We start from the raw sequence: 144179 nt of genomic DNA, 5'->3' as shown, positions 1-144179 counted from the left end.
AAAGGAAACGCTTCGGTCGTCATGGAGTCCAATACATACCATGAGAAGATCCTGGAACTACTAGCAGATCCATCATCCAAGACACTCAGCCGCGATCCCACGAGCTCCATAGAAAGGCGCACAACACCCTTACTAAAGAAGGCCAATCTGCCAGCCGAAGTGACGAAGTCCTTGACTCCACATTCCACGAGACCACCTAGACTCTACGGGTTGCCGAAAATCCACAAGAAAGAGGTTCCCCTGAGACCTATTGTCAGTGCCATAGGTTCTCCCACCTACCGGCTGGCCAAATACCTCACCAGTCTTCTGAATCCTCTTGTGGGAAAATGCAGCCACCATGTGAAGAATTCAGCAGAGTTCATCAAGACTCTACAGAGCATCAGAACAAATCCATCTGATATTCTGGTGAGTTTTGATGTTGTGGCCCTCTTCACTAGAGTCCCATTCAAGGAAACGTTTGAGTTATTGAGACCTCACTTCCCACCTGAGGTCATTGGACTTTTTAACCATACGCTCAGCTCCACCTACTTCATGTACAAAGGGCAGTATTATGAGCAATCCGACGGTGTAGCCATGGGCTCACCTCTATCAATTGCCATAGCCAATTTGTACATGGAAGACTTCGAGCACAGAGCTCTGGAGAACGCGCCCCTGAAACCAGCTCACTTCTACCGCTATGTAGATGACACTTCGGTCGTCTGGCCTCATGGAGAAGAAAAACTTCAGGAGTTCCAAGAATACCTCAACAATATCCACCCGAACATCCAGTTCACGAAAGAGGTGGAAAAAGACGGATGTCTCCCCTTCTTAGACATTCTCATCTCCAGGAAGTCAGATGGCACACTGGGTCACAGAGTATACAGGAAACCGACTCATACAGATCTATATCTCAATGGACACAGCCACCACCATCCGGCACAGAAACGAACGGTCCTGTCGACTCTTCTACACAGGGCGAGAGGGATTTCGGACAAAGAGTCTCCGTTCTGAGATCTGTCACCTACGTAAGACGTTCCAACAGAACAACTTCGGCAACAGGGAAATCGGCTTGGCCCTCAGAAGGGCCTTTTCGGACAAACCACCTGCCGAGGAACAAGAGGAGACAAAGGGCATGGCATACATCCCGTTCTACGGCCCCATCTCGGGCAAAATTAGCAGAATGCTAAGAAAACACGGGATTAAAACCATACATAAGCCGCCCACAAAGATCCAGAACTTGCTGAGACCAGTTAAGGACGACCTTGGTCTCAGGACACCTAGTGTCTACAGAATACCTTGTGAGTGTGGGAAATGTTACATCGGGCAGACGGGACGAACTATTATGGAACGCTGCAAGGAACATCAACGCAGCATAAGACTATATTATCCTGATAAGTCTGCAGTAGCCCAACACAGCCTAGAAACTGGTCACAAGATAGATTTCGGCGCCACCACCATCTTGGACAAGACATCAGGTTACTGGGACTTAGTTATCAAGGAAGCCATCGAAATCCAGCTAGATGGAAACCTGCCATCAATACGCTTAGACCACCAGCACACGGCAGACAGTCGGGACCAGCAAGTAGCTCCTGATTGGCTGCCGTGTCCACCAACCAGAATGCGCCTGGCGGTCGGGACTAGGAACTAGCTCCTGGTTGGCCCGCAGCGGGAAGCCCTATTTTTGCATATATACCGGCTAGACGTGGTCCCACATCGACACCCCGATGGAGTAGTCAGTAGCGTGTTGGCTTGCCACCACAGGGGCTCATGTTCTGTTCTCGGCGATAACTTTTAACGGCAAACACCAGCCAGCTCTTCCCGTTCCGTGATCACTTGATCAAATCTCAGTCCCCCTCGCATATGTGGTACCAAAGAGGTTACGTCCAATTTCGGCTTCCCCTTCAAAATTTTCTAGAGTTCCTTCAGTGGAACAGCATAACCCGGAGTGAGACTAGTGGCCAACAGGTTTGGAGCTCACATATTTAGTTTTGTACAGCCCCCAACCCCTTGCGAGGACGCGTTTTGCGTACCTTTTAAATTTGTCCTCCCAATTCTCTTTCGATTTTTTCGATTTTCGTCCCACATCACTTCGTCCCTGAAGAAGATGGCAGAGCTAGCCGTCAAAAGCTTAGAAGCTAATCTCCAACTCACCTGGCTGAGAACCCGAGAAGAGTTATTCTAAAGTTAATATGGTCGAAAACGCACGGACTTAATCTAAATGCAAGTAAATCGCAGGCTATCTTAATAGAACATCAAAGATCGAAGTGTGACAAACAAAATTTGCCACCGATAATTTTAAATAATACTACTATTCCATACAGCTCGACTGTGAAGAACCTTGGCAATTATATGGATTGTCACCTGGAATGGAATGAACAAGTGAATCACACTTCCAAAAAAATATTTTCTATTATTCACTCATTAAAGCGACTGAAGCACTTTCTTCCTGATAAATTAAAATGAATCCTTGTACAAACATTCGTGATGCCACACTTCGACTACTGCGATATTATATTAAGTAACCTAAATGCAAATTTGAGCATCAGGCTACAACGTGTGCATAATGCGTGCGTCTGTTATATTTGTAATATTCGTAAGTATGATCATGTTTCCCCGTCTTTCCAAACTCTGTCTTGGCTAAGGCTAAGCGATCGACGAGCCCTGCTTTCTCTTGTTCTCTTATTTCAAATTCTGCGCACCGCTACCCCTGTCTATTTGGCTTCTCGTTTTCAAAATTTATCTGCATATCATCAGCTAAGTACAAGACCTCATCATAACAATTTACTCATTATACCCTACCACAAGACATCTTTATATTCTTCATCTTATACAGTTTCAGTTGCTAGAAATTGGAACTCGCTACCAAGTGATGTAAGGGGTTGTTGGACAATAACTTCATTTAGGTCAAAATTACATAAATTCTTACTTAACAAATTAATTGCTGATTAATATTTATTACATATAATGAAACTAACATCTGTCCATTCTTATTATTATCATTAATTTCTCTAATTTACAAAACCTCTAATGGCAATTACATTAATATTTTCATTATAGAAATATATATTTTTTTTTCTCCCTGTAACATAGTTCTAGTAAGCTTATATTCAATTAATTTTCATCATTTTACTAGCTATCTCAAATTAATTATAATTGATTGAATTAAATTAGCTCATAAATTAAGTTACTACTTTACCTTATAGGTTTCTCTAAATTTAAATAAATATGTAGTCTAGGGGCCCTATTCATAGACATCGCGCTAGCCCATGCTACGAGCGTTCTAAACTAGCCCCGGTTATAGCCAGGTTACTTTTACAGGATTCAGAGACGCCGATTACTCAGTGGCTACATTAGTCGGCGTATTAGCTTTGGAAACTGTTACACGATGCTGAAAATGCTACTGCGAATGTGCAGACTGGCAATTGTCATGCTCAGACGCAAGCGATTCCGGATTGTTTCTGTTTATTTGTGAGGTTATTGGCGATATTAAACCAGGGACGTATTTTGCGGACTACCGGGGCTACCGGCGGTAGCCCAAGGAAATTACAAAAGAAAAAGTTTATAATAGTGATGGGCGAAGTTGTTCTTTTCCCGGAACAGTTCCGACGGTTCCGGTTCCGAAAAAATACTATGTTCCAAGTAACAGTTCCGAAATAACAGTCACCAATGGTGATGAGTCGGAGTCGTTGAGTCGTTCAAACGAACGGTACAGTACCCTCCCTCTTCACCATGCAGCTCACACTGGAGCACTCATAGGCATGACATAGTACACATTCTTATCTATAGATGGCACTGCAATTCACATTCGAATCAATTTTGCAAAAATTGCTGTGCATGCGGACAGAACTCAAAAGCTTAATGTTAGTAATTACACAGCTGTTGACTACAAGGACAGAATACAACACTTTGTTTTCGTACATAAAGCTATAAAGACATGGTAGCCAACTAAAAAAAAATAACATAACATTTAAAACATATGGTATGTAATTTCTGTTCTCTCTATTACATAATAAAAAAAAAACAAATCATTAATTTTTATTTTTACTTTTCTTAATGCACAGTTATAATAATAATAATAATAATAATAATAATAATAATAATAATAATAATAATAATAATAATAAATATTACAATTTCATTAATAAAAAAGATATATATTGGCAGTACTGAAACCTGGAAACCCCGCAGTGGGTTAGTAAAATGTTGGAATCGCATCTTTACCAAAGTGTAATTTAAACTTCGCATTAAACCTCGCTCTCCAAATCAGTACTTATATGGGTAGTTTCCAACAAATAATGCTACAACATTTTTGTCGTTCTTTGATAACAGAGAAGATAGCACAAAAACTTTTGCTTGTCAGACTTAACCTCAACAAACGACATGCAGACATTGTAACTAAACCACTCATTACCATTTACGACTTTAACCTTTGTATAGAATCAGCTGATCAATGAATTAATAATAGTATGCGTACTTTATGACTTTGTAGAATGTTTATAAAACAGAATTAGTCAACTAATGGTGAAATAAACCATAAAGCGGGAATGAATATTACAGATTATTAAATACTTACTATAACATTACAGATGATTGGCCAGTCTTACAAATGTTGATATTGAAGTTCGCGCCACCGCAAGGATTTCAATTTCCATGCGCCCCCCTCCAACCACGTGAGAGTTTCAAGTACCAACTTCATCCAACGAAGTTCCAAGTACAACATAAAGAACAACGAGAACAGTGTAACTGCAGCTGTCGTTGGTTCATCGGAACAAGCTCCGACGTTCCGACTGTTATCTTGGAGTCGGAACATACCTTGTGCAACGCGGTACTGCGAGCCCGCAATAGCTGGGCTCGGAGTCGGACCACTGTTATTTCGGAACAGGAGGTTCTGACCAAAGACGTTATAACTGTTCATTTTTGCAACAGTTCCGAGAGAGTCGGAGGTCGGAACATACCTTGTGCAACGCGGTACTGCGACCAAAGACGTTATAACTTCATTTTTGCAACAGTTCCGAGATAGTCGGAACATACCTTGTGCAACGCGGTACTGCGAGCCCGCAACAGCTGGGCAAGTGAGCAGCTCGGAGTCGGAACACTGTTATTTCGGAACAGGAGGTTCCGACCTACTGTTCATTTTTGCAACAGTTCCGAGACCGGAACAGTTCCAAAATAACTGTTGTGTTATTTTTTACCCATCTCTAGTTTATAATATAACATAATGTAATAATTTTGTATTATTAGTTTTACCACAGTAATTAAAATTAAAGTAATTGTTAGATTTATATGCGCTCTCTGCTCTCGAAAAGAAACAAGTTGTCAAGGCGGCATCACTGGAGAAACCGCTTGCTACGTGAGGTAGCCTGTGACAGTACCGCTCACGCTGTCTGGTCGCACAACTGCCCATCCCCCCGCTCTCTTCTGTTTACATCGTGCAGTGTAAGGCCGGGTGAGTTGCCGCTCTCGTGATCGGTTTCTTCGCAGGCGCGAAGCAACAATACTCTTAGCACGCTAGCTCATGAATGTAATTGTGTTCTTGCAGTGCAGTATTTTAAATTTGTGATTTGTTCGAGTGTCTAAGAGTTATATTAATTGTGAATTATTAAGTTTTTAATTTCCCAATTAAGTGATATTGTGAAAAATATGGCACAACAAGTTTCTGGAGAGGTTTGTGTTGAAAATGACTGTGTAATAGAAGGTTTATTAAAAGTGCCTTTTAACCGTCGTACATACAACGAGGAAGTTGAAATTGTGAAAATGGAAAGACCAACTCCTGAGTTAAATTTGTCCATGGACGTAAAAGAAAAACAGCGAGAGTACACACGCCATTTCACTTCAACATCATATGGTAAGTGGAATTGGTTGTGTGGTAGTTCTAAACTGTCTAAACTATTTTGCTGGCCATGTTTGTTATTTAGCCGCGAAACTAATGTGTGGTCAAAAGAGGGTTTTCTAATATCAACTCCCTTCGAACGGCAGTCCTAAAACACGACAAATCAAAAGCTCATATTTGTAGTAGCATGAACTTTGCAAACTTTGGGAAGACAAGAATTGATTTACAGCTAGATAAGCAAAAAGCTCTACATATCAACCAACACAATGCTCCTGTGGAAAAAAAATCTGGAGATTTTACTGCCTCTTATTAACGCAGTCTGCTTTCTAGGAAAACAAGAATTGGCTTTTCGGGACCATAATGAGAGTGTGGTATCAGAAAATAGAGGAAATTATATTGAATATTTAAGTTCCTTAGGTGAATTTGACCATTTACTGGCCAATCATCTTGAGAGTTCAACAGTATTTCGTGGTACTTCTCCCGCAATTCATAATGACTTAATATTTGCTATAAGTGGGGTTATGATAAAGAACATAAAATCTGAAATAGAAGATGCACCTTTTGCGGCCATTGTTGTTGATGAAACAAGTTACTGCTCTAATCAGAGTCAATTGTCCACTGTTTTAAGATACGTCGATAGTACTGCCAATGTTCAAGAACGGTTTATAGGATTCACAAATGTCAGTTCGGGCAAAACTGCTGCTGCTTGGTTTCAGCATGTGGAAGGTGTTACAGCAGAATACAATGTCGGCAATAAGTTAATTGCACAGACATACGATGGTGCTTCAGTTATGGCGGGAAATATTAATGGCTTAAAAACAAAAGTTCAAGAAAAGTATCCTCAAGCACTATTTGTCCATTGTTACAGCCATGTTCTCAATTTAGTTTTGCAACAAACTACTTCATCCATTCCAGAATGCCGCATTTTTTTTTTCAAAACACTCGGGTTTAGCTGCATTTTCTCATCATCTCCTGAAAGATCAGAAAACTCAAAGAATTTATGAACAAGAAACTCCCAAAAGTAGCACCAACTAGATTGAATTTTACATCTCGGCTTGTAAATACAGTAAAGTAATACAGAGAACAACTGACTGCTTTCTTTGAAAATATCATTTGTAATGACTCTGAAGAAAACTGGGTTGATGATGTAATTGTGCAGGCTCAAGGATATTTATATTTTTTTCACACAGTTTCAGAATATATTTCTTCTTGAAGTCAATGCTAGAGTGTTCGCACATACAGATGTGCTCTACAATATTCTTCAGACAAAAAATCTAGACATAGCATACTGCTTGCAAGAGGTATCAAAGTTAAAAAATACTGTATTCGAGTTCAGACGTAGTGGGTTTCCGCCCATATGGAGTAATATGTAAAATGAAAATTCTTCAGACAATACAATGGAACCACCATTAAAGCGAAGAAAAGGAGATGATGAATTGAAATACAGGCAGCTGTACTGCAGCATACTAGATCATGTGCACATGGAAATTACTGACAGATTTTCTGATTATGGAAAGCTTCAGTTCACATATCTTCTAGATTCTCAAAAATGTTCTGCTTATAGAGAAAACTTCCCGAATGAGGCACTAAACAAATTATTTCAGTCCTATAACAGTCACTTTGATCAAGTACGTTTCAAAAATGAATTAAGTCAGAGAATTCTTTAGTTACAAGCCGGGGCCATAAGTCGGCAATACTGTAATTAACTGTCACCCGGAGGCTGACCGTACAGTACACGTGTTTGTGCTAATGCCGATTTCCAATGTAAATTAATGTTACAATATAAGTGTGTGTCGATGGAATTATGTTTGCGGTCGTACCAAACGTTAATTGTTGATGTATTATAAACTAAATGCGTGTTGGTGATAAAAAACAAGACAATAAATGAAAATAAAATGGTTGCAGTCTTTGGGAATTTTAACGGTTATGAATGACATAGTAATTGACTATTCTATTAAATATTAAATATTGTATAACCACATTTTTATATTCTTATTTGTGGTTTGTGTGTATCAGAATTCTAGTCAAATTGTTGGGTCTCGCCTGCTATATCAATAAAGTTACGCCGTTGGTTTTCAAAGTCATTGTAAACAGCTGTTTTGTGATCCCATAAATGTTGCAGTGTTCAATGTTACTTATGTCCCGCCCACTATAGAGACATAGGCCAATTTTACACATATTTAGTATAACTTGTTGCTTCTTTGACAGGTTAGGTTTGGTTAGTTTAGGTTTTTGTTATAGCCTACCTTGCATATACGATTATAGCGCAACATTGGCAGTGATAAAGGTGAAATATTCGTTCAGAGGGTGTTGGATACTCTACATTCACCCACTTGGTATTTACAGGATTTAAAGTCCACTGAGTTTACGCTAATTGATACATACATGTACTTAATGGATAATGTTGCGTTTTGTTACGTATTATGTTGAAGGGATGTGTTTTCATTTTTTCATAGATTGTTTTACTTGGCTTAACTGTATTTACATCCTCATACTTTTATTATAATAGGAATCTCAATAGTTTCTTCTGTTTACATTTTATTTTAGGCCTATTTGCATAATTCACATTCTTAGCTTGTTTTCTGTAGTTATATTTATTTAAAATTATATTTTAAAAAGTTTGTAACAAATAATTTAGGATAACAGTATTGTTATGGTGGCTGGCCAGGTTCAAACTAAAACTGGCTTCCTGGACATCTGAAATATTTATAGAAAAGCACGACATAATCACATGAAATTAAAACGCATATGATATCCTACACCTTTCATGTCAGAGGTGAAACAACATTAAGCGGCAAAACATTGTCAATTTACTAGCCACATAATGGTTAATTGATTGGAATAGGGTATTGCGAAAGTACGTCATTATTTTATTTATTTTTGGTACAAGTAACATTTCTTTAAGTATTTATTTATTTTCCCTTGTACCATCAATAAAAAAAACAAGTATGGTTTTATTTTTTTTAATTATAAGTGTAGTTGCTAAGACACATAGGCACACAGCACTTTCTAGGCATCTGAAATATTTGTAGAAAAACACGATAGATAATCGCATAAGATAATAAAATATATCCTAAACCTTTCACAGATGAAACACCATTAAGTCGCAAAACATTGTCAATTTGCTAGCCACAAATTTGTTAACTGAATGGAACTTAAGAATACTGCTTAGGAACTTACGTCTTTATTGCATTATTGATTTTATTATTTTCGGTGCAAGGAATATCTTTTTTATTTATTTATTTATTTATTTATTTATTTATTTATTTATTTATTTATTTATTTACCTTCGTACTATCAATAAAAACGTGTTTTTTTTTTGTAATTATTTTAAGTGGCAGCCTTTGTATGTAAGTAGCCTACTTACGCCGTATTCTGAAGTATAGCTAATTGATTGCAATAAAACACTATTTTCGAACCCGTAATAATTTACATCACTACTCTGAATCTTGATCTTACCTTTGTGCATGAAGTAATATTGAAAAAATACGCGTTACGTATAACGAAAGCAATGAGCAAACACAATATTGTAAAACGCGCCAGGGCGAGTGCCTGCTGTTTCCAACAGGTGGCAGCACGCACAAGGCGCGAAGGAGTCGGGCATCGGATGGACGGCAGGTGGCAGCAGGAGGAGGGCACGCGGAGAAGTGGCGGGCATCGTCTCGTCCACTTGGTTGAGAGGCGTGCTCGCAGCAAGGTGTGATTGTGAGACAAGAGCAAGAGGAAGCAGTGACTATACCCGTGGAGATTAGAGACAGCCAAGTATTGCGTGTGATAGGAAATAAACTACAGGCGTATCTTAAAGGTGTACTAACAATTCAGAAGTGGGATATATCTGCGTGTCAGTCAAAGAAAAGCTACTAGGTGAGTTAGCTAAAGGTGCTACTAACACATGGTAATCTCGTTCTTTTGTGAAATCTCTAAGGTGCTGTAAGAGATGGCGAGTAATCTAAACCAATTTGAGGATAGCGTGCTGGATTACGAAATGGAGGTTGGGGACCGAGAATCGAGCCCCGATTGCATGGCGTTTTCGTCATCTGGCACGTGCAGGGACCACGTGGACCGGAGCGTCGCGTCTCTGGAAGACGACACGCCGGCAGCGGATCCGGTCCAATTGGCGGTGGCCCACATCCTCAACCAAGAGGATGTTGCCAGGGCGATTCAGAGCATGATGCAAGAGCAGGCGGCCCGTATCCTCAAGGAGGTAGAGGAACGGGCGCAGGCTACCTTGCGTCATGTGACTAAACGCCAACCTGAGGCTGGAGGCGCCAGCAAAGGGGCAGCAAAGAAGAAGAGGAGTCCCGGAAGGCCAAACAGTAGCGCACGTGGGCGCTGCTGTAGAGAGAGCACCTCGTGTGGAAGTGCGGCCAGCAGCTCTAGGGCGTCATCGCGCCCTACGGCGAGAGTAGGGGAAGAACTTGTTGATGCTTTCGATCCAGACGATTGTGAGTGTAACGTCGATCGTTGGCTCAACAAGATCGACCAGCTGGGCCGCATCCACGACTGGAGCGATTATGAGAGGGCGTTCTTCATGCAGGCGAAACTCCGAGGTGGGGCGAAGGCTTGGTATAATCGCCTGGATGATTACGACCTCTCGTGGTCCGAGTGGAAGAAGGCATTGAGGGCGCGCTTTTCCACGGCAGCATGACTTCGGCGAGTCATTGGAGGAACTGGTAGCGAGGCGCAAGCTACCAGATGAGACCATGACGAAATATTACCACGCCAAGCTTGCTCTGTACGAGAGGTGCCGCATCAAGGGCGAGGATGCCATCTCCTGTATCATCAGGGGACTTCCACTAGAGCTCCAGGGGAACGCGCGTGCTTACAAGTGTAAGACTCCAGAGGAACTCTACTCTGGCTTCCTGAGTACGATGGACAGGTACCGGGAGAGTGGACGATCCCAAGGAGAGGCGAAGAGGCGGTGCACGGAGACTGGGGTGTGCGGCATGTGCTGAATGCTATTGTCACACCCAGGGCGAATGGTCAGGTGGAAAGACAGAATCGCACTATACTCAATGCGATTGGGGCGAGCACAGAGTGTGAATCACGGTGGGATGAGAAGCTGAGTGAGATTGTGTGGGGCATGAACCGCTGTGTCAACAGCAGTACTGGTTTTTCTCCTGCACAGCTCATGTTTTTCTCACCAAGTTGGAGCCATGGCGGACCTGTCTGGTGGAGTACAGGAAGTCAATATGGCAGAAGAGGGCGAAACATTTGAGGACATTCAGCAGGCGGTCCTCAGGCGTAGGGACAAGGCGGCAGAGAACCTGATCAAGGTGGAAAGGGCGATGAAAGCGCGCTATGACCGAGGGCGGAAGGTCGCAAATCAGTATCAGGTAGGTGATCTGGTGCTATGGCGAGAGGCAAACACGTGTTCTGGCGAAAAGGGAGTCAACCTCAAGTTGTTGAACAAGTATGGTGGTCCGTACAGGGTTTCCAAGGTGCTCGGAAATGACAGGTATCAGGTGAGTGCTGTCAAAGGCATGCGGGGATACCGCAACTTTTCAGCCACAGTAGCAGTGGATTCACTCAGGCGGTATCACAGCACAGTTCCTGGAGGTGAACTAGGAGACAATGGTGACGAGGAGACTTTGACTGACAGACAGAACTTGATTGACCTGCTGGAGAGTTGAGAATTAATAGGGACATTAATTTTGCAGGATGGCCGAATGTAAAACGCGCCAGGGCGAGTGCCTGCTGTTTCCAACAGGTGGCAGCACGCACAAGGCGCGAAGGAGTCGGGCATCGGATGGACGGCAGGTGGCAGCAGGAGGGGGGCACGTGTAGCTAGAATACAATATACTGAGTAAATGAAACTCAAGAACAGTTTTTATTTCTCGTCAGAAAAGATACAAAACAATTCACAACAAAACCGTTGCCAAGGAGAGCTGAATTTCCATCCCACTCCGTTGTATCATGAACATAGACGTAGGCCAGTTGTGACTGCAGAACTCAGAGCCCAACATGTACTCCCATCCCAGTGACGCTGAGTCACGAAACTTTTCTTGCACCAGGATAAGTTCTGAATGGTGGGGGACTTGAAGAACTTGGTCGTTGATGATCGGAGGTCTTGTTCCCATCATCTTCAGAGAAGACTTCATAGAAAGCTGGCTTAAGTCTTTCTGTGGAAATGGTTTTAGGGCTCCCGTGAATATCGACTTCGAACACGTAGTCAGATATCCTACGAAGAATTCTATACGGTCCTTCATACGGTGGAACAAGGGATCCTTTAGTTGCCACACGAACAAAGACATGCGTACACGTATATAATGTATTATGCCGAAAAGCTCTTCTGTTGCAGTGGTGAGCAGCGGGAGTCGATCTGACAGTGCGCATTAACTGTCTGTGTTTTTCAGCGAAGGCTCGCTGCGATAGTTCGGTTTGATCGTCGACGAAAAACTCTCCCGGAAGTCTTAGTGTCGCTCCGTAAACCATTTCTGCGGGCGAAGCGTCACAATCTTCTTTGATGCTGGAGCGCAATCCAAGAAGGACAGCCGGTAAGATATCGATCCAACATTTAGATCCCATGTGACACATGATAGCGGCTTTCAATGATCTATGCCAACGCTCTATCATGCCGTTTGAGGCGGGATGAAAGGCTGTCGTGCGTATTTTTGTAGAACCAATGAGATTACAAAACGCTCGAAAAATAGCTGATTCAAATTCCGAGCCTCTGTCTGTTGTAATAGTGGCAGGTGCGCCGAATCTTGCGATCCAAGTCCTGAAGAATGCGTCTACAATAGTCTCTGCAGAAACTTCAGATATCGGGACCGCTTCAGGCCATCTTGTGAATCTATCAATCATTGTCAGGCAATACTGAAAACCTTTGACAACTGGAAGCGGACCAATGATATCTATATGTACGTGAGCGAACCGCGTGCTTGGCATAGGAATGTGTAGGGGCACATTTTTGTGGTGACGACCCGCCGTTATTTGAAGATGAGGAGATTTGTACTTTGACAATTTGCATGACTCGTCTACTTTCCTTTTCAATTCCGTAACCTCGTCAACAATAGTCGATAATGTAAAGGGTTCTTGCCGAGCTACTGACATTTGAGTTGTTACGTTCGTCTCCTGCATCTTGTCAGCTAAAAATGCTAGCTTGTCCAAACTATCCTCTTCTCTGCAAAGCAAAGACATTCTAATAGTGGGTGCTAGTTGTGCTAAGAAGAGTGACTTGAGGACTTCTTCACCTAAATGACCGGAAGCTAAACTTCTGAGCTCTTGTAGATAGTGCGACGGTCGTTTCTCTCCTATAGGTATGCCGCTCAATAATCTATTGAGTCTTTTGTTGATTGGTTCAGCAAAAGCGGCAATGATACGTGTTTTAATAGCGTCATACCTGCCCGTGGCTGGTGGAGATATAATTAAATCAGCTATAATTGGAATAAACGTATGATCAGTGTTACTTACTATATATTGGAATTTTGCTTGATCTCGAGTAATCCCTGCGAAACTGAGAGCATTTTCCACTACTGCAAACCATAGATCTGGATCGTCCTTGTAGAATGGAGGAGGCTTCTCAATACGTTGTGCACACACAACGACTCTGTCACCACTACTAGTTGGTAAAGAACTTTGCTCTGCATCTTCGTGCGTGTTCATATCACGTCGGGGTCACCAATATTGTAGCTAGAATACAATATACTGAGTAAATGAAACTCAAGAACAGTTTTTATTTCTCGTCAGAAAAGATACAAAACAATTCACAACAAAACCGTTGCCAAGGAGAGCTGAATTTCCATAGCCCACTCCGTTGTATCATAAACATAGACGTAGGCCAGTTGTGACTGCAGAACTCAGAGCCCTACACACGCGGAGGAGTGGCGGGCATCGTCTCGTCCACTTGGTTGAGAGGCGTGCTCGCAGCAAGGTGTGATTGTGAGACAAGAGCAAGAGGAAGCAGTGACTATACCCGTGGAGATTAGAGACAGCCAAGTATTGCGTGTGATAGAAAATAAACTACAGGCGTATCTTAAAGGTGTACTAACAATATCACTCTAAAATCTCCCGCCTCCACTCTGCGTTGCCAAACCTACCCATGCCCCGGCTTGTAACTAAAGAAGGCTCTGGCAGAGGTCTTTGATTTTTCGAACAAACCTATCCATGAAATATTATCTGCCATATATGAAAACCAGCTGAACCAAGTTATTCCTGAAGTCCTTAAATTGGCAACATTAATTGTGACAATACCAGCTACGTCAGCATCAGTAGAAAGAACATTTTCTGCGTTGAAGAGAATAAAATCCTACTGTAGATCAACTCATACATAAGAACGTTTATCCGGCTTGGCACTGATGTCCATTGAAAAGTCATTTCTACAGAAACTTCGCAAGCGGCCCAACTGTAATTTCAATGACGAGGTCATCAAAGTATTTTCGTTCCAATCAAGACGTCTGGAATTCATATATAAATAGGTAAGGAATTTTATTATAGGGACTTTAAAATATATTTTGTGTAATAATAGGGTCAGTGGTAGCCCAGGCCCTTAAACCAGTATACGCCACTGTATTAAACTACAATAAACTATTTGTTTTTTCTTCTGTGGTAAAAAAAAAAGCAAGAAATATACGTGGCAGCGTGCGGGAATTCGACTACACGAGAAGAAATGTCGAAAATGTAAGTAGAAATGTTATGATATTATACCGTACGTAATATTTTTAGGTTAGGCCTAGACGTAACTATTATGAAATATTGGACTTCAAAGAGTGAATTATTCTAATTCAGTATATATTTATTTACTTTTAGTTGAAGAAATAACTAAAAACAACTGGTTGAGGATGCCCTGCTCCCGACATTGATTACGTAGGCCTACTAAACGATATGGAATGTTAACATATGAGGTATGTGTTTTTGGTTCTTAGGACATGTTTTTGTAAGTAAGATAGGCCTATTACTTCATGGTAAATGTTTAATGTGGCTCTGGTATGATTATGTCACCTAAGGCTACTCTGAATAGGTACTTGGTAGCCTAATTAATATAACGTAAATAATATATCTTGTAGGAATATAGCTGATAATGCTAGTAAAATGTAATTCACAACAATCGTGAAAATGCAAGCTACGCCTATATTCAACTACCATAAATGCAGTTTGGATAATATGGCTTTGTAAATACCGATAGGGGATTGGGCCACAAACATCTGATGTCAACCCACACAATTGTCAATCATACCTTAACGTAGGCCTAATATCACAGTCTAATATATACAGTCGCGCAACTTCAACACTTTTTTTTGCCAACATTCACGACACTAGCGCTCAAGCGGCAGGCAAGGCACTGGTCATAGGGTTGATACAGCCAGCACGTGCTTTAAAGGTATGCGAGATATTATAATAACGTTTTAATCATGCGTCGGAATAAAGGCAATGTTTGCAATGACGAAAATTGCAGTAACAACAAGTTTAAATCTCCGAATTTGTTGTTCTTCAGATTCCCTAAAGACCAAGAGAAAATCATAACTCAGTCATAACCTATAATCCACGCTGTAGGTAGCCTACGTATTGTGTTCTTTAAAACATTTATCAGTTATCACCTACCTATTTGTATGTCAGGAAGGAGAGTTTAAATAAAAACAAACTAAATACCTGTTACAGTATATTATTGTTTTGCAGAGATCATATGTAAATGTGTAACCATTCCGATTTTGGATAATGTATCTACAGTTTTTAATGCAAGTAATTCCATAATTTTTGTATTCGTGTTTTTTTCTTTATATTTTTCAAAAGTTGAATATTATATTGCATTCAAGTAGGGATTATGGTGTTAATTTTTTCAAGAATTCATGGCGTATTATAATCCTTATGCAAAATATTCACTTCTTGAATAAATCCAGACTGTGTCGATAAATTTCTGATGTGTTGGTGTAGATTCGTGTGGCAGACGTATTAAGTTCTCAAGAAATAAAAGGGCCTTTTTAAATTTAATATAAAAAGCAATCTTTCTGTAATAATTTGCATGACTGTTATTAGTGTTGATTTTACATTACCAGTGATTATTTGAGCCGTTCAGAGCAGAAGTGGTATAAGTCAAAATTAGGTAATGAGGTTTAAAAATTCTGTGAAATACAGCGCAAAGTAGCAATTAATATATCCTTCGTGCTATTCACTGACTAGTTTAAATAAATTCAATATTAACTGCTACTTTGCGCTGTATTTTACAGAATGTTTACTTTAACCCTCATTACCCATTTTTGACTTACACCACTTCTGCTCTGAAAATAAAATTAGGCCTACATTTTCTGAGTTAATTGAAGTTACAATTTTTTTCAACAAAGTTGTGTATTCATTTGTTCTCACCTACGTCATAATAACAGTAAGTGCATGTAAATTGAAAACTGGAAATGTAATGTAAAATGCGGTAAACTTTCCATAAAAATTTAAACCATAATATGAGCACTAATAGCGACTCAAAATAATAATAAAAAAAATGAAAAAATAATTAACTTCATAAATCAATGTCTGTCAAATTAAGGTTTAAATCTTCCCCTTTTTTATTTTTAAGTTTACCTCAGCGGCCGAGTTTACCCCAATTTGCGGCATGGAAAATAGTTAATTTCTCAGGAAATAGGGAGAGGAGTTGACCACGCGATGTACCCTACGAGATATGCCCTACAGTTTTGACTCTTCTCACAGGAAATATAGAGTTCCAATGGTTTATAAATATATTTAGGAATGAATTGAATTAACCGTCCACGTACAAACAATTATATTATTTCAAACCATGATACGTGATCAGGGCCATGATTCAGTTGTAAGGAGCAGAAAGAATTACGTTTATTCCCAGCTTCTGAAACTTGTAGATTAACTGCGTGTGAAATTCTTTCAGGATTCTAAGGTAGAATTAGTAAGAACCATATACACTTATTGTGTAGCATAAAAATATAAAATAAATTACGCAAAACCCGTTTTCTGATGTGTAATCATACGTCGTGTGCACACTTTTAACTTGCCTGCCGCTAGAGGGCTACTGTCGCGCCAGCTGTCAAATGTTGGCATATTTTATACGTATGAGTTGCGTGACTGTATCTATTAGACTGTGCTAATATCTTGTGTACAAGAATTATCAAAACTGAGACCTTGGTAATTTCATAGAAGACGGGCACTTGGTTGAATATAGTAAGTATTACCAACTTTTTTATTTCAGAGTTACATGTTAGTGATCTTTTAGTGACTTTTACATGTTAGTTCTAGGGTTTTTTTCTATACTAGGTGTCGCCGTGATTTTCTTTTAATTTGATTGGTTATAGTTGTCATTTGTTCTAGAATTTTCGTTAATTTTGATTGGATAATGACGTTATCAGTTGTTCTTGGTTGTTTGACGTGAGTGGTGTTATGTTGTGTCTGATGGCTAAAGCTATTGAAAGTTTGTCATTTATGATTTTTGTGATTTTCTTTCGATTTGATTGGTTATAGTAGTAATTTATTCTAGAATTTTCATTAATTTTGAATGGATAATGACGTTGTCAGTTGTTCTTGGTTGTTTGACGTGAGTGATATTACATTGTAGATATGTCTGCATTTGTCGAATGCGCATCATCATGCTTACGAAAAGGCACTTTTCAGTGCCAATAATTTATTTTGTGTGCACAAGGTTGGATTTTGAAGTAAGAGGGAAAGGAAGGAATCCGTGTTCTGAAATTATTTATTAAATTTTGTGTCGATTTTGGTTTAGTTCTTTCGCTGGTGAATAAGGATTGTGTTGAATGTTGAGGAGAAAACTGTTTTTCTGTGGTTTAAAGGAATTATTTACTTTATTTTCTGTAGATGTTAAGGTGTAATAAGTGTTCGAAGAGAATTTCATTTAGTGTAAAGACGTGGTTTATTTATGCAAAGTTGACTGTACGACAAAGTGTTGGTTTAGTTCTTTGTTGCTTGTATGGTTTAAGTTTAGATTGCCTTAAAGCCTGTGTCATTTATACTGGAAGTGAAGTGGTTGTCGATGAAGACGTCAATGAGAATTGAATTTTATTTGATAAGATGATAAATTATGTTTTGCTTTGTGTTTTCGTGATTTTTGGGAGTAAAGTGCCGACGAAAACTGCCAGAAAAGTACTATCAACTATGAAGTTCGAATGCTACGAAACGCCAAAAAAAAAAAATCAAAGGCAAAAAATTAAATATATTTTCATTTTTTTTTTGGGGGGAGGGCTTGTTCTTCTTTAAAAATATGAATATATATTCGATTTTTCGATGTTTGGTGATATTTGGACTTCATAGTTGGCAGAACGTTTTTGGTAGTTTTCGTCAGCCATGTTGGATTTTGCCCGTCTTCTAGGAAATTACCGAGACCTTACTTTAAAGGGAAGTAGGAACGCCTAGAGATTTCTGAGATATCTTTTTCTCTACTTCGTCAAAAGAAATAGCATTATTTGAGGTTAGAATTACCTACATAAGCATAAGAAATTTGTAGAATCCAAATTGATGGTCAGCTATAAAATTTCATTATCTTGTGTGTTTATAGAACGCTAGTAAGTGATTTGTAAAATATATATCAAACTCATATTTATTACAGCACTGAAAAGACAAAACCTCATACTCCTATGAAATCTGTAGTTGTGGTAATGTAAACATAGATTACCTCTTATTGTGTTACAATAGAAAGCCCTAAGAGTAATGACAGGAGTGCAAGAAAGATTTTCCACCTTAGGCTTTCTTTGAGTAGCCTACATGATGTTTCATGCCAGAAATCAAAACATCCATAATATAATATTATGATTTATTAAACACACTGTGTATATAATACAAGACAAATTAGATTTCCATTTAACCTCTATTATTCTCAGCTGTTATAAAACGTTCACTGTTTATGTATTATCTTAAAGCTTTGATGGGTCAAGAGGAAAAATTTAGAAAAGAATTAACAAAATTGCTTTATATTCATTTTTGCAAAATGATGCATAGTTTAATTATGTTTTAAGTACTTACTATGTATTAATGAACATATTTTGGCTATCTGCTTAATTTACTTCTTCCACATCTCAAAGCTGCAATGCTGATGTAGAATCTATATAATACAATAAGTATTATGTTTACGTTTTCATTTAATATTAATACATGCTTATTTCAGGATGTCAGTATTGCACCATCATCATCAATCCCACGTATGTCTGCAATAAATCCTGTCTCCACAATCCCAGGTGAATGGGCGTTAACACTCTCTACAGTAATCAACAACAGGTAAGTTTAAGATCTCATTCATACCTAAGAATATTGCTAAGCCTATTTATGATTACAATATTATCAATCAATCTTCTTAATGTATCCAGCAGAGCTGTGTCTTCTGCAACTGGTACTGATGATTTTAATTTACTTTTTTTGTGGTTTATAATAATCATACAATGTACTGTATATTATTTCAAGGCAGTCCATTGGGTCAGAATGGGACTTTACAACTGTGTACATGATGAAAAATTATGGCTATTTTTCTTTAATGTAAGACAGTTTAGTTAGTATTAAGACATAAATATTAAATGCAACAATAATATTACAATTTATCACTAATATGAAACGGTTAAACAAGGGAACATTAATTTGAATACTAGAAATTGAGTGATACATTGTATGACAGTTATTCCAATCCAACCAACAAATTAATGTATAAGTGCTTCATAACAATTAAAATTTATGATCTGGAATATGAAGTGGGATGCATTTGAATCATAGTACATTTTGCAGAAAATTAAATTTTCTTGCATATTTGGATCAAATGGATAAATTTTCAAACTTAGACAATTAAAAAAATTCACAGTTTTGATAACGAGTAGTGTCTTTTGTGTACAGTAGTATGCAAATGATTAACATTTTTTTCGTCTTTCCATAGGCCTCTGCTGCAAGATCGTCGAGAATGACAGAGTATGAAGAAGTGTTCCTCCTAAGCATGAAGCCCAAAAATTAAATGTGATGAGAAGTTCTATGAATTGCAGAAAACAAAATTGTTATTAGAAATAAAATATTATTAAATGCAAAGTTAAAAATTATCTGGGACAAATGAAAGAACTAGAAATGTAACTTAGTAGTAGTGGTAATGGTGGTGGTGATGGTAATAGTAGCACTAGTAGTGAAATTTTCTTGAGTTCTTGTCTACTTCATTTCCTTGCGAGCTTCCCAGCAGTTTATAGGAACTTGAAATTCTTCTCTCCCAATCATTTTCTGGAGTTTGGTGTAGAGTAGTAAGTATTTCTTGTTCATTATTATATTTGTGTTGTTGCATGCTACACAGTGTTATGAGTGTAACAAGTTTATTCGATGGAGATATGCTGCTGGACAGTTGTGGCCAGTTTCTAAGCTGAATGGGGCAACTGCATCAGATTGAGGACTATTACTATTACTGTATATTGGGCTCTAGTAGTGTTTTCAACTTTTTATTTTCACATTGTTGTTTAGTGAATTCTATACATATGTGTGTGTTCCTTTTTCTTATTTTAATGTCGGTTAAGAGTTTTGCTGATTTATAAGACAGGTTACTTATTTATTTATTTTTTTGTTTTTGCTGGATTCATGTAATGACGATATCATCAAGGGGACTACGTGCAGAGTTGAATCGACAGAAGACAACGCAGCCATCAGGACAGGACAAGACCGGACACGGAAGACTCTATGGAAGAAGACGACGATACAAAGGGGACTACTCAAAGGGGAGACTTGCTAGAAGGAGACGATGATGTCATCAATGGAACTATGTGCAGAGAAGACCAGACAGAAGACGCCGAAGCCATCAACGGAACAGTAGACAAGAGAGAACTACCTGATGTGTCTGACGTGGAGATCGACAATCAAGTGACGTCGCAGCTACATACAACAGGGGAATCATCAGAGATCACTCGCACCTCCAGTAGAAACCCGAAGAAACCAGCCCATTTGGAAGATTTTTTATGTCCAGGTTTATGCTCAAACTAATCCATATAAATGTCCAAAGTCTACGGAATAAGGCACCCAACATGGAACTGATAAGTACAAGTGAAAATCCGGATCCAATTTGTGTTAATGAGCATTGGTTAACTGCAACAGAAATCTCACTTCATATTCCTATCAAATTTCAATTAGGGAGTGCATATTGTCGCACAGGATTCAAAAACGGTGGTGTATGTATTTTCATAAAAAAGGATCTGAAATTCAAAGTAATAAATCTAGAGGCTTACTGTATTGATAAAATATGTGAGGTCTGTGCGATCACATTAAGTGACCACAATATTACTCTAGTATCACTTTACCGTTCACCAAATGGAGATATTCCATTATTCTTTAAAAACTTTCATGCAATCCTAGCTGCCATTAGTAAATGTAATACTAAAATAATTATCGGTACAGATTTAAATATTGATCTTACTCAATCAAGTAATGAAGCAGGATACTTCTCAAACTTGCTTAGATCCTATAATTTGTATCCCACTAGCCTTAGCCCAACTAGATATGAAGCATGTCTTGATTACTTTTTTACTGATATCCCACAAATGTACTGTGAAGTAAACCCCCACAACTTTTGTTTCTCTGATCACTCTGGCCTTATAATGCATGTTAAGGTAGAAAAACATTTATCTCATGACAAGAATGAATACGTACTGCTACGTAACTTTAGTGACAGCAATTTTGTAAAATTTTGTGATATGGTAAGTTCAATAGATTGGAACCCATTAATCATTTGCACAGAGATTGACATATCATTTCTGAATTTTGTAAATCACCTTCTAAATTGCTTTGAAACCTGTTTCCCATTACAACACAGAAAAAAAGTTGATGCAAGTCTATCTAATTCAAAATGGTACACAAAAGAACTCAAAGCTTTAAAGAACTCTGTACTTGCCCACCATACAGCCTATATGTGCGCTAAAGCTGAGCAGGCAAAGAGACAATACTCAATTTTAAAAAAAGGATATAAAAGGAAAATAAATGAGGCGAAAAGAAGCATGTATGATAATTATATTAACTCCTCTGGCAATAAATGTAAATCAGCATGGAAAATCGTTAAGCAAGAAACTAACATGATCAACAACACAAAAAATGTTCAAATAGATCCCTATGCATTTAATGAATTCTGTATTAAATCAATTGAGGACATTGCTGACAAATTTGATGGTGATATACCTCAGCATTATATTAGCACTGCTCCTGAAGGTGAATTTACTTGGCGTAGTGTGACAGAAGATGAAGTTATGAAAGCAGTTGCTGAACTCTCTTCCTCTCATAGCTCTGATATTTTCGGCTTCTCTAACTTCTTCATTAAAAAAATAGTGAATTTAATTGTCATACCATTAACTCTTTTAATCAATATGTGCATCCATGAAAAGTCCTTTCCAGATTGCTTGAAACTTTCTAAAGTAATACCCATATACAAACGAGGTGATATAAACGCAGTGTCCAGCTACAGACCTATTAGCCTTGTCCCAAGTTTCTCAAAAATTATTGAATTTCTCCTCTACAAGCAAATGAATGAATGGTTCGTCCAACACCAACTTATCTCACCTAGGCAGTTCGGTTTCCAAAAGAATAAATCTACAGTACTAGCCCTGGAATACCTGGTCAAAGAAATCATTACAGCATTTGAAAACAAAAAATGTGTATCTTTAACACTGTGATCTTACTAAAGCATTTGATTGTATATCCCACGATCTTTTAATAGCGAAGTTACAACACTATGGCATTAGAGGAGAAAGTTTAAACCTTATTAGATCTTATTTAAAAAATAGAAGACAAATTGTTAATATATCAAATAAGCTCTCTGATGTGAGACTTGTCACTAATGGAGTTTCTCAAGGCAGCATATTAGGCCCTTTTCTCTTTCTTGTATTAATAAATGATTTACCATACAGTCTGCCTCAAGATCTAATCATGTATGCAGATGATACCACCTTAATAACATCTGACTCAGATCTTAACCAGTTAAAGTTGTCACAGATTAATAATCTTAACATAGCTAAGCAATGGTTTCATTCAAACAAGTTAATGCTTAATGAAGAAAATACCCAGAAACTAATCTTAGGCCTCCCCAACACACTAGATAATGAAATATCTTATGTTAAACTGTTAGGTTTTTATTTGGATCCAAAATTAGGATGGCACAAACACATAGAAAGTATATGTACTAAATTGTCGAGGGTAATTTTTGTTTTTAGGAAGTTAAGGCCATTGGTTTCAACAGAAACTCTCAGACAGGTATATTTTGCACTGTTTGAATCTCACATTAACTATGGAATTCATATATGGGGAAGTGCAACAGGAGTAAATAGCATCTTATTACTACAAAAAAGAGCACTGAGGGTAATATTCAATAAAAATACCAAGGAATCATGTAGACCACTATTTCCAGAGTTAAAGGTAATGACAGTTTACAATCTATTCATTTACAGAACCTTGATATTCCTTAGATCCAACATAGATCTTTATCAGACTAGATTAGATATACATTCCTTCAACACTAGAAATAAAGATAAATTAGATTACACAAGGTGCAGTTTGAGTGTGAGCTCAAATACCTGCTTTTTTTAATGGCATAAATATATTTAATAAGTTACCATTGGAGGCGAGAAAGTTACCAATAAATAGGTTTAAGTCCTATATACATAGATGGTTGATGAACAGACCTTTTTATTCAGTGAATGAATTCATGGAGTGTGATGTAAATATTGTATTTTAGAAATGTAACCCTTTCTTTATATTTTAATTTGTCTCTTTGTATTTTAATTATACCTTTTGTCCTTATATAAATGTGCTAACCTACAGCATACTCTGTATATCTCACAGTGTTTGTTTATTTGACTATGTATGTTTATTTGCTTATAATTATTTGTTTACTTGTCTATATTTATTTGTGCTAAGTTTGTTTGTGCATGTGTGAGGGTGTGTGTGTATTATCGAACCTGATGATGTCATATCCAGGCCTTGTACACTGATTTCTGACAAATAAATATTATTATTATTAAAACCTGTAGTTCCTCAGTTGGAACATATTCCCTGATGGAGGTTTAAGTACCTACCTAAAGCAATTTAGTTACACTTATGTCTATAACTATGCAATTAAGGTGTTATTAGTAGGGAAATTTAATTCAGAGTCTTTAATTTAGGCTTGGAAGTCTCTAATGAATTGATCCATGAATTGAAAAAAGCAAAATTATTATTAGAAATGGAAATGTTAAGAAAACACAATTAGAAAGAAAAGAATAGGGGCAGGGCCTAATGAAAAGCTGGAAATGTTGTTTTCTAATGCCAGGCGTTTGACAAAGTCATTTGACCTCTTGCACTCCAATATTTTTCAAAGATATTGTCATGGTCAGCCACTGAGGCACAGATTTGAGGTGTTCCGAATCCATTTCTTGGTTTGAGTTGCACAATGGACAAAAACTGGAAATGTAGTAGTTTAGTGTAATGTTCTCTTTTTTATTACATTGCTGAAACTCATGTTTACAATATCATGCTCTTTCAACTACATTCCTTAATAAATAATATTTTGTTTTATTTTGTGTTAGAAGAAAATACTTATATTTCACCACTTCTTTAAATGAATTTATTTTTTATCAGACAGTCTATCAATGGTAGAGATGTGATTTTGCATGGATAGTTTTTTAGTTATGAGGGAAATGCTTCATCACTGCACAGTGAACTGTCAACATTTTGAATTTAGAAAATATATATATATATATATATATATATATATTTTTTCCAATCGTAAAAATATTCTTTTCATATAGTAGGACAATATTTTACATGTACTAATTTTCATAATTGTACAAGATACAGTAATGGTGGAAAAAATGTTGAATATTTGCAAAATTTTACTGCTGTAAGCTGTACCTAACCCCTTCAGGTAAATTGAATAAATGTAGCTTGTATGTTAGAGTAAATATCTGATCGCAGGATTCTTTCCAATGCAGGGCTAAATCTGCAATGCTTCACTCATTTCTTGTGATCATTTTACTGGTGACTCGTCTGTATTTTTGCATGAAACTCATTCAGAAGTTACTAATTTACATCACAACCTGAAATGAATATGGAACTTAGGATTGAGGAGAAAAATAAAGGTCTATATTTATTTTCTTAATACTCTCACTCTATGCTAAACGATTTTTTTTAATGGCGTTTGCTTATTCTCTTGTATTATGTTGATATGCTTTGTTTGGCTTTTCCCCCTTTGTCCTTAGAATGTACAATAGTTTGTAACTTAGAAATAAGTGAATATGCAAAATATGAATAAAATTACTGTATGAAGCGAAGTTTTAATTTAATTTACAAAACCCCTGAGTTTCCATTATACTACCCCTTTCTTTGATATTATAAACTTATTAATTTGTCCTACAGAATAATATCTGTAATATTGACAATAAGTCTATAATATTCTCATAGCTGCAGTGCATATTTCTGTACAGATTACTGTGCACTAAACTGCGGATTCCCGGCCAAACAAGTCACTCAACTGAGTGCGCTCCTAGTATAATGGCAGTTGACATTGGACATAAACGTCAACATATATGCCTAACTTGGAGTCAGGCCACAAAGGGAAACATTGAAGGAGGAGGGTTCCATCTGGTGCTGTGGATTGAATTCGGCGTAGCTCAGTAGTCAGAGCGCTTGGTATGTAGAATCAAGGACCCGGGTTCGATCCCCGGTGCCGGAGCGAATTTTTCTCCTCAAATATTAACCTTTCTTTGATGTTTATTTGTGAAAGTTCTCCAAGACTTAAGAATGTGCTATCTATGGTGCCAGTACCTAAAATCAAATATTTTTATATTGAACTTATTGTACGTCATGGAAAGGTATATTATCATAAAATCCTATTAAAAAATAATCGCATTCTGCCATCTGTTTCAGTGACGTGTGGGCATTAGCACTGGATGCACTATTTATACTTGGAGTAATTTATGTGAGTTTTTTTTTTATTCGACAGTAACTCTGTAATTAAATCAGATGTTTCTAAAAGGACTTTATCCAATCTTTTTGCTAAAATCAATTTAGAACGCTATCATATTCTCACTTGAATACGCCTTTCTGATGATGGGCATTATTCCATGTATTTTATTCAGATCTATGCAGGCTTCACAATATTCACAGCACTTCTCAGAGGGCCCTAATCCTGCAGTAAGGCGATTTTTATGGAGATGAGATTTTGAAATAAAGTCCATTCAGAAATTACTGATTCAAATATAAGTTTATTAGCAACATTCCACGTTATGCATACTTCAACTTTTTGTTTTACTTCGAATTGACGAAGATGTTAATATATGGACTATAATGGTTTCCAGTGACTTCTATAAATAAGGAAGCATAGAAAGTAATTTGTCACATGGTACAGTATGTATATTAACCTTCTGTATACCAACCTCTAAATGTAGGCCTACACCAATCTGGTTACATGTATACCCCAGAATATGCTTGCAAATGAGTACAGGTTTACAAAATGCCCTATGAAAAATTGGTACTATTTCTCTTTTATTGAGGAAACGTTTATATTATAAAGAAATTATCATTAACAGTTCTCTTTTTTCTTTCTAAATAATTTCTTTACAATTTATGCACACCTTTACTGTGTAGTGTCTGAATGGTCATTGCACTCACATGGCATTCTGTACTACACTTCTCATCCCTATTTCTCGGACATATCTTGCATCTCCCAACTTGTGCAGATGGCTAAGGCTGAAGAGAACCAGTGGCGGCTCATACATATTTAATGCCTAGTGCCAAAATCAGTGGAAGATCCAGGATACCCTAAGGGGGAGGGTAATTCTTTTTCCTACTATTTCCTCCCTGGGTCCGCCTATGGTCTAAACCAAAGACAAGAAATAAGCAATAATAATAATTAGAGACGAGAATTCCATGCAAATGCATGTTTTTATAGGAACATAGGACATAGCTCAAACATAGTACTTATCCATTTCATTACTTTCCGGTTCCAAATATGTGTACTTTTCCCGTGCATATTTGCATGTTTTCGACTTTTTAGGGATAAAAACATGCATAATGCATATTTAGGTAATTTTTAGCTTAATAATGCATATAATATACATTACATTCAGTTTAAATGCATGTTTTAATGGTTTTGTGTGGACACCTCAGTTTCTCGATTTTATATCCCATATTTTAGCTTCAGGAATCAGGATTGAAGAATAAAAAGAAAAAAAAACTAAATAACAGAAAAATTAAATAAAATGTTAAGATATTCACAATAAGGTGTTAGAGGACCTTTCCCTGGACGGAAGTCCACTTTTACAACACTTTACCGACGACCCTCTATACACTGCGTGTCATAAATGAATTTATTATGTTGGATATTTTGGGAATAGTAAGTAGAGAGGAAATATAGAGGGTTCAAGGAAATTGCCGACAAATAATTTAGGTCAAAAGCATCCTCTTTCAGGGAGGTTGTAAATTCTCTTCCTTTTCTAGTACTAGTAGCAATTTAGATTCTTCTAAAATTGGAATCATCGTTAAACTGTGTTCGTTGTGTTTGAATATCGTAAGTTGTTAATGTGCTTGTTTATTCTGTTTGCGCATGTTAATGTGGTCCTAATATGTTTCCAATTTAAAGATTCCAAAAGTGTATTCTTTGCACAATGGATTACTGTAAAGGAAAAGATTTTATTAGATCAGATGAGGATGTCGTATTTTGCGACTGTTGGAGTAAAGAGTTAAGCAATGCTGTTCTGTTTCCGAACATTTTATATAACAATTGTTCTTTGTAAAAAAGGTTACAAAACTTGTTTAAAATAATTATTAAATTACGATGTCTGTTTTTAAATCGTATCTAGGTAACCGTAAGGTCTATTATAATTTCAGATGAAATGTACTAAAAAATTTCAAGTCAACCAGCATGTCGCATCTGTTTCACATATTGTAAGAATGAAACAAAAGAAAGAATCTGCAAAGAATTTCATAGATCCCTCACTTATGCCCGTGGGAAAGTGGATGTAGCGGCGAAAAACAAATTGGACAGGTCATAAATGCTAACCCAGACTGCGGATTCTTTTGTTCAGTGAAGAAGGTTATTTGTGGAGAAAACTTGAATGAAGAATTTGACCTGACACTGTCACAAATATGTTCATTCAAGTTTAAACCCGTAACTTCTTGCAATATAGAGAGGTCATTCTCTGCCTACAAAAACATATTGACTGACAAGTGCAGGAACCTCACAGAAACCAATTTAAAAATGTTGTTAGGTTTTTAACTGTGCAAAAAAATTGAAGTGAAATAAGACATTTGAAACAAAAATAAAAGTGCATATTTTAATGTATTTTTCGCTTGATCATGCATATTTCATTGTTTGATAGTGTATGAATGCATGCATATTTTGGGATTTTATAGTGCATGAAATTCTCGTCTCTAATAATAATAATAATCACTCACCAAAATTTATACAACTGGAGCACTTGAGCACTTTTGTTGACCAGGTTAATATGCGCGATAGATAAAACCCATTTGCCGATTCTTCTGACTTGAAAATAAATCCATCATTTTTTGTTGAAGTTGTCTATTTTGCAAACAAAACTCCTCAGATTCATCGTGCCCTGTTAGTGCTAAATCTAGTGCCCCACAAAATCGTATGCAATTTATTATTAACTTTAACACACATCTGTTTTTATCAACTTGCTCATTGTGTTTTGCAATCGCGAGTCTGTAGTGTGAATTTAACTGATTTTCAATGTTCACTTACCCAGCATAGACAAACTGAAGACGTTATTCATATTTACCTTTGACTTATGATGTGTTTTAATTTACCCCATAAATGTACTAAATCTGTCACACCCACTTTTGACCAGCTAAGTTCACCTCGGAACAGAACACACGGGAAACAGAAGAACGCATTTTTCACATCACATCCACACAACCAGTTGTTTTTTAAATAAATATCTGGATTGAATTTGCGAGATCTATTAACTTTAGCACTTTGCTGCTTTTGATGAATATTTAAGTGCGGTATAAGTCTGCCTAATTCTTTAACACGAAGTTTGTTTTCATATGTTAATGTTGAAAATGGAGATTTCAATAAAGCGCCAACCGAGTTCATTTTTTCACAGTACACAACACGATAACACGACCACTATTACGATGACAAACTCACGACTTAACACGTTCACACTACAATTGGTACTGTTGTAGAAATAATAAAGTGAAAACTTTCTCAAGCAAGTTTTCAAGAAACCGGGAGAGATTTTATTATCTTATTGTTGCAGTCTTCGCTCTACGAAACTTGTTCCGACAAAGTGGAAGGGCAGACAGAGCGAGAGGTAGTAAGGGATCGGCGTAGAAAATAGGGATGTATACAGTTTTACAAGCATTGCAAAAGCCAGCGGCAATTTGTGCCTGGCACATTTTAGATCATGCTTTAGATGCTGAAAAGGATGAGCGAACATGAAGATTGCGCGCGCATCCCATTATATTTCTTATGGGATGTAGTGCCTGGCACAGATCCATCCTCCAAACACTGGTTACAACGTGTTTCGCTGCAAAGATCATATCGACGGTAGAGTTTGTGTAAGCGTAACTTGTTTCTCTCAGGTTTTGAGCGGAAAATATGAATTCTCCTTTTCCTTCTGTATTCTGGTAGTGCCATGGCACAACGGCACTACTTCTAAAGCCGCCCCTGAAGAGAACTCTCTTTATAAATTGTAATTCTCTGGAGTCCATTTTTTTTAACATTTCAAAAATGAACTGCACAAACTAAGCTGGGGATACTCGCTCAGTGATACAAACAGGTACTGGACTGCTGCAGCAATAATAATAATAATTAGAATATTAAAAATTGAGGTGTATATTGCAGATATAGCAACCCAAGAAACGAATATATAAGTGATTCATAAGAAATAAAATTGACATGAAATACAAAGTGCACACCAGTGATTTGTGCAGTCAGTTCACATAACTTAGAGTATCTTATATTTTCTTAGATGTTAGAATGAAATAATTTCCAACAAAATGATAATCTTTCAAATTTAAACAATAAAAAAAAAAAAAAAACATATAATATAAGAAAGTAATAGTGTGATTGGTGTACACAGTTACATTATGTGGTATACAAAAGTTTAACATTCTCCCTTACTTTTCATTGGATTCTGTCCATGATCATTTAGAATAATAACACAGTATTTCATTTTTTTTTATTTAATTTATTGTGTTTCATAGAAGCTTTAAGATGTCAAGAGTTACATAAATTCTTGGCAAGATGAGGTGAGGCCGAGGATTCGCCACATATTACCTAACATTTGCCTTAATGTTGGGGAAAACCTCTGAAAAATCCATCCAGGTAATCAGTCCAAGCAGGAATCTAACCCAAGCCCGAGAGCAGCTCCAAATAGGTATAAAAATAATTAAAATGGTATAAAAAAGTATAAAAAGATAGCAAGCAGATCAATCAAATTTTCATGCATAGGCAATTGAATTAAGACAATACCTAGCAAGCAGATTAATTCAATTTAAAGGCATAAACAATTAGTTGAACTACACAATAATTTAGGTATATAGCAAGCAGATTAATTCAATTTACAAGTTTAGACATTTTATCAAACACATTTAATGAATTATAGCATATACAATTCATCAGTTAAGCTTATACAAAAATACACAATACATTGCAAGTAGAGTAATTCACTTTACAAGCATTAACAAATATTTGTGTACACCATAACCACTATCCCACAACAAAATGAAGCGTCCAAATTCATGCTGTTCAAATCGCTTCTTAATTCTAATCTCATTGAAAATGCGAGAGTCATGGGCACTTCCTCTTCAACGTGCCACTATATCCAGAATTTGGAAACTTGCATCACTTATAACCTTAAATGAATAAGGTAATATATGTGTTAACTAGCAATTTCATAAACAGCCAATCCATTTGTAATGGATTCTACATGTTCACACCTTAAATCTCTTTTCTTCTAAAAAAATAATTCAGTTTTACGAAATATTTTATAATTCTCTGATTATATGGAAGCCAAACATTCATTCTGAAAAATTTTGTTTTACAGTTCTTAGTTATAAAGGAGACTGACTGTTTTTAGCTGCTGTAACGGATGCTACCGCCTCTCTGTTAAATTCATGACTTACCATTATTCTCACTGAAAGTTCAGGTTCTAGGATGAGGTTAACAAATTCATCTCTTTCTTGTTTATATATTAAGAATTGCACTTCATTTCTTTACAAGAATTTTTTAGAAATGACAAAAAGGTAATTTATTAATGAATTTTATACAGTGTAACGGATTCTACATTCAATTGTAACGGATTCTACAAGTCACTTTGATATGTAGCTATGGATCTTTTATGAAGTATAAGATAGTAAAAAATTAATTTTTGAAGTGTAGTAATTTAATATTTACTATTTGAAATTAAATAAATAAACTCTGACAATAAATTAAATTATAAAGTTTAAAGGAAAAATGTATAGGAAAACAATGTAATACTGTTGGTTAGATATAGCATACACTAAAAAGAGTTTTATTTTTTTGTACAAAGAATTATTAGCTGTTTTTAGTCTCATTAATACTTTCAAGGTTACTTCTCATCATAACATTAACATCGTTGAGAAACTCTTACATTTAAGCTGTGCTGTTGAGTCCTGAAATCAAATGTTGGGAATATTTCTACAATTTCTCCGAAAAAAAAAGTACTTATCACTTAAATTTGTTATAAACTTATACCATACACTAAAAATATCTTTAATTTATATTTACAGTCTCATTAATATTTACAAGTTTATTTCTCATTAACATTAACGTCTTTGTGAAACTCGTGCATTACTCTATGTCCTTGAGTCTTGAAATCAGGAGTTGGCAATATCTCACCACAACATATCACTTCCTCATTTGGGAGCCATACACAGCATGCCCTTTTCTTTGAAGGACTCAGTGGTAGGCCTGAGTACATTTTGTACTTTTTTTACAGCTTTTCTTAAAGTGCTGGTACATTGGTAAGACCCAAAAGCCTTTTCTGGTTTTGACCCATCTATTGTCTTATTTTCTTCTGCTTTCTTTTTTCTATATTTCCTCATTGCTTCTCTCTTTGCCCGTTTTAGCATATCATCCAATATTCTATCTGACTGACGCCTTACCTTTAATTGGTCCCTTTTACTTTAATCCCCCTAATGATAATAAAGTGGTGAATATTAGGACTTTTACTGTGGATATTTCATTCCCTATTAAAAATGTTTGATTAATAAATGAAATTTGATGTGATCTAACGATTGTAATGATTGTTAAAGTTAGTATTGAATAGATCAGAAAGTAAATGAATAATATATTTTCTCCAATATTTATAGTACTAATATTCACCCTATATGATTAATTGAAGAATATGTCAAAATTTTTCAGATTGAAAATTGGTTTAATCCACCAATATTTCTATCTCGATCTTTCTTCAGATATTCAGTCCATTTTTTTTATCTTCTTTCTTCTTAGTCCTAAATTTCAGCTTAGCCATACGATTATTGTATTTACTGTGATCTGCCATGATTCTGTAGAAAATTAGGCCTAAAATCGTAAAAAAAGAAAACAGGTTGTCATGTAGAATCCGTTACAGTGTAGAATCCGTTACAGTCCATTATGTTTTTAATTCACTTTAGAAATGCAAAAATATATGTAAAGGCAATGTTGGAACTGTATAATTACTTTCATGAGCTGTGGTTTTGTTTCTAATAATACTTACAATGTTATAGTAAAGAAAGACAATTTTCATGTAACGGATGCTACATTGGTTAACTGAATTTCAAATAAGATTTAAATATAATTTGGTACATACCTTGAAAATGTAACAATCAGTTCAAGAAACTACAATCTTTATGCCATGCTTTAAAACAAAAATGGCTGATATCAGCTGATAAGATTGAATGCTATAGGCTGCCCAACCCACATATTTTGGAATCAATGTTGGGTACATGAAAAGTACCTACAAGAAAGATGCCTAAAACTTCTTTTACCTCTATAAAATTGAGGAAATCAAGGTGGAACCTTAAAATTTAATGTGTTTTAAACTATTTGTAGTATGAAATAATACTTCTTTCTAAATTTTATATTTTTAACTAAAATTCCCACTTTTCGTGGAATGACTGTAAAGGAATTTCTATAAAAAATTAAAACTGGTAAAAAAACTGTCATGTGGGTACACAAATGAAAGCTACGAATGTGATTTGTCACTCATATAAGTGAAATGTATCCCTTTTTTTGTGCAATTTGGTAAAAAATTTGAAGTTTTTTAACTAAGCAATAGTTTTTATTCTTTGAGTTTTTTTCATTCTGATATTTAGAGCTGCTAACAGCCTACAGCAGTTGTGTAAGCATGCCACTCTGAAGTTAAGACATCACAATATAAATTGCAACACTTTTATATAATGTGTGTCTCACCCATAACGCAAAAATTAACATTCCAGTAATTAATTTAAATTCTACGCCTATACTTCGGATTTTCTTTATGCTTTACAAAAGTAACCTAAAACATGTAGCTAGTTAACCTATAAACTTGAAACATATTTCTATGAATCCATCATTATGATCCCATAATATTTTTCATAGTTTCATCTTCAGCATCACTAAACCGAGAAAGGGTGAGGAAATTTCGAGAGAAATTAAAAGCAGATCCTCAGTCTTATCCTGCATATGTTACCTAAAAGAGAGAATGTGATAAGCAAAGAAAAAAATGTTACATTCAAGTATGCAAGCAGTACCATATAGTGTTAAAAAAGAAGAGACTGTCTAAAATGGAGTGTAAAAGGAAATACAACAAACTGAAACAACAAATTCTTAAAACACCTGAAAGAAATGAAAACATACCATCTCTAGAGAAATGAAAGTTATAGTTGAAACAGGTCATTTGGCAAGGCTGTAAGTAAAAATAATTACCACTGGCCCCATCACAAAGAAGAGCTGTGATAAAAACAGTAACATAAAATGAATTATCAGGTTTCACAAAATATTTGTCTTTTCATAAGTAAGGCCTTCAGTAACATATGAAGCAATAGAAAAGGTGCTGTTTTTTTTATCAAAAAGATGATATTAGTTAAATTTATCTTAGGTTTGCTCATCTATGTATTATGTTGATGTATTGCTTGACCTTCTCGTAATTCTCCAGAAAAGCTACATTGAAGGAGGAACAATAGATCTTTGCTTCATTGACTTCCGTGACATATATACAGTAGGCCAAATAAACATGTGGTTCGATCCCAGGTGGTGACAGGATTTTTTCTCGTTGCCAAACTTCCAGAACGGCCCCGAGGTTCACTCAGCCTCCTATAAAATTGAGTACCGGGTCTTTCCCGGGGGTAAAAGGCTCTGACCGAGCGTGGTGCCGACCACACCACCTCATTCTAGTGCCGAGGTCATGGAAAGCATGGAGCTCTACCTCCATGCCCCCCAAGTGCCTTCATGGCATGTTACGGGGATACCTTTACCCTTTTTTTTTTTTAGTCAGCAGCCACAAATACTTTCAACATAAAAATCGTTTAATAGTTACTTGGGTACTGTTACTTATATACTGCATTGCACTGTTGTAGCTCCCACACTCTCACTTATTACCAATATAACACCATTTCTCTAATAATTCTCCCTGGACTTCTCGCATGTTATATTAGTAATTAGTTAGAAGGAGGGGAGGGCAACATTGAGGCGATTTTTTATTGTCTTCTTCAGTGTAGCTTTTCTGGAGAATTACGAATTACAAATCTTTTTCTTGTACCATTTAACTGAAATAACGTAATATAATGCATTACTATCTAAAATGTAAATAAAGTTATTAAAAGCTAAACTAGCACTGAGGTGGTTCTCTTCGTACTCTGCTTATACACCTTGCATATACGAATCTGTGATAGAGTAGGTTAGATTATTTTTTGCTTTTATAATGCCTTGCATATATGATCAACTGCATCTCTACAAAAATATCTCACAAATTCAACGATTTTCAGTGTCGAAATCATCGGAACTACCTCAGCGCTAGTTTCACCAAAATTTCAGCCTAGGTCTACATAACCTCTTACGGGTTGTAATTTCATTTACAGTACGTACCTGAACGTTTAATAGAGAATACCATCCTTTTCGGTTGATATATATTTGTGACAGTTCTCTTCCTACATTTGTTATGGGTATGTGCGTGCCATCTATGGCGCCAATAACCTAACAATGATGAAATATCATAATAGGCCTACTGTACCAATGTGGTACCGGTACAGTACAAATTTCTCTAAGAAAGCATTCACATACAATATTCAAATCATGAAATATAATTACCTGAGAAAATCTTGCGATGTCGTCAAACTTTCTCGCAGTGTTATTCGTTTTTCTTCCCTAGGAAAACATACGTAACGAGGCGCAAGTCCAGTGATTGCTACTGACACATTCGTTGTTATACATCTTACAGAAGCCTGACTAATGTTGTGTACTTCATATTTTCTAAATATGTCCAATCTCGGTAGGTACGTCTTCCTCCTACGTCTCACATCACGAATTCGACGTACATAACCCACATTCACTGAATCATAACAGCCATCTTGCTAAGCTAGTCGGCCTCTAAACTACCCTATAGAGATGGGTAAAAAATAACACAACAGTTATTTTGGAACTGTTCCGGTCTCGGAACTGTTGCAAAAATGAACAGTAGGTCGGAACCTCCTGTTCCGAAATAACAGTGTTCCGACTCCGAGCTGCTCACTTGCCCAGCTGTTGCGGGCTCGCAGTACCGCGTTGCACAAGGTATGTTCCGACTCTCTCGGAACTGTTGCAAAAATGAACAGTTATAACGTCTTTGGTCGCAGTACCGCGTTGCACAAGGTATGTTCCGACCTCCGACTCTCTCGGAACTGTTGCAAAAATGAACAATTATAACGTCTTTGGTCAGAACCTCCTGTTCCGAAATAACAGTGTTCCGACTCCGAGCCCAGCTATTGCGGGCTCGCAGTACCGCGTTGCACAAGGTATGTTCCGACTCCGAGATAACAGTCGGAACGTCGGAGCTTGTTCCGATGAACCAACGACAGCTGCAGTTACACTGTTCTCGTTGTTCTTTATGTTGTACTTGGAACTTCGTTGGATGAAGTTGGTACTTGAAACTCTCACGTGGTTGGAGGGGGGCGCATGGAAATTGAAATCCTTGCGGTGGCGCGAACTTTAATATCAACATTTGTAAGACTGGCCAATCATCTGTAATGTTATAGTAAGTATTTAATAATCTGTAATATTCATTCCCGCTTTATGGTTTATTTCACCATTAGTTGACTAATTCTGTTTTATAAACATTCTACAAAGTCATAAAGTACGCATACTATTATTAATTCATTGATCAGCTGATTCTATACAAAGGTTAAAGTCGTAAATAGTAATGAGTGGTTTAGTTACAATGTCTGCATGTCGTTTGTTGAGGTTAAGTCTGACAAGCAAAAGTTTTTGTGCTATCTTCTCTGTTATCAAAGAACGACAAAAATGTTGTAGCATTATTTGTTGGAAACTACCCATATAAGTACTGATTTGGAGAGCGAGGTTTAATGCGAAGTTTAAATTACACTTTGGTAAAGATGCGATTCCAACATTTTACTAACCCACTGCGGGGTTTCCAGGTTTCAGTACTGCCAATATATATCTTTTTTATTAATGAAATTGTAATATTTATTATTATTATTATTATTATTATTATTATTATTATTATTATTATTATTATTATAACTGTGCATTAAGAAAAGTAAAAATAAAAATTAATGATTTGTTTTTTTTTTTATTATGTAATAGAGAGAACAGAAATTACATACCATATGTTTTAAATGTTATGTTATTTTTTTTTTTAGTTGGCTACCATGTCTTTATAGCTTTATGTATGAAAACAAAGTGTTGTATTCTGTCCTTGTAGTCAACAGCTGTGTAATTACTAACATTAAGCTTTTGAGTTCTGTCCGCATGCACAGCAATTTTTGCAAAATTGATTCGAATGTGAATTGCAGTGCCATCTATAGATAAGAATGTGTACTATGTCATGCCTATGAGTGCTCCAGTGTGAGCTGCATGGTGAAGAGGGAGGGTACTGTACCGTTCGTTTGAACGACTCAACGACTCCGACTCATCACCATTGGTGACTGTTATTTCGGAACTGTTACTTGGAACATAGTATTTTTTCGGAACCGGAACCGTCGGAACTGTTCCGGGAAAAGAACAACTTCGCCCATCACTACTACCCTACCGGCGGGGGCTAAAATTTAGCCAGCCAAACTCCTCTTTGTATACGTATTATCGCTAACACTAGTTTATGAATACGAAAAACGTTAGTTCGCTGATCATCCACCGGAAATAGCTATTTAACCCGCTCTAAGAATGTCTATGAATAGGGCCCCTAGTCGTGAAAACTTAACTGAAGAATATTGCTGGAGAACCTTTTAAGTGTAGTGTAAATATTCGTAATTTAAATATGTATTGTATTGATTAAGGCTGGTTGAGTGGAAGAGAAGGCCTTATGGCCTTAACTCTGCCAGCGAAAATAAAACATTATTATTATTATTATTATTATTATTATTATTATTATTACTGGCTGAGAAGAAACTGCCTACTGAAGGATGCACTGGAAGGATTGGTGAATGAGAAAAGAGTTCGAGGTAGAAGAAGACATTAGCTCATAGACGACATTAAGATATATGGATCATATGAGGAAACGAAGAAGAAGACAGAAAATAGGAAAAGATTGGAGAAAGCTGGGTTTGCAGTGAAAGACCTGCCCTTCGGCAGAACACTAAATGAATAAATGAATTATATTAGGGTACATTTGTTTATTACATTCCACATGATAAGATGTTTCTAATCGAGCATACGAGAAAGTAATAGGTCACATGGAAAAGTCGTTAATTTAATATTCTCCAATAAGTAGCATACACCTAGTTAAAAAGTACTACTAAATTATTTTAATTATACAAAACACAAAATAACCTAGACATCTAAAAAGATCAAAACTTGCATTAGCATAGATATAATATCGAAGCTTAATTTGTACGGTACGATTATTTAGTCCTGACAGTCACTGACAATGTGCACCTGGGTCAGGCGAGTCCATTAAGTTACGCCAAGGGATGTTCAGGTTAGTCTGTCGCCTGCAGTCAGAGCGATTGGATGTCACGCTTGCGGTATAGCATTGTGTTTCCAGTACAGTTACCAACCGCTCGCCCTTATCTCTACCCCGGAAATCTCCCCACTACTACTACTACTACTACTTCCCCACTTTCGCGTCGCTGAGCTGTCAGAACTAAATAATCGGTCTGTAAGTCTGAGTTGCACGTAATATTTCTTATTTGCCCTGAATTACGTACAAACCAGATACAACTGCAACTAATGAGTAATAGTAGATAAAAGTTATTAGTGAAAATATAGTGTCCCATTTATTATATTATGTTCCTTCTTGTGTCTAAAAAACTATAATTTCCTGTCAGTGCATACTTTATAATGCCACAAAAATGTTTATTTTTGCGAAACTGTTTTTTTTTTTTTTTTTTTTTTTTGCCAGCACAATGTTCCAGTTTTTGGTTGATTATTATATTTACCACTCAGGAGTGTATTATATAACTCACAATTTGTTAATGTAATAACATTACATTTTTAAATGAGTAAAATATTGTAACAAACTACTCTATAATACATTCTTATCTAATGGTTATTTTTAAAAATCTTTCGCATTTGTTCGAATAGCGCTTCTGAAACTGCGGTTGGAAAACAGAGCTAGCGCCACTCGGCGGCGAACTACTAAACTAGAGGAAGTAACGTCGTTTTCTATTTGTTATTTCTGATTCCTTCTGCTGATGAGTTATGAACATGCGTAACTTTATATTAGTGACATTCTTTAATAAAATTATTATGTTGCATGCTAAGAGGTTATTTGTAGTTCTAATAAAATGCAGTTTTCAAAAGTTCTCTGTGTTAGTTCCAATTTCAAATGAATTTTTCTAAGTAATTATTGGATTTCTTTTTTTATTTTCGCCACTACCTTTCCTATATTTTACTACTAATAGTTACATACGTCCTCTCTCTCTTGAATTCACCTGGTGAGCACTGAAATACATGACTTCATATTAGGTTAGATTAGCTGTAGGGTAATTAAATTTGTGACGAAGCCAAAAAATTATTTATTTTTCTTCTGCTGAATACATCCGTCCGTCTTTTGGTGCTTTGCATTGGTTGCATTGAGTGTAGCTTGTTTAATATCTGGGCTATATTTAGTGAAACTAATAAAACATAGGCCTGCAGCTGTTATAAAACGTGAAGTTTTTGTGTATTTTTGCAGTAGAGCCGGTATTTCAATTCACAATAATACTAACTACATCACAGTAATTTACTCGGATGAGTGGTGGCAGCACTGGTTGCGTACTTCAGCAGCAAAAGTAAGCTCCGTATTTGTTAAACAATTCAGAGGTAAAACAGTGTTTTAATCGGAAAATATTAATATAAACTAAATATTTAACGTGTTTCCTACAGTTACATATAAATAAATACTTAAAAACTAAAATAGTTATAATTGAATATTAGTTCCTAGACTCCCAATCAGCTGATCCGGCCGCCATATTGAAATTGAATAGTATCTGACCAGTGCTAAAACCACTCTGACTCATTGTATTTTTGCTGTACATATTTATATTTTATAATATTGAACTGTTGTGAAACTGCTTGTAAAGAACAAAATATAGTTGGTAGTAGTGACTGAGGAGATAAGATTGCCATAAAGCAGCTCTGTGTTTTCATACTCATATTTAACATAATTCTCATATATATATATATATATATATATATATATATATATATTCATAGTATCATATTTAAAGATACTTAAAATACTCACTAATCATTTGACATATAAATCATAAATTCATAACATCCATTTTCCACGCAATTTTGTAATAATATACTTCGCATTTCATACACAACATAAATCGCCATATTGTAAACAGTTAACCTCAAATCAACACTTTGGTCACTATTCCCGACCTTTTCTTCTTTTAACTTGAGTAATTCTTAACCCATAAGTTGACTAATTTTAAGGCTCTTTGTTATTTGTAAAGTTGAAATATTTAATTGATACATAAGTAGGCTTAATTGTAACACCTAATATAGAACGTGTTTACATATTTTAACAAGGACTAGGCTAAATTATTAATAGCACATTTCAATATAAATACTATTGTTGGTTAAGAAATTGTGTGTGTTAAATAACATAAATAGTGAAGTTGCATCAAGACTGAAATATAAGTGCAGTGAAGTGACGTATCGTGTAGATTAACGTCGACAAGTGTTGTACCGGTATAGTGAAGTGATAAAGTGTAGTGTTGGTCCATTGAAATATTGTAGTGTGGTGATACTTCAAAGTAGAAATAATTTAAAACATAAATAGTGAAGTTTCATCTAGACCGAAATATAAGTGCAGTGACGTGTCGTGTAGTTTCAACGTCGAAAAGTGTGGTATAATGAAGTGATAAAGTGTAGTGTTGGCCTATTGAAATATTATAGTGTGGTGATACTAAAGGGTAGAAATAACCTAAAACTAATATACATAAGTACATTAAATTGAAAAGTGAGTGAAATTGAATTTGTAAATAAGGTACAGTATATACATAATGTGTGCTATGGCTGCTCTGTCTGGAAACTGTCGTAGTTGTAGAAGGATTGTAGTGAAAGGATTGGTATGTAATAATTGTAATTTCTGTTTTCATTGGAAATGTATAGATATAGATCCTGATAATTTTGTTGACAAAGGTAGTTGGGAATGTAGTGATTGTATATATGATAGAAAGATGCGCGATCAACTGGAGAGAATCAGAGCCCTAGAATTGGAATTAGATGAGGCAAAGTGTGAAATTAATAAATTGAGAGCTTTGAAGGATAGCATTAGTGTTTCGAATAAAGGGAGATCTCACACTTGGATGAAACCGAAGAATTCCAAATCTAGGAGTAGACGTTTCTCTGCGGATGATGCTGCATCAATCAAACTGACCAACAAATTCATTGCTCTTCAAGCAATGAATGTTGATCAGGAGAACTCAGACCTAGTATCGACACTAGTAAAGGTAAGTCAGAAAACAGATAAGGTTAATGATTGTAGGAGTAAAGTATTGATTTTAGGAAGCAGCCATGCAAGAGGTATTTCCTCACTTTTGAAGTCGAAACTGGGCGATGAGTTTGAAGTATCTAGTGTATGTAAGCCTAATGCTCCTCTCAAGAATGTTGTTGAGGATATGATTAAATTGAGTTCAGATTTTTCTAAGAGGGATCATGTAGTTATAGTGGGTGGGCCAGGTAATAGTATTGATAACGATTGTAACTATTCTATTGAGAAAGATGTCAACAACATAATTGAGATGAGCAGCCATACCAATGTGGGATTTCTCAGTCTTTTCAGCAGGTACGACAAGCCGTATCTTCACAGGAGGGTGCGGAGTGTGAATGTGCGGCTTGAGCGGGCTCTGATGAGACCTGGGGCATCACACATTGGTTTGATAGATGTAAGCCCTATAAGAAGGTATGAATATACGTCACATGGCCTGCATCTGAATGGTAGAGGCAAGGAGCACCTTTCGGTTCTTATTGCTAATAGCATCGGAGGCAGCCATGTTAAAAAGCAGAGTTGTAATATTCCTGTGTTAGTTAATGCTAGGGCTTCTCCTTTTTTAGGTTAAACCTCCCACCAGTAAGGTGTTTGAAACAAGTTCAACTAAATTGTAAATGCTCTGATGTTTCTCGTAATGAACACAGTAACTTCACTATTTTTCATCAAAATATTAGGGGATTAAAACAAAAAACTGATGAATTGATCACTTCTTTAGCAACTCAAAAGCATAAACCTCAGATATTATGTATAACTGAACATCATATGAAGCAACAGGAAATACTACAACTGTCTTTACATGGATATGTATTAGGTTCTCATTTCTGTAGAGATGTCTTCCAAAAAGGGGGTGCCTGTATTTTTATCAGAGAGGATCTATTATTTAGTAAAATTGATATATCTGTTTTTTGCCTTGAACAAGATATTGAAATCTGTGGAATACAAATTGGTTATGAGATATCAAATTTAATTATCTTATGTGTTTATAGGGCGCCAATGGGAGATTATAAGAAATTTACAACTAATTTAGATTCATTATTGAAACGACTTTATAAACCACATACCGAATTTGTAATCTGTGGTGACATAAACATAGATTATCTATCAGAAAGCTCACGTAAAAGAAAATTAAACTCACTTCTTGAAACTTATAATCTAAGTCACACAGTAAGTTTTCCAACCAGAACACAAGCTGGAAGTAGTACTGCCATTGATAATATATTTATAGATAAAAGTAGATTGAATTCCTATTCAACAGTACCATTAGTCAATGGCCTGTCTGATCACGATGCACAAATTCTAAGTGTTTTCAATATGAGTGAAAAATTCCAAAGTGTTAATCTAAAAATAAAAAAAAGGATTATAAATGCTGAATATCTTCATCATTTAAATACATGTCTACAAAATTAATCTTGGGAAAATGTATATAGTACCGATACCATTGATATTAATACTAAATTTAATGCATTTTTCACTACATTTACTAATTATTTCAATGAATGTTTTCCAGTCAAGGTGGTGAAAAAATGTAAAAGTAAAAACATGTGGATAACTAAGGGAATTAAAATATCATGTACTAGAAAAAGGAATCTATATTTAATGAGTAGGAATAGTGATGATCCTCATGTTCTTAATTACTACAAGAATTACTGTAAAACTTTGCCAAAAGTTATAAAAGATGCAAAGAAAATGTATCTGAATGAAAAAATACAAAATTCAGATAATAAGATTAAAACTATTTGGGATATTATTAAAAATGAAACTAATCGATATTCAAAGAGTGAAAATATTACTTGCATTAAAATCAATGATAGTAAAATAGATAACCCAAAATCAATTGCAAATCATTTTAACGACTTCTATATAAATATTATTCAGAACTTAAACATTCAAGATTGTCCAGAAGATGCTGCACTTGGTTACCTAACTGATGCATTTAACACTGAGTTTTTAGGTCTCAAATTTATTCCCACTACCGCAGCAGAAATCATGCATGTGATAAAACAACTAAAAACAAAATATTCCTCTGGATATGATGAAATTCCAAGTAAAGTTCTGGAAGCTTGTTCTGAAATATTATCCCATCCGTTAAGCTATCTATGCAATTTGTCAATGCAATGTGGTATTTTTCCAGAAAGACTCAAATATTCAATAGTAAAACCAATATACAAAAAGGGAGATAAATGTACTATTGCTAATTACAGACCCATATCATTATTAACAACATTTTCAAAAGTGTTTGAGAAAGTTATGTATAATAGATTATATCATTACCTGGAGTCCAACAATATATTAGTTTTAGAACAGTTTGGATTTAGAAAACAAAAATCGACAGAGAATGCTGCTTTTAGTTTGGTGGATGAAATACTAAATTCATTAAATTCGAAACTACATGTAGGTGGGATTTTTTGTGACTTGGCTAAAGCATTTGATTGTGTAGACCATAGTATATTAGTAAAAAAAATTGAAGTTTTATGGTATTAAAGATGAGATGTTGGGTTGGTTTACATCGTACTTATCAAATAGAAAACAAAAAGTAGAAATAAATGTACCAAATAGTCATAAAGTTACTTATTCAGAATTTAGAAATATTAAACATGGTGTTCCACAGGGGTCAATTTTAGGTCCATTGTTGTTTCTAGTTTATATTAATGATTTAGCCTTGACCATAAACAATTCATCCCATGTAATTTTATTTGCAGATGATACAAGTGTAATTATTTCAAGCAAACAATACGATCATTTTATAAACACTTCTAATACAGTGCTGAATCTAATGAATGAATGGTTCCATGCAAATAAACTAGCACTTAATGTTGATAAAACCAGTGCAGTCAAATTTAGTACACACAATAGTGCTCAGGTTTCCTACAGTATTCGATTAAATGGAACTCATCTCAAAGAATCTATAAACACAAAGTTTCTTGGTTTAGAATTGGATAATCACTTGAACTGGAAAACGCATATAGAATGTATTACTCGTAAATTGAGCTCTGCCTGTTATGCATTAAGATCCTTATCTACTATTGGTGATATAAACTTACTTAAAATGTCATACTTTGCATATTTTCACTCTGTAATGAAATATGGATTAATATTCTGGGGTAACTCGTCTGAAGCTAAACACGTTTTTGTTTTACAAAAGAAAGCTATAAGAATAATGACCGGTGTGCATAAAAGGACCTCATGTAAAAATATTTTCCGAAACTTAGAAATCTTGACTTTACCTTGTGAATACATTCTTTCCCTAATGATGCTGTATATTAAGAACCAAGATAAATTCAGTACTAATCAAGACATTCATCATTTTAATACAAGACATAAATCAGATCTTCATCTACCCTCTGTTAGTCTAAGCTGTTTTAAAAAAGGAGTTCGCTATTCATGTATAACAGTCTTCAATGCACTGCCTAATTATCTTAAAGATTTAAAGAACAACGAGAAAAGGTTCAGAAAAGAATTAACCAAATTTCTACATACTCATACCTTCTACACAATTGATGAATTGTTTATGCTTGTGAATTGAATTATTCTACTTAAATGACATGTACAATTTTATATAGCTCAACTAAAATATGTTTTTATATTGACTTAATCTGTTTACTATGTATTGTATTTTTTGTTTAGCATAACTGATGAATTGTATGTACTGTAAATTGAATAGTATACTGTATAGGTCAACTGATGAATTGTTTAAGCTTATAAATTGAATTAATCTACTTCATATGAATTGTATAGCTTAACGAAAATAAGTTTGTAAATTGAACTAATTTGATTGTATATGTTTGTATAGTTTGGCTGATGAATTGTATATGTTCTTAAAATGATTACTAGTCTGTGTAGCTCTAGTGATGAATTGTATATAGACCTACTGTAAATTGAATGGTAATATGTATAACTCAACTGATGAATTGTTTATGATTATAAATTGAATTAATCTACTTGATATTAATTGCACAAATTTGTATAGCTTAATGAAAGTATGCTACTTTGTATTGTATATATTTGTATAGTTTTGGCCGATGAATTGTATATGCTTTAAATTGAATAGTAATCCAAATAGCTCTACTGATAAATTGTTTGTGTTTGTAATTTGAAGTAGTTTGCATGATATGTATTATCAATTTCTGTATATCACAACTGGTTGAATTGTTTATGCCTTAAATTTAATTAAATTGTTTTGTATTATAATATAGCTCAACTTATGAATGATCGTTTGCGTTTGTAAATTTAATAATCTGATTGGCTATGTATTGTATACTTTTAGTAGAGCCATCGATGTAGCTCAGTCGGCAGACTCGCTGGGCTGCTGTTCCGGAGCTGCGTTCGGGCTTGGGTTGGATCCCCCTTTGGACTTTGGTTTCTTCCGAGGTTTTCCACAGCCGTGGGACTGAAGCCGGATGGTCTATGGCGAGTCCTTGGCATCAACACCTTTGATTTGATTACCCCCTTTGATTTGATTACCTGGTTGGGTTTTTCCGAGGTTTCCCCCACCAAAAGGCAAATGCCGGGTAATATTTTGGCGAATCCTCGGACCTCATTTCATCTGACTACATCTCGCCAAAATGTAAAAAAATTGTACAACATTGTAAAAATTCTAGAAAATTACTAAATTGTAAAACTATAAAAATTTGTAAAAATTGTAATTGTAATATTGTAAAATGTTGACATGTTCCACATCTTAAAGCTTCATTGCTCATGTAAGATCTATGGAATAAAATAAATGAATGAATGAATTAGGTAAGAGGTGAAGTTAAATGTAAGAATAATTTCGTGTCTTATTATAATCTAGGCCTAATTTAGTTTAGTATAGTAAAGCTTAGAAGTGTTTGTGCTAGTGTTGTGTGCCGTGTGAATAATACAAGTGAAATGAAATGATATATTAAGAGGTAAGGTTAAATATAAGAATAATACACCTTCGTGTCTTGTTATAGTTTAGGCCTAATTTAGTTTAGCATAGTAAAGTCAAAAAGTGTATGTGCTAGTGTGAGTAATAGAACATTAGTGAAGTGAAGTGAAGTGAAAATGTGCATTATGTCAGATAAGTGTGGTGCATGTCGAAGGAAAGTGTGTGAAGGTGTAAATTGTATACAATGTAATATATGGTTTCATTGGGACTGTGCAAATACTAATGCTGAAAATGTAAATAGCCAATGGAAATGGAAATATTGTAAACAATTAGATATTGTAAAGGAACAGGCGGAAAACATCACCCATTTACGCAGACAATTAGAGCTTGCTAATGAGGAATTTGCAGCCTTGAAATCTATAAAGCCTAAAGTTAGAAGTAAATCACCAGACTTTAAGGTGGTCTCTAATCAGAAGCGTAAAGGGAAGAATTCCAGTGTCCCTAGTACTGCCACTGCTACGTCTAGCACTGAAGTGGAACTGAGCAACAGATTCTCTGTTCTGGATTCTCTAGAACCTGAATCTCATGCTCCTTCCAACTCAGTATCGGAGCCCAAGCGTAGGAAGAACGTACTTTTGTTAGGTAGCAGCCATGGTAGAGCAATAAGTCAACGGCTCCAGGCTTCATTGGGTGAGAAATATGCTGTTACCAGCTTTTTCAAACCCAATGCTTCTCTGTCCAATGTTGTAGGGGATCTATCTGCGCTTGCTAAAGATCTTGACAAAGAAGATCATGTAATTATAGTGGGGGGTGCAGGAAACAGCCTAGACAGGAACCTCAATTATTCAATTGATGGAGATATACACAATATTGCACAGAAGAGTGGCCATACGAATGTGGGTTTTGTGAACCTTTTCCAGAGGCATGACAAGCCGTGGATGAATAGGAGGGTTGAGAGTGTAAATCTGCGGATTGACTTGGCTCAATTGGAGAGGGACATGGCCCACATTAATATTATAGACAAATCCTCCATTGTAAGAGAGGAATACATTAATCATGGACTGCATTTGAATTCTCGAGGCAAGGACTCGCTAACGCGTCTCATTGCTGACAGTCTTCAATGTGACCATGGCAAGTGTGACAATAAAATTCCTGTTGTAATCCGTCATAGGGCTTGTCCTTTTTTAGAGTAAATAAAAAAAGTCAAAATAACAATAATAATAAACAGAATCAACAAATCGTAATACAACCAACATTTAGTGTATTCCATCAGAATATAAGAAGTATAAGAAATAAGACTGATGAACTCCTTGCATTCTTAGTTTCCGAACATTTAAATCCGAATGTGCTATGTATTACCGAACATCATATGAAACAACAGGAAATATTGCCTCTCTCACCGGAAGGATATAAATTAGGTGCTAGTTACTGCAGACAAACTCTTGAGGATGGAGGCGTGAGTGTATTTCTCAAATCTGACCTTAAATTCAAAAATATTGATCTTTCACATTTTTGCAAAGACAGGGATTTAGAAATTTGTGCTGTTGAATTAGAAAATGAAACATATAATTTCATTATAGTATGTCTATATAGAGCACCGTCTGGAGAACACGAAAATTTTTTTCATTTACTGGAAAATGCACTAGAATACTTACAGAAACTGAAACGTGAATGCATTATTTGCGGAGACATCAATGTCGATTATCTAACAGAAAGCAATAGGAAAGATCAACTAAATTCATTGCTAGCATCTTTCAATTTAATTTACACAGTAAACTTTCCGACCAGAATACAAGGGGATTCAGCTACTGCAATAGACAACATATTCATCGGAAAAGAAAAAATAGGTATATCTCAAACAACACCAATAATTAATGGTCTTTCGGATCACGATACTCAACTCCTAAGTATAAATATTAACACATCATCAAAAAAAAAAACAACTAAAGTGAGATTCAGAAATATAAACAGGGAATCATTAAATGATTTTCAAATAAATCTTAAAAATGAAACATGGGAACCAGTATACAGTCAAAGTGATATGAACAGTAAATTCAACGAGTTTCATAAAACATTTCTAAATATTTTTGAATCCAGTTTTCCTGTAAAGTATAAAAATGAAATAATATGTAACAATAGATGGATTACACAAGGTATTAAAATCTCATGCAAAACCAAGAGATCATTATACATACAGAGCAGAAATAGTAATGATACAAACTTAAAACAACACTATAAAAATTATTCAAAAATATTACACAAAGTAATTCAAAAAGCTAAACAATTACACTATAATACAATAATACAAAACTCTGATAATAAAATCAAAACAACTTGGAACATAATTAAAAAAGAAAGTGGACGTTCAAAAAGTAAAGTAGCAAACTATACCCTTATATCTAACAATACAAAAACGTCAGACCCAAATGAAATTGCAAACATATTTAACAAATATTTTCTTACAATAACTGATAACCTCAACATCCCTCAAGATAATGTTACTAACAGTTTAGATTCTTTCACACAATATTTTACGACAAAATTCCCAACTATTCAAATATTTCCAACAAACAATCAAGAAATAATTGCAATTATTAAAAATCTAAAGTCAAAAAACTCCTCAGGGTATGATGAAATAACAAGCAAAATATTAAAAGCGAGTTCACTTATTATAGCTGGGCCATTAAGTTATTTATGTAACTATTCAATGTTCAATGGTATATTTCCCGAGTGATTAAAATATTTAGTGGTTATTCCTATTTTCAAAAAGGGAGAAACAACGTCTCCAGAAAATTATAGACCCATATCACTTCTACCAGTCTTCTCCAAAATCTTTGAAAAAGTAATGTATTGTGACTTTTTTTCAACTCAACAATAGGATTTTATTCTTCCAACAATAATTCCTTTCTACAATTCACCTTAAACGCTCTCGTCAACAATAGGATTTTCACTCAACACAGTATTCATTATAGCACTCCACTGACGGCAATGACAATTTACTTGGACTATTACGAACAACAATGAACTGTTAATCTTAACTAATATTTACAAAGCACTATTTATAAATCTATCAGTTCTCAGTTCACAGTTCTTCTAGCTCAGTCACTCGAGTTCACAGTATCACGAACCACAGACCTTCAGAGACAGTCCACTGCACTCGAACTCAGGTCCCTCCAACTGCGGTCCACTGCACTCGAACTCAGGCCTTCGGCTGCTGACACAGTTGCGGACGTACACTCGAGTCGAACTCCGGTACACAAGACTGGCTTGCTTGCTCTGGCTTACTCACTGACTGGCTGACTAATCAACTGAAAAACTGCTCGAGTTCGCTGGCCTTTCTTTTATAATCACAGCGACGTAGCCTCGAAAGTTCGACGCGTCTTCAGAGACTGCACTCCAGAAAAAACCCAGAGCCCTCTCCTCTTTGCCAGCACCAGATGCGCGCGCACTCTCGTCGCGTTGACGTAATACACCCCCTCTCTTCTCTCCGCCGCGCGCCGTCCCAAAGTGCTCCGCGCGATCTTCTCTCTTGCGGGACGCTGGTCGTGAGTTCGAATCTCACGTCGCTGTCACATTGCTCCCTCCTTAGGGCTGCTCGTCCCGGGCAGTCCCTTGGTAGGCTGCTAATCGGTCCAGATGCACCACCATCATCTTCCCTCGAGGTTGTCGTTAGATGCGGTACACCACGCCGTTGATCGGGGTCACCACGCGATATGGTCCATCCCAGGCACGCTGCAGCTTTGGTGATTTCCCTTTGGTCCTGGTAGGTCGATACAGCCACACCAGGTCGCCCTCCTGGAATCCTGCAGAGTTGGCTAATCTGTCGTAGCGCACCTTCATCCTGTCGCTGGCCATCTTGAGGTGCTCTCTGGCCAGTTGGTGAACTCCATTCAACTTCTCGGTGAATTCTGCCACATAGTCACTGGCTGGTCGGCGCTGGGTGGAGTGCCAAACAGCAGATCACAGGGCAGGCGCAGCTCTCTCCCGAAGACCATGTTTGCCGGTGTCATCCCTGTTGTATCGTGGACCGAAGCTCTGTAGGCTAAGAGGAACAGTGGGACTCTGGCATCCCAGTCTCGCTGATGGTTGGACACCACCTTCCGCAGGTGCTCCTAAACGGTTTTGATGTATCGTTCCACCATGCCGTCGGACTGTGGGTGGAGGGGAGTGGTCCTGGTTTCATGCACCCCCAGACGCTCGACCAATTCTCCCATCAGGTTGGATTCGAAGTTGCGCCCCTGATCGCTGTGCAATTCCTGCGGCGCTCCGAATCGGCAGATGAAGTTGTCAAGCAGCGCGTCGGCCACCGTCGAAGCCTCTTGGTTGGGAATCGCGTACACCTCCGGCCATTTTGTGAAGTAATCCATGGCGACTAGCAGATAGCGTTTCCCGTGATCCGTGACCGGGAACGGTCCAGCAACGTCGATGGCGATCCTCTCAAAAGGAGCTCCCACGTTGTACTGCTGCATGGCTCCCCTGCTGCGTGTCCTTGGTCCGCGACTGGCTGCACAGGTGTCGCATCTTCGGCAACATTGTTCCGTGTCGGTTCTCTGATGTAGCCAGTAGAACCTCTGTCTTAACTTGTCCAGCGTCTTGTTGGCTCCCAGGTGTCCTCCAGTCACTCCAGCATGAGTCTCCTCCAGCACTTTCTTCACCTTGCTCCTGGGCAGGACGAGTTGTTCTATGCGGGTCTTTCCATTGGCCAATTCCCAAATCCTCTTCAGGATACCGTCCTTGACAGTGAAGGATTCCCACTGGGTCCAGTACCTCTTGTAAGTGGTGCTACGGTTGGCGATATCGGCCCATACTGGTCTCTGGCCGGACTCCACATCACGCAGTAGCTGTCCAATGTTTGGGTCCTCCAGCTGCTCCCTCCTTATGGCGGCGTTATCCCATCCTGGTCTCGGCTGGGCGGTAATTGCTCGGACTGCGTGGACGCCATCCCCCTCTTCTACTTTCAGGCAGTGTTTGCAGCCATCCGGGCACGGACGTCGTGATAGGGCATCAGCGTTGGAATGTTTCTTCCCTTGTCGGTGTTCAGAGGTGAAGATGTACTCCTGCAGACGTTTGAACCCAACGGGCGGTCTGCCCCTCCAGATTCTTGAAGCCCAATAGCCAGGTGAGTGCAGAATGGTCTCTCCTCAGATGGAATTCCTGGCCATACAAATATTTGTGGAAATGCTTCAGGGCTTCCACAATGGCAAGAAGTTCTCTACGCGTCACACAGTAGTTTCTCTCAGCCTTGGATAGTGTTCGGCTGAAGTAGGCAATCACCCTCTCTTGCCCGTCCTGTTCCCGAGTACTCCACCGATGCCCACGTTGCTAGCGTGCTTGTCGAGCGTGAACTTCCTTCCAGGAATGGGATATCCCAGTACAGGAGCAGTGCAGAGCGCCTCTTTCAGTAACTGGAAGGATGACTCCGCCTCGTCCGACCACTGGAATTGTCGTTTCTCCTCGGTCAGCTGGGTTAGAGGCTTAGCGATGTTGGCGTACCCATCTACGAACCTTCAGTAATAAGTACAGAGGCCGAGAAAGCGGCGCAGCTCCTGCTTGTTCCTCGGTCTCGGCCATGCTCTGACGGCTTGTAGCTTCTCCGGGTCCGTGGCCACTCCGTTGGTCTCTACTACGTGCCCCAGGTAGCTGACTTTCTTCTGGAATAGATGACATTTCTTCGGGTTCAACTTCAGTCTGGCTTGTCGTAGTCTCTCGAACACTTTCCTCAGGTTCAACAGCTGTTCGCCGAAAGTCTTGCCGACCACGATGACGTCATCAAAGTACAGCAAACAGGAGTCGTATGTCAGGCCTCTCATTACGGACTCCATTAGTCTCTGGAATGTAGCCGGGGCGTTGTAGAGGCCGAACGGCATAACGGTGAACTGCCATAGTCCCTGGCCTGTAGAGAATGCCGTTTTCTCCTTGTCCTGAGGATGTAGCGTCACCTGCCAGTATCCTGACTTGAGATCCAACGTCGAGAACCACTCTGCTCCGGCCAGGGTGTCCAAGGTGTCGTCAATTCGTGGGAGGGGAAAGCAGTCTTTCCTGGTGACGTCATTCAGTCTTCTGTAGTCCACGCAGAAACGCAGGTCCCCATTCTTCTTCACCAGCGCCACGGTTGATGACCAAGGGCTGTCGGATTCCTCGATGACCCCTCTTGCTTTCATGCCCTCTAATTGGCTGTCAATCTCCCTCTGTTTAGCTAGAGGGACGCGTCGAGGAGGTTGTCTGATTGGGCGAGCATTTCCGGTGTCAATGCGGTGCTGAACTTTCTCCGTTCTCCCGTAGTCGTTTTCGGAGAGACTGAACACGTCTTGAAATTCTGTCAGTAGATCGTGGACTTGTCTTCTTTCTCCTTTGCTTAAATCCCCCGCCAATTCTCGAGCCGCTCTTTCAGTGATGGGTCTAGACCTGGACGTGGTCGGTGACACTCCTCGTTATGTGCTAGAGACGTCACAGACACCACCGGCTCGACGCCACCTAGTACAGTCCCACTAGGCACCTCCTTGTCCCGATTGGTGACATTCAGGACCCTCACCGGTACCACCTTCTGCTTTGGGAGTAGGGATCTGGCCACACAAACCCCATCTATCGGAGTTGTTTGCGAATCGAGGAGCAGGTTTCTCTTAGATTGTCCGTCCAGTCTTGCCTTCACCACCATCTCGCAGTCCGCCAGGATTGTCACATGATTCTCCAAGGTAAGTCTGCTGGCCATGGGTTGGTCTTCGACGTCCCTCAGTAACACTTCATCCTGACCAAAACGGAGGATACGGCGCCGGACGTCCACCGTTGCATTGAAGATCCGCATGGCGTCGAGGCCCATGATGACGTCTTCAGTGATGTTGGCGACGAATATCTACATCTCCAGTCTCCTCTTTCCCAATGTCAGATCCACGAAAACCTCTTTTTGAATGGGCAGGTTCTCGCCTGAGGCAGTACGTAGCTCATACCGGCCCAGCAGTGTCCTCCCAGGTAGGCCACGCACGACTTCCGGTCTGGTGATGGTTAGCGACGCCCCGGTGTTTACCAGTACTCTGCATGGGCGGCCTCTTATCCATCCGTCAGCAATCAGCCCATCGTCGCATCTTCTGTTAACCATCTTCAAGATCAGCCGAGGGTATGGTGATGACGGCGCCGACGTGCCCCTCCTCGCGTCGGACCCTTTTAGTTTTCCTGTTTGTGACCAGATCGGTCACAGTCCCTCCTCAGGTGTCCAGGTGGGCACTCCCCGTCTTCGTCGCTCGGGTGATTTCGGTTGACTCTCCTCGACGTCGGCCGCCGCGACGCTCCTAATCCGGTGCGACGTCGAGACATTCGCCGTCAACTTTGCTGCCTCCATCCTGAGGGCCGCCGCCAGAGCTGCGTTGATGGTGCGATGTTCTGCTAAGAGTAGCTGTTGTCTGATTTCGGGGTCTCGAACTCCGCTGCCGAAGGTGTAGGCCGCCTCTCCAGCGATTAAATCATTACGTAATCTCCTGAGGGTCTTATGGGCAAGTTGTTCCACCGCCATCGCAAATTCTTGTAGGGACTCGCCTGACTGTTGGACCCTCGTTTTCAGTTGGGTCCTGAATGCCGCCGCAAGTTGATGGTCACCATAACGTCCCTCCAAGGCCGCCATTATCTCAGCGGCTGTCCCATCTTCTGGAACGCTGTGAAGAATCTCCGACGCCTGTCCCTGAAGCGCGGCCAGCAGCTGAGTGTTTTTCTCTGCTGGCGTCCACCAATTGTGCTCTGCGATGGCCTCGAACTGGCGACGGAATATCGCCCAAGACGTCGTACCGTCGAACTTCGGCGTCTTGACGTTGCAATGTCTGGCTGAGGGCGATGGTTCCACATGGCCACTACATGAGGTCCTCAATTCTGTCGTCGATCTTTCCACGGCCCGTTGAACTTCCTCCGCAATTATCTGTTTCTGTTCTCTAGCCTGGCGATCCACCAACGCGAGAATGTGCTTGTTTTCCTCGGCGTGTTTGTGCATCATCTCACTCGTCTTGTCCAGCAACTCGTTCGTTTGCTCTTGACAGCGCTCGAGATCGCGGATTTTGCCGTCGAAATGGTCTACATGCTGTCTCAACTCGGCTACTGTCTCGTTTATAGTTGTAAAATTCTGGTTTAGTTTATCCAAATCGGCCTTAAGTTCGTCTTTCACGATGGCAACAATTTCATCTACGTGGGCCGAAACGCTTTCAATTTGCGTAGTGACGTCATCTTTCACTCCGCTTATATCACTTTTCATCTCAGTTTTCACTTCACTTATGTCGCTTTTCATCTTCGTTTTCACTTCACTCATATCGTTCTTAACCTCACTGATGTGCTTGTTCATGTCGTTCATGTCTTTCATTTCTGCTTTTACGTCACTTGTGTCCTTTTTCATTTCAGCTTTCATTTCCGCGATATCTTGCAGGATTTGCTGTAGGTTCTCCATTGTCGATAATGTCCCGATTCTGACACCAGTGTGACTTTTTTTCAACTCAACAATAGGATTTTATTCTTCCAACAATAATTAATTTCTACAATTCACCTTAGTCGCAAGATCTTGAAACTATGATTCTTGAATCTGCAATATCAAGTGGAATGTATCGGTGCAGTAAGTGAAATTATAAAACTTAGTACAAGTTATAGTAAATAATTACCCAGTGATTACTTTGAAACATCGCAGTTTAGCCTAGGGGTGCTACCCAGTGAATGAACTACAAAATTACGCCTCTGTCATCATGTTACTTAAACTGAACAGGTTATTAGGGGAGAATCGGGTAGTATCGGACAGCGGGTAATATCGGACAGTGAGTTTCTTTCATCTATCACACGATGATAGTACCTGATTGACATGGTTACGTTTTTGTGACGTCGCATAGAGAAACGTAACCATGTCATTCAGGTACTACCATATGGTGGTAGATGAAAGAAATGCACTGTCCGATATTACCCGATGTCCGATACTACCGACTCTCCCCTATGTGTTATCTTCCCTGCTTTTAAACTCATGCTTTTACCATAATTAACAGAACTAAACATAATAATACTTATTATTGTCTTATTTATTATTTATAAGTGTTATTATTACTCTTTAATCCTTTATTTTAATTCATATTGAGTATTTCTTCTGTGGATCTTGATAAAGAAGATCATGTAATTATACTGGGGGTGCAACAAACAGCCAAGAGAGGAACCTCAATTATTCAATTAATGGAGACATACACAACATTGCATGGAAGAGTGGCCATACGAATGTGGGTTATGTGAACCTTTTCCAGACGCATGACAAGCCGTGGATGAATAGGAGGGTTGAGAGTGTAAATCTGCGGATTGACTTGGCTCAGTTGGAGAGAGACATGGCCCACATTAATATTATAGACACATCCTCCTTTGTAAGAGAGGAATAAACTAATCATGGACTGCATTTGAATTCTCGAGGCAAGGACTCGCTAACTCGTCTCATTGCTGACAGTCTTCAATGTGACCATGGTAAGTGTGACAATAAAATTCCTGTTGTAAGCCGTCATACGGCTTGTCCTTTTTAAGATAAATAAAAAAGTCAAAATAATAATAATAATAATAATAATAATAATAATAAACAGAATCACAAATCGTAATACAATCAACATTCAGTGTATTCCATAAGAAGTATAAGAAATAAGACTGATGAACTCCTTGCATCCTTTAAATCCGAATGTGCTATGTATTACCGAACACCATATTTATGAAACAACAGGAAATATTGTCTCTGTCTCACTGAAAGGATATAAATTAGGTGCTAGTTACTGCAGACAAATTCTTGAGGATGGAGGCGTGAGTGTATTTCTCAGATCTGACCTTAATTTCAAAAATATTGATCTTTCACATTTTTGCAAAGACAGGGATTTAGAAATTTCTGCTGTTGAATTAGAAAATGAAACATAATTTCATTATAATATGTCTATATAGAGCACCATCTGGAGACTACGAAAATTTTATTCATTTATTGGAAAAGACACTAGAATACTTACAGAAATTGAAACGTGAATGCATTATTTGCGGGGACATCAATGTCGATTATCTAACAGAAAGCAATAGGAAAGATCAACTAAATTCATTGCTAGAATCTATCAATTTAATTTACACAGTACATTTTCCGACGAGAATACAAGGGAATTCAGCTACTGCAATAGACAACATATTCATTGGAAAAGAAAAAATAGGTATATCTCAAACAACACCAATAATTAATGGTCTTTCGGATCATGATGCTCAACTCCTAAGTATAAATATTAACACACCATAAAAAAAACCAACTAAAGAGAGATTCAGAAATATAAACAGGGAATCATTAAATAATTTTGAAATAAATCTTAAAAATGAAACATGGGAATCAGTATACAGTCAAAGTGATATGAACAGTAAATTCAACGAGTTTCATAAAACATTTCTAAATATTTTTGAATCCAGTTTTCCTGTAAAGTATAAAAATGAAATAATATGTAACAATAGATGGATTACACAAGGTATTAAAATCTCATGCAAAACCAAGAGATCATTATACATACAGAGCAGAAATAGTAATGGTACAAACTTAAAACAACACTATAAAAATTATTCAAAAATATTACACAAAGTAATTCAAAAAGCTAAACAATTACACTATAATACAATAATACAAAACTCTGATAATAAAATCAAAACAACTTGGAACATAATTAAAAAAGAAAGTGGACGTTCAAAAAGTAAAGTAGCAAACTATACCCTTATATCTAACAATACAAAAACGTCAGACCCAAATGAAATCGCAAACATATTTAACAAATATTTTCTTACAATAACTGATAACCTCAACATCCCTCAAGATAATGTTACTAACAGTTTAGATTCTTTCACACAATATTTACGACAAAATTCCCAACTGTTCAAATATTTCCAACAAACAAACAAGAAATAATTGCAATTATTAAAAATCTAAAGTCAAAAAACTCCTCAGGGTATGATGAAATAACAAGCAAAATATTAAAAGCGAGTTCACTTATTATAGCTGGACCATTAAGTTATTTATGTAACTATTCAATGTTCAATGGTATATTTCCCGAGTGATTAAAATATTTAGTGGTTATTCCTATCTTCAAAAAGGGAGAAACAACTTCTCCAGAAAATTATAGACCCATATCACTTCTACCAGTCTTCTCCAAAATCTTTGAAAAGTAATGTATTGTGACTTTTTTTCAACTCAACAATAGGATTTTATTCTTCCAACAATAATTCCTTTCTACAATTCACCTTAAACGCTCTCGTCAACAATAGGATTTTCACTCAACACAGTATTCATTATAGCACTCCACTGACGGCAATGACAATTTACTTGGACTATTACGAACAACAATGAACTGTTAATCTTAACTAATATTTACAAAGCACTATTTACAAATCTATCAGTTCTCAGTTCACAGTTCTTCTAGCTCAGTCACTCGAGTTCACAGTATCACGAACCACAGACCTTCAGAGACAGTCCACTGTACTCGAACTCAGGTCCCTCCAACTGCGGTCCACTGCACTCGAACTCAGGTCCCTCCAACTGCGGTCCACTGCACTCGAACTCAGGCCTTCGGCTGCTGACACAGTTGCGGACGTACACTCGAGTCGAACTCCGGTACACAAGACTGGCTTGCTTGCTCTGGCTTACTCACTGACTGGCTGACTAATCAACTGAAAAACTGCTCGAGTTCGCTGGCCTTTCTTTTATAATCACAGCGACGTAGCCTCGAAAGTTCGACGCGTCTTCAGAGACTGCACTCCAGAAAAAACCCAGAGCCCTCTCCTCTCTGCCAGCACCAGATGCGCGCGCACTCTCGTCGCGTTGACGTAATACACCCCCTCTCTTCTCTCCGCCGCGCGCCGTCCCAAAGTGCTCCGCGCGATCTTCTCTCTTGCGGGACGCTGGTCGTGAGTTCGAATCTCACGTCGCTGTCACAGTATAAAAGATTATATCATCATCTAGAAAAATACAACATTTTAGTCCCAGAACAATTTGGATTTAGGAAAAATAAAGGCACAGAAAATGCAACATTTAGTTTAACTGACAAAATTCTGGAGGCAGTAAATAAAAAAAAATTACAAGTTGGAGGGATTTTCTGTCATTTAACCAAAGCATTTGACTGTATAAATCATAAAATTCTCCTAGATAAATTAGATTATTATGGAATTAAAGGTGTTGCACACCAATGGTTTCACTCATATCTCATAGATAGGAAACAGAAAGTTGAAATCAATACAACTATGAAATCTACATCGACATGGGGAATTATTAATAATGGAATTCCTCAAGGATCAATATTAGGTCCCCTAATTTTTCTAGTGTTTATAAATGATCTTGCCCCCCTAATAAAAGATGTAGGTCATCCCATATTATTTGCAGATGACACAAGTATAGTAATTGCAGCCGATAACTCCAACACATTCCAATCTTCAACAGAGGAAATTCTCTTCAAAATATGTGACTGGTTTTCAGTCAATAAATTAGTATTAAATTGTAACAAAACTAACATAATTCAATTTAAATCCTGTCCAAATTCAACGTCGCAAATTTCTAGCGCAATAATTAACAATAGATCCCTATTAGAAACAACAACAACCAAATTTCTTGGCTTAAAAATCGATAATGTGTTAAATTGGAAAAATCATATTTAAAGAAATTACCCCCAAACTAAATTCAGCTTGTTTTGCTATTAGATCTATGCAAAAGATAGTAAATATCAATACCTTAAAAACAATATACTTTGCATACTTTCACTCGGTAATGAGTTTTGGAATAATATTCTGGGGAAATTCCACAGATAGTAACAATATATTTCTATTACAAAAAAAAAGTAATTAGAATAATAGTCGGTGCCAAATCTAGGGAATAGTGTAGGACTATTTTCAAAAAACTACAAATAATGCCCATGGCTTGTCAGTATATCTTTTCATTAATAGTCTTCCTCGTATGTAATCGTGAAAACTTTGTAACTAATTCAACAGTTCATAGCATAAATACACGTCAAAAAATGACTTTCATACTCCATCGGCAAGTCTATCGTGCTATCAAAAAGGAGTGCGTTATATGGCAGTAAAAATTTTTAATAGCCTCCCTACCGATATAAAAAATGAAACTCAAAACATAAAATTATTTAGGGCCAAATTAAAGAAGTACCTAATTTCTCACGCCTTCTATTCTGTAGGTGAATTCATGACATTCAATAACACTTCATGAAATTGATACTAAAACTATGTGTTGTACTAGTAGACTATATTGTAAATCTCGTCTGTATATATTTCATCTAGACTGTGACTAGAAATTAAGATGTTATAATAGTATTAAGTTTTTTGACTTGTTCCATATTCTAGCAGTAAGCATGTATGAATACCGTGGAATGTTAATAAATACAATACAAAACAATACTACAACATCCGAGCCACGCCCCTTTGTTTTGACTAAGCAAAATATGGCCGACTAATGTTCAATTATCTTCAACTAGAAGGCGTTGTGGCCTCTCTATAGTATCTCACTCGTTGGATCACACACTAGGTCCCGTCCAACGAGTTAGAAATTGAGAGATATAGAGTGGCCATTACGCCGCCATGTTTGAAGAAAATTGAACGACCGTCCGCCATTAACTTAAGCGCCCAAAACAAAGTGGGCGTGGCGATAAGTAACATTGCAATCGTCAGCTGTCAAAATTTCGTTTGCATAAATCAGTTAAATTGAAGTGGAAAATCCTAGTATTTCTCGAATATGTGCTAGTAACTTAATCTAAATAAAGACCTTATGTACGCTAAATTCAAAACACTTGAGCTATTCCTAGAAGGAAACCTTAAAAGAATAACCTAAGCAAAATTGTCATGTACATATGGCAAGAAGCCCTAGCAAATATATTGAAGAAAATGTTAATATTCCTAGGTTCTTTTAAATGCGACCAAACAAGATTGGCCATAAAATGAACGAGTATGATTCGGATGATTTTATTAAATTGTTTTCCCAGTCTACACGTTGCAAAACTATTTATTATACCAAAAGATATAGAATGAAAGTAGACCCTAACTCTAACTGTAGTAAACAACCTTTACCCCCAAGCTTGTAATTTGGGTAAAACATGACCAAACATGCTTTCAGTTTTTTTTTTTTTTTTTTTTTGCTACATTAGAGTATTTATTATTGAAAAATGAACGTGAGGCCAACAGCCGGCTGGTCTGTCTGAGCCTTTCAAGGGCTGTGGCACCACAGATTATTATTAGTGTATGAGCACCCACGTGCAATAATGGGGTAAGTAGTTACGAAATATATTCATACTTACCCCATTATTGCATGTAGGTGCCCAATTATATTCTTTCATGTCCTTCCAGTCAAAATACTAACAACAATACGACCTACCCCAGAGTTTTGCGTTATTTTGGATGCGAGTATCGAAATACAATTTTAATATTTTATTGCTATTGCAGGGTTTGAAACGGAATTGTAGCGGTTTTATCGTATTTAGTTTAACTTCATTACTAGTGAACCATTTATTTGATTAATAGTTTGTCTTTGAAATAGGCCTACTTTTTATAAGCTACAGCTCATCGTCTTCTTCTATAAGCAGTAAGGACACAAGGAGCAGAAGTAAAGGATGCCGGTGTCGAAATACAATGTTAATATTTTATTGCTATTTGTTTTTCACTGGGTCTGAAACGGAATTGTAGTGGTTTTATCCGTATTTAGTTTAAGTACATTACTAGTGAACTATTTATTTGGTTTATCGTTTATCTTCGAAATAGGCCTACTTTTTATAAGCTGGAGCTCATCGTCTTCTCTATAAGCAGGTCGGACACAAGGAACAGAAATAAAGGATATTACATAATTTTGTTCATTAAGAAAGCACTCAACACTTAAAGATTTTTTCTTCAGAAAATATATTAATTACATATTAAATGTAACAGAAAAACACTTTTCAATAATTACAAATATAATAATGAAAGTAATACACTGCAATTACTTACGCATTAGGTATATACAACAGAGAAACTTACACTTTTCCTTTAGAAAACAAAGATTTGTTAAATCAGTGGGTAAAAAACACGACAAGGGTTAAATGGCATCCCACGAAACACAGCTTCCTATGCTCTCCACATTCAGAAGACAAATATATTTACATGACAAGGAGTAGGAGGCAGTTGTTGACAAGGCAGTACAAACAATTACTGGTATTCCTGCACATTTACAGAACAACATGAACTCCAGATCCTCACTTACGAAACGTAAAGCTTATGATATAATGAAGACAGTGTTAATTTCATTTTTTTTTTTCAAGAAAATGCAGTTCACCAAATCTACAGTAAATAATTTAGGGACTTGAACAATAGGTTGTGTGAAACTGCATCATAAATTATAAACAAGTGTTTTGATGGAATACTGAAAGAACTTCTCGACATTAACAGCTCGGAGAGACGCCATTTGTCTCGTTTCATATTATCCACAGTTCCAACGGTTTTTTTTTTTTCAAAGGGAATCCGCAAGAATAGAAAAATACTGTACACACCGCATGTTATGTCGGGCATTGTTACACATTTATGCATGAAAAAAAATGCTGCTTATTAACAAAACTATGTACTGAACTTCATAAAATTGACATTAAATATGTATATCAGTTGTCTTTTTCCTTTTGACATTGCAATTATATGCAGCACATACAACAGGCATGTTTTTTCTTTGTATTTTCGTAGTTCTTGCCTCCGTATACACAACATTGTAAGCAGACGAATTTTTACAACGGTGGGCGCTTATATAGTTCATATCTGCCGTGTTTCGCGGTGGGACCGCAAAGAGCACTGTACAGGACAACATGGCCACTCTATATTCTTCTCTTTCTAACTCGTTGCAACTGACAAAATGTAAATTTTACAGGAGAAGGAAAAAAAACGAATAAAAACCATAAAAATAACGCAATAGTCTTGAAAAGTGGTGTATGGCTATGAAATAGCTTAACTAATTTGTAAGTAAGTAAAAATGGATGATCATGGCTGTAGACATTTCGCCTTGTCACTTACGCGGTATTGGAACTCTGCCGTTGACTACATTTTGTTAGTATTGTGCGGTATTGTGAGACAACTTTAGCAGCTTCAAGACACATGTTGACAAGCGTTTACGTTAAAACTGCCTTCTGGAAATATTATTCGTGCTTTTGTATATGTCAATGTGTTATCTGAATTGTTGTCCTACCATCTGACTTGAGGTCAAGGTCGGTAGGCTGTAGCTTGAATCAGCACTAGATTACATTCCAGACAATGATTGCTGCATTCTTAGTCAATCAAATGCTGAAACTATGGGAAAGGAAAAACGAAGACACAGTTCAATGTTTATTGTTATAATAGTAATAATAATAATAATAATAATAATAATAATAATAATAATAATAATAATAATAATCTGTTACTAGGTGCTGTATTTTCACACTACGTATTTGAATAGATAAGTAGAAGTGTTACTAAAACGTTGCTGACAAGTATTATTATTATTATTATTATTATTATTATTATTATTATTATTATTATTATTGACAATGGACTTGACTGACTTGCGAATAATGAAAAGAAAATCATATAAAATATAATAATTATGATAATTTTTCAGGTACAATATTCGTTAAGCACAATAAAGAAATAATTATAGGCCTATGCTGAAATCACAAAAAGTAATCCTTGAGTAACCCTAGTGTTGACTACTATCATGGCACAATCGGTTGTACATACAATAATGTGACGGTAATTTAGGCAGGCTACTAATGCTCTTTTTTTTTCTGTGCTTTTGCACGAGAACATGACTTTTTTTACTGAAGGGACGCCATCAGTACTATTAGCTAACCAATACCGCACAGTTCATTCTTTAATTCTCAATGTACACAGAAACATCATTTTGTAAAACTGAATTTTTTCTCATCAACTTTTAGATTGCAGACAAATGTTCTCTTTCTTCTCGATTCAGAATTTGTACTGCCAGGTCTTTTCGTAGGAGTGAAATTCACATAATTTGATATGTCAACGGTCCTCTGTTCCCAAGTCATAGTTTTCCAGAATGCCTGAAAGATGTGTCTTCTCTCATTAGAAATTAAATTACAGCCTCTTACTTTCGAATTTTGGGACATTTTATAATTACACTCTGGCCCCAAATTCCTTGAATCTCTTTTCATATCATGTGTCACTTTGCCATCTTTCGATCTCTTGTAACTAAGATAAGCTTCCTCTTCCATTCTAAGTTTTCTATTTTTCATTTTCTTCCAGTTACCCTTGTGTGGCTTTGAACTTCTTTTTCTCTTTTCTGTCAAATTTCCATGAAATGCTTGTAGATTCTTCTCTTTGCCTTTTTCTGACGAATGTAAAGATGTAGAATCAGTAGCACTCACGAATTCTTCGGGGTCATCTACATCTGAAGACGCATCCGAAATTTTGTGTAGATCCTTCATTGACGGGGTATTGTCTTCAGTTTCTGTCCTATCCTATTTCTAGCGGTATTATTTTAATGGTGTTGCTTTAAATCATACCAGACTGCATAATATGATCATAACCTTACCGGTAACACTGGACGGACAATGCCCATTTTCAGAAGGATGGTTTTCTTTTGCATTTGAATTATCAGGCAGTACACCTACTAATAAGATGAGATTACTGGTGTTTATAAATGTGATATAAATGGATTTAAAAACATGTGTAGTAAATATTATCATCAATTTAGATCTCCCTCCTACCGGAGGAAATGAAAGGAACCAAGCTCAGGACCACTGAATGTAGCGTAAATTATTTTAGCGGCTCATTCATGATTATTTATATTACTTAAATTAAGTTTGCTGTTATGATTCCGTAACTGAAGAAAAGTAACGTTTAATAACTGTGATACTTCTTATGCCATACCTTTGAATGTTCACAGAAGTTTCTTCCGTCTTGAATGCAAAACATACCACAGATAGGATTTCGTTCTCACTAAACTGACCGTCGTCTGATTCATTGTCCATTTCTTTTCTTGTATCTGTAGGCCTTTATAATAATAAAATATTAAATGTACTATATTTCAGTGAATGAACTTGCAGTAAGATTCTGCGTGAATTCAGCTCAACTAACATTAAATTGACGTTAGTGAAATGATTCTATTATATTTACCTTTTAAAATACTCGAAACTCAACACTTCTTTAACCTTCTCAGAATATTACACACTGTTGATACAATTTTACAAGGCAGCAGCGAGAACTCAAAATTCAGAGTGGGCTATGCATAGCTTCTTTGTATGGTTTGAAGTGCCCCTGTACAATTAAGCGTTTTGTGGGTTTTGTTTAATTTGATTGTTATTTTAAAGTTGTGTTTCTGAATTAAGTGTTTCATTAACTTCAGTACAGTAAGTGACTATATTTAAGTGTTTTTGTGGCATTAAATCCACTACTTCTGCCCGTTATGGATACGGGAGAAGAAGCAGCCGTTGCTAATGCCAAGAGGCAAACGCTGGAACATAGTTCTCCATTTATTTCACAGAACAAATTTGCACCCTTAAATAATATAAGTGAAGACGTCACTGATGTAAGTACTGAAAGTCAAAATAATGCTAAAAAATCAGACAAACCTCCACCTATTTATATTTGCAATCTTAAAAATATGAATAGTCTGCAAACAGCCTTCATAAAATTAGATGTTGGCCAGTATAAACATATGACTATCAATGATAACAAAGTCAAATTAAACTGTGAAACAACTGAAGGCTATAGAAAAACAATAGAATATCTCAAGACCAACAATGCTGAGTTCTATACATACCAAATTAAAGCAGAAAAACATTTCAGAGTTGTGATTAGGGGACTCCATCCCTCTTGTGATACTGATTTGATGATGCAAGAAATTTCTGGCCTAGGTTTTCAACCTGTCCGAATGTTACCAGTTCATCATCCCGTATCTAAAGTTCCTCTACCTTTATTTTTCTTGGATCTGAAACCCAATGCCATGAATAAAAATATTTATGAAATGAAGAGGCTTTATGGATCTGTCATTAAAGTCGAACTTCCTAAGCCTAAACATTCTGTAATTCTGTCAGGACTACGGACACAGTAAGAATTACTGTCATCGTTCTGCGCGCTGGTCAAATGTGATGGGCCTCATCCAACTTCTCAATGCACTAAAAATCTACATTCTCTTCCAATTTGCGTGAATTGCAAGGGCCAACATACTGCTAATTATAGAGGATGTCCTGTTCATAAAGAACTTCAGAAGTCTACTCTAGCAGGAAATAGAAACACAAACATAAGTTCTGTTGCATCTAGAACTTTTAAACAGCCTGAACCAAAAACTTACTCTCAATATACACCAGATCGTTCATATGCTTAAACTGTAAAAAAGAATATTGGTTCCCCAGCTATTAGTCATAGCGAAGAATTAATAAATAAGCTGATGGATAAGATTGATGCTCTTATTAACAAAAAATGAATTCTGACAACAATTTATTAATTTGCACATGGAATTGCAGAAGTGTCAATAATAAGTATTTTGAACTGAAGTTGTTTTTAGATTCATATAATATCGATATCTTATTAATAACTGAGACAAAACTCATACCACACTTGAACTTTTATGTACCTGGTTTTACAACTTACCGAGCCGATCATCCAAGTAATATCAGGAAAGGGGGATCTGCTATTCTTGTCAAAAATCACATAGCTCATGATGAATTACTACCAGTTATTCAAGACGAATTTCAAGTTTCACGTATATCAATTACCTTAAATGGAATGAAGTGCCAGATCGGTTCTTTCTATTCTGCACCTGCTAATAAAATAATTCTTTGCAACTTTTGGGACATCGTTAATGTTATGGGTAATCAATTTCTACTAGGTGGAGATTTCAATTGTAAACATCCCAGATGGAGATCAAATTTAGCCAATCCAAGAGGGCTAATACTTCTAGATGCGGCAACACAACTCTCCTTAGAATTCATACATCCAATTGAACCCACACACTACCCAGATGGAGGGCAGATGACTGGTGTACTGGATTTTTTCATTGGTAAAAATATATGTCACTTATGCTCGGTGCCATCAGTTCATACTTATGAACTTAGTTCAGACCATTACCCAGTAGTGGTTACTGTTCATTCCAATGAAATTAGTATGAATGAACACTATGCATTAATAGACTATCGTCCACACCTGTGGAGTAACGGTCAGCGCGTCTGGCTGCGAAACCAGGTGGCCCGGGTTCGAATTCCGGTCGGGGCAAGTTACCTGGTTGAGGTTTTTCCGGGTTTTTCCCTCAACCCCATACGAGCAAATGCTGGGTAACTTTCGGTGCTGGACCCCGGACTCATTTCACTGGCATTATCACCTTCATATCATTCAGACGCTAAATAACATAGATGTTGATACAGCGTCGTAAAATAACCCAATAAAAAAATAGACTATACTTTTGATTGGAACTACTATTCAGCCCTTCTCAATGAAATTACAGACTTAAGACTGCTCAAGATATAGATGTGGCTGTTAGCAAACTAACCAGATACGTTCACCATGCAGCAAATCTGGCCAGTAGTAAAAAAAATCCTATAAGAAATGTAATAGAATGAGACCTACAGAGAAAATTGCGCAACTGCTACGAGAAAAGAGATACTGTCGTAAATTATGGGAACAGACTAGATATCCTCCCCATAAAACTAATTATAATAGAGCTACCAGGAAACTAAAAGATGCGTTAAGAGAAGAAAGAAGTGAAAAAAAAGCTGCTATCTCTCAATACTGCTGATGGTTCATTGTGGAAAGAAACTAAAGTTATAACAAAAAGTATTGAGAGAATACCACCGCTAAAATTGGCATAATCTTGGAAGTGTACGGCTGAGGAGAAAGTAACAGTTTTCTCTGATGTATTAATAAAACAGTTTCAATGTTAATCCCGAATTTGAACAAAAAATCCTAGATGAAGTGAAGACTCCATTGAAACTGTAACCCTTCACTACATTCTTCTCTCCCGCTCAAGTTTTAAATGCAATAAGACGTACCCCAACAAAAAAAGCTCCTGGTCAAGATTTAATCGTTCAACACATGTCATTTCCGAAAAAGACCATTGTATTTTTAATTCAAATATACAATGCCATTCTGCGTTTGACCTACTTTCCAAAGAACTGGAAACATGCTACCATTGTGATGATTCCAAAACCTGAGAAACCTAAAAATAATCCCAATAATTATCGCCCTATTAGTCTTCTTCCCATTTTTTCCAAGATTTTTGAACGCCTTCTGCTTCCTCGAGTTCTAGATTCAATAAACTCCACTATTCCCAATACTCAATTTGGATTTATATCTCCACATTTTTGCCCGCAACAGCTACATCGAGTAGTGGACACTATCTTGGACACTTTTGAAGAAAAATCTGTTTGTCTTGGTCTGTTTTTAGATACCGAAAAAGCCTTCGATAAAGTGTGGCATGAGGGACTCTTGTTTAAATTAAAGCCAATAGTTTCAGACACATTATTTAGAATACTACAGTCCTATCTCTGCAACAGAACATTTTCAGTGAAGTATGAAAATGTAGTATCCCAGGTCAGAAGTATTCAAGCAGGTTTACCTCAGGGTAGTATATACTTGGATCTTATATTTATCTGATTTATGTGTCTGATTTCCCCAGAAACGCCAATTTAACAACGGCTCAGTTTGCAGGTGATGTTGCTGATCTTTGCAAAGATTCATGTGAAATAGCAGCTAATAAATTGCAACATTTTTACATGTAGTGGATTTGTGGTGTAACAAATGGAAAGTTAAAATGAACCCTAGCGAATCCAATGTTATTCAGTTCACCTATAAAAGAAACACTGAAAATCTATCCATCACTCTACAAGGTGAAGAAGTATCACATGCTGAGTCAGTGCGGTACCTAGGTCTGTACTTGGACAGATAATTGACTTGGAATACACATATAAGCAACCTAGTGAAAAGACTCCGATATAAATTATATCAAGTTAAACATCTGTTGAAGGGTTCATCACCACTGCCGCTACACTTGAAAAGATTTATATATTTCTCATTGATCAGACCTATATGGATGTATGGCTGTGGTATATGGGGATCTGCATCCAATTCCCAAATCAGACGAATTCAGACAATACAGAACCGGGTCCTTCGTCTAATCGTGGATGCACTCTGGTACATCCGCAATGACAAACTACACAAAGAATTGAACTTGCCTACAGTTGAATCCACCCTGCGCAGCTCTTACATACGAATTCATCACTCAATGGTTAACCATCAAAATGACCTGCTTAATATCATCCCAGAACAACTCCCACCGCCTCGCCAAATAAGACGATTAAAAAGAAAAAATACACTCAGATCTGTTGTTTCAAGATTAACATTTTCTTTTGTTTCACATTTTGCCAGAGGACAGTCATAGGACTGCAACCTCCATACATAGCACAGTATTTATAATTTTTAAGCACAATTGTATTGTACATAATTGTATAATAAAGTTTTCTTATGATTAAAAAAAAAAAAAAGAGAACCAGCTTCCGTATTGATGGCGCGCAGGGAGTAGACACAACGAGTTAGAAAGAGAAGACTAGAGCGTATTCCGAATCTCACCGATGAGCAATCCGATGGCATCACGGTGTTCCGAATTCCACCGATGACGTCATTGATGCTCCACCGGTGTCCCACCGGTGCCATCAGCTTGCAGAGGTGGTGGCGAAGTCCAACACTGAATGTGATTGGTTCTCGCAAAGGGCGGGAATAGCAGACGGTTTGGGCCTTCCTTGCTTTCTGCTGGGTCTTCATTTCTCTGTTGTTTGTCTATGGTCTTCATCAGCACCACGCGGCACGCACTACTGTTTTAATTCCTTGAGCACCACGTGTGAAAGTATGGCTTCAGAATTTACTTTAGAAGTAATAACGGATCGAGGGACGTTCCAATTAATACTGGACGAAGAGACATATGCAAATGTGATTAATGGTAAGCCTTGAGATTATGTTTTAATTATATTACAATATGTAAATGTTAATTTAGAATTCTACGTGCTTATTGTTCGGTACTCCGATTATATTATAGTTCTATGTTATTTGGTATACTGTTGGTATCGGGGATCCTTATTTCTACGAATATTACCTATGTGGGCACTCTTCAGTCTGGAAATGATAGTTTGGTGCTTATCTTCTTTCCAGATTTAATATTAATGCAGTTTCATGATTTTGTAGACTCAGTTATATCAAGACAGTATGGATAGAAGGTATTTTGTATGTTTTGTTTTTAGTTTTGTATCCGCTGTAGATTTCCATGTTCGTTCTTCCCAGAGCCGGAATTAAGACGAGGGAGCATCGCTTTAATAAGTGTCCTAGTGAATCTTCTATTGCTATTGCATGAAAAGCCGAACATAATCGGGGTTTATTTTGTTTTAAATTAGTAGTATTATTTGTAGTGATTATCGAATAATTTCTCATTACCATCTTTCTGTTCTGCTTCTTTGTGTACTGCCCTAAATGTTTGTTGCTTGTTCATCTTTTGACAAATTTGTTTTGGTATTTACATGGGAAAAAATTTCAGGCTATTTTGAAGAACGTGTTACCCATATACTTGTTACTTAAAAGCACTTTTCAACTCCTCATCTGTTTCACGGGTTTTTTTAGGTTATGTGCATCACAGGTTTCATGCAATATATCTCAACTTTTTCCGGTAAGTTTATCAATATAATTTCATTTTTTTATAATTCTCGTTCAAACGAGGAAAAAAAATCACTTTTGACAATTTTTCCTCTCTCAAAATCACGAGTTGAACTTCCTTCAAAATTCCCATTATGTTGGGAGGATATATTTTGGAACACTGTAAAGTGTGAATTTCCTCTTTTGTGTGTATTTATTTATTCAGGGACTAAGGAAAATAATGATGTCCTAATTTGTTTACATAGTATTTCGATAAGTAAATTAAAGTTGCGACCTTCATTGGTTTACATCTTGCTTATCAAATAGAAAAGAATTTGGAAATATTGAACATGGAATTCTCAGGGATCAATTTTATGTCCATTATTATTTCTAGTTTAAATATTAATGATTTAGACTCAACCATAAATAATTTATTCCAGGTGATCTAATTTGCATATAATGAAAGTGTTGTCTTTTAGGAATCCAATAAAATACAGAGAATTCAATTCGGTAAGAATAGTTAAATAGAACAGATAAATTCTGTAGGACCAGAAATTAATTTTTTCATAAATCAGTAAGCTTTTAACTGTATTTCAACTCATTACTGAGGACAATAATAAAATGAATTTATAGCAATGATCTTGCATAAGAACGGTTGCTGAGGTACTGCCACATCACTCTTCCTACAGAAAAATTTTATATTTTGCTCATAGGAATTATTGCAGGAACGACGACAGGTCCATGAACATTTAAATTTTTTAAGTCTGTTATGGGTTTTTTTTTTTGCGATTTCCCATATTTAATAGGCATTTAATTTCCTCCCGAGTGTCATTTATATTTGTTACTGTTGCTCCAAGATATTTTAATTTTTCTACCTCTTCGAAGGATAAATGAACACGTGGACTTTCCACCATATTGCATCACCACAGATGTCCAGGAGAAACATTTCTTTAATCACACAAATTAAAATTTCTGTATAATTAAGTTAGCTTAAAAATTGCATTGGGATTACAATTCATATGCTTTAAGGTACTATGGTGATGTGGCGAAGCCATCTTTCTGTGATAAAGAATTATGTATGTCTTAAAACAGAAGTATTGCGAAGGGGGTGCAGGTAGTTACAGGAATGGCAACATTTTCTGCAATCATCCCACCTCAGTATAATCTCATATTTTTACACCCCAACTCCTAAAAGTCCCCTCCTACCTGTTACTTGTTTTGTGTAGCGGAGTGCCTTAAGTTTGTAGCTGATCTCTAAATTCTTTCCCCTTTGCGTAAAATAGATACCGTACCTTGACCAAGGACACTTCGTAATTGTTTTGCATGATGTTAAGATTACAAACAACATAAAATATTAATATTTGAGGAGAAAAATTCGCTCCGGCGATCGAACCCGAGTCCTTGGTTCTACATACCAAGCGCTCTGACCACTGAGCTACGCCAAATTCAATCCACAGCGAATTTTTCTCCTCAAATATTGTCAATATTACAGATATTATTCTGTATGACAAATTAATAAATCTATAATATAACATAAAATATGTTAAGGATTTAGTTATAGAACATAATCCGCTCTATCATAGCAACAAACACGAATAAATATTATGTTTTTTAACACAAGGTGGCACGAAGCTTTTATTTTGGGGAGGGGGGGGATTCATTCAACTCTTCCGTAGTGGTGCTAATAGCAGTTCTATTGGGTTGCATGTAACTCCTGCTAATCCATAATTTGCCGTATTATGGACATTAGTATATAATTATATAACAGTCTTCAAATCTCTCCACAAAGCTCTGATTACGAATAGTTTAATGAGTCACAGTATGTAAGAAATGCAACTAAATGCAATATAACAAATTATACCATATTAACATATCCGAAGGGATCATATGGAATTATGATTGAAATGAGTTATTTCTGTGGACTTACAAGGAAAACCCGCCATCTCCTTAAAACCTAGTTTTTAGATATTTGAATTTAGAAGGTTCTCCCTGTCAAGAATCTGTCATTTATGGACTTAGAATATTTCAACTATCTTCTTCATACATAGGGACTGGATAGAAATGTCATTAACAGAGTTCTCTTAAACTACAGAGAAAAAAATTCTTACTTAGATATGTTATAAACTGTTTTTTTTTTTAAGCATAGTTAGTGCGTTTTTCTTTGTAAGCCCAAGAGCATACAATTTTATAAACTTCAATGGAGCCTAATTATATTTATTTCATTTCAGATGAAGAGTACAAACAGAAATACATAGGGGAACTTTCCTCTTTGGGAATCCTTCAGCCCCAGAATGCTGAAACACAGATGCCGGAGGCAGCAGCAGGAACATCATCATCATCATCAACAATAGCAACACCACCACCAGCAGCAGCAGCAGCAGCAACAACAACAACAACACAACATCCTGGACTACAGCAGCTACACACCTCTTAATAACGGAGAGGCTACAATTAGAGGTGGAGTTCAAAAAACCACAATATAAAGGCAAACTGTGGTCCAGGATTTCAACAAACCTTAAGGACAAAGGCTACAGTTATTCACCCAGTGAATGTGATTCCAAATGGAGAAATTTAATGGGGACTTATCGAATAAACTTGGACAAGAGGTCGAAATCTGGAAGTGGCTGTGTGAGGTGGGAGTGGTTCGATTTTATACATGAAGTGTATGCAAAGGATGTAAACACTCAACCCCCCACCTCATACATCACCAACAGTTGTAGTCCTCAACCTCTGTCTCCAAGGAATAATAGTCAATCTTCAATTTCTTCATCTCCTTCTCCATCAACTTCTTCCTCTTCTTCACCGTTACACAAGAAAAGAGTTCGCGACTCTGAACCACCGTTGTGGTTTCAGAATTATCTAAAAAAAAAACATGAAGATATTGTGAAAGAAGAAAAGGAAGAAAAGAGATGGAAGGAGATGAAGGAATTGGAGGAAAAGAAATTGAAAAGTATGGATGCATTACTGGATGTATTAAAAAATCTAACAAAGTAATAAAAATTGCTGTCACAAAACTATATTGGTTTTAATATCTCATTTCATGAAGAGAAGGTTGAAGACAGAAGTGATCAAAACAGACAGGTTACCATTTGATTTTTATGTTGGAAAACTACTTAACCAATAAGGACCACATTTTCAAAAAAAAAAAAATGCGTGTCTTGCATATTTCACATTAACTTTATTCTGATTGGATGTACTGTACAGCTATATTGATGAACTCTTTGAAAGTCCTTTTTTTTTTTAGGAGGCCCTCAAAACATTGTTTTTTTTAATGTCTCTTTTCTAAAAAACTACAAGAAGCAGAACTGTGAATATTTTCATACATGTTAGGAACCATGTGTTACAAGTTGAGGAACAGGAAATCTCATAACTTCATCACCATCATATAAAAAGAATTATTTTTAATGTTCAGTTTAAATTAAAAAAAACATGTTCTCAGAATATTAAACAGGCAGTACGAATGAGTCAATCCTTCTGCTACCAAGGTTTTTCACAACTTACAACTACCAAGGAAAGGTAATATAATTACCCCAATCACAATCATACATGAACCTTCGGTAATCATTTCGAATAAAAACAATTTATGCACGTATTATTGATTATAGACTTTAAAAAAATGTAAAATATAAAATAATCATCCTATTTTCAAAAACTCATGATGGTTCAAAAGTCCCGTTCAACTTTTGTTGGAAACATGCACCAAAATTAATGGACTTAACATATGTTACTGGCGACACTACCAGGTGACATATAGAATAAATTTAAACTTTCCTCTCTTTCATTTCCAAGACAAACTTCTTAATGTTACACAATTTTGACATGGCGGCAAACACATTTACAAGCAATGAATATCACATTACTATAATATAAATTGGAAATCATTTCAGTTAGTTATTGGAAATTAAATATTACAATATCATACATACAACCATGAGCAACTCAATAATGTTTATAGAAAAATTGGAATTAATTTCTAAATATATGAAAATAATAAATCGCCACCAGCATAGCTCAGTTGGCTAAGGTGCTTGTGTGCCGACCCAGAGTTGCACTTGGGTGTGAGTTCTATTCCCTTTCGGTTAAATTTTTCTCGAAGTTTTCCCCAACCATAAAATAAATGTCAGGTAATTATGGCGAATCCTCAGTTTCATCTTGCCAAATACCATTTCTTCATCACCAATCTCATAGACGCTAAAGAACCTAGTAGTTGATACAGAGTCGTTAAATAACCAAGTACAAAAAAAAACTAATCTAATTTCAGTTATTTGTTGAAATTCAAATAGCTACTGTTTTCGAACACAACCTATACTACAACGAGCATCTCGAAAGAAGGCTAAACGAATCATTATTTATAGCAGAATCACTTTCAGAAAAAAACCTTTACACACAGAAATAAAAAATTGCGAACAGAAGATCATGATAATATTAATAACATATAAATAACACAAAATAAATTATTATAAATAACACGAAATAAAATATTTTCGAGGCAAACAGTGACATGGAGAAAATTAAGCTACAGTTTGGATTTTATATCCTGGAATTGTCACGGCACAGACTACCATGGGGGGAGGGGGAGGGGTAACAAGAACACCCCACATAAGTAATGTGAATTTCAACTTAAATTAATTACTTATGTTATCGTTAATTGAAATTGTTAGTAGACATATAACAGACAAATACATGGAATTTTAAAAAGAAATATGGAGAAAAATAATAATTTAAAAATCGTGTGGGGTAATCGCAATACCCCTCTTGATAGTAGGAGGGTTAAGACATTATCAATATGACTGTTTATCACTTGGTGTGATACAGTATAAGAAGCATCTGTGCACAATTTTAATCAAATTGGACTTTAGTTAATCATAAAAGGAACATTGAAGATTGCAAAATGTCATTTTGAGAAAAACAGCAATGGTGATCTGTAGTCATTTAAAGGGTGTAAATGATGATTTTAATAAAGTACATTTATATACTCTGATTCAGAAAAAAAGAAGCAAATTTAATTGAATTAGAAGTCGAAAATGTCATTTTAGTCTTCAACCTTCCCTCAACTTAATTGTCTCCATGCAACATTCTTGCTATGTTATCTCTTTTGGCCTGCCCTGTCACATCTCCATTTCCATTTTGCTCAGTTCTCAACAAAGAGATGTCACCTTCAACATCAGGTGAATCATCTGCATGTGCTATACACAAATTGTGTAGCATGCATGAAGCTGTAATTACTACAGGGACAAATTCCCTCTTTCTTATGTAGAGATGTTTCAGCCGTCGGAAGCGTCCTACTAACTGGCCAAATGCCTGTTCAATAACTACTCGCTTTGAGCTCAACATTCTATTGTAGTTCTTCTGGGATCTTGTGAGGTGTCCATTGTCCCTATAGGGTGTTAACAAAACACTTGACAGGGGATAAGCACAGTCACCAAGGATGTGACAATGGCTGGGAATGAAGCCAGGTGTTTCAAGTTTTTCAGACAACCTACTATTTCTGAAAACTCTGGCATCATTGCTGGATCCGGGCCAGCCAGCAAATAGATCAGTGAAGCGAAAAGTGTGGTCACATACTGCTTGCAAAATTACAGAAGTGTAGCACTTTCTGTTGAAATGTGCTCGCTTCTCATCTTTGGATGCCGTAAATGATACATGCATGCCATCAATGCATCCAACGACATCAGGGAAGCTGTTGGGTCCACGGAGGGCATTAAAGCCTTCCTGGACTTTCTTCAGTTCTTCTCCTTGTGGCCACCGTATCACAGAATCTGATTTGCTAACTAAGCACCGACAAAATAATTCAAATACTCGGTGGGCATGTCCTGTGCCTATGCCAAACCTGTCTCCAACTTCTCTAAATGTTTCCTGGGTTCCAAATAACCACAGGCAAACAAGAAGAGATTTGGCTGGTGGCAAACCAGCCTTCGTTTTTGACGTGTTGTTGGGAAATAAGCCCATTTCCAAGACATGCTGAAATTAGAAAGTCCAAAATTAACCTTGTGAAACTTAATAAGGATAGCGTATGTTCTAAGTATAAAGCTAGATCCAAGCATTACATTGTCATATAATATAGTTAGCTAATCATTCAACCAAGTGTTTCACACCAAAGGAAATATTGTGAACTTGTTTCACACACAGAATGAGAGTTGAGACCAAATCACTTTAGTGTTCACTATAATGTTCATATACAAAAACAAAGGATACACCACCATAAACAGGATGAACCGTGAGTATTGCCAATAATTCTGGTGGGTGATTCCTTGAGTAAAGAGCACCAAAAAAAATCAAGTACCATTTTGCTATATTTTGAATAGCTTTCCAGAAAACCGTGCATTATAAAACACATTAATTATGAGAACTTGCAACCCTGCGGCCTACAACCAGCTGGAAGTTATGTTGCTCTGAACAAACCCCTCCACCTGAGTTGTTGAAAGTCAATGCCATCATGTACATTGCATTTAAATGCGTAAGAATAAATACAGATATATCGTTTAATTCTTGTGTTTAAACTGTGTTAGATAACGGAGAATGAACATTGCTTGTTTCAAGTTAAACAAAATCTTAGAAAATTTAAAATAAACTCTAAAACCTATTTTTCATTAAATGTTGAGAAAACACAGACAATAAGACGCGCTTCTTTCAAACTAAATGGATAAGGGTAAGAAATATTTCTACACTCTCATTTCAATTTAATATTTTAGAGATCCTGAACAGTAATGATGCATATTTCATGTTATAAAACCAAAATTTTAAATGCTAAAGGAAAAGATAAAAATACGATATTACATGATTAAATGAAAAATATATAACGTTCACGTCCACGATGCAATATTAGGAAGAAGGGTCATTTCCCTAGTTCTTCCTGGACCCCTGTACATGTTAGTAATTAACAATATGGTAAGGTAGACTTACCTCCTTCGGTGTAGTTCTCTATTTCATTCAGATCTTGAAATATTGACACGTCAATGGAAGAAACAGTATTGAAACTTGAATAGGAGTAAGCACCTTGGTTTGCCACCTCAGTCTTTAAATTCGACGTATGGCTATATAGGTAATGTGATGTTTTATCTACATTCAAGTTACGCTTTTGAATAACCTTTATACAGAGGTTAGGTTAGTTCAGGTTATGTTTCCCTGAAATTTTCCAACCACACTTTCTCGAATTGTCATTCGACAGTGTAAGTATGGTGAAACTAACGTTAAGATATTTCCGGTGATTTCTGAAGTGAATTTCGTTGAACTTACACGGATTTCTTTTTTTTGCCGTGCAGTTTATCGTATATGCAAGGCATAACAAAAGTCTAACTACCAAGTCACAGATTCATATATACAAGATGTACAAGCGGAGTACGAAGTGCTAGTTTAGCCTAAATAATTGGTAATTTCCTAGAAGACGGGCAAAATCCAACATGGCTGACGAAAACTACCAAAACGTTCTGCCAACTATGAAATTCAAATGTCACCAGATATCACAAAATCAAAGATGGAAAATCAAACATATATTCATATTTTTAAAGAAGAACAAGCCCTTCAAAAAACGGAAATATGTTTAATTTTTCATCTTTGATTTTTATGCTGTTTGGTGGGATTCGAACTTCGTAGTTGGTAGTACTTTTCTGGCAGTTTTCGTCCTCACTTTACCCCCACAAATCACTAAAACACAAAACAAAACAATAATTTATCACCTCATCAAACAAAATTCAATCCTCATTGACGTCTTCAATGACAACCACTTACTTCACTTCCATTATGACACAGGCTTTAAGGCTATCTAAACTTAAACCATGCAGCCAACAAAGAACTAAACCAACACTTTGTCGTACAGTCAAGTTCACATAAATAACCATGTATTGACACAAAATGAAATTCTCTTTGAACTCTTATTACACCTTAACTTGCACGGAAAATTCAGTAAATAATTCCTTGGAACCATAAGAACAGTTCTCTCTTCAACAATCGACACAATTCTTATTCACCAGCGAAAGAATAAACCAAAATCGACACAAAATTTAGTACTCTGTTCTATATTCACACATCTTTCACAGATATCATAAAATGACAAACTTTCAATAACTTTGGCCATCAAACACAATATAATACCACTCACGTCAAACAACCAAGAACAACTTACTGACGTCATTATCCATTCAAAATTAACGAAAATTCTAGAACAAATGATGATAATCAAATTGAAGGAAAATCACAAAATGACAAACTCCCAATAGCTTTAGCCATCAAAACAGTATAACACCACTCACGTCAAACAACCAAGAACAACTGACAACGTCATTACCCATTCAAAATTAACAAAAATTCAAGAACAAATGACAACTATAACCAATCAAATTGAAACAACATCACGGCGACACCTCGTATAAAAACCTAGAACTAACAAATAAAAGTCACTAAAAAATCACTAACATTTAACTCTAAAGTAAAAAAGTTGGTAATACTTAATACATCCAACTAGGTGCCCGTCTTCTATGAATTTACCAAATAATTTCCAAAGTTGTCATGTAATAATACCTGAGCAGTGGTTCTTGTAAGTCTGAAATGACTTTTGAAATCGAAGTCTGTGTACCGTGGTACTACATTCTCACAGTAATCTGTGATTTTCGTTTTATGTTCCACACGAGAAGAGGAAAAAACACAAGCAGCAAGTGCTACGACCTCTTCCTCATCATCTTCACGCTTTCTTTTCTTCAAATAAGCTGAATGAAGAAAATGCTCGCAAAAACTTGCCAGTGTAGCACATAAAGCACCTTCTCTCACAGCCGCCATGTTGCCACCGGACTGTCAGCGGTTCTGTTCCTTATTTTCGTTGCAACGTGACGTCACTGATGCCACCGGTCCGGTGAGATTCGGAATACGCTGCTATACAGTGGTCATGCTGTTCTGTACAGCGCTCTTTGCGGTGCCACCGCTAAACACGTCAGATCTGAACTAAGCGTCCACCGTTGTAAAAAAACGTCTGCTTACAATGTTGTGTATACGGAGGCAAGAACTACGAAAATACAAAGAAAAAACATGCCTGTTGGATGTGCTGCATATAACTGCAATGTCAAAAGGAAAAAGACAACTGATTTATCATATTTCATGTTAATTTTATGAAGTTAAGTCCATAGTTTTGTTAATTAGCAGCATTTTTTTTCATGCATAAATGTGTAATAACTCCCGGCATACCATGCGGTGTGTACAGTATTTTTCTTTTCTTGCAGATTCCCTTTGAAAAAAAAAGAACTGTTGAAACAGTGGATAATAAATATGAAACGAGAAAAAATTGCGTCTCTCCGAGCTGTTAATTTCTAGAAGTTCTTTCAGTACTCCATCAAAACACTTGTTTATAATTTATGATGCAGTTTCACACAACCTATTGTTCAAGTCCCTAAATATTTACTGTAGCTTTGGTTAACTGCATTTTCTTGAAAAAAAATAATAAATTAACACTGTCTTCATTATATCATAAGCTTTACGTTTCATAGGTGAGGATCTGAAGTTCATGTTGTTCTGGAAATGTGCAAGAAAACCAGCAATTGTTTTTATTGCCTTGTCAACAATTGCCTCCTACTCCTTGTCATGTAAATATATTTGTCTTCTGAATGTGGAGAGCATAGGAAGCTGTGTTTCGTGGGATGCCATTTAACCCTTGTCGTGTTTTTTACCCACTGATTTAACAAATCTTTGTTTTCTAAAGGAAAAGTGTAAGTTTCTCTGTTGTATATACCTAATGCGTAAGTAATTGCAGTGTATTACTTTCATTATTATATTTGTAATTATTGAAAAGTGTTTTTCTGTTACATTTAATATGTAATTAATATATTTTCTGAAGAAAAAATCTTTAAGTGTTGAGTGCTTTCTTAATGAACAAAATTATGTAATATCCTTTATTTCTGTTCCTTGTGTCCGACCTGCTTATAGAGAAGACGATGAGCTCCAGCTTATAAAAAGTAGGCCTATTTCGAAGATAAACGATAAACCAAATAAATAGTTCACTAGTAATCTACTTAAACTAAATACGGATAAAACCACTACAATTCCGTTTCAGACCCAGTGAAAAACAAATAGCAATAAAATATTAACATTGTATTTCGACACCGGCATCCTTTACTTCTGCTCCTTGTGTCCTTACTGCTTATAGAAGAAGACGATGAGCTGTAGCTTATAAAAAGTAGGCCTATTTCAAAGACAAACTATTAATCAAATAAATGGTTCACTAGTAATGAAGTTAAACTAAATACGATAAATCCGCTACAATTCCGTTTCAAACCCTGCAATAGCAATAAAATATTAAAATTGTATTTCGATACTCGCATCCAAAATAACGCAAAACTCTGGGGTAGGTCGTATTGTTGTTAGTATTTTGACTGGAAGGACATGAAAGAATATAATTGGGCACCTACATGCAATAATGGGGTAAGTATGAATATATTTCGTAAATACTTACCCCATTATTGCACGTGGGTGCTCATACACTAATAATAATCTGTGGTGCCACAGCCCTTGAAAGGCTCAGACAGACCAGCCGGCTGTTGGCCTCACGTTCATTTTTCAATAATAAATACTCTAATGTAGCAAAAAAAAAAAAAAAAAAACTGAAAGCATGTTTGGCCATGTTTTACCCAAATTACAAGCTTGGGGGTAAAGGTTGTTTACTACAGTTAGAGTTAGGGTCTACTTTCATTCTATATCTTTTGGTATAATAAAAAGTTTTGCAACGTGTTGACTGGGAAAACAATTTAATAAAATCATCCGAATCATACTCGTTGATTTTATGGCCAATCTTGCGGGTCGCATTTAAAAGAACCTAGGAATATTAACATTTTCTTCAATATATTTGCTAGGGCTTCTTGCCATATGTACATGACAATTTTGCTTAGGTTATTCTTTTAAGGTTTCCTTCTAGGAACAGCTCAAATGTTTTGAATTTAGCGTACATAAGGTCTTTATTTAGATTAAGTTACTAGCACATATTCGAGAAATACTAGGATTTTCCACTTCAATTTAACTGATTTATGCAAACGAAATTTTGACAGCTGGCGATTGCAATGTTACTTATCGCAACACCCACTTTGTTTTGGGACGATCGTTCAATTTTCTTCAAACATGGCGGCGTAATGGCCACTCTATATCTCTCTCTTTCTAACTCGTTGAGTAGACATAACAGCCTATCTGTTGTCAGCAACGAGATAGAAAGATAAGACTATAGAGTGGCCATGTTGTCCTGTACAGCGCTCTTTGCGGTGCCACCGCGAAACACGGCAGATCTGAGCTAAGCGCCCACCTTTGTAAAAATTCGTCTGCTTACAATGTTATTTAACGGAGGTAAGGAGTACAAAAAAACGAAGAAAAAACATGCCTATTGTGTGTGCTGCATATAACTGCAATGTCAAAAGGAAAAAGACAACTGATATATCATATTTCATGTAAATTTTATGCAGTTAAGTCCATAGTTTTGTTAATTAGCAGCATTTTTTTCATGCATAAATGTGTAACAACGCCCGGCATAAACAAAATAAATGGTTCACTGGTAATGTACTTAAACTAAATACGGATAAAACCACTACAATTCCGTTTCAGACCCAGTGAAAAACAAATACAATACAATATTAAAACTGTATTTCGTCACCGGCATTCTTTATTTCTGCTCCTTCTGTCCTTACTGCTTATACAAGAAGGCGATGATCTGTAGCTTATAAGAAGTAGGCCTATTTCGAAGACAAACGATTAATCAAATAAATGGTTCACTAGTAATAAAGTTAAACTAAATAAGGATAAAACCGCTACAATTCCGTTTCAAACCTAGTAATAGCAATCAAATATTAAAATTGTATTTCGACACTCGCATCCAAAATAACGCAAAAATCTGGGGTAGGTCGTATTGTTGTTAGTATTTTGACTGCAAGGACATGAAAGAACATAATTGAGCACCCACCTGCAATAATGGGGTAAGTATGAATATATTTCGTAACTACTTACCCCATTATTGTACGTGGGTGCTCAATTATACACTAATAATTATCTGTGGTGCCACAGCCCTTTAAAGGCTCAGACAGACCAGCCGGCTGTTGGCCTCACGTTCACATTTCGATAATAATTATACTTTACTGTAACAAAAAAACTGAAAGGGTGTTTTGTCATGTTTCACCCACGTTACAAGCTTGGAGGTAAAGGTTGTTTACTACAGATAGGGCCTACTTTCATTCTATATCTCATGGCATAGTAAATAGTTTTGCAACGTGTAGAGACTGGGAAAACAATTTAATAAATTCATCCGAATCATACTCGTTCATTTTATAGGCAATCTTGCAGGTCGCATTTAAAAGAACCTAGGAATATTAACATTTTCTTTAGTATATTTGCTAGGACTTCTTGTCATACTACATGACAATTTTGCTTAGGTTATTCATTTAAGCATTTCTTCTAGGAATAGCTCAAGTGTTTTAAATTTAGCGTAGATAAGTTTAGATGAAGTTCCTAGCACGTATTTGACGAAATACTAGGTTTTTCCACTTCAGTTTAACTGATTTATGCAAACGAAATTAAGACAGCTGACGATTCTAATGTCAGTTATCACCACGCCCACTTTGTTTTGGGCGCATAAGTTCATTACCGACGGTCGTTCAATTTTCTTCAAACATGGCGGCGCAATGACCACTCTATATCTTTCTCTTTCTAACTCGTTGGTTGTCAGCAATGAGTTAGACAGAGAAAGATATAGAATGTTCATTGCGCCGCCATGTTTGAAGAAAATTGAACGACCGTCGGTAACAAAGAGTTTGTAATACTTACTAGAGACACATACCCGTGAGTGGCAGGCAAGGAAAATGTCACAAATTGAGTCGGCTAGAATCCGCGGCGCGAAATTCGGAAACAGTACCACAATACATTGATGTAGCCTGGTGATAGACACTGTTTTAAACATCTTTTACCAAGGATGGATCGTGATGAAATAAAGATGAATGGCAGAGGAGAGCTGTATTTATTGAAGTATTATATGATTCATCTTTGGCGATATTATAAAATCAATTCAATCTCCGGTATAAGTTTATACTCGGGATAAGTAAATGAAATATTGAATAATGGCAATGCCAACATGAATTTTCAGTATTACCAGTATTGTTTAAGGCCACAATAATAGATAACTACTGTAATATTTAAAATAATCTATATTTTAATCCTTTCTTACAAGGGAAGAGAAAGATATATGGTGCTTAGAAAAAGTTGTGGTGAAATATGAGATCATCAAAATTCTGGAAACCTGATTTAAAACATAACAAGAATAAATTTTTATCATTAAACAATTTATTAATTGTATAGCTGTCAGTACAGGCTTTTTAATGCAGTAGTAGTAATAAGCCTAGTAGTAGTGACAGAATAGAGGTCTAGTAGTAGTGGTAATAGTAGGCCTAGTAGTAGTGGTAATAATATGCCTAGTATTGGTGATATTAGTAGGCCTATTAGTAGTGGTAAGAGTAGGCCTAGTATTGGTGGTATTAGTAGGCCTAGTATTGGTGATATTAATAGGCCTAGTAGTAGTGGTAATAGTAGGCCTAATATTGGTGATATTAGTAGACCTATTAGTAGTGGTAAGAGTAAGCCTAGTATGGATGATATTAGTAGACCTATTAGTAGTGGTAAGAGTAAGCCTAGTATGGATGGTATTAGGAGGCCTAGTATTAGTGATATTAGTAGGCCTAGTAGTAGTGGTAACAGTAGGCCTAATATTGGTAATATTAGTAGGCCTATTAGTAGTGGTAAGAGTAGGCCTAGAATTGATAGTATTAGGAGGCCTAGTATTAGTGATATTAGTAGGCCTATTAGTAGTGGTAAGAGCAGGTCTAGTATTAATGGTATTAGGAGGCCTTGTATTAGTGATATTAGTAGGCCTATTAGTAGTGGTAAAAGCAGGCTTAGTATTGATGGTATTAGGATGCCTAGTATTAGTGATATTAGTAGGCCTATTAGTAGTGATAAGAGTAGGTCTAGTATTTATGGTATTAGGAGGCCTAGTATTAGTGATATTAGTAGGCCTATTAGTAGTGGTAAGAGTAGGTCTAGTATTGATGGTATTAGGAGGCCTAGTATTAGTGATATTAGTAGGCCTATTAGTAGTGTAGGAGTGGGCCTAGTATTGGTGGTATTAGTAGGCCTAGTATTGGTGATATTAGTAGGCCTAGTATTGGTGGAATTAGTAGGCCTAGTATTTGTGGTATTAAAATGTCTAGTAGTAGTGGTAAGAGTAAGCCTAGTAGTAATAGTTGGCCTAGTATTGGTGATAATAATAGGCCTAATAGTAGTGGTAATAGTATGCCTAGAATTGGTGGTATTAGTAAGCCTGGTGGTGGTGGTGGAGATTGTAATAGTAGGCCTAGTAGTAGTAGTAATAGTAGTAGTAGTAGTAGTAGTAGTAGTAGTAGTAGTAGTAGCAGTAGCAGTAGCAGCAGCAGCAGCAGCCCTAATAGTAGTAGTAGTAGCCCTAGTAGTAGTAGTAGTAGTAGGTCTAATATTTGATATTAATAGGCCTAGTAGTAGTGATGGCAAGGCAACTTCTGGTGGTGGTAATAAATTTGTGGCCATCAGCTATATTTTCACGAATAAGCTAGTAGTACCAAACGGAAATTTCATGATTTACCTTAATTTATTCTGAAATTAAACAGTTTTATAGAGATACTGTCTGAGGATTTTATTATGCACTTTGCTATTATAATCTACTGTAATATGATGGCACCTAACAGTTACATACATTGTTTAAATCAACCGTATAAACCAGATTAATATGTTTCTGGAAAAAATGTTATCCAAGAAATGTTCCGACATTCTGTAAACACATTGAAAGAAGGAACTGCATTTAGAACATTTTTCCAAATATTAAGATATGTATATTTTCCTGGGCATCCTACAATAGTAAGCTATGTTAGAACAATTATTTGCGGCGCAATATTTCACCATTTTCTTATTATTTCCCTTCAGGTGTACTTATATTTATTCGTACTCCTCAAATAAGCATGAATTGCTCGCACTCCCGGCGAAGCATCAACTCCCTTTAATGGCGGCCGAACATCGGTTCAAATTTGTACGCTACACTAGCGCCATTGGTGTCTATAGTTATATATTACAAACTCTTTGGTCGATAATGAACTTATGCGCCCAAAACAAAGTGGGCGTGGTGATAACTGACATTACAATCGTCAGCTGTCTTAATTTCGTTTGCATAAATCAGTTAAACTGAAGTGGAAAAACCTAGTATTTCGTCAAATACGTGCTAGGAACTTAATCTAAACTTATGTACGCTAAATATAAAACACTTGAGCTATTCCTAGAAAAGAATAACCTAAGCAAAATTGTTATGTAGTATGACAAGATGTCCTAGCTAATATACTAAAGAAAATGTTAATATTCCTAGGTTCTTTTAAATGCGACCTGCAAGATTGCCTATAAAATGAACGAGTATGATTCGGATGATTCTATTAAATTGTTTTCCCAGTCTCTACACGTTGCAAAACTATTTACTATGCCATAAGATATAGAATGAAAGTAGGCCCTATCTGTAGTAAACAACCTTTACCTCCAAACTTGTAACGTGGGTGAAACATGACAAAACACCCTTTCAGTTTTTTTGTTACAGTAAAGTATAATTATTATCGAAATGTGAACGTGAGGCCAACAACCGGCTGGTCTGTCTGAGCTATTCAAGGGCTGTGGCACCACAGATAATTATTATTAGTGTATAATTGAGCACCCACGTACAATAATGGGGTAAGTAGTTACGACATATATTCATACTTACCCCATTATTGCACGTGGGTGCTCAATTATGTTCTTTCATGTCCTTCCAGTCAAATTACTAACAACAATACGACCTACCCCAGAGTTTTGCGTTATTTTGGATGCGAGTGTCGAAATACAATTTTAATATTTGATTGCTATTACTAGGTTTGAAACGGAATTTTAGCGGTTTTATCCGTAATTAGTTTAACTTTATTACTAGTGAACCATTTATTTGATTAATCGTTTGTCTTCGAAATAGGCCTACTTCTTATAAGCTACAGCTCATCGTCTTCTTGTGTAAGCAGTAAGGCAAGAGTAGTACTCCTCTTGCAGTAAGGACAGAAGGAGCAGAAATAAAGGATGCCGGTGTCGAAATACAGTTTTAATGTTGTATTGCTATTTGTTTTTCACTGGGTCTGAAACGAAATTGTATTGGTTTTATCCGTATTTAGTTTAAGTACATTACCAGTGAACCATTTATTTCGTTTATGCCTGGCGTTGTTACACATTTATGCATGAAAAATAAATGCTGCTAATTAACAAAACTATGAACTTAACTTCATAAAATTTACATGAAATATGATATATCAGTTGTCTTTTTCCAGTTGACATTGCAGTTATATGCAGCACACACAACAGGCATGTTTTTTCTTCGTTTTTGTGTATATCTTACCTCCGTTATACAACATTGCAAGCAGACGAATTTTTACAAAGGTGGGCGCTTAGCTAAGATCTGCCGTTTTTCGCGGTGGCACCGCAAAGAGCGCTGTACAGGACAACATGGCCACTATATAGTCTTCTCTTTCTAACTCGTTGGTTGTCAGCAACGAGTTAGATGCCCACGTGCATCAACGTCGGTTGGTGTAACCATCGGTTAAAATTGTGACCTAATCCCCGATTAAGCATTTTTACGGTGAATCGACCTCGGTTACGACTTAAATAGGAAGTTAACCACAGTAATCTCTAACCGGCCAAATATGAGCGGTTAAAGGAGATAACCAGCGATTAGTAGAGCAAGTAAAGCAAAATGGCGGCCATAACCACAGGTGATTATTTCGAAGACGATTATTATTGTGCCGTACTTGAATTACTTGGATAGAGCATGAGCGTGAAGGTTCTTTAGTGGAAAGAGAGAATTCTTGCGAGCAATTAGGTGACAGAAAATTTCAGGAGGGATTTCGTTTATCAAAATCTACAAATGGATCAATTGAAATAACACAAGAACAATCATATTTCTCCTACGGATCGGCTGCTTATATTACGATTCTATGTAACTATTATTTTTCTGTATTTTAAGAGGGAATACTCGAATACCAGTATCTCTTTCTCTATGTCACTGGCTGAACAAAGAGAGGTTATGGATGGATCTTAGGATAATACATAATTCCCTGGTGTAGTCCAAGATCGTACACACATTCCTACCAATTTTCTGCATCCTTTTCCTTTATGGATATTCCATCTTTTTTATATAATAGGCCTACATTTAAATCTAGTAATTAAGTCTATCGATACTTCAACCTAACATTGGGATATAATCATTTTTGAATTCAATTTTCCATTTTGTACGATTTTAACCTAAAAGTACTGAAAAACAAAGAAATGGAACTCACAAATATAACAGCGCCCAAAGGCAAACAAATGCAACGCGAAAATGTAGGATACGTTCATTTCGATGTAGAACATAGTGAGCGCAGTCGTTTTTAGACGTTGACTATTATCTTTGCAGCGGTATGGATGCTTTCCTTTAGTCATTTTGTAGAAACAATGTACCATCATGGACTTTACTCTGGTTAAATGAGGTGTCAGCTAGTCATGTTTTAGTAATCGGTGATTATGAATGGTGCACATAAATTACATTTTAACCACGGCTACTGTTTAACCATCGTTTCGTAATCCATGATTACTGCGTTTTTAATCAATATTGATGCACTTCGCCAAGAAAGAGAAAGATATAAGCTACGGTTTCGCTACGACGATCTTCGTCGAACGAACATCGCTGACGATTGAAATCGCCAGCGGTCATCGTCAGAGAGTGGTTTTTTTTACCGGCGAACTTCGTAGGTGGATAGTTTATTGTTTTATATAGTTGACCATGTCTGATCAGCTGATAAGTGGATGACAATATGATAACGTTATAATAACAAATTCTGTGCGGATCTTTAAAGTATTTAATGTCATGTTTAGAAATAGATATACAGAGGGGTTTTTTAATTAATTGATATTAAGACATCTTGAAAATGAACCCACCAATTTTAAGGAATATTTCAGTCTTTCTCCCGAACAATTTCATTTTGTTTTAAGTTCAATTGAAAATGATATTGTAAAATTGCCCACAAAATTTATTCACAAACCAATAAGCGCACTGAAAGATAAGCATAACTTTAAGGTAAAAACCAATTATGTAAAAACTTTATTTCTACTTTTTACAATGTTATTTTTTCATTTAGGAGCATTTATTTAGGAAATAATGTTACAAATAAAAAAAATAATGTGAGAAGGAGGTTGTTGCACTTCTCTCCTTTGCTCGGAATTTCACTTCACTTACTATTTCACACTCACACTTTTGCTTCAGTAGCTAAATCTGCAGCATCGTGGGTGTCCTTCAATTATGAATCACTTTACTCAGTTGTATTAACAGTTGTGGTTGTTGCAAAATATAGATTTGTTATTGTTTACGTTGATTCTTCTTTTTGGCTCATGTCGAACAGGGATTTGTGTTTAATCAATTAAATATATCGCCCTCATTAGTGAAGAAATTGCAGAAAGATTTCTATTTTACCGCCATTATGGTATGTATGATGTATAAATCACATGTTATTAAATTATTTAATTCATGACCTACTGTAATTTTACAATTGGTTTCTCGGCGATGATCGCCAGGTTTTTGACTCCAAGGCAAACGTCGACGATGTTCGTCAAGCCCAGCGACGTTCGTTGACGTTCATCGCCGTAAAGAAACCAATATGAGTGAAAAATTCCAAAGTGTTAATCAAAAAATAAAAAAAGGATTATAAATGCTGAATCTCTTCATCATTTAAATACATGTCTACAAAATGAATCATGGGAAAATGTATATAGTACCGATACCATTGATATTAATATTAAATTTAATGCATTTTTCACTACATTTACGAATTATTTCAATGAATGTTTTCCAGTCAAGGTGGTGAAAAAATGTAAAAGTAAAAACATGTGGATAACTCAGGGAATTAAAATATCATGTACTAGAAAAGGAATCTATATTTAATGAGTAGGAATAGTGATGATCCTCATGTTCTTAATTACTACAAGAATTACTGTAAAACTTTGACAAAAATTATAAAAGATGCAAAGAGAATGTATCTGAATGAAAAAATACAAAATTCAGATAATAAGATTAAAACTATTTGGGATATCATTAAAAATGAAACTAATCTATATTCAAAGAGTGAAAATATTACTTGCATTAAAATCAATAATAGTAAAATAGACAACCCAAAATCAATTGCAAATCATTTTAACGACTTCTATATAAATATTATTCAGAACTTAAACATTCAAGATTGTGCAGAAGATGCTGCACTTGGTTACCTAACTGATGCATTTAACACTGAGTTTTTAGGTCTCAAATTTATTCCCACTACCGCAGCAGAAATCATGCATGTGATAAAACAACTAAAAACAAAATATTCCTCTGGATATGATGAAATTCCAAGTAAAGTTCTGATAGCTTGTTCTGAAATATTATCCCCTCCGTTAAGCTATCTATGCAATTTGTCAATGCAATGTGGTATTTTTCCAGAAAGACTCAAATATTCAATAGTAAAACCAATATACAAAAAGGGAGATAAATGTACTATTGCTAATTATAGACCCATATCATTATTAACAACATTTTCAAAAGTGTTTGAGAAAGTTATGTATAATAGATTATATCATTACCTGGAGTCCAACAATATATTAGTTTTAGAACAGTTTGGATTTAGAAAACAAAAATGGACAGAGAATGCTGCTTTTAGTTTGGTGGATGAAATACTAAATTCATTAAATTCGAAACTACATGTAGGTGGGATTTTTTGTGACTTGGCTAAATACTTCAAAAGGTGAAACCTTACTATTACATTCAAATCAATATCATTATTCAATTACAGGACCTAAAGAACCAACGAGAATTCCCTGGATAACCACTCATCATCCAGATGTACTTAATATTTGTTTATATAACACAAAATACTCTCCAGTACAACAAATCTGCTTAAACGCTCTCGACTCTGACCATATTCCAGTTCTTTTGACTTTCAAGGCCCCCTTTCATATGATCTCAAGTCAACCTTCTACAGAGAAAGTTACAGATTGGAATTTCTTCACGAAACGCATGCACCAAATTATCCCGGGTAATCTACCGACTTTGAAAACTTCTGAAATAGACACTGCTATACAAATATTTTCTGACACTATCATAGAAACATTCGATGAAACGTCCTCCACATTGACTATTGAGACATCAGATAACATCTACGGTAGTACTGAACTAAAACATCTTCTTAAAGCCAAAAATCAAGCTCGAAAATGGTGGCAGCTTTATGCGGATCCTCAAGCAAAAAAAGCTTTTTATCGGTTCCGTATCAACGTGCTATCCGAAGAAAATATGAGACTCACAAAATCAATAAGTTTGCCGACACAGTGGAAAACTTTATACCTACAGGAAAAACCTTCTTGACTTTTACAAAACGAATGCTAGGAAAAACTACCACAATAGGGGGCCTACCTATTAAAGACTCAAGTGGTACATTTAATTATGATCCTATTGATAGGCTTCAAGCTCTTGCAAACTCCTTCCAAAATCGATTCTCCTCCCATTATCATTCCTCACTACAAGACTTTTCAACAACAATATCACAACATGTACAGTCCATATTACATCGCCCTGAACCTGGAAATACACCTCACGTACGACCACAAGAAATCAAGACCATAATTCGAAACCTAGCACCGAAGAAGACACCTGGCCCGGATAAAATCACATCAGCCATATTGAAGAAATTACCTAAAAGAGCCATAACACATTTAACAAAGATATTCAACTCATGTCTACGTCATAATTATTTTCCAACAGCATGGAAAACAGCACATATTATACCAATAGTTAAGCCGGGAAAAGATCCAACATTACCCCAAAGTTATAGACCAATCAGCCTAACCAACTTCCTTGGAAAAATTTTTGAACGTATCATTCTGGCACGACTAGAGCCATATTTAACTGCACCAAATGCCATCCACCATGAACAGTTTGGATTTAAACCTCAACATAGTCCCAGAGAAGCACTTCACAGAATAACAACATCCATCCAAAGAGGATTTCAACTTGGACAACATACAGTAGCTACATTTATTGACATCCAGCAAGCTTTTTATACTGTCTGGCACACCGGTTTGTTATATATTCTTAACATTCCTGTAAATTATACTAAACTTATCGCCAGTTATCTTACAGATAGAACCTTTCGTGTTCAAGACGGACGCTATCTCTCTAACGCTCACACAATAACTGCAGGAGTTCCTCAAGTTCGGTTTTAAGTCCAACACTGTACTGTGCATATGTCTGTGATATACCAATTCAATCCTAATGTAAACTTATGCTATACCCTGATGATACTGTTATTTATACTAAGCACATAAACATTCAGTTTGCTTGTCTACAAATGCAGGAAGCCTTAAATATCATAACCCAATGGTCCACAAAATGGCGTCTCAAGATAAATGACTCCAAGTCGCAAGCAGTTGTTTTTACACGAACATTTCCGCTGCACTTTCAGCCCTTCACCATCCAAAATGAAAATATACCTTTCTAAACTACCGTCAAGTATCTTGGAGTTCTTCTTGATAAGAGACTTACTTTTAAACATCACGTCACACATATTCGTGAGAAGGCCTTCCAAAGATATATGCTTCTCTACTCATTTTTCAAGAGTTACACGTCTTTAAATATCAAAACAATGCTGTACAAAGTATTAATTCGATCCTACATGACATACTGCTGTGAAATATGGGCTCAAGCACATACACGACATCTTAAACGACTAGACGGACTTCAACGAGCAATCTGTAGAACCATCACTGAAGCGGACTATCTCATCCGAAATAGCCAACTGTATGATGATCTTGGGATACTATACTTTTCAGATTATATCTAAACTCTTCGTACAAAATTTCTAGCATCCATCCACAACCATCCAAATCCACTAAAAAGTAAAAATATAACGGTTCCTCATACATGACAGTATCAATTTGCTCACTCTACCATTGGTAGATAACGTTGCCTTGAAATATTATAGGTTATAACTTATCATATGATCTCCTACAATTCTTTCAAAAGGAAAGGGTCAAATTCGACCTGGTACTTATGAAGAAAAAGTCATTGGACAAAAAAACACAAAAAAAAAATAAAAACTTATCTAACTCGTTGGTACGTACACGTTGGAGCGACGATAAACGATAAAAGAAGCAGCGATCATAGACTTACTAAATAACCGCTAGACCGCTCACTGGCGCTAGTGTTATGTTCCCAAATTGAACAGTCGACGAATGGCCATTTGTTTGGTAGAGCTGAATAAGTATTGTTCTTTCGTGTGCTCCTTTTAATTGCAGTAATGCACACGGATGTAACGATAAAGAAGGAAGGAATGTTATATCTCACTGGTTAGTTAATCCTTAATTTCTACGACGATTTTTTCTCCATATTATGTTACAGAAGACAAACTATTGTACTTGCCATATGACTCTTTATACTTCAAGTTTCCTCTGAGTAAAGATTCCCTTAACCGAAAGTGGATAGGTGCAGGGGCGTATTTTGCGGACTACCGGGGCTACCGGCGGTAGCCCAAGGAAATTACAAAAGAAAAAGTTTATAATATAACATAATGTAATAATTTTGTATCACCGTATTAGTTTTACCACAGTAATTAAAATTAAACTAATTGTTAGATTTATATGCGCTCTCTGCTCTCGAAAAGAAACAAGTTGTCAAGGCGGCATCACTGGAGAAACCGCTGCTAGGAGGGGTAGCCTGTGACCGTTCTACTAAGCTGTCCTGTCGCACAACTGCCCATCCCCCGCTCCCCTCTGTTTCCATCATGCAGTGTACTAGTGTAGGCCGGGCGAGTTACCGCTCTCGTGATCGGTTTCTTCGCAGGCGCGAAGCAACATTACGCTTAGTACTCTAGCTCATGAATGTGATTGTGTTCTTGCAGTGCAGTATTTTAAATTTGTGATTTGTTCAAGTGTCTAAGAGTTATATTAATTGTGAATTATTAAGTTTTTAATTTCCCAATTAAGTGATATTGTGAAAAATATGGCAGAACAAGTTTCTGGAGAGGTTTGTGTTGAAAATGACTGTGTAATAGAAGGTTTATTAAAAGTGCCTTTTAACCGTCGTACATACAACGAGGAAGTTGAAATTGTGAAAATGGAAAGACCAACTCCTGAGTTAAATTTGTCCATGGACGTAAAAGAAAAACAGCGAGAGTACACACGCCATTTCACTTCAACCTCATATGGTAAGTGGAATTGGTTGTGTGGAAGTTCTAAATTGTCTAAACTATTTTGCTGGCCATGTTTGTTATTTAGCCGCGAAACTAATGTGTGGTCAAAAGAGGGGTTTTCTAATTTGAACTCCCTTCGAACGGCAGTCCTAAAACTCGACAAATCAAAAGCTCATATTTATAGTAGCATGAAATTTGCAAACTTTGGGAAGACAAGAATTGATTTACAGCTAGATAAGCAAAAAGCTCTACATATCAACCAAAACAATGCTCCTGTGGAAAAAAAGTCGGGAGATTTTACTGCGTCTCATTAACGCAGACTGTTTTCTAGGAAAACAAGAATTGGATTTTCGGGGTCATAATGAGAGTGTGGAATCAGACAATAGAGGAAATTATATTGAATATTTAAGTTCCTTAAGTGAATTTGACCATTTACTGGCCAATCATCTTGAGAGTTCAACAGTATTCCGTGGTACTTCTCCCGCAATTCAGAATAACTTAATATTTGCTATAAGTGGGGTTATGATAAAGAACATAAAATCTGAAATAGAAGAAGCACCTTTTGTGGCCATTGTTGTTGATGAAACAAGTTACTGCTCTAATCAGAGTCAACTGCCCACTGTTTTAAGATACGTCGACAGTACTGCCAATGTTCAAGAACGGTTTATAGGATTCACAAATGTCAGTTCGGGCAAAACTGCTGCTGCTTTGTTTCAGCATGTGGAAGATATTATAGCAGAATACAATGTCGGCAATAAGTTAATTGCACAGACATACGATGGTGCTTCAGTTATGGCGGGAAATATTAATGACTTAAAAACAAAAGTTCAAGAAAAGTATCCTCAAGCATTATTTGTCCATTGTTACAGCCATGTTCTCAATTTAGTTTTGCAACAAACTACTTCAACCATTCCAGAATTCCGCATTTTTTTCAAAACACTCTCGGGTTTAGCTGCATTTTTCTCATCATCTCCTAAAAGATCAGAAAAACTCAAGGAATTTATGAAAAAGAAACTCCCAAAAGTAGCACCAACTGCATGGAATTTTACATCTGGGCTTGTAAATACAGTAAAGAAATATAGAGAACAACTGACTGCTTTCTTTGAAAATATCATTTGTAATGACTCTGAAGAAAACTGGGATGATGTAATTGTGCAGGCTCAAGGATATTTGTATTTTTTCACACAGTTTTAGAATATATTTCTTCTTGAAGTCTATGCTAGAGTGTTCGCACGTACAGATGTGCTCTACAATATTCTTCAGACAAAAAGTCTAGACATAGCATACTGCTTGCAAGAGGTATCAAAGTTAAAAAATACTATATCCGAGTTCAGACGTAGTGGGTTTCCGTCCATATGGAGTAATATGGAAAATGAAAATTCTTCAGACAATACAATGGAACCACCATTAAAGCGAAGAAAAGGAGATGATGAATTGAAATACAAGCAGCTGTACTACAGCATACTAGATCGTATGCACATGGAAATTACTGACAGTTTTTCTGATTATGGAAAGCTTCAGTTCACACATCTTCTAGATTCTCAAAAATTTTCTGATTATAGAGAAAAGTTCCCGAATGAGGCACTAAACAAATTATTTCAGTCCTATGACAGTCACTTTGATCAAGTACGTTTGAAAAATGAATTAAGTGTAATATATTCAGCAGAAGTCTTTGATTTTTCAAACAAACCTATCCATGAAATATTATCTGCCATATATGAAAACCAGCTGAACCAAGTTATTCCTGAAGTCCTTAAATTGGCAACATTAATTGTGACAATACCAGCTACGTCAGCATCGGTAGAAAGAACATTTTCTGCGTTGAAGAGAATAAAATCTTACTGTAGATCAACTCATACACAAGAACGTTTATCCGGCTTGGCACTGATGTCCATTGAAAAGTCATTTCTACAGAAACTTCGCAAGCGGCCCAACTGTAATTTCAATGACGAAGTCATCAAAGTATTTTGTCTCAATCAAGACGTCTGGAATTCACATATAAATAGGTAAGGAAATTTATTATAGGGATTTTAAAATATATTTAGTGTAATAATAGGGTCAGTGGTAGCCCAGCCCCTTAAACCAGTATACGCCACTGGATAGGTGCAATCCGCAGAGAGAATTTCTACCCTACATTGAATCATTCAGTGAGTTCAACTCATTTCGAAGATAGTGATTACCTTTCAAACTATGTTATTATACACTGTTATTGTCCTTCACTCACTCTATATCATTCATTTTCTTCAGTGCATACATGACTAACAAAATTATTCACCGAACTTAAACATACAGAAACTCCATAAATTATAAAAAAATATATTTTTAATATAGCTGAGTGAACGTAATTTTTGTCTTAGTTATGGATTAATGAAACAATTTCTTATGCTATTGCTGCTGCTACTCCTATTATTACTACTACTACTATACCTGCTATTGCTGCTACTACTTTTTTTGACTTCATGCAGCAATTTAACCTACAGATTGAATTAAAAAGTTGACATAGGCTTATTGATTCTTTTATTAACCGTGGTTATGAATGTTCACATTCAGAGTTCCTATGAAAATGATGCAAGTCTGAACACAGTACCTACGTCTGACAGCCATAGTTGTCGGGTATCCCAAATTAGGTGGGATTCTCCCAATTCCCTGGTCGAGTCCCGATTAAAGGAGTCGGGATTGACAAAAATCCCGATTTTACAGATATTAGCCTTGAACATATTTAAGCAAATTAGTCTGTATTTCCCATTATCCGATATTTTATTTATATATTGACTCAAATGGTATCATTGTAAACATAGAGATAATCCGCGGATATTTAGGAAGTCTATGAGGTAGCCCAGCTGATTGCCGTAAGGCAAAATAAACTCGCAAAATAATACTTCTTCTAGTTCTACCGCATTGTTGATTATTCCGTTCCGGTCCCTAGTCGCTGTTCTCGCAATTAGTAAACATTGTGTATTTCAAGTGCGTTGACTGGCAAGAAATATAGCGTTTTGATATCGTACTTTACACTAATAACAGAGACATACAACTGCTGCGTTTTGTAGTTTAGTGAACTATGTTTAAACATGGATTCATCGTCAGATAGTGAAACTGTTGCAGTACCGGTTCCAAAATTAATTTATTAGCAAATTGTTAAAATATAGGCTATTCGCGGTCAGTAAAAGATAAAAATTATTGTAGTGTTCACTGTACTGTGTGTCCTTCGTATTTTAGTGTTTGTCACGGAGGCGAATAGGCCGATTACATTAAAAAGCACGTGAACACTGTGCAGAAAACTGCTATAAATCTTATGATAGGGTAAATTGTTGACAAGTCTAATGTCTTAGATTAGCTTCTGATATCCCGACTTCCCTCGCAGAAAACCTAGCAACTCTGCTGACAGTAGAAACACGGTATTAAAGGTATCGCAAAGGAAGTATTGTTCCTTTAAACAAAAACATTTAGCTTTCGGATACGCAATACAACACGTATTCAAATAGCGGTTTCGAAATCCCGCGCGTTTTCTACCTAACAAATGGCGGCTTTCTAATGCTTCAATTTGGGAACATATTTCTCAGTTCTCCGCTACGGCGTGGTAGGGACTCGGCAGCGATGCTATATCAGGGAGAATTGAAGCATGCATTGTCATTGAGGTGTGCATATTGGAGTAACGATAAAAGCACAGTATACTATATACAGTCGCGAAGCTTGAGGTGATTTTTTGCAAATCTCGTGATAAAGCGCTCCAAGCGGTTAGCAACTAGAAACAATATACGGTCCACGGTCGACTTTGGATTGTGTCGTATTTCCATCGAGTGCTAGCTCGTTACGTATTTCACATTGATGCTTGTGAAATGTTCGTTATTGGTTGTAATGAAAATGTTAATGGCTAAAATACAATAATTGGAATAATAACATTTTAATTAAGTTTGTTTTAATGAAATTTATTGATCACGTTTTATTTTAAATTCTGGTGGGATTATTATTGCTTATGCCTACTTTTTTTTTCAAAGGATATGTTTTTAATTATAGCTGTTAATTTTGTTGCTATTTTTATTTGTTACTTTACTAGAGACGTAGAAAAAGTCTGTTATAATAAAATTTATTGATCACGTTTTATTTCCAATTCTGGTGTGATTATTATTGCTTAACCTCATCCCACTTTGTTAACTACGTAAGCCTACACTATAAGTACCGGTACACGTAAGTTACTCCATTAATTCATATTTCCATTATTATTGTTGTAAAGGGAAATGAAAATTAATATTTATTGGTTTCATAGCTAATTATCGCTATAATCTTGAATGAGTGAAGCGATTATAGTAAATTTCAGTTCGTTTTGCACAAACAAAAATAATATTAACCTATTTCTTGCAGGTATCTTCGAGTTTATGGTGGAATTTAATATGCTTTATTAAAATAATAAATTAACGTTATGCATTTAATATTTCAATAATAGAAGGAAGGTGTTAATTTTTCCAAAAGAACACAACGAAAGTGTAACATATTTTGTCGTCTACTAGGAGAGAGATCTGCGATCATGAGGCGATAGTAGCGATCCTAGTGGTGGGCAACTATCCATGTTTGCATTTTTACTACATATTGAGCTTCGCGACTATATATAGTAGACTGTGATAAAAGCGAAGATACACGATAAAAGCGACGAAAAAGAAGTACCATTTTCTTCGCTCTTGTCGTTCATATGATCTCTGATTAAGATAATATTAATCTGTATAATTACCGGTGGTTGTCAATATATCCGAATATTAATCGATTTATTATTATTTCCGCATATTAAATTAATTATTGTAGATATTGGCAAATTGATCAGTTGTGTATTTATTGTTCATATGTTATGTGATCACAAGAACCAATCACAACACAACGAAATTATACTATCTTTGGGATGACAAACTGGTTTAATTTTATACGTATTTAACTTATATTAAAATTGAACTTAGCAGCTGATATTTCCTATATATCTTCTTTCATTAACTGAATGCATAGAATATCTTCTACTGCTAAATCAAAATGTTCGCTTCTCGCGTCCTCGTCGCTCCGATATGAACACTTGATTCTTTGATAATACCAAAGCGTCGCTAGATTGTTTCTTTTATCTTTTATCGTTGCTCCAACGTGTACGTAGCCTAACTCGTTGGTTTCATCCATGTATTCTCTTTCTAAGGATAGGTACACGTTGGAGCAACGATAAACGATAAAAGAAATGACCTAGCGACGCTTTGGTATTATCAAAGAATCAAGTGTTCATATGGGAGCAACGAGGACGCGGGAAGCGAACATTTTGATTTATCAGTAGAAGATATTCTATACATCCACTTAATGAAAGAAAATGAAAGAAGATATATAGGAAATATTATCTGCTAGGTTCAAGTTTAATATAACTTAAATACGTACAAAATTGAACCTGTTTCTCATCCCAAAAGTGTATAAATTCGTTGTGCGATCACATAATGTATCACGAATAAATACACAACTGATCAATTTGCCAATATCTACAATAATTAATTTAATATGCCGAAATAATAATAAATCTATTAATATTAGGATATATTGATAACCACCCGTCATTATACAGATCAATATTATCTTAATCAGAGTATATATGAACGACAAGAGCGAAGAAAATGGAGCTTATCTTTTTCGTCGCTTTTATCGCGTATCTTCGCTTTTATCGTTATATTGGTGACAGACTACAGTACTAATCGCGATTAGCACTTATCGCGATCAGGCCCGATCGCGATTACCGAAAATGTGGTGACACACTAGATCCCGTCTGGTTAACAGCTGAATTAGCATAGAGGAAACAATTTTCTCTATATACAAACATATATGTTTGTTTCCCTCCTGTACAACACCTAAAGTTCATACTTTTTTATGTTTGTTCATTCCCCCCTCCCTTTTGTTGTTTCTTGCAGCTTGATATGGGAATTTATTTGTTAAAATTGTTATATGCTTTATAATGTAAACTGATACAATTTATATAATTATTATTTATATTATTTTGAAAAGAGATTTTATAACCTATAAAATTTATATCATGCCAAAAATTTATATTATTTTGTAATAAAACATATTTTTAAAATCAACCTTAACATCAACGATAGCGTCGTAATGGAGACTGAAATTGAAAATCTGAAAAATAAACCAGTTCCAGTTTGTAATCCATTATTTATTGAAATAAAACATCTTTCAGCAGCCTTCTATTGCTCTCTCTATATATGAAATATGAATAATTCGTCTTTCATTTGTTAATATATTTATTTTTACTTTTATCACATCTGCATTAAATTTCTCCACTACGTCTAATAGTAGCCAAATTCATTTTCTAGCCATTCATTTTCGTTTCTATTTCATATAATACAATGGAAGGGGTAACAAAATTTCACAGCAGAAGCTATCACGACTTCCTGAATAATATAAATCAAGGTGATTCGAAACCAAAGTCTACTAAAATGTTACTTTCGTCCACTGGGCCGTGCCTCAGCGCGATTATCTTGTTCTGGAAACCAAGTCCCCACACTGCCGGCTGCGCAGAAGATAGGACTGGACCCAAATTGAAGTGATCGCTCGCCGCCATCTTGGGGCCGTGACGATAGCGGACGGAAAGTACTGCCGTGCTTCACTTCCTGAGCTGTTTCTTTGCGGGGCGAGACGCAGAGGGACAGGGTAGGAGGAGCTGCGTACCGCATGTGCCTACTACCCTACGTTCAACACATCGGCCTTTTCAGGATTCCTTTCGTCAGCTATGGAGCAAGATCAGCCATTGACAAGCGAATGTATAGGCTGTCCCCTCACGAAACAGATTATGTCCCCATCAATTCCTGTAACTAAACACTAATACCAGTTGTAGACTACAGTCTCTACAAGACATTATAGACCTAATCGCGATTACGGTTTATCGCGTGTACACATTCGTAAACTCTTTCCTCAATGGCAGTGTTTTTCAAACTTTTTCCACCGCGAAACCCCTTTAATCTAAAGTGTAACTGCGGAATCCCTGTAATATTTTATTAGTGTTTAAATTAACATACAAGTGAAAGCTAGTATCTCAATAATTCTGTACAGTGGGACGAATGTATTTGCTTTTTAAGCCTCCAATCTGGTTTTATGGCGGAAAGTTGTAGTCTCATTTCTATTGTATTTCTGCATTTTGTCTTTTCGATATTTTGTTTTAGTGAACAGATGCACAGAGAATCCAGTGATGAAAGTGATAAATATTATGGGTATTTTCCGTTTTAGATGTTCCTTAAACATATTATTATTACGCATATTCTTGGATTATTATTATTATTATTATTATTATTATTATTATTATTATTATTATTATTATTATTATTATTATTATTATTATCGGTGGTTTCATGTTATTATTGATTCATATTTCCGTAACATTTACATATTTTTATAATATCCACTAAGTATAAAATAGTCATCGGAGCAGTCCAGTCGGCTAAGGCGTTTGCCTATCGATCCAGAGTTGCACTCGGGCGCGGGTCCGATTCCCGCTTGGGCTGATTACCTGGTTGGGTTATTTCCCCGAGGTTTTCCCCAACCGTAAGGCGAATGTCAGGTAATCTTGCGAATCCCTGACTTCATCTCGCCAAATACCATTTCGCTATCTTCAATCCCATCGATGCAAAATAACTAGTAGTTGATACAATGTCGTTAAATAACCAAGTAAAATCATATAAGGCTCACGGAACCCCAGAACATACTTTGAGAAATGCTGCTCTATGGTAATTCAGCAGTTGTCCAAACTGAACGAAGAGTGGCCTAGTGTGTACTTACATTTTAGGAAATCGCCATCAGAGATAATAGCGATAGTGGTAACCACAATTAAAGTATCCAGTATTATAACCAGTAAAGATCCCTGCGATGGCGTAGGATAATGTTTTCAGAACATGTAATATGCTGCCGTGCCGCCACGTTGCACCTCCCGTGAAGTTCCGAGCAGACCTAAGAGGCGTGGTTATAAGCACTAGGGAACTTTGGGTTCAGGACGTGAGACACGGGCAATAATTCTGATAGAACGAAATCGTAAAACAAACTAAGATTTATTACTATACAACATAAAAGCAACCAAACATAAGCCTAAGAGTAACAAGGATAAAGACTAATATAAATAGTAAAATGTAATTACCTGCATTCTTGTGGTATAACATCAAATAATCAAAGATATTAATCCTGCAACTGTCAGTCAATAATCTTCGTCGTATTTATGACTTGGGCGTATTTCTATTTACATAATTCATCATATCCGTAGGATGGACTTCCTGAAATATATTTCAATAACCGAGTGAGAACATTAAATTGATCTTGCACATTGTGTGCATTTTGCGGTCGTGAAAATAGCGGACGAAAAGTAATGCTGATAGAACGCAACCGCAAAAGACACTAAGATTTATTACTACACTATAAAAACAACCAAATATAAGCTAAAAGGTAACAAGGATAAAAACAAATATAAACAGTGAAACGTAATCACCTGCATTCCTGTAGTAGTCTACAACAGCAAATAATTGAAGAAAGTGGAACTGTCAGCAATCGTCATCTTTGTGAACAACAAATATTAAGCTGTTATGCTAAAACTGTCAATTAAAAATTCTTGTCTTCGTGATTAGGCCTATTCATATTTATACAATTCATCAAATCTGTACCGATGGAGTTCCTGAAATATTTAATTAATCGAGTTAGGACATTAACTTAATCTTGCACAATGTGTGCATTTTGCTTAGGCCTAATAATAAATATATCAATAAACATGGAAATGCATCAACTGTTATTATTAAATCGAATATGTGCAAGAATGTCAAAATATTGTAACTAGGCCATATCTAGATAGTATGAAAATACTTAACCAGATTTATTTTGCACTCACCTATTGATTCATAAATAAAATTGATTTAGAGAGATGCTGTCTAACTATCTTCTTGTGCAAAGCAATACTGTATGATTTTGCAGTGTGATGACATCTGATTTTCACATACAGATTTATTGTCAGATGCATTATTCTTAAAATGTGGTTTTCGGGACATTCGTTGTCTAAAACATGGTCATGTAACTGGGGGTAAAGGATTGAAGAATTGAGCTGGTCCAGAACTAATTTTTTCACTTGACTTGCCGAAGATCCTTTTGGAGGCAGACCATTGTTTTCTTTTAACAATACCCTCAGGCTTTAGCAATGGAAACCTTAAAAGTAAGTTTGCGCTTACTCCTATAAAACATTCTCTTCTATTAACACAATAAATATGTACTAATGTTCTCAGTCATTTTACAATATCCTAATACAATATATGTAACTAACTTACTTGTGAAAAGAAATTTCCGAATCCTTCTTACGTTTATTTGTACAGTTGAATGCAGCACAACTATACACCATGATTCCACTTGCGGAATTTATATAGGAGTACGATGAAAATAAATGATAAAAGAATACTATTTGTACAGTTGTATGCAGCACAAGAGCACACGATGTTTTCACTTATAACATGATTAAAATACTATATAAAGACTATATGTATGGGCCTCATATGAAGCACAATAGTAGGCCTACACTGTGATTTCACGTATATCACAGGAGAACGATTCATTTAAACTATATAAACACTATATACACACACACTATTGATTAAATTAATACGCACTTACTCCTAACACATTCAATGATACTGAATAACATTCTATGTTATTTCAAATTAAGCGGAATTGTGATGTAAACATATTATAATCACATGGCTCTCTGCCCCAAGATGGAGATGCGCGAAAGTGTTCAATTTTTGGTCGAGGAACAGCGCTCGTAGGGAGTATAGGTTAAACTTAAAACGTCTATGCTGGAAACAGGATTTACCTCCTGATCGCGATCGGGACGGTGACACACTACAAAACCGATCCCGATTAGATCGATAATCGCGATGAATGACTGTAGTCTGTCACCAGTATTACTCCAATATGCACACCTCAGTGACAATGCATGCTTCAATCAAAGAGTTTGTAATATATAACTAGAGACACCAACGGCGCTAGTTTCGCGTACAAAGTTGAACCGCTGTTCGGCCGCCATTAAAGGGAGTTGATGCTTCGCCGGAAGTGCGAGCAGTTCATGCTTATTGAGGAGTACGAATAAATATAAGTACACTTGAAGGGAAATAATAAGAAAATGGTGAAATACTGCGCCGCAAATAATTGTTCGAACATAGCTACCTTTATAGGATGCTCAGGAAAGCATGCATATATTAATATTTGGAAGAATGTTCTTAATGCAGTTACTCCTTTGAATGTGTTTACAGAATGCCGGAATATCTCTTGGATAAAATTTTTCCAGAAACACATTAATCAGGTTTATAATGTTGGTTTCAACAATGTATGTAAGGGTTAGGTGCCATCATATTACAGTGGATTATAATAGCAGAGTGCAGACTATATCTGTCTAAAACTATTTTGTTTCACAATAAATGAATTAATCATGTAATTTCCGTATTTTACAGTATGTACTTCTAGTTTTTGGTTGTATTAAATGCAAAGAAATTAGTGAAAATATAGCTGATGGCCTAGCTAAGCCTATTATTACCATTACTACTAGGTCTTATTACCACTACTACTAACTAGGTCTCATTACTACTACTAGGCCTACTAATACCACCAAAACTAGGCCTACTATTACCACTACTACTAGGTCTACTAATACTACCAAAACTAGGCCTATTACCATTACTACTAGGCCTATTACCACTACTACTACTCCTACTATTACCACTACTATTACTCCTACTATTACCACTATTACTAGGTCTACTATTACCACTACTACTAGATATACTATTACCACTACTACTAGGCCTACTATTGCCACTACTACTAGGCCTACTATTGCCACAAAAACTAGACCTACTACTACCACTACTACTACTCCTACTGCTACCACTACTACTAGGCCCACTATTACCACTACTAGGCCTACTATTACCACCACTAGTAGGCCTACTATTACGACCACTATTAAGCCTACTATTACCACCACTACTAGGCCTACTATTACCACCACTACTAGGCCTACTATTACCACCACTACTAGGCATACTATTACTACCACTACTATGCCTACTATTACCACCATTACTAGGCCTACTATTACCACCACTTCTAGGCCTACTATTACCACTACTGCTAGTCCTATTATTACCACTACTACTAGGCCTACTAATACTACCAAAACTAGGCCTCGTATTACCATTACTACTAGGCCTATTACCACTGCTACTAGGTCTACTATTACCACTACTACTAGGCCTACTATTACCACTACTACTAGGATTACTGTTACCACTACTCCTAGGCCTACTATTACTGCTACTAATTGTATTAAAAAGTCTGTACTGACCTCTAACTTGGTGGTCATCAACTACACACTGAATAAATTGTTTTATGATAAAATTTATTCTCATTATATTTTAAATCAGTTTTCAGAATTTTTATGATCTCATATTTCATCACTAAATATTTTCTAAGCACCATATACCTTCCCCTTCCGTTGCATGAAAGAACTGAAATATAGATCATTTTAAATATTACAGTAAATATTAATTATTATGTCCTTAAAACTATACTAGTAATACTGAAAATTAATGTTGACATTGCCATTATTCAATGTTTCACATACTTATCCCGAGTGTGTATGGGTGATGTAATTTATTTTTTAGAATATCGCCAAAGATGAATCACTATAATACTTTAATAAATATAGTGCTCCTCTGCCATTCATGTTTATTTCATCACGACTCATCCTTTGTAAAAGATTTTTAAAACAATGTCTATCACCAGGTTACATCAATGTATTGTGGCACTGTTTTCGAATTTCCCGCCGCAAACACTCCCTTTAATGGCGGATTCTAGCCGGTTCAATTTGTGACATTTTTCTTGCCTGCCACTCACGGGTATGTGTCTCTAGCAACGAGTTAGAAAGAGAAGGATATAGAGTGGTCATTGCGCCGCCATGTTTGAAGAAAATTGAACGACCGTCGGTCATGAACTTATGCGCCCAAAACAAAGTGGGCGTGGTGATAACTGACATTAGAATCGTCAGCTGTCTTAATTTCGTTTGCATAAATCACTTAAACTGAAGTGGAAAAAGCTAGTATTTCGTCGAATACGTGCTAGGAACTTAATCTAAACTTATGTACCCTAAATTTAAAACATTTGAGCTATTCCTAGAAGGAATGCTTAAAAGAATAGCCTAAGCAAAATTGTCATGTAGTATGACAAGAAGTCCTAGCAAATAGCCTATACTGAAGAAAATGTTAATATTCCTAGGTTCTTTTAAATGCTTCCTGCAAGATTGCCTATAAAATGAACAAGCATGATTCGGATGATTTTCTTAAATTGTTTTCCCAGTCTCTACACGTTGCAAAACTATTTACTATACCATAAGATATAGAATGAAAGTAGGCCCTATCTGTAGTAAACAACCTTTACCTCCAAGCTTGTAACGTGGGTGAAACATGACAAAACACGCTTTCAGTTTTTTTCTTACAGTAAAGTATAATTATTATCGAAATGTGAACGTGAGGCCAACAGCCGGCTGGTCTGTCTGAGCCTTTCAAAGGCTGTGGCACCACAGATTATTATTAGTGTATAATTGAGCACCCACGTACAATAATGGGGTAAGTAGTTACGAAATATATTCATACTTACCCCATTATTGCACGTGGGTGCTCAATTATGTTCTTTCATGTCCTTCCAGTCAAAATACTAACAACAATACGACCTACCCCAGAGTTTTGCGTTATTTTGGATGCGAGTGTCGAAATACAATTTTAATATTTGATTGCTATTACTAGGTTTGAAACGGAATTGTAGCAGTTTTATCCGTATTTAGTTTAACTTTATTACTAGTGAACCATGTATTTGATTAATCGTTTGTCTTCGAAATAGGCCTACTTCTTATAAGCTACAGCTCATCGTCTTCTTGTATAAGCAGTAAGGACAGAAGGAGCAGAAATAAAGGATGCCGGTGTCGAAATACAGTTTTCATATTGTATAGCTATTTTTTTTTTCACTGGGTCTGAAAGGGAATTGTATTTGTTTTATCCGTATTTAGTTTAAGTACATTACCAGTGAATCATTTATTTTGTTTATGCCGGGCATTGTTACACATTTATGCATGAAAAAAAATTAACTTAATAATTAACTTAATAAAATTTACATGAAATATGATATATCAGTTGTCGTTTTCCTTTTGACATTGCAGTTATATGCAGCACACACAACAGGCATGTTTTTTCTTCGTTTTTTTGTACTTCTTACCTACGTTATACAACATTGTAAGCAGACGAATTTTTACAAAGGTGGGCGCTTAGCTCAGATCTGCCGTGTTTCGCTGTGGCACCGCAATGAGCGCTGTACAGGACAACATGTCCACTCTATAGTCTTCTCTTTCTAACTCGTTGGTCTCTAGTAAGTATTACAAACCCTTTGGCTTCAATCAAAGACGTTGTAGTTAAATATCGCTTCAATTCTCTCTTATATAGCATCGCTGCTTCTTTTATCGTTTATCGTCGCTCCAACTTATACGTACCCTAACTCGTTGGTGTTGGTGTACACCGTTGCTTACGAGATTACACAAGCTGGCGCATAGCGTTTGAAAAACGAGTCTTTTTTATGTTTAATATTGGTCGACCAGCAAACTTGCTATACAGACCACTGTTAAATTATGGAATATCACATACAGAATATCATGCTGAGGTTGGCTCTAAAGGCCTCTTATTAATTTAAATTAATTAATTGAACATTTTTGTGAATTATGTGAACAAAAATATGATGATTTTCTGTGTTAAATTATGAAGAGCCGTCAGTATCACTAAGAAGGATGTCTTGAGGGATTTTCCTTTTAAATCGAGATGGCTGACAAGATCTTGCTCCAATGTTATATGTCACAACTCCAAAAACACCAGGAAGTTTGTTGAATAAAGATTTTGACATTGAATGGATGTACTGTTCTAGTGGAAGAATTCCCCAATTCTTGATGCAGTTGTTGATTTCTTACAAACCAGGGGGCATTTGTTGCAGTACGCAGGAACTTGTTCTGGAGAACTTGTAGGCCATGCATGTGTGTCGATACCCGGCCCCGGAACAATTTTTCCCTTGAAATTATCATTGTCAATATCTGTTGCTGTTAGTGGATGATATTCTGTGACTAACATTGAGTCTAGAGTCAACTGAAATTTATCCCAATCAACAAAACCATTAATAAGGCGTTGCACTTTAGGTGTTACATTAGGAGACAATTGGAAAGTAATCAACACTGGACAATGATCTGAAACAAGTGCTGTTAATGATGCAATATGAGTTGGTAAATGCATATTCTTTTGAATTCCGATGTCAGGATATCGGGAAGATTGGCTGGATTATATGGATAGTGTGTTGGTTCAGTTGGTGCGAGAATATGGAGACCAAGGTTGTTAATGCAATTGTAAAGACGATGTCCATTTGGGTTCGATACTCTGCATCCCCATGATGTGTGTTTACAGTTTAGATCGCCCACAAGAAGTGTTGAACCGACTGAGGGAAATAAAAGAGAAAGGTATGCAGCATTTAGCAGATATTTTGGAGGCTTATAAGCACAAAATAAAACAAAATCATGGTTATTGTGAGACTTAATTTTGATTCCGACTGTTTCTATATCAGACGTATAAGGAAGAAGGACTTGATTATGTGTAATATTTCGCTTAATTAAAATGGCAACACCACCAGATGCAGTTGAATCATTCCTATCATATTTATATATTTTATATCCTGGAACAGTGAAGACTTCGTTTGGAAGAAGGTGAGTTGCTGTGATGCAGGCTATCATAATATTATGTATTGACAAAAAGGCAATCAGAGAAGATCGTTTCATTCTAATACCACAGTCTAATAGATACAGTCACGCAACTTCAACACTTTTTTTGCCAACATTCGCGGCACTAGCGCCCAAGCGGCAGGCAAGGCACTGCTCATAGGGTTGATATAGCCAGCACGTGCTTTAAAGGGATGCGAGGTGTTATAATAACGTTTTAATCATGCGTCGGAATAAAGGCAATGTGTGCAATGACGAAAATTGCAGTAACAACAAGTTTAAATCCCGAATTTGTCGTTCTTCAGATTCCCTAAAGACCAAGAGAAAATCACAACTCAGTCATAACCAATAATCCACGTTGTAGATAGCCTACGTATTGTGTTCTATAAAACATTTATTACTTATCAGTTACCTATTTGTATGTCAGGAAAGAAAGTTTAAATAAAAACAAAGTTAATACCTGTTACAGTATACAATTTTTTTTTGCAGAGATCATATGTGTAAATGTGTAACCATTCCGATTTTGGATAATGTATCTATAGTTTTTAATGCAAGTAATTCCATAATTTTTGTATTCGTGTTTTTTCCTTTATATTTTTCAAAAGTTGAATGTTATATAGCATTCAAGTAGGTATCATGGTGTTAATTTTGCAAGAATTCATGGAGTATAGTAATCCTTTTGCAAAATATTCAATTCTTGAATAAATTCAGACTATGTCGATAAATTTCTGATGTGTTGGTGCAGATTCATGTGGCAGACGTATTAAGTTCTCAAGAAATAAAAGAACCTTTTTTAAATTTAATATAAAAAGCAATCTTTTCTGTAATAATTTGCATGACTGTTATTGGTGTTGATTTTACATTCCCAGTGATTATTTGAGCCGTTCGTGCTATTCAGTGACTATTAATAGTTTAAATACATTCAATATTAACTGCCACTTTGCGCTGTATTTTACAGAATGTTAACTTTAACCCTCATTTCCCATTTTTGACTTACACCACTTCTGCTCTGAAAATAAAATTAGGCCTACATTTTCTGAGTTAATTGAAGTTACAATTTTTTCAACAAAATTGTGTGTTCATTTATTTGTCCTCACCTACGTCATATTAACAGTAAGTGCATGTAAATTACGTATTATATAGGTAGGATGGCATTATGTGTGAAAACTGGAAATGTAATGTAAAATGCGGTAAACTTGCTATAAAAATTTAAACCATAACATCAGCACTATTTGTGACTCAAAATAATAAAGAAAATACCGGTTCTTAAGAAATAGAAAATTAATGAACTTAATATTAATGTTTAAATCTTCCCCTTTTTTATTTTCAAGTTTACCTCAGCGGCCGAGTTTACCCCAATTTGCGGTATGCAAAATCGTTAATTTCTCAGGAAATGGGGAGAGGAGTTCACCACGCGATGTACCCTGCGAGATACGCCCTACAATTTTGAAGCTACTAATTTTTACTTTTCTCACAGCAAATACAAAGTTCCAATGATTCATAAATATATTTAGGAATGAATTGAATTAACCGACCACGCACGAACAATTATATTATTTCAAACCATGATACGTGATCAGGGCCATGATTCAGTTGTAAGGAGCAGAAAGAATTACGTTTATTCCCAGCTTCTGAAACTTGTAGATTAACTGCGTGTGAAATTCTTCCAGGATTCTAAAGTAGAATTAATAAGAACCATATACACTTATTGTATAGCATAAAAATTTAAAATAAATTACGCAAAACCCGTTTTCTGATGTGTTATCATACGTCGTGTCGTGTCCTGTGCACACTTTTAACTTGCCTGCCGCTAGAGGGCTACTGTCGCGCCAGCTGTCAAATGTTGGCATATTTTATACGTATGAGTTGCGTGACTGTATCTATTAGACTGTGCTAATACCTTCAGCCTTCCAATTGATTGTAGTGAGTTGAAGAATAGAAATGTTGGCTCTACTGCAGTATTTGTCCCGCTATGCTGTAACATCTGAAGGAGTGCCAACATATTTCTAGCGCTTTTTGCGCTAGCAACCTTAACTCATCTGCCTCCATTGTAACGAAAATTGTTACTTATGCCAATCTTCCTCTCGGTAAAACCTAATGCAGGTCGAGCAGAGAGTACAAGACGCGCAAAGAGTGTAAAATAATGCTGTCTTATTACAAAGATTATGTTTGTAGTAGGTAGGAACGGTTCACCTATGGACCCGCCAACATAGGAACCAATTAAGGCCGAATTCGAGCCCCGAAAATATATAATTCATCATTATGGGTATTAAAATTTACAGGAAAAGTCCAAAAACATGTACACGCAATGCTCCACTTCCGCGAAATTACAGTCTGTAGTTTGAATTCAGTGACGGCATTATATTCTGGATTTGAGCTCCGAAAATTTATAATTCTTTACTAGAGACATAAAAAATTGCAGGAAAAATCTAAAAACTTGTATAGGCAATGCACATCTTCCGCCAAATTACAGTCTCTTGCTTGGACAAAGTGACGGCAATATTTTCTGAGTTCGAATACCGAAATTGTAGGCTATAATTGTTTATTAGAGGCATAAAAATTTCCAGGAAAAATCTAAAAACTTGTATACACACTGCTCGACCTCCGCCAAATTACAGTCTGTAGTTTGGACCCAGTGACATTATTTTTATGGGTTTGAGCCCCGAAAACTTATAATTTTTTATTAAAGGAATAAAATATTTCAGGAAAAACTAAAAACTTGTATACACAATGCAAATCTTCCGCCACATTACAGTCTGTAGTTTTAACCCAATGACGGAATTACTTCCTGAGTTCGAATCCTGAAAATGTATAATTGCTTATTGTAGGACTAAAGAATTGCAGGAAAAATCTAAACTTGTATACACAATGGACCCCCCTCCGTTTAATATCGGACTGTAGTTTGAACCTAGTGAGCGTGTTATATCCTTAGTTCGAGCCCCTCAAAATTAAAATTCATTAATGTGGGTATGAAGGATTTGCTGGAAAATCTAAATCTAAAAAAAAAAAAATTACATATTGAACCCCTTCCGCTAAATTTCAGTCGTCACTGTCTTCTCAGTCATTGTTTTATTTTCACTCTTCTCTTTCCTTAATGAACTGAACTTTGAGACGAGACAGAGCGGACAGAGGGAAGGCAGAGGGCAGAGAAGGCACAGAAATGACAGAGTGAACTGAGTGTACAGAGAATGGACTAAAATACAGAGAGTGGACTAAGAGTACAGAAAGTGGACTGTGAGTAGGCCTACAGAGAGTGGAATGAAAGGATAGGCAGTGGACTGAGAGAACAGAAAGTGGTCTGAGAGAAAAGAGAGTAGACTGAGAGGATAGATGGAGCACTGTGGGGGTAGCGAGGGAACTAAAAGAAAAGAGAGGGAACTGAAAGAAAAGAGAGGGACCAGAGAGTGAACTGAGAGAAGAGAGAGTGGACAGAGAGGATAGAGTTGACTGAGAGAACAGAGAGTGTACTGAGAGCACAGAATGTGGACTCAGAGGACAGAGTGAAGACAGAGAGTGGGCTGAGAAGACAAAGAGTGGACTGATAGGACATAGAGTGAACAGAGAGTGATCTGAGAGAACAGGCAAGGGACAGAGTGAAGACTGAGGTGACAGAGAGTGGACTGAGAGAACAGAGTGGGGTGAAAAACTGAGAGTGGATTGAGTGTACAATGAGTGAACTGAGAGGACAGAGAGTGGACTGAGAGGATAGAGAGAAGACTGAGAGTGAACTGGGGAAACTGCGAGTCAGAATTCTTTCCTCTGAGGCCTCTCTGTGCTCACTCACTGTAATTTCAGTATCGGCACTCTGTCTTTGATATCAATCCACTCTGTTTCCTTTCCCTTTTCTACTACCTCAGTCCTCTCTCTCTCTCCTCTCGGTCCAATCTGCATCTTCTCTGTTCACTCTTTTTCTCCTCAGCCCGCTCCATCCTCTCAGTTTTCTTTATATCACTTTCCGTCCTTTCAATCCACATAATGTACTCTCAATTCACTCTCTGTAATCCCTGCCCCTTATCTATCCTCTCAGTCCACTCTCTGTTCTCTCAATATACTCAACATTCTCTGTGTCCACTCTCTTTTCTCTCAGTTCACTCTCTGTTCTCTTAGCTCATTCCCATTCCTCTTGTTCATTCCCTATCCTCTCAGTCCATTCCCTATCCTCTCAGGCTACACACTGTTGTCTGAGTCCTCTCCCTGTCGTCTCCGTCCACTCTGTCCCTTCATTCCATTCTCTGCCCCTCAGTCTACTCTCTGTACCGTTGCTTACGAGATTATACAAGCTGGCGCATAGAGCTTGAAAAACGAGTCTGAAGTGGTTCCCTCGTAATGCCAATTCCGCCGCTCGCAGCGCTGTTCTGCCCTATATATTCATAGCAGAACACTTAAAAGACATTGACATTGGGGACATTTAAAGGACTCACCATTGCCTATTAAATGCTTCGTACAATATTTTATGGACAATAGACGTAATTTCCAAAATTCTACTCCTCAATTATATTACAATAAAAGGCTGTCATGCTTGATATTAAACATATTGCATATAAACTGAGGGACTGTCTGCTCTGTACTTCAGTTCATACACCAAACATTTCCGGAAATAAATTAACTTGAAATCTTACATATACGCACTATAGCCTACCCTTTTCACTTTATATTATTAATATTGTTATTAAATAAGATATTGCAACTAATTAAGGTACTGCATTAGCTTTAATTTCCTTGAATTCATAATTAAGCATTTGCAAGAAGGCGTAACTTTTCCCTCTCTTAAAAAAAAATACGAACGTCACAATAATTGAGAAGTATAATTATTGCGCGATTCTTTCTTGCAGTGGTGAAAACATTTCTATAGGCCTACTGATTAATCTATTGAGCATAGTAATAGTAAACGCTGTATTATTCTTTTCTGAAGACAAGATTTTCGCAAGAACTAAGGTGTGACACATGTAAAGATGAGGAAATGTCCCTTTTTCATTTGGGAAAAGTTGTGAAGCCACTACTGGACAATATTGCCAAAGATATTTCCAGTAAATACGAAGTGATTAGGAAACTTAATCAGAAGCCCCTAAATAGAAAAGTGCTGAAATTGCAATAAACTGGGCCATTTCTTAATTACATTTAGAACACTGGAACTGACTATCTACAAGGACCCTCGTGTTATAAATATTATGATTATTTCAGATTGTGATACAGTTATAAGCGTACATTCCTAAAACTTAAAAGTAACAATGAGGATGCCCTATGTTATAGGAAAGTTTTAAACGTGTACATTTAACTATTTTATGAATGATTTCCTGATCAAGATTTTCATTAACTATGTGTCAAACTTTTGAAGTGAAGAGTGCAGTAAGAAACTGTTGGACATCTGATCAGTATTTTAATCATGTGCTGGTTACAGTACATTAGATGTCTTCTTGAATATACCTGATGAGGTATGTACACAGTCTAATAGATACAGTCACGCAACTCATACGTATAAAATATGCCAACATTTGACAGCTGGCGCGACAGTAGCCCTCTAGCGGCAGGCAAGTTAAAAGTGTGCACACGACTTATGATAACACATCAGAAAACAGGTTTTGCGTAGTTTATTTTATATTTTTATGCTATACAATAAGTGTATATGGTTCTTATTAATTCTACTTTAGAATCCTGGAAGAATTTCACACGCAGCTAATCTACAAGTTTCAGAAGCTGGGAATAAAAGTAATTCTTTCCGCTCCTTACAACTGAATCATGGCTCTGATCACGTATCATGGTTTGAAATAATATAATTGTTCGTGCGTGGTCGGTTAATTCATTCATTCCTAAATATATTTATGAATCATTGGAACTTTGTATTTCCTGTGAGAAGAGTAAAAATTAGTAGCTTCAGAATTGTAGGGCATATCTCGTAGGGTACATCGCGTGGTGAACTCCTCTCCCTGTTTCCTGAGAAATTAACGATTTTGCATACCTCAAATTGGGGTAAACTTGAAAATAAAGAAAAGGGGAGGATTTAAACATTAATATGAAGTTCATTATTTTTCCATTTCTTAAGAACCTGTATTTCCTTTATTATTTTGAGTCACAAATAGCGCTGATGTTATGCTTTAAATTTTTATGGCAAGTTTACCGCATTTTACATTACATTTCCAGTTTTCACACATAATGCCTAAGTTTAACTTATCCTACCTATATAATACGTAATTTACATGCACTTACTGTTAATATGACGTAGGTGAGAACAGATAAATGAGCACAAAATTTTGTTAAAAAAATTGTAACTTCAATTAACTCAGAAAATGTAGGCCTAATTTTATTTTCAGAGCAGAAGTGATGTAAGTCAAAAATGGGTAATGAGGGGTTAAAGTAAACATTCTGTAAAATACAGCGCAAAGTGGCAGTTAATATTGAATGTATTTAAACTATTAATAGTCGCTGAATAGAACGAAGGATATATTAATTGCTACTTTGCGCTGTATTTTACAGAATTCTTACTTTAAACCTCATTACCTGCTTTTGACTTACAGCACTTCTGCACTGAATGGTTCAAATAATCATTGGGAATGTAAAATCAACACCAATAAGAGTCATGCAAATTATTACAGAAAAGATTGCTTTTTATATAAATTTAAAAAGGCTCTTTTATTTCTTGAGAACTTAATACGTCTGCCACATGAATCTACACTAACACATCAGAAATTTATCGACACAGTCTGGATTTATTCAAGAAGTGAATATTTTGCAAAAGGATTACTATACTCCATGAATTCTTGCAAAATTAATACCATGATACCTACTTGAATGCTATATAACATTCAACATTTTAAAAATATAAAAAAAAAACGCGAATACAAAAATTATGGAATTACTTGCATTAAAAACTGTATATATATTATCCAAAATCGGAATGGTTACACATTTACACATATGATCTCTGCAAAAAAATAATATACTGTAACAGGTATTTACTTTGTTTTTATTTAAACTGTGTTTCCTGACATACAAATAGGTAACCGATAACTAATAAATGTTTTATAGAACACAATACGTAGGCTATCTACAACGTGGATTATTGGTTATGACTGAGTTATGATTTTCTCTTGGTCTTTAGGGAATCTGAAGAACGACAAATTCGGAGATTTAAACTTGTTGTTACTGCAATTTTCGTCATTGCACACATTGCCTTTATTCCGACGCATGATTAAAACGTTATTATAACAACTCGTATCCCTTTAAAGCACGTGCTGGCTGTATCAACCCTATGACCAGTGCCTTGCCTGCCGCTTGGGCGCTAGTGTCGCGAATGTTGGCAAAAAAAATGTTGAAGTTGCGCGACTGTATGTATAAGACTGTGGTATGTATATGAAGTTTGTATCGTCAGTATTCAAGTAGCCTACTTCTGTATGTAATTTTTATTATCTGTACAGAAAAAATTTAGCTTTTGTGATAGTATGGAGTGATCTCTCACGAAATAACAAGGAAGAGAAAGGTGCTTAAATTTAATTATTGAAAACAGGATGATAAGAAAATAATTTTTACTTCCTTTCAATTCGCAGTTGATTTCTATGGTTACAGGTCTATTCTTCATATTCTGTAGCTTTCAAATCATTTCTAAAATAAATATTACGCCTACTTAGCTCGTGTAAAACGAAATTTTCACTTTCACTTTCAACGGAACACTCACATATTCAGTTCTTGTATCTTGCAGTAAATTATCCATTTGTGATCATCTTTCCAATATAACCTCCCATTGAAACGACCACTTAAAATCATTAGCTAGAATTTATTATTTTAAAAACCTTTCCACGTACATACTGTTATAACTGTTATGAACGACAATACAAAAGATAACACTAATTAATTTACCAAGATCAACATCAATACCGGTAGTATAAAATGACATATAGGCCTAGGCTATATTATTTCATTACTTTATGGTATTAATTAGAAGAATTAATTTTGAAGAATTTACAAATATGCTGAAATAATTTATGTATGTACATTTTGAAACAATGGGTATAGCACCACTTGAAAATGTTGAGCACTTTAACAGTAACTTGTAAATTGTTCCATCACGTTGTCTATAGTGTTCATTTAATGTAGCACTTTTAGAATGAACGTGGTTCACATACATAAGAAGAAATGACGATGGAATGAGTCGAAGACATACAGTTTTCTTTAATTTTTAGCAAATGATGAAGTTGAATATATACTGTTACTTCATATCCTAACATAAGTAGAGTTGCCACCATAGATGTAACACCTGAAATGAATATAAAATAAATTAATGTATTGGTAATGATACAAGAATAAAAAGAAATTAGGCTAGACATAACCTAACAAAATTACAAACACATGCTAAAACAAAAAAAAAAAAAAAACAAAAACAAAAAAAAACTTTACGTATCCGTGTATAATATATGATGAAAGGATCACCCGAATGGGTATATAAATATAAATATATAATAAATATCCGTATATAATAAAACTAGATATTCTAGATATAATTTGATTCACACGATAACCACCTCAGCCTATTTCGCAGCAGCCATTATTAGTTACCAGTTTGAGGTGCATTACCTAATCTCATACTAACCTTGTTAAGTTCTCTAACCTAATTCACTGATAATTACGTAACAATACACAGGTCTAAAATACAGACAAATACACATTAATTACCTAATAAGTACAGCATGAAGATAATTAATTACTTCTGTCGGTATTTTCTAAAAGATAAAGGGAAAACAGTAACAACATTATCTTCAATGTTTATATCACGTCGTTCACATTTTCATTAGGCCTATATCAGTAATGCTTGGTAAGTGAAACATTGCATGAAATTATTTTACATTTCGGGTCACATCATTCGAGAGTCGGAAAATGCAATTCGCCACTTTTAACATAGCATTGCTTGTTATATGAGAGAACTTTGACATTTACCTTAACCTATAAAGATACGACCTGTTGGTACAGAGTTCTTCACATAGCAAAACACAGACAATTTTCAAATATAACTTAGCTGAACAAACTTCAAATAACACTGTAATACACAGACAATTTTCAAATATAACTTAGCTGAACAAACTTCAAATAACACTGTAATATGCTTGGCATATTTATAATATTCGTACTCAATGAGTAATGCACAATTAATCGAACTATTTTCACGATGCACAATGCTTTGTAATGGTACTATTCATCATTTCATAGGGCAGGGAGGCGAACCTAGCGGCAGAAATTGTCATGACTCACAGAGATCTATTCTCGATCGTGCTATGCGCCAGCTTGTGTAATCTCGTAAGCAACGCTCTGTACTCTCAATTCACTCTCTGTAATCTCTGTCCACTTTCTGTCCTCTCAGTCCACTTCCTTTCCTCTCAGTCTACTCTCTGTCCCCTCCGTCTACTCTCTGTCCTCTCAGTCCACTCTCTGATCTCTCAGTCTACTCACCATCCTCGCTCTCCACCTTCTTGTCACTCAGTTCAGTCTCTGTTCCCTCTGTTCTCTTAGCTTACTCCCTATCCCACAGTGCTCTATCTATCCTCCCAGGCTCCTCTCTGTCCTCTCAGTCCACTATCTTCTCTCAGTTCACTCTCTGTCCTCTCAATCCACTATCTGCACTCTAATTCCAGTCTCTGTTCTCTCAGTACTTGCAAAAGTGTCTACAGCTATAGGACATTTGTCACAGCGTTATATCAACATGCCAACAACACCTAAAGGAATGGCAAGGGTTAAGCACGGATTTTATACGATTTGGCGTTTTCCTAACTATATAGTTGCAATTGACTGAACACATGTGAAAATACAATCACCAGGTGGAGGAGATGCAGAAATCTTCAGAAATCGAAAGGAATTTTTTTTTTCCAATTAATGTGCAAACTGTGTCTGATTCTTCCTTGTTGATTCGAGACATTGTGGCTAGGTGGCCAGGCTCATCTCATGACTCACATATTTTTAATTCTTCAAGAATTAAGAGGCGATTTAAAGATGGAGAATTTGGTGCAGCCATTCTAGTTGGAGATAGTGGATATGCTGTACAAAATTATCTCATTACACCACTGACAATTACACACACGCCAGAGGAACAACTTTTTCAGGAGGCCATCATAAGGCCTAGAAGTCTAGTAGAGAGAGCTATGGGGTATAGAAAAAAATATTTCCTGTTTTAGCTACTGGAATAAGACTAAAATTGGACAGAATTCAAAGTGTAGTTGCGGCAACAGCTATTTTACACAATATAGCTTGCAATGAGAATGAAAATATACCTCCTGTTACTGATGACCAGCTGGATACCATTAATGCTATGCATAACTTCCCTCAAGCAGCTAACAACCACCGAAATGTAGCAGAAAATAATATCAGGCGAAACCATGATTTGTTGTGAACCAGTGAAGAAAGAGATTAAATTAACACAAAATAAGTTTCATTCACTGCAGTACATGTAACATTGTTTATTATTCATGTTAAACTTGCATATTTTCAAAAGTATATTATAACTTTACTTCACTGGAAATTAAGCATTATCAGCACCTTATCCATCAGTACGTTCATGACTAAAATTTGTTTGTGAATCAGTGAAACAAAGGGATGAAATTTACATAAAGTAAGTTTCATTCGCTGTAGTACATGTAACATTGTTATTATTCATGTTAAACTTGGATATTTTCAAAAGTAGCCTATATATTATAACTTTACTTCACTGAAAATTAAGCAGTACCAGTAACTTACACCATAATTATTAAGCATAAAATTATTATTATTTTTTTAAACCCGACTTATTATCTTGTGTGGTGTAGCTTTAGATGCAACACAAACTCCATAATATAGAATCTAATGATGACCTGACTTAAGTGTAACTGTGTTGTATAAAATATTACTACTGATACACAAACATTTTAACACTTTATAGTGTAGTCACAATTTATGTAAAAATCCCACTTTATTTTAATTACACAGTGATGTTACAAGTTGATATATATCTGCATTTGTATCAAAATTATATCAATGTCGGATTTCAATGAAAGAAAGTAACTAATTACTTGAAATATGCAGTGTGTTTATTTTCTAACATATAAGAAATTAGCTGGAGGGAATATACTGTATATTTCATATTATGTTCATGTCTATTAAAATAATTAGAAATGAAACTAACAATTGATTTATGAACATTTTGATGTCATGTTATAATTAGGCCTAGGCCTACTGTTTTTTTCTTATGTATTATTACTATATTATAAATAAGCCATATATAAATTATGTGATAGGTGATAACATGCAATATATTTTGTTTTTCAATTGGAATTAAGTTAAACTACCTACTGATTAACTTATCATTCAATTACTTAAGAAGCTACATAAATTTAAATATCTTCTGTTTTAAGTAGCATGATAACCTGATGTGATATGTTGATTATGGTATAATTAATACAGTGAATGATATAAACCGAATGACTTTATGAAAATATGAAAATGACATTATAACATATTAGGATCACTAAAAACCACTACAAAACTAAAGTTATCAATACTGTCTTTAAATATATAAGTTACCGGTACCTAAAGTGATTTAATACGTTAGATTACATTTTTTAATTTAAATAAAAGAGAACATATAGACTTGAACAAAATAAACACCATAACTACATCAACATCTTGTGATTTCAGTTAGCTGTTTGTTTTAAGGTCCAATTCCCTATTCCTAACATCAAGTTCAAGAATTCTTCTTTTCATCTCAAGATCAAACTCCTTATTGTTTATATAAAGTTCTGCGAGTTTCATCTTCACTGTATGTTCTTCTTTCATAATATATGTTACCGGTACTTTAAATTCATGTTCCATCCTTTGGAATTGAATTTGATCCTCTATTGCTTGTTTTTGTAACTGCAGAACTTGTTTTTCTTGCCATAATGCCATAAGTTTATTTCCTGCCAATGAACTGCCTTGTTATGGTCTTTTCTTCTTTACTAGGGGTGGAGTGGAAGTAGGTTTCCTTAGTCCCTAATACTGAATTGACTGCTACATGGAATGGCTTCTACTTCATTAATTTGTATATTATCCTGAGATACTATTATATTGGTATATGAGGTGTATAGTTCCAAAAGTCGACATCTGCCATTTCTTATATTTTTGGGTTGAAATACATTGGAAAAACACTATTTCATCCTCCAAAACTCGATATTTCTAACATAAATTAAGCTTTAAAATATGGAGTTTTTCCAAAACCCGACTTATTTTGTTAAGGTATTGTTCCAAAACTCGACATATGCAGTTTATTCCAAAATCCGACATTTACACTTCCAATGTGTGAACTATGACGGCCAGTAACGTTCCAGAAGTCGACATCTTTGCTCAAGACAAAGAAAGTGTGTGATTTCTTTATGCCACTAGTGTTTTCTTTTAGAATATCATAATTCTTGAGTGCACGGAACTTACTGGGAAAATCGACAATGGAACTTTAGCTGAATAAGAATATGCTTCATTATATTGGTACTTCAGAGCTATGCAGATTTTTACAACGTGTTGACGTGTTGTGTGAGCTTCTTATAGAACTAAAATTTTCATAGAATCTCACATACAGATTTCGCCTTCAGAACCTGGGCGTGGAAGAAAGAGAGTCGGTGATACAAAGAACTAGATAAAACACAGAAAATGGATAGGAAGTTAAGTTTTATGCTAACTGTAATGTTTGTCTTTACAGTGATTGTGTGATGCTTGCCTGTATTTGTATTGATTATTGGTAGCTACTCTCTCAGAACTCAAAACTTTACCCATAAACCAATGAAGTTTCCTAACTCAGTGTGATATCAACCACTTTTACAAAGTGTTTTACAGCGTCCCTAATAAGTTGGTTCAAGATGAATTCATACTGAATACACAACAGCTGATTATCCTAAAACATATTTTGTTAACAGAACAGTGAGACATCAGGGGATGGAACAGATCATGTTCTACCAGTTTACCGACAAACTTTCTTAAAAATCTAGCAAGTGTCAAAGAATTGGGTGGGACTTCTATTTAAGTGGCATTTAAAAATTGGACTTCCGCCAGTAAAAAAAGAAGAGAAGACGATACATGTAGCAAGAAATGTGAAATAAAGTGATATGCTATCAAAGACTTCATCGAACAATTAAGTAAAATGAATCACTCCATTTCCTCCATACCAACGGATAGAATTTTATATGGAATTGAGAAGGAGGCAAAGAAGATGAACATTATGAAATCCGAAGATTACTGCAAAATCTTCAACAAAAATGACACCATAAACAAGTTAAGTATAGACTGTCCAGTTTATGACTGGAAAACGAATATACAAACTGTTATGAAGCCACAAAATGGCTGGCATTTGAAACTAAAATTCTGTAAAAGAATCAAGCTAAAGGAATAAAAAATGGAGTTGCGATAAGGGGTGAACAAAACTATAGAAGAATTGTAAATTTGTACAAAGGATTTTGAAAAAGGGGAAAACGTGATCTGGATGGAAAAATCACACTTGTACGAAAACGCAAGCATAATCTATAAGGAAGAACAAGTAATATTAACAAATTACTTTAAAAAATGTTTAAGATAACTGGAGAGACAGGGGAACTTTGGAATATTGCAAGAATATCACAGACCGTATTTATAACTAGGATAAGTATGAAGAAGATTGATTGTTAAATGTTATGTTTTATTTAACGACGCTCGCAACTGCAGAGGTTATATCAGCAAGAAGATTGACTATCTGTGAATCACAGGGAGAAGAAAATTTCAGGATTTAAAATGTACACTAAATGAAGATTAAAAATAATATTCTGATTACAAATAAATAATAAATAAATGACAATTGTTTATCATATTCCATGGATTCAATAAAATGTGGATTATTTATGGGAAATAATGTTATTAGAATTTCCAAAATCCGACATAAATTTTATTGTTAGTTCCAAAATCCGACATATGCAATAGTTAGTTCCAAAACACGACATGTCCAAATTTAAAAATCTAATAACTCTTACAAAAATACATACTTTTAGTTCAAACCTGCAATTTTATCCTCAGCTTTACTATTAAAGACTATTATAAAAACTTCCTGCACATCTCAACACTGGAAATACTACAGATAGTTTTTTGGCTTTTTCTCTAAACCACTTAGAAAGCAAATGTCGGGTTTTGGAACTATACACCTCATATCTTCAGTTACCTGATCAGTGGGATTTGAATCGTCACCTGCGACAAATGCTTGGGATTCAGAAGCTACATACTTGTATAGATTCACAGATGAAAAGGGAATTACACTGGAATTTTGAATAGATTGGATTTGAGGAGGAAATTGTGCTTTTCCAATGTTTGTAGATGTGTGCTCCACAGATGCGAGTAGTGATGACAGATGAGTCACATACAGATGGTAGCCCCTCAAGTTGTATTATGCCAATAATCTCTTTTATTTTAATATAAGTTATTATTAAGTTCGGTTGATTTGGGTCTCCACCTGCACCTATGTGTATTTTTTATCTTCGGAAAATCTCCTTTTACAGGTGTTTTTGAGGTTTTCATACTTCCCCTTTAATATCTTCCAATCTCTTACCGTACTACAGTTCCACTAATTTCATTGAAACTTTCTGCTAGCTCTTGCCAAGCTTTTTCTGTCTTTTAAAGATATACTATCGGTTTTCTTACACTCTAATATATCTTTCTTTGTACTAACTAAAGAGAGCAGTAAATCAATTTCTACTGGACTAAAATTCTTACTTTTTTCCCTGAATTCTCCATGTCTAAACACAGGACCTTATAGTGTACATTAATCAGCTTATGATAATCTGATCAAAATTCATAATGGACGATGAAGCAATCATACAGCGCAACCAACCGTTTACTGAAATAAAAATAATACAAGAGGATGACACCTATTATGAATATTTAGGCCCTGGGTTTCGGTCACTGGAAAACTGGACAGAGCAAATGTTGGCACCCTAACCTCTTTCTTTAACTTCATCCATTCTATTACCAAACAAAAATGTGAAACAATAATTGTGCCAATTCACCAAACAAAAGGCTGTTTTTATTACATTATTTATAAATATTCATTTTTATTGAGCATGTATTTAATAATTATTTCAACATCCTCCCTTAAAATACTTTCTCTTGCTCTGGCTATTTGCCCATTCTAGCCAATTATAAACTAGGGCCTGTCAATATTACATAAATAGATTAGTTCACATACAACAATGTTAAAAATAAAAGCAATTTCCCTTAGAATTATCAAGATCCTGGGTACATCAGGTAGGCCTAATTTAGTGGGTTATCGAACACATTAAAAAGCTGGAAGTTGTCTTCCTGAAATTAATTAAGATTGATTTTCGGAGGGAAAGGAATAAACTAACGGAAATTAATTTTTATATTAAAATGGATCCACATATGCCATCAGATAATGCACATTAACACAAGACACAAGTTATAGTACGATCTTGCCTATCATAGAAAAGTGGAATCGAGAATGCTTTCCAATAAATTCAAGAAAACTACTGATTAAATGATAGACACCACTTCACATGGATATAAATGATTTATTTATCTGTGAAACTAGTAGATGCATTCCTTCTTTATTTGCGTTGATTTGATTATAGGATTAATTCTCTGTAAACAGCTGACATGTTGACGCGCCATCAGTAATCAAGTTATTGTTCAGTGTAGCCAACACATGAGAAGTAGAGATGGGTAAAAAATAACACAACAGTTATTCCGGTCTCGGAACTGTTGCAAAAATGAACAGTAGGTCGGAACCTCCTGTTCCGAAATAACAGTGTTCCGACTCCGAGCTGCTCACTTGCCCAGCTGTTGCGGGCTCGCAGTACCGCGTTGCACAAGGTATGTTCCGACTCTCTCGGAACTGTTGCAAAAATGAACAGTTATAACGTCTTTGGTCGCAGTACCGCGTTGCACAAGGTATGTTCCGACCTCCGACTCTCTCGGAACTGTTGCAAAAATGAACAGTTATAACGTCTTTGGTCAGAACCTCCTGTTCCGAAATAACAGTGTTCCGACTCCGAGCCCAGCTATTGCGGGCTCGCAGTACCGCGTTGCACAAGGTATGTTCCGACTCCGAGATAACAGTCGGAACGTCGGAGCTTATTCCGATGAACCAACGACAGCTGCAGTTACACTGTTCTCGTTGTTCTTTATGTTGTACTTGGAACTTCGTTGGATGAAGTTGGTACTTGAAACTCTCACGTGGTTGGAGGGGGGCGCATGGAAATTGAAATCCTTGCGGTGGCGCGAACTTTAATATCAACATTTGTAAGACTGGCCAATCATCTGTAATGTTATAGTAAGTATTTAATAATCTGTAATATTCATTCCCGCTTTATGGTTTATTTCACCATTAGTTGACTAATTCTGTTTTATAAACATTCTACAAAGTCATAAAGTACGCATACTATTATTAATTCATTGATCAGCTGATTCTATACAATGGTTAAAGTCGTAAATGGTAATGAGTGGTTTAGTTACAATGTCTGCATGTCGTTTGTTGAGGTTAAGTCTGACAAGCAAAAGTTTTTGTGCTATCTTCTCTGTTATCAAAGAACGACAAAAATGTTGTAGCATTATTTGTTGGAAACTACCCATATAAGTACTGATTTGGAGAGCGAGGTTTAATGCGAAGTTTAAATTACACTTTGGTAAAGATGCGATTCCAACATTTTACTAACCCACTGCGGGGTTTCCAGGTTTCAGTACTGCCAATATATATCTTTTTTATTAATGAAATTGTAATATTTATTATTATTATTATTATTATTATTATTATTATTATTATTATTATTATAACTGTGCATTAAGAAAAGTAAAAATAAAAATTAATGATTTTTTTTTTATTATGTAATAGAGAGAACAGAAATTACATACCATATGTTTTAAATGTTATGTTATTTTTTTTTTTTAGTTGGCTACCATGTCTTTATAGCTTTATGTACGAAAACAAAGTGTTGTATTCTGTCCTTGTAGTCAACAGCTGTGTAATTACTAACATTAAGCTTTTGAGTTCTGTCCGCATGCACAGCAATTTTTGCAAAATTGATTCGAATGTGAATTGCAGTGCCATCTATAGATAAGAATGTGTACTATGTCATGCCTATGAGTGCTCCAGTGTGAGCTGCATGGTGAAGAGGGAGGGTACTGTACCGTTCGTTTGAACGACTCAACGACTCCGACTCATCACCATTGGTGACTGTTATTTCGGAACTGTTACTTGGAACATAGTATTTTTTCGGAACCGGAACCGTCGGAACTGTTCCGGGAAAAGAACAACTTCGCCCATCACTAATGAGAAGCCATGAGCATCTAGTGCCAACATTAGTTTCAACGGGTGGGCTGCCAGATATTTATGGAGAAAATGGAAGCATGTTTAAACTGAATAGTAAAGTTGAACGGATTTAATTTATCCCAAGTATAACTAACTTTGGAGAAAACGGCCCTAAACGATGCAATATAACTGCCGCCATTTGTTATGTTGAGTCTCAGCTATTGTGAAATGTACCTGCTAAAACGGTTTAAGTACATGTTACTGGAAGTAAGATGACAGAGAAGAGATAAAGTAATCTTTAATTTCTAACAAGAATGGAGTCAATAAAGTGATAATGTGCGGAATAACCTTAGAGAGTAGATCGGTTAAGAGAGATGAAGTGTAAGATTCTGGAGAAGGTTGACTTATAGGGCGACGGTGACTCTGATCAAAGGATCCTTTCACTGCATTTGCATACGTCTTAGATCGAGAATTTGCTTGAAATTTTGACGTAGATGGTTGAGACATTGAAGGATTTACTTGTTGTTGAGAATCTTCTGTGCGTTGAAGTAATAGTTGCGAAGATTCTGGAACATGAGTCCGTTTTTCTTGTCTTAACTGAACACCACGTGAGAGTTTTTCCTTCAATTGTAAATAGTGTTCACAGCCTCTGTAGTTAGTTGGATGTTGTTGTTGACAGTTCACGCACTTAGGCGGTATTGTTTTAGGATTTGGGCATTGAGGGAAATGATGAGCCTCTAGACATCGTACGCACCGTGGTTCGAGTTGGCAGTAGTTCTTAGTATGACCAAAATTTTGGCACCTTGTACACTGAGGAATCTCTTTGGATTGGCGTCTGATTTCGACTTTAACTACACTGTAAAGTAGGCGACTGAGATTTAGTATTGATTTACCTTGATCATTGTTGTCTAGTTCTATTGCACAAAGTGGAGTGGGCTGTTTGTTCTTTCCTTGGAGTCTCGTTACTTCATGAACTGGATAGTTAATTTCAAGGGCGACCTTTATCTCTTAATCACTGAGAGAGTAGGGTACATTTCGAATAACAGCAGAAAATTTCTTTTCAGAGGGATTTTTATAAGTATAGTATTGGCTGACGAATTGAGTCAAAGTAAGCAGTAAGTGATCGAAAATCATGGGATGATGATGCGTATACTTTTATGATAGAACCTTTCAACTCTGTATGAAATTCTGATTGTACATAATTCTGTATGATTTGTAATAAGAGCTGATAGTTCTCAATGTTCTTTAAGCAGATAGGCGGAATTTTTTCCTTTTGAAGTGTAGAAGCAGCAGAAGGTTCCTTCGTGCTGTCTTCCGTAGCTAAAGGCTGAAATCTGTTTTGAGTTGGAATGTTGGTGTAACAAGTCATATTCTGTGCTACTTCTGTATTTGAGCTTGTGCACGGCCGCTTATTAATTTGCATATTAGAAGGGGTTGCATTAAGATTAGGTACTGAAGAGGCATTTTTGTTCGCAGTATTTAAAATAGTAACATTTTTACTTCCAAGAGGAGTCAACTTAACATGCTTAGCAGAAAGAGTTTTCAGTGATTTTTAGGTAGCTGCATAAATATTGTTTTTTATCTTCTTTTGTTTGTAACTAGGCACCAAGGAAATGTTTACAGAACCTGTGTCATTTCCACAATAATTCATATTTATATCGCTACTCACAGTTTCCCTTTGATCAACCATAGTATGAAAATCATGTTCAAATGTGCTGGATCTAAACCAGAAGAACCGGATTCATTTCCAGAAGAAACACTAATTTGAACTGTGTCCATGCTTGAAGAAAGTTTTTCACACACTCGCACCAATGAATAATAATGTTAATTTGAAAACTAATTAAACCATTATGAAAAACGAGTCTGAAGCACAGTCTAAGACATACAGTCACGCAACTCATACGTATAAAATATGCCAACATTTGACAGCTGGCGCGACAGTAGCCCTCTAGCGGCAGGCAAGTTAAAAGTGTGCACACGACATATGATAACATATCAGAAAACGGGTTTTGCGTAATTTGTTTTATATTTTTATGCTATACAGTAAGTGTATATGATTCTTATTAATTTTAATTTAGAATCCTAGAAGAATTTCACACGCAGTTAATCTACAAGTTTCAGAAGCTGAGAATAAACGTAATTCTTTCTGCTCCTTACAACTGAATCATGGAACTGTTCACGTATCATGGTTTGGAATAATATAATTGTTCGTACGTGGATGGTTAATTAAATTCATTCCTGAATATATTTATGGATCATTAGAACTCTATATTTCCTGTGAGAAGAGTCAAAATTAGTAGCTTCAAAATTGTAGGTTACATTGCGTGGTGAACGCCTCTCCCTATTTCCTGAGAAATTAACTATTTTCCATACCGCAAATTGGGGTAAACTCGGCCGCTGAGGTAAACTTGAAAATAAAAAAGGGGAAGATTTAAACCTTAATATGACAGACATTGATTTATAAAGTTTATTATTTTTCATTTCTTAAGAACCGGTATTTCCTTTATTATTTTGAGTGACAAATAGTGCTGATATTATGGTTTAAATGTTTATGGCAAGTTTACCGCATTTTACATTACACTTCCAGTTTTCACACATAATGCCTAATTTTAACTTATCCTATCAATATAATACGTAATTTACATGTCCTTACTGTTAATATGACGTAGGTGAAAACAAATAAATGAACACACAATTTTGTTGAAAAAATTGTGACTTCAATTAACTCAGAAAATGTAGGCCTAATTTTATTTTCAGAGCAGAAGTGGTGTAAGTCAAAATGGGTAATGAGGGTTAAAGTAAACATTCTTTAAAATACAGCGCAAAGTAGCAGTTAATATTGAATTTATTTAAACTATTAGTAGTCAGTGAATAGCACGAAGGATATATTAATTGCTACTTTGCGCTGTATTTTACAGAATATTTACTTTAAATCTCATTACCTAATTTTGACTTACACCACTTCTGCTCTGAACAGCTCAAATAATCACTGGGAATGTAAAATCAACACCAATAGCAGTCATGCAAATTATTACAGAAAAGATTGCTTTTTATATTAAATTTAAAAAGGCTCTTGAGAACTTAATACGTCTGCCACATGAATCTACACCAACACATCAGAAATCTATCGACACAGTCTGGATTTATTCAAGAAGTGAATATTTTGCAAAAGGATTACAATACTCCATGAATTCTTGAAAAATTAACACCATGATCCCTACTTGAATGCAATATAACGTTCAACTTTTGAAAAATATATAGAAAAAAAAAACACGAATACAAAAAGTATGGAATTACTTGCATTAAAAACTGTAGATACATTATCCAAAATCGGAATGGTTACACATTTACACATATGATTTCTACAAAAAAATTATATACTGTAACAGGTAATTACTTTGTTTTTATTTAAACTCTCCTTCCTGACATACAAATAGGTAACTGATAAGCAATAATAATGTTTTATAGAACACAATACGTAGGCTACCTACAACGTGGATTATTGGTTATTCCTGAGTTATGATTTTCTCATGGTCTTTAGGGAATCTGAAGAACGACAAATTCGGAGATTTAAACTTGTTGTTACTGCAATTTTCGTCATTGCACACATTGCCTTTATTCCGATGTATGATTAAAACGTTATTATAACATCTCGCATCCCTTTAAAGCACGTGCTGGCTGAACGAGACTATGGCCAGTGCCTTGCCTGCCGCTTGGGCGCTAGTGTCGCGAGTGTTGGCAGAAAAAGTGTTGAAGTTTCGTGACTGTATGTCTTAGACTGTGTCTGAAGTGGTTCCCTTGTAATGCCAATTCCGCCGCTCGGAGCGCTGTTCTGCCCTAAATATGCGTAGCAGAACACTTAAATGACATTGACATTTGGGACATTTAAAGGGCTCACCATTGCTTATTAAATGCTTCGTACAATATTTTATGGACAATAGACGTAATTTGCAAACTTCTACTCCTCAATTATATTACAATAAAAGGCTGTCATTCTTGATATTAAAACATATTACATATAAACTGAGGGACTGTCTGCTCTGTACTTCAGTTCATACATCAAACATTTCCGGAAATAAATTAACTTTACATCTTACATATACGCACTATAGCCTACCCTTTTCACCTAATATTATTAATATTGTTATTAAATAAGATATTGCAACTAATTAAGGTACTGCATTATCTTTAATTTCCTTGAATTCATAATTAAGCATTAGCAAGAAGGCCTAACTTTTCCCTCTCTTTTTAAAAAAATACGAACGTCACAATAACTGAGAAGTATAATTATTGCGCGATTCTTTCTTGCAGTGGTGAAAACATTTCTATAGGCCTACTGATTAATCTATTGTTGAGCATAGTAATAGTAAACGCTATATATATATATATATAGTAAATATATTTTGAATTAGCATTTATTAAATTAGGAAGTTAGCCTGTAATTTGTGTGATTGAAATGGTTTACTGCTGTGTGCCATTGTACAAATCGAACCAGAATAAAGAATGTGATTTTTCGTTTCATTGTTTTCCACAAGATGAAGGCCCTGCAGTTAGCTTAATTCATTTTCAAGACCGAGGTGGGTTAAGGAATCCTAATGCATTCTTCAGGTGTTTAGTACATATTGTCTATGATTTTGTAATTGAAGCCGTACACTACTTGCCGAGAAAAGCTTTGTTGAAAATACTAGTTTCTTTTCTGAAGCCATGATTTTCGCAAGAACTGAAGTGCGACACATGTAAAAATGAGGAAATGTCCCTCTTTCTTCTGGGAAAACTTGTGAAGCCACTACTGGACAATATTGCCAAAGATATTTCCAGTAAATACGAAGTGATTAGGAAACTTAATCAGAAGCCCCTAAATAGAAAAGTGCTGAAAGTGCAATAAACTGGGCCATCTCTTAATTACATATAGAACACTGGAACTGACTATCTACAGGGACCCTCGTGTTATAAATATTATGATTATTTCAGATTGTGATACACTTATAAGCGTACATTCCTAAAACTTAAAAGTAACAATGAGGATGCCCTATGTTATAGGAAAGTTTTAAACGTGTACATTGAACTTTTTTATGAATGATTTCCTGATCAAGATTTTCATTAACTATGTGCCAAACTTTTGAAGTGAAGAGTGCAGTAAGAAACTGTTGGACATCTGATCAGCATTTTAATCATGTGCTGGTTACAGTACATTAGATGTCTTCTTGAATATACCTGGTGAGGTATGTATATGAAGTTTGTATCGTCAGTATTCAAGTAGCCTACTTATATATGTAATTTTTATTATCTGTACAGAAAAAAATTAGCTTAGGTGATAGTATGAAGTAATCTCTCACGAAATAACAAGGAAGAGAAAGGTGCTTAAATTTAAATATTGAAAACAGGATGATAAGAAGAAAATAATTTTTACTTCCTTTCAATTGAGGACCGTTTTAACAAAACTCAACAAACGCCATTTTTTTTCGAAATGCGGGTTTTGACGGATTCTGGTCAATTGTAATGAGAGGAAAATGATGCAGTGCTCATAATATCACAAAACTCAACATTTTCCGTTGAAAAGAGTGCCCCAATGTAGAGAGTTTTCACAAAACTCAACATATCCTCTAACTCAACATTTCACACTTCTATCCTGTTTCACAAGCTACAATATTTTACAACAATGTAACACATTTGCATTTTGACAACAGTGACACATTTCGGAGCTCAAATATTATATAATATTTTGTTGTTTCTTGCGTTAATTCAGTATAAATCTGGCCGCTGTTGTAAGTGCATGTATTTTATGAATGCTGATGAAAATTGGATAAGAACCCTGAGTATTCTAAATCCGTTCAAGCTACTGAAAGGGGCAGAAAGAGTAGTAGAAGAGTACGTTAATTTAAGAGTAAGAAATATATAGTTGCGCCTAAAAATAATGACTTACCTCCAAACTAGACTGTAATCATTGAGAAAAGGGAAAAAGAAAACGTGCTGCAGGTTCCTTCTGCTTAAATGATCTAATTAATTTTCGAGACAATTTATACAGAAGTAGCACAAAAGTTGAACAGGATAATTTTTTGCCAAGACAAATGAAAGTTGATCTACCTAAGCGGCATAGGACTTCAAAAAGCTAGAAGGATTTGTGTCTATTTCATATTTCGTAAGAGGCGAAAATGGAGAAGGTTTCCCAGTAGGCCTATGTGCTGCTACGTTTAGAAAAGTGACAGCTATGTTATTACGACATTGAAGGATGACATAGGTAATTTAGAACAAATGTTTACTAACAGAAAAATCCTGAAATTAACTCTTAGAGATTGTTTTCAGATTCTTGTGGGTCTCAGAATAAAAATTGCATACTGATTGCCATGCTTGTTGGTTATCTGGAAAGCTCTGAAGTTTTTAAAGAAATTAAAAATTTCTTTCCTATCCGTGTCCATAGCTATATGCCTCCGGACCATGTGTTTATTTATTATGAAATTATGGCAATGTTTGGGGATGTAAAACTTTTGGGCAAAGGCTGGCATACTTGTGATTTAAAATCGATGACAAAAAATAATGTAAAAGTCAAATTACCATTTAAATTATCTGAGATGAGAGTGTTTACGTACCAAAGAACTTGTAAGAATCGTGTAAAGTGTTATTTACAAAACACAAATTTTTCTGCACCAATACAAGTTCAAGTGTTTAAACCAAGAAAGACAAGTGCTTCTGTAATGTCTAAAGCATCTGACCTTTCACTGGTGAACCATGTCAGCAAAAACAAAGCTAATGAAATGAGGAAGTTTTTGAGTTACTTCCATAATGGTATTTCGGAGAGGGGAAGCAAGGTATTTTATGGTAAAGTTTTAAAGGGACATGCCAAAGATTCTGATAATAGAATAGATTATGATGAACAATTGCAATAAAATTATTGTGCACGATTTTGATCTTCAGTGATCTGTGTAATGTATTGCACAAATAGAAACAGTTAATTCGTGCAAATAAAGAGTTCTTGTAAGTCAATAACAAATTTTGAAGGGGGAAAAAAAAACTTGAAATTAGGTTTCAGTGTGTTCAATTAACTGTTTTTTAATTCAGGAGTACTTAAGCACTATTTTAAAATACATATTAATGATTTTGATGAGGATTTTACAGCTGCGAATGAAAAATAATTAAACATTTTAAGGTATGTGCATTTAAAAAAGTGGATATGTTGAGTTTTGTGAAATTCTTAACTTTTGTCATATTTTTTCCAAATAAATAAGACAACAATAATAATTGCACTTCATATCAATTAATGCATCTCGAAAGAGGGACAATGCCCAATTGTTTTTTTTTTTCAGAATTATAGCATCAAAGGTCTGAGAATAAATTAAAAAAAAAAAAAAAACGTTTCCTGTAAAATTTTTCAAGTGGCGTTTGTTGAGTTTTGTGAAAATGGTCCTCAATTATTAATGAAACCTGGTTACTCACCATTCGCAGTTGATTTCTATGGTTACAGGTCTATTCTTCATATTCTGTAGCTTTTAAATAATTTCTAAAATAAATATTACGCCTACTTAGCTCTTGTAAAACGAAATTTTCACTTTCACTTTCAACGGAACACTCACTTATATTCAATTCTTGTATCTTGCAGTAAATGATCCATTAGTTATCATCTTTCCAATATAACCTCCCATTGAAACGACCACTTAAAATCATTAGCTAGAATTTATTATTTTAAAAACATTTCCACGTACATACTGTTATAATTGTTATGAACCACAATACAAAAGATAACACTAATTAATTTACCAAGATCAACATCAATACCGGCAGTATAAAATCGCATATAGGCCTAGGCTATATTATTTCATTACTTTATGGTATTAATTTGAAGACTTAATTTTGAAGAATTTACAAATATGCTGAAATAATTTATGACACCTCTTATAGAAATGTAAAAATCTGTATGTACATTTTGAAACAATGGGTATAGAACCGCTTGAAAATGTTGAGCACTTCAACAGTAACTTGTAAATTGTTCCATCACATTGTCTATAGTGTTCATTTAATGTAACACTTTTAGAACGAACGTGGTTCACATACATAAGAAGAAATGACAATGGAATGAGTCGAAGACATACAGTTTTCTTTAATTTTTAGCAAATGATGAAGTTGAATATATACTGTTACTTCATATTATAACATAAGTAGAGTTGCCACCATAGATGTAACACCTCCGTAACACCTGAAATGAATGTAAAATAAATTAATGTATTGGTAATGATACAAGAATAAAAGAAATTAGGTTAGACATAACCTCACAAAATTACAAACACATGCTAAAACAAAAAAGAAAAAAAACTTTACGTACCCGTATAAAATAAAACTAGATATTCTAGATATAATTTGATTCACATAACCACCTCAGCCTATTTCGCAGCAGCCATTATTAGTTACCAGTTTGAGGTGCATTACCTAATCTCATACATAGACAAATACTAGCCCAGACAAATACACATTTATTACCTAATAAGTACAGCATGATGATAATTAATTACTTCTGTCGGTATTTTCTAAAGTATAAAGGGAAAATAGTAACAACATTATCTTCAATGTTTACATCACGTCGTTCACATTTTCATTTGGCCTATATCAGTAATGCTTGGTAAGTGAAACAATGCATGAAATTATTTTACATTTTGAGTCACATCATTCGAGAGTCGGACAAATGCAATTCGCCACTTTTAACATAGCATTGCTTGTTATATGAGAGAACTTTGACATTTACCTTAACCTATAAAGATACGACCTATTGGTACTGAGTTCTTCACATAGCAAAACACAGACAAATTTCGAATATAACTTAGCTGAACAAACTTCAAATAACACTGTAATATGCTTGGCATATTTACAATATTCGTACTCAATCAGTAATACACAATTAATCGAACTATTTTCACGATACACAATGCTTTATAATGGTACTATTCATCATTTCTTAGGGCAGCGATGCGAACCTAGCGGCAGAAACTGTCATGACTTTTTATTTTTTTCAGAAATGTATATTTATTTGAGTTCCAGGTTGCAAAATGGACGCATGCCATTTACAAGATGTATGTAACCTAATACATGATTCAGTATAAAAAAATATATACATATAATTTACATTCAACACTTTCACCAGGAGTGAAGTGTTTTACAAGAAATCATTCATACATTAAACACTAGAAATTACGAAACTATTGAGCAGTGGATTTGGATGTGTTTTTACAGATTGTATAAATTTGGTTCTGGCATTTTGAATATAATCACTAAATAGCATTATATTTAGTGACTCATATAGTTGAGAGTTACTGATGTCACAGTCTGCTCCCGTGATTGTCGTACATAGTGATCTTTGTATTCCGTCTAGTCGTTTAATATGACGTATATGTGTATTTGACCAGATTTCGCAAGCATACAGCATGTATGAACGGATCAGACAAGTGTATAATAAAACTTTGATTTTAGAGAGATCCGACTTTTGAAAAAGGGGTACAGCAGCCTGAAACATTGAAAAGCTCTGTCTCTGATTAAACCTATATGTTGTCTATAAGTCATTCTTCTATCAAGATAAACGCCGAGATATTTTGCAGCCGAATTGAAAGGTATGTTTTGTTGTTGAATTGTGAGTTCTTCTGGTAAGTGTGGGAATCTTTTAGTGAATACTACTGCCTGTGGTTTAGTTCCATTAATCTTTATTCGCCATTTTGTTGACCATTGAGTAAGTAAATCAAGAGCTGCTTGCATTTGTTGACAGGCGAAAATAATATTATAGTGTCGTTTATAGAGAAGTGTGTCATCTGCATAGACCATATGTAAGCATTCAGGTTTCTTTGGAAGATCTTGTACGTAAATGGAGTATAAAGTAGGTCCCAGAACTGATCCTTGAGGAATTCCAGGTTCAATGACTCGAGAACTTGAAAGTGACGATCCACATCGAACTCTGAAGGTTCTGTTGTATAGGTATTTAGAAATGAATTGAATGTGGACATTAGGTATGTTAAGTTTAAGAAGTTTATATAATAACCCATCTTGCCACACGGTGTCAAAAGCTTGCTCAATGTCAAGAAAAGTAGCAACAGTATGCTGCTGACGATTGAAACCATTTTGAATGTAAGACGTAAGTAGGAATAACGGTTCCTTGGTACTGTGTAAATTTTTGAAGCCAAATTGTTCATGATGAATGCGCTCAGGTGTGTTTAAGAGTGGATTAAGGCGAGACAAAAGAATTTTACCAAAATAATCCAAGAGACTGATTGGTCTGTAATTTTGTGGCAGTATAGGATCCTTTCGTGGTTTAGCAATAGCTGTAATTATTGCACATTTCCATTCCTGAGGAAAGTAGATCATTCGAAAACAAGAGTTATAAATTTTAGTAAGGTGTACAATAGCTCGCCTAGGGAGTCGTTTCAATGCAATCGGCTTTAAACCATCTGGTCCAGCAGCTTTGTTCAATGGGAGTTTTTGTATAATGGTTTTGACTTCGTTTGGAGTGACATGGGGTATGGTTTCTGCAGGCTGTTGTTGACGGATCTGTTCTGCTATTGTTATGACCTCATAATTGTTTATAGGATCAGATGGATGTTGATGTGGTTGAAAACATTGTTGAAAAGAATTTGAAAGTACTTCAGCTTTTGCTTGAGGATCATAGACGATCTCTCCGTGAGCATTTTGTAGAGGTGTTAATCCTGAATGGGTAGTTTTTCCAAGAAGATTTTTTGTGAAGGTCCAGAACTCTTTCCCACATGGTTGTAATGATTCTATCTTATCTGCAAAATCTGTAATTATATGTAGCTTGTATTTACGTCTGATGGCTCGCTGGTAGCGATAGAATGCTCGTTTAGCTTGTGGATCTCTGAACTGTTGCCATCTCTTTCTTGCAGTATTTTTAGCTTTGAGTAGTGGTGTTAAATCATCGATTGTATCGTTTGTTTGCTTCATAGGAGGCAAAGTCGTAGTTTCTTCAAGTGTAGAAGTGATAGTGTCAGTAAGAAGTTTCACTGCCATGTCTATGTCCGTTGGCTGGTGAATAATTGGGTTTGCAGGAATGCATAAGTGAAGTCTTTTGGTGTATTCGTCCCAGTCAGTATTCCTCGATAATGGTGTCTTATATGGTTGTCGAAGGATTGGAGAACTAAAAGTCAGAAGATCGGAGTCAAGTGCTTGTAGATATACTTGTTTTTGAGGAATTTGTTTTGTCTTGTAAAGACAAATGTCAAGAACATCAGGTTGATGTGTTGGAACCCAGGGATAACGAGTAGGTTCTGCTGGCCCAGTAACTGCATAATTATGTTGAGTGGAATGATTTAGTAATAATTCCCCCTTAAGTGTAGTGATGTGGGAGTGCCATATACGATGCTTTGCATTGAAATCACCACATATAATGAAATTTGTATGTACAGAAACAAGAGAGGTTAAGTCTGCCTCATACATCCGATAATATGGTGGATAGTAAGCAGATGCAATTAACGTTTCTACTCCATCTAGTTTTATATAAACGCCAGTAGCCTCCAGAATGTTGAATGTAGGCAGAGTAGCAAGACGATGTGGTATTGATTTCTTAATAGCAATTGCTGTACCACCACCTTCTCGTTCCAATCGATCAGAGCGATAAATGATATAATTACGTAGTCTGAATTCCCTTTGTGGCTTTAAATGAGATTCAGTGATACATGCCACATCAATTCTATGTATATTTAACAATTGCTTGAATTCGTACAATTGATTGCTTATGCCATTGGCATTAAAGTTTAACAGAACCAGATCCTTGAGTAATGATGCGGATTTAAGGGCCATATTCAGATTCTTGGTTTGTAGTGTAAAGTGCAAAGCCTTCTATTATTATCAAAAATTTTGATATAGGGTCACTTGCAGTTTTTAGACGCTGTAAAGTGTGCTGGAAGATATTGAGAATTTTCTTAATATTTAGGCCTCGCATTAAAGTTATAATATCTTTGAGTGATTCTGTCAGTGATTCTGAACCAGAAGAAGAATTAAATGTGTTCTGATATGCATGAACATATATGGGATCTGGTTTTGGTAATGTAGGAAAGTCAAACGACTGCCACACAGGGGGCGTACTCTCCTTAATTGCATTTTGTTTGTTTCTAATCTTTTGGTGTAGAACAGCTCGTTTTGCAACTTGTATTGGACACTGTCCATAGCTCGCTGTATGGTTTCCATTACAGTTTGCACATTTTGGCAGAGTTGAAGGACCCTTAAATGGACAGTCTGCAAATAAATGACTATTGTTACATTTAACGCATTTGATTTGTAAATTACATCTCTTGGAAGTGTGGTAAAATCCTCGACATCTGTGGCACTGAATCACATGTGGTTTTGGTTTGTATGTTTCTATTTTTATTATGTGATGATCTATATCTTTTAATTGAAAAATTGTCCTTGAATGTTCGTTATTGGGTAAGGTAACTATCCAGACTGGCATTGGACGTCTTTGTGTACTTCCATCCTCTGTCAAGATAGGGACAGATAATTGTCGAACATGTTCAATCGAATGTGATAATTTTTCTAGTTCTGTTTTCAATGTTTCTGCTCCGACGAATGTGGGAAGTCGTTTAATAACTACTTGAAGCAATTTGTTTTCTCTAGGCTCATGAGAATAAAATTGTATATTTTCAGCTATAAGAGTTGAATATAGCTTATCATAGTCAGACCTGTTGGCAGTGTAATATCTTATACCTTCGGGTGTATAGCTAATTTTCATGGGTTTTGTGAGCAATGATTGTAATTATTATTTTGGGCAAAGAAGATTCCATCTGGTAATTTACTCACCGTTATCGGTGGCATTCTTGGCTGTTTTGTGTGTTGAGGCTTATCTCTTGGTGTTGTTTCTTGATTAGTAAGTTGTGAAGTTCCTGTGTCAACATTATCAACTGTAGTTTCAAGAGGGGAAAACCGATTGTTGAGAGTTACAGAAGGATGTACTATATCTTCAAGTTTTGAAATAGAAGATTCTGAAATGCTAGATGTAGCAGGATTTGGTTTCATCTTTTTAGGTTGATCTTGCTCTTTCGTACCATTACGCATTCGTGAATAAGTCTTCAGATTCGTAGGAAGCTGAAATTTAACGCTCTCTGACGAGACGGTAATAATTGTATTTTGTGAATCACTCATAATATTTTGAATGTGTGGCCCTTCAGCCATGTAAAAGTTTACACTATCAGTAACACAATAACTTAAATAAAATTAAAAGAAAGAAAGAAAAAAAAAGACAACAAACAGTAATTCCTTAACACTGAACACTATAATATATTTAAACTTTATGGTGTTTCTATATTCCTTAAATACTAAATTAAAATAATAACCTAGGCAAAATGTGCGCGTTGTTTACTTTTCCACAGCCTTCTCCGTGTATGTGTCATGACTCACAGAGACCTACTCTCGATCGTGCTATCAGACACGAGATCGTGCTATCATAGCGAGTAGTTCGTTAGTACGTCGCGTATACTTATATTAAGTATTTATTACAGCGGTTTATTAAACTAGCGCTATATTCTCAAAAGTTTATTTTCTGTATATTGTAATCATTATCGTAAATACATAATTAATAAGTGTTTCACAAATAATTCGTATTAGTGTGGTTTTTCCGGACACCGACCCCAGCGCCAACATGGATAACGTAATGGCTGACACTTCACAACAAGGATTGAAAGAAAGAAACAAGATCTACACAGATTTCCAGGAAAATTCAGCAATGGAGATACTCACGCTTCCTGTCGAGGCCAATCTAAATTCAGGTAACATGACTTATACTCTTGCTGTGGTAGAAAATACATAGGAACATATGGTTCAAGCAACTCCAGAACCTGGAACATTTATATCATCGTCTGGACAACTCTACACTATTCAACCCTATAAAAGAAATCATCCCAACGATGAAAATGCCTATCAAACACCGAAAAAGACGGCAACACAACGAACCCAACCTACTTTCACAATTACTACATCAAACCAATATGAATCACTAACAGAAACAACACTAAATGCACCAGAATCACTTAGCAAAGTATCTGACCAACCGACTACTGCTGCAACAAAGAAAACAAATATAAATCAACCAGGTACATCTGGAGTTAAGGCCAAACCAAGCCATTCAACAACCACCACAGGCAAACCGTCTCCTACTGTACTCGTAACAAAAGTGCCTACAAAAGAACTTGGGAAATTTTATACAAAACATTGAATTTCAGTACACAAGACAAGATTTGAAAATATTCACAAATACTCAACAGCACTACACAGCGATCATTCAATTACTAAACGACAACAATTACCAATACTTTACATACGGTCAACAAGACAAACAGATCCACAAAGTCATGTTAAGGGGTTTACCCCCCTACAATAGAGTCAGACGAAATTAAAGATGAGCTACTTGCACTGAACTATCCCATTACAAGCATCCGACAGCTTACTAAATCAATCAGAACAGACTCCCAACACGAATTGATCAAACTACCATTATGGGCTCTCACTTACAAACATATTGACAACGTTCCTGATATCAAAGGACTTCGTGGATTATTACATTATCGGGTTACCATAGAGGATTATATTGGAAAAACAGGACCAATTCAATGCTACCGATGCCAATCGTTTGGTCATAAAGTACAGTGGTGTACAGTAACTCCTAGATGTATGAAATGTGCAGGAAATCACTTTTCATACACTTGCACGAAACCAGCCAACATACCAGCGACATGCTGTAATTGCAATCAAGATCACCCCGCAAATTACTCCAAATGTCCGATTAAGGTGAAACTCACCGAAAACCATCTTATCAAAACGAATTCCCAGACTACTAACTCAATTCCACAAAAAAGTGACTTCCACAACTACCTAAAACACATAAAACATTTGCATGGACACGTCCTTTGACAAACCAAAAACAGGAAGCAACTAATGATACATCTACCAGTGAATTACTAAAAGTTTTACTCAACATTCTTGAGATAGTCAACATTAGAGAGCTCTTAAAAAATTAGCAAATCTGTTTATCCAACTCAAGATGACACCCAACGTCATAGATTAAAGCATAATTATCTGGAACTTTGTTTCTACTATACTCGACAAAATGCTACCAACTGAATCTACAGAACAAAAACAACAGCCATAAATAGAATATACTATCATCGCACACAACCACTTAAAATAATGACATGGAATGCTAACGGTGTACAACGTGACAAATATCTGTTACCTACGTTTCTTCAACAACATGACATTGATATACTATTGATCACAGAAACCCATTTAAAGCCCAATCATCGATTTCATATTTCGAAATATATAACATATCGCACGGACGGCCCAAATGCACCACATGGAGGAGTAGCTATACTCATAAAATCTGCAATTGTACATAGCTATGTCCAATATTTGCAGGCTGTGCTTATATCAATCAACTCTGTAAATGAAAGAATAATAATTGGTTCCGTATATGCACCACCCAGTGTACCACTGACCGAACAAGATTTAACTGCCTTGTTAGAACAATATCCGTCGTTCATTATTGGAGGTGGTTTCAATGCTAAACATATACATTGGAACTGCAGATTAAACACTCAACGCGGGAAAACGCTACACAAACATTCCAATGACCATGATTATAATATATACGGGCCATTAACTCCCACACACTATCCCTCACGCGTCAACTGCCACCCTGATGTCTTAGATATATTCCTACATAAATCTGATGCACCTATAAATTATATAACCACTATAAATGAATTAAACTCTGATCACAATCCGGTGCTAGCAATAGTTCATTTGAAACCACCTGAACTGCCATACAATGTGAGACCACCAACCACTGTCAACTGGAGAAAATACAGAAATATCCTTAAAAATTCTGTTCCAGGTAACGTAGAAATCAACACTGAGGAAGAACGAGAAACGGCATGTAAAACCTTAACTAATACCATCAGACAGTCACATATAACTTCGCAGGCAACAACAGCTAGTCGTAATATACCTTCAGAATTCCCGGAATTAATTGAACTATTAAGAAGAAAATGAAAGGCCAAATGTTTAAAAAATAAATTCCACCGAAGATGCGACATAGCACAATTTAATTTCCTAAAGAACTATATTCACAATAAATTATTAGACCTACGTATCGCAACTTTTGAACGAGATATCTCCATTGCCGAAAAAGACAACAAAATTTGGAACATAACTAAACGCCTAATTCATAACAGGAATTCCGATAATCATCCCATACTTGGACCAATTGGGCCGGTTTATTTACCAACAGAAAAAGCTGAAATAATTGCATCTACATATTTTCAACAGTTCCAAACATATCAAGATCATCCAAACTACACACAACAACGCGCTCATAACCGACAAACTACAAGACAGTTCTTCCAAACCTATCCAAATGGGTTAATTGTACACACCACACCTTCCGAAATTAGTAGATCTATCAAAAAAGCACCACAAAGAAGAGCACCCGGATCCGATACAATAACTTACCAATGCCTGAGAAATCTACCGAGAAACGCTCTGACTCACCTTACAATAGTGCACTAAAACTCCAAACGTTTCCACAACTATGGAAGACTGCAAATATAATTTCAATTCCCAAACCCAGAAAAAATCCACAACTACCACAAAACAGAAGACCGATCAATTTGCTTAGCACACTTGGAAAAATCTACGAAGGAGTGATATATAACAGACTATATCCACATCTACAGCGACATATACCTGATGAACAATTTGCATTTATGTCAGGACAAAGCACAACAACGCAACTTCTCCGCTTAACTGAAACAATCACCACTGCTTTCAACAACAAACAGTATGCTGCGATGATGTTACTTGATGTTAACAAAGCTTATGACACTGTATGGCATACAGGTCTATACTATAAATTGATTCAAGTTGGAACAAACCCAAAATTAATACGTCTTATTAAGTCATACCTTTCCAACAGAAAATTTCAAGTTTTACATCAAGGTGCCTCATCAACAAAGTATCATATACGCAGGTTTGCCACAAGGATCCAAGCTATCACCTATACTTTATAACTTCTACTCAGCAGATATCCCTACGCAACCATATATTCACACGTTTCAATATGCCGACGACACCGCATTTTTATAAACCGCAGAAAACCTATCATTTGCAATCAATAGACTACAGAATTTCTTAAATAATTATGAAACATGGACCTAGAGATGGAAAATTAAAATCAATCCTCTTAAAAGCTCTGCAAATCATTAAAAAAAAAAACGACAAGCCCAATCCAGGACCCGACTCAAATTATTCAATACATACATCAACTGGACTCCAAAAATCAGATATCTGGGAATAACTATGGATAAAACACTAATTTGGAACCAACCTGTCACTCAGTTAACAGGAAAAGCCATGGGTAGATTTTTTTCAATTATATCCACTATTTAAAACTCCAGCATTAAAACATAAAACTAAATTACATGTCTATAAAGCCTTAATTCGAAGTATGATAACATACGTAGCACCAGCTTGGGCATATGCTAGCAAATCCGTCATGAACAAGATACAAGTTATCCAAAACAAAATACTGAGAACCATTCAAGGCAGTTGATGGGGAACAAGTACACGACAACTTCATGATGACCTCCGAATAGAAAATCTCCCCGAATATATACAAAAAAATCACAAATAAACTCTATCACAAGGCAGCACTCAACAACAACAAAATAATAAATTCTCTTGGCAGATATGATATAAACAGGAAATACAAACATCGCCGACCCAAACAACTACTCGCATAAACTCAATCCATCGAAATGACATCCACAAGATTTATACTATACTCATTCAGAGCCACCTACCATAGTTGTAACCGTTGCTTACGAGATTATACAAGCTGGCGCATAGAGCTTGAAAAACGAGTCTGAAGTGGTTCCCTCGTAATGCCAATTCCGCCGCTCGGAGCGCTGTTCTGCCCTATATATTCATAGCAGAACACTTAAAAGACATTGACATTTGGGACATTTAAAGGACTCATCATTGCTTATTAAATGCTTCGTACAATATTTTATGGACAATAGACGTAATTTGCAAACTTCTACTCCTCAATTATATTACAATAAAAGGCTGTCATTCTTGATATTAAAACATATTACATATAAACTGAGGGACTGTCTGCTCTGTACTTCAGTTCATACACCAAACATTTCCGGAAATAAATTAACTTGACATCTTACATATACGCACTATAGCATACCCTTTTCACCTAATATTATTAATATTGTTATTAAATAAGATATTGCAACTAATTAAGGTACTGCATTATCTTTAATTTCCTTGAATTCATAATTACGCATTTGCAAGAAGGCCTAACTTTTCCCTCTCTTTTTAAAAAAAATATGGACGTCACAATAACTGAGAAGTATAATTATTGCGCGATTTTTTCTTGCAGTGGTGAAAACATTTCTATAGGCCTACTGATTAATCTATTGAGCATAGTAATAGTAAACGCTGTAGTATTTTAGTGCGTGTACGCCTACTTAGCTCTTGTAAAACGAAATTTTCACTTTCACTTTGAACGGAACACTCACTTATATTCAGTTCTTGTATCTTGCAGTAAATTATCCATTTGTGATCATCTTTCCAATATAACCTCCCATTGAAACGACCACTTAAAATCATGAGCTAGAATTTATTATTTTAAAAACATTTCCACGTACATACTGTTATAATTGTTATGAACCACAATACAAAAGACAACACTGTGAAATTGGATTAATTTACCAAGATCAACATCAATACCGGTAGTATAAAGTCACATATAGGCCTAGGCTATATTATTTCATTACTGTATGGTATTAATTAGAAGAATTAATTTTGAAGAATTTACAAATATGCTGAAATAATTTATGACACCTCTTATAGAAATGTAAAAATATGTATGTACATTTTGAAACAATGGGTATAGCACCACTTGAAAATGTTGAGCATTTTAACAGTAACTTGTAAATTATTCCATCACGTTGTCTATAGTGTTCATTTATTGTAGCACTTTTAGAACGAACGTGGTTCACATACATAAGAAGAAATGACGATGGAATGAGTCGAACACATACAGTTTTCTTTAATTTTTAGCAAATGATGAAGTTGAATATGTACTGTTACTTCATATCCTAACATAAGTAGAGTTGCCACCATAGATGTAACATCTGAAATGAATATAAAATAAATTAATGTATTGGTAATGATACAAGAATAAAAAGAAATTAGGCTAGACATAACCTCACAAAATTACAAACACATGCTAAAAAAAAAAAACTTTACGTATCCGTATATAATAAAACTAGATATTCCAGATATAATATGTTTCACACGATAACCACCTCAGCCTATTTCGGCAGCAGCCATTATTAGTTACAGTTTGAGGTGCATTACCTAATCTCATACTAACCTTGTTAAGTTCTCTAATCAAATTCACTGATAATTACGTAACAATACACAGGTCTAAAATACAGACAAATACACATTAATTACCTA

At 35.9% G+C, this 144179-nt stretch overlaps 2 protein-coding genes and 2 long non-coding RNA genes across 6 annotated transcripts; 2 read left to right on the top strand and 2 right to left on the bottom strand.

The window, feature by feature from the left end:
• Positions 1 to 16554: 16554 nt before the first annotated feature.
• On the top strand, positions 16555 to 25014 carry LOC138698147 (uncharacterized). 2 transcript variants are annotated; one of them, XR_011331730.1, is made up of 3 exons: positions 16879 to 18185; positions 18879 to 18988; positions 19632 to 25014. It is a non-coding gene; the product is annotated as an uncharacterized lncRNA (long non-coding RNA). The 2 variants fall into 2 exon arrangements; XR_011331729.1 differs by having other exon boundaries at positions 16555 to 18988.
• A 5264-nt stretch (positions 25015 to 30278) lies between these two features.
• LOC138698146 (uncharacterized) lies at positions 30279 to 35347 on the bottom strand. Its single transcript, XR_011331728.1, has 2 exons — positions 35001 to 35347; positions 30279 to 34886 (listed from the first exon to the last, which is right to left on the bottom strand). It is a non-coding gene; the product is annotated as an uncharacterized lncRNA (long non-coding RNA).
• A 3718-nt stretch (positions 35348 to 39065) lies between these two features.
• Positions 39066 to 51062, top strand: LOC138698145 (uncharacterized). The gene is made up of 2 exons (XM_069823878.1): positions 39066 to 39146; positions 45098 to 51062. The coding sequence occupies exon 2, from the start codon at positions 45856 to 45858 to the stop codon at positions 46870 to 46872; it is 1017 nt and encodes a 338-aa protein (XP_069679979.1). The 5' UTR covers positions 39066 to 39146; positions 45098 to 45855; the 3' UTR covers positions 46873 to 51062.
• A 21436-nt stretch (positions 51063 to 72498) lies between these two features.
• On the bottom strand, positions 72499 to 78084 carry LOC138698144 (putative nuclease HARBI1). Of its 2 annotated transcripts, none has more exons than XR_011331727.1 (2): positions 76199 to 76582; positions 72499 to 75256 (listed from the first exon to the last, which is right to left on the bottom strand). XR_011331727.1 is itself a non-coding variant. In XM_069823877.1 (2 exons), exons 1-2 carry the CDS (start codon positions 78065 to 78067, stop codon positions 74351 to 74353), a joined length of 1161 nt encoding a protein of 386 aa, XP_069679978.1. In that variant the 5' UTR covers positions 78068 to 78084; the 3' UTR covers positions 72499 to 74350. The 2 variants fall into 2 exon arrangements, 1 of the variants encoding a protein (XP_069679978.1); XM_069823877.1 differs by lacking the exon at positions 76199 to 76582 and adding an exon at positions 77813 to 78084.
• Positions 78085 to 144179: the final 66095 nt, after the last annotated feature.

Source organism: Periplaneta americana, chromosome 4 (assembly GCF_040183065.1).
Source record: "Periplaneta americana isolate PAMFEO1 chromosome 4, P.americana_PAMFEO1_priV1, whole genome shotgun sequence".
Taxonomy (NCBI): domain Eukaryota; kingdom Metazoa; phylum Arthropoda; class Insecta; order Blattodea; family Blattidae; genus Periplaneta; species Periplaneta americana.
This window is presented reverse-complemented; position numbering and strand designations above follow the sequence as displayed.

Bases quoted from the DNA above. Each gene is read 5' to 3' on its own strand.
- LOC138698145 (XM_069823878.1), top strand. From the start codon at position 45,856: ATGTGCATTATGTCAGATAAGTGTGGTGCATGTCGAAGGAAAGTGTGT.
- LOC138698144 (XM_069823877.1), bottom strand. From the start codon at position 78,067: ATGGCGGCTGTGAGAGAAGGTGCTTTATGTGCTACACTGGCAAGTTTT. The intron at 75,257-77,812 runs GTATTATTACAT...TTCTAATTTCAG, and splicing joins TTACAAGAACCACTGCTCAG to CATGTCTTGGAAATGGGCTT.